The 144179-nt window shown below is 41.4% G+C and overlaps 1 protein-coding gene across 1 annotated transcript; it reads right to left on the bottom strand.

Annotated features, from left to right (window-relative positions):
• Positions 1–49481: 49481 nt before the first annotated feature.
• LOC147692428 (thyroid transcription factor 1-like) lies at positions 49482–109591 on the bottom strand. The gene is made up of 2 exons (XM_086938632.1): positions 108983–109591; positions 49482–50625 (listed from the first exon to the last, which is right to left on the bottom strand). The coding sequence occupies exons 1-2, from the start codon at positions 109233–109235 to the stop codon at positions 50087–50089; spliced, it is 792 nt and encodes a 263-aa protein (XP_086794758.1). The 5' UTR covers positions 109236–109591; the 3' UTR covers positions 49482–50086.
• Between the last annotated feature and the right edge of the window lie 34588 nt (positions 109592–144179).

The following is a 144179-nucleotide window of genomic DNA, read 5'->3' as shown; positions in this document are numbered from 1 at the left end:
CTTCGGGCCCATTGCTTCTCCCAGAGCGCTCTTCCTCTGCCTCGTAGAACCAGCAGCCTCTCCGCTTACCGCTGTCCAGGTGAGCCGGGTGAGCCGCTTCCAGAGGAACGCCCACTGACCCTGTGGAAAGCGCTGAGTCCCAGCCTCAGCAGCAGATAACAACCACAGCCACAGCATTCGCGCTTGAAGATCGCAGCAAAGAAATGTTATCGGATTCCACAGTAAGGCTTTCCTGCACGAAAAGTCGTCTCAAACCATCGTGAAATGTCTCAGCACACTCGCATGTTTTTCTCCTCCAATGAGTAGCTCCAAGCCCCGCAAGGTCCGGCAGGAACCGCTTGCTCACGCGTCCATCATGGACGCCATCTTGCCTCGTGGCTTGGTACTTTTTCTATGATACTTTCCAGAGGGCCACTGGACCTGCCCAATAGTAAAGGGCCAAAGTGGCAAGTCTACCATGTTCATATAGATTTCTCTGCCATAGGGCTCAAGCTACACCTCAGTGATGAAGTCTAACAAAGCTCAAAATATCCGGGGTTGCTTGTGTCCCCAAACAGAGAGGTGTGTTCCCGGCAGTTAAGGCTGTTCTATCCGTTTTGGGATGGATCAAGATGGATTTGCATATGGTTAGTCCCTATCTGTAATCCGACAGTGAGCATACAATTATGGACTGCAATACAGCAGGATATTATTTAAAATTGCTCACGCAATTAGGCCATTTCATGATTTACTTTTTTTTATTTTTCTCATTGAGAAGCCATATTGCAGTTGGTCAACCAGACATGGATCTGTTAACTCGCTGCATCACGGGCTCAACAGCATTTCCCAGATGAAGCTCAATATGGCTAAAACACAACTTTGGTTGCTGAAGTTCTCATAGAAAGTGAAAGTGAACTACTAGTTCTGGCAAAACTGTCCCACCTTTTAAACAAGCATTTGCAATGCATCAGGTCTCGCATTACTGAAAGTTTGAGCTATTGGCGTTGCTAATAATAATGCAACACCAGTAGCTCAAACTTTCAGTAATATAAGACCTATTGCATTGCAAATGCTTTTTTTCCCTATTATTTTACTTTTGAAACAATCACGGCACCCGCACTTTAGCTTAAGTAGGTACTAAGGAGGGACTACTAAGCCTATTGATGAGTCAAAAGCCTCTATTTACAAAGGACCGTAAGAGGGGCGACAGGATGGGTGGAAAATGGGCGGGGCCTAAATCCATACCTGAACACCTAAAAATAACAAGCAATTTCCATTCAATAGGTCTTGCATTTACGTGAGTTTTAGTAATTGGCATTGTAAATGACAATGCCTTTTATTTATGTTTTGGTTTTTAAAGACAAGACAAAGCAGTACTAAGGAAGGACTAACAAGCCTATTTATGAATCAGAAGCCAGCATTTACGAAGGACAATGACACAAGCCAATGACAAATATGGGCGGAGCTTCCATTCAATACTCTGCTACAAGTCTTGCAGAGCACCGCGCAGACATATAATCATTGGATTATACACCCAATGAGTTTCAACAGCATCCGATCTAGTTGTGTGTGCTGTAATAATAATAATTCTTATGAAAAAGCAAACAAAAATGGTGAATTGCACTATTACCCTTAGGGACCATCTGTCCACCTTTCACTCTATTGCCCAATCAGTATTGGCTGGTGTAGAATAGTTATCTAGTTCGAAATTATAAAAACTGGTAGAATACATACTGATGAAGTAATGCATTTTGTTTAAGTGAATATAAAATGAATGAGGGAATACATGCTGATGAAATAATGCATTTTGTGCGAGTAGAGAAAAAGTAATTGAAGAAAGGTAGTCTATAACCCGCTTTGACTTAAGTGCACTACAAAATCTCGGTGTAATTTCACTCAAAAGAGCATATATGCTCAAGAAAAAATCATGCCCTTGTGCCTCAACTAAAAACTAGATGTTCTTTATCATAGAGCAGGCGTTTATGCACACGATAAGGCTGGAAAGGAAATCATGGGTGAGCATGTCGCAAATAAAACATGCTCACTTAGGTGGACCTTATTACACCAAGTAAGTTGGTGTACTTGTGGATTTGTTTGCCCAAATGCGGTTGTTAAAAGTATCAATGAAAGGAGTCCCCGGTGGCAGCAGATTCCATCAATGCACCGAAATTGTTTTGCGTGCTCACTTCACTTACCGTGTGGTGTTATGTAATCATGGGTCAGGTCCTGTGCATACAAATCAGCCTTGAAACATGCTGCTGCAGCTTTTTGAAAAATTGGAGTGCGGAAATAAATGTCCTATTACGTATTTTCGCACATGGTAATGGAAGGACATATTACTAACCATTGCCCTTATAAATCTTCTCGATTGTAGGGGTAATGCACCCCCATAGTACACACCTCAGATTCAATATATAATCAAGTTTTAGAGCTATATCTGGACACATCATTTACCAAACCGAATAGTCATAGCAGAGAACATTTCACGGAATGAAGAGAATTATCTCCGCCCCCTCCCCTTTTTAGGTCTCGCGACCTATCAATATGCGCATGCGCCTTGAGCGAAGCGAGAATTCAAGTGCTCAAAATGCTCGTCAAACCAAGGGCTTTTTGGTGCGGTTTTCTTTGAGTTCACGTGAATCACATGACCAAACAAGCACGCGCATCAGCCTCCCTCCCTCCCTCCTAATTGCATTTTTTCACGGCCGCACAGCACATCAAAGGGCTTCTCCCAGAGTGTGCTGTGCGACTTCTCCTCCCCTAATTATTCATGGCTGGCCGTACTTTCAGTTTCCCCCTTGTTTTCTCACGGGGACCCGCAGTTGTAAATATAATCTCACCGAATAATAAATGTTCTGTAATTATGACCACGTGTAAAAGCACCACAGTGCAAGTCAGAAACAAAATACCTTTCTTTCCACCCGCCACGTGAAAGACGGTGGAATGTCGCATTTATTTTCTCAGTATGCAGCACACATCGTTCTGGCATTCGTTTCTTTCCAGGTTGTCAGCCAGCTTCCCCCAGGCCGTGTTCCCTCCCACCTATCCTCCTCTCTGTCCCTTCTCCTCCCCCTCCCCAGCCAGCTTCCCCCAGGCCGTGTTCCCTTCCACCTTTCCTCCTCTCTGTCCCTTCTTTCGTTCATTTTTAATTCCTTCATGTTAAAGTCATCCGAGAGGCAATAACCTACAGTTACCTCTTAAAAAATGTAGGTCATGACTCACGCAAGTACGGTACCCGCATTCGAAGACATGCAGTTGTAAATATATTCTCACCGAATAATAAATGTTCTGTAATTATGACCACGTGTAAAAGCACCACAGTGCAAGTCAGAAACAAAATACCTTTCTTTCCACCCGCCACCTGAAAGACGGTGGGATGTCGCATCACCGAGGTGAAGTATCAGAAGGTAACTGCGTCATTGGTGTGGGGGGATGGAGCAGGGTGGGGTGGGGGTGTTGCGCTCACGAGCAGGCTCCATGATTCCTCGCAATGTGAAGCGGCTCATTTACCGATGTTTTTTATGTACAATACTTATGAGTTTATTTTAAAGCAGAGCTCGCTCCCATTAACCGCCTTCCTTCTGATACCAAGTACCCCATCCCATTTTTAAAGTATTATTTTCAGATACCTCATGACTGGACTTTCAGGAAAATATATGTATCTGCCTAGCACCGTCTTACCGGTTGATGCATATTGTTTCATCAGTTATGAATGGCCATTCAATGGAAAATGCAGGATCGAGGGGATACTGTGAATGCTCTCTAATATTTTTTGTCGTCGTGGTTCCGCTGCTTCTTTTATTTTCTCAGTATGCAGCACACATCGTTCTGGCATTCGTTTCTTTCCAGGTTGTGCATCTGAACTGGCTGTCCAAGAACATATTAGTCAGGTGACCCCACTTATAGCGCTTAATGGACATTTTGAATAGCCACACGGTGTTCCATCACTTTTACAAGAGCACCGGATTACATTTCACCAGGTCAAATTCACTTTTTCAGATACAGGCAGGTCTTAAGTTACATTTTGCATGGGAATCATTCTTTCTGTTAAAGTGCAAAATGTTCAGAGCAACATACACTCCAAATACCACTCAGTGCCACATAGTTACACGCCACATAATTACACTGCACTCAATGCAACATACACTCCAAATACCACTCAGTGCCACATAATTACACACCACATAATTACACTCTACCGAATGCAACACACACTCCACACGATACCACTCAGTTCCACATAATTATATGCTACATATTTACACTGCGCTCAACGCAACATACACTCAAATACCACCAGTGCCACATAATTACACGCCATATAATTACACTGCACTCAATGCAACATACGCTCCAAATACCACTCAGTGCCACATAGTTACACACCCCATAATTACTCTGCACTCAATGCAACATACACTCCAAACACCACTCAGTGCCACATAATTACACGCCACATAATTACACTGCACTCAATGCAACATACACTCCAAATAAGACTCCGTGCCACATAATTACCCACCACATAATTACACTGCACTCAATGCAACATACATTCCAAATACCACTCAGTGCCACATAAATACACGCCACATAAATACACTGCACTCAATGCAACATACACTCCAAATACCACTCAGTGCCACATAATTACACGCCACATAATTACACTGCGCTCAACGCGACATACACTGCAAATACCAATTAGTGCCACATAATTACACACTACGTAATAAACACTGCACTCAATGCAACACACTCCAAATACCACTCAGTGCCACATAATTATATGCTACATAATTACACTGGACTCAATGCAACATACACTCCAAACAATACCACTCAGTGCCACATAATTACACGCCACACAATTACACTCTTCTGAATACAACATACACTCCACACAATACCACTCAGTGCCAAATAATTATATGCTACAAAAGGACACTGCGCTCAACGCAACATACACTCCAAATACCACTCAGTGCCACATAATTACACGCCACATAAATACACGCCACATAATTACACTGCGCTCAACGCAACATACACTCCAAATACCACTCAGTGCCACATAATTATATGCTACATATTTACACTGTGCTCAACGCAACATACACTCCAAATACCACTCCGGGCCACATAATTACACTGCACTCAATGCAACATACACTACAAATACCACTCAGTGCCACATAATTACACGCCACATAATGACACTGCGCTCAACGCAACATACACTCCAAATACCACTCAGTGCCACATAATTACACGGCACATATTTACACTGCACTCCATGCATTAGACACTCCAAATACCACTCAGTGCCACATACTTACACGTCTCATAATTACACTGCACTCAATGCAACATACACTCCAAATACCACTCAGTGCCAAATAGTTACACTGAATTCAATTCAACATACACTCCAAATACCACTCAGGGCCACATAGTTACACGCCACATAATTAGACTGCACTCAATGCAACATACACTCCAAAAACAACTCAGTGCCTCATAATTACACTGCACTCAATGCAACATACACTCCAAATACCACTCAGTGCCAAATAGTTACACTGCATTCAATTCAACATACACTCCAAATACCACTCAGTGCCACATAGTTACACGCCACATAATTACACTGCACTCAATGCAACATACACTCCAAAAACAACTCAGTGCCACATAATTACACGACACATAATTACACTCTACTGAATGCAACACACACTCCACACAATACCACATAATTATATGCTACATAATTACATACACTCAATGCAACATACACTCCAAACAATCCACTCAGTGCCTCATAATTATATGCTACATAATTACACTGCGCTCAACGAAACATACACTCCAAATACCACTCAGTGCCACATAATTACACTGCACTCAATGCAACATACACTCCAAATACCACTCAGTGCCACATAAGTATATGCTACATATTTACATATGCTACATATTTACACTGCGCTCAACGCAACATACACTCCAAATACCACTCAGTGCCACATAATTACATGCCACATAATTACACTGCACTCAATGCAACATACACTCCAAATACCACTCAGTGCCAATTAGTTACATGCCACATAATTACACTATATCGCATCACCACAGCATCACTCAGCACCACCAAGGGGCACCACCACATCACTCAGCCACCACAGCATCTGTGCAACCATTCAACAACAACTGGTTCAAATATGTTCTCTCAATGTTTCAAGCTTTATTACAAATGTCACATAAAGATGTTAATATTTCACTTCTGCTCTTGGATTTTCATCACAATAAAATACACTGAACATAATCTTCACAAAAGTTATTTACAAAAGTTTAATCTATTGCCATTATAAATTACAATACCTTTTATTAATAAAAAAAATTATGGTTATTCGTAATATCAATACATCCAAGTCACGTAAATACAACACATATTGCATTACAAATGCTATAGGTGTCACATTTGCGAAAGTTAAAAGTATTGTCTTTGTAAATGACAAAGCTATTAATTTCGCTATTTTCAAAAACAACACATAAATAAAAAATGTGTCATTTACAATACCAATAGCTCAAACTTTCCTAATGCGAGACCTATTGGCAACGCCAGTGCTTGTTTCCAATGCCATTAGCCATAATAAACAATTGGGCTTCACAACTTATTTATTTATGGAATAACCTTTTCTTATAACTAACACAAAGAAAATGGGTAGGACAAAAATTAACATACTGTGATTACTGAATATTTTAATCTTTTTTGCTGCTATTATCACATGGGCACACTCTGGGCTCTTATATATAAACACAAGTCTTTGTGTACACACAAGAAAGACATTACGGTTAGTCTGCCATCTATTGTTATTTAGTTCCGCCCTAGTCGATTCGAAAATACACCTGAAAACAATCATGATAAGTACCATTTAAAAACACTGTGCAACTCGTTACAATTAACATGCAGGATGGGAGGGACTGACCTGACATGTCCAAGCTGCACCCAAGTAAGTTAAACAGAGTAAACTCTCAACAATGGAGCTCTTACTACACACAGTGAGAATTGTTCCCGCAAAGATGTTTAAAAACTTTACTGCCTTTGTCTCTGCCGACCTTTTTAAACTAAGTCTCTATTTGTCTCTACTTCGATAAATACATAAAACAGTATTAGACAGGTTGCATTTGACCGAGCAATGAAAATCCAAAAAGTACAGTGCGGTGTCAAAAAAGCGTCCGCTGTGCTGGTACACAGGCAGAGGCAACGCAAAAATTAGTGCTTACAAGACTAAATAACACGCAGGCTGTGAACGAAGTGTTGGAGCAAAGGGAAAGTCACAACTGTTATGTATCAGAGAAACATTTGGCACTGCAAGGCGCAGGGAAAACGTTTTTACGAGCTTCATATTACAACAACTTGCCCACAATTAAAGAACGGCGAGCTGACTCTGAGACTGCTGACGCCGTGCAGTGTCCCTGGGAGCTTCTAAGATGTTCTGGAGCCAACGGGGGGAGGGAGGGAAAGTGAAAGCACGCCATGCGTGTGCTGTGCTTACACGACATGAGCCCTATGTGTGCATGAGCCATACACATGCCCATCGCCTGTCCTCACGGCATGTGCACATCTCCTGTCCCTCCTTTGGCCAAGAAACCGACGACAATAGGTTTCGCCAAGGCGAGTAACGCATGCGCTGCGTCGCTAGGCGAGACCTAAAAAAGTTCAGCTACTGTTCACCTGGGGTTAGAGGCTCATCCCTGGTACATTCAAACACATGTGCACATGCAATTGCACACATGTGCAGACTGAGCAACTAGAACTACCGTCTAACTCAGCTGCGCACAGGCAGCCCATCAACGACGGGTCTGTGAGTAAACTGTCTAGGGCCTGTGCAAGACCTATAATTAATTGGCTACTAAAAAATAAATACACATATTTCTTTTTCGCTATAGTGAGAATCTTTAGTGCTTCAATCTAACTCTACAGTGCTTTACTGTAATCTTACTGGTAGGTTGGCAGTTTTTTTGGTATAAGGTAATAAAACCATTTTATATTTGACAATATCGGTGAAAGCTGTTCCAAAATATTAACTTTACATTGGCTTAACATAGTGAAAAGGGTGAAGATTTTTTCCCTATGTGTAAGAAGGACCCTGAAGATCTGTATGTACTTTTTAAATTGTAAATATTACTGTGTTTTTATTGGCTTTTATGATTTTAACCAAATCGAATAAAGTGTATTTTGAACTTGAACTGTGTAAGAAGGTCCTGACTGCAAATATAATATTATTCTGGCTATATTGGCACTCCTTCATATATTTGAATTTTGCAGTATTGCCCTTAGTCAATTCTTATTGAGATTTGGGATTTGAACTATTCTGCTGGATCAAGTTAAATGCCTAAAATCAAGTCTCCCCAAGACTATAGGCCTATTTAGAGGGGATTGGCCTTCTGTTGTCAGAGGAAGAAGTGGGAGATGAAATCTGATTAGTGTAATTAACTTACACTTACTGACAAGCTTAGCCATGCCCTTCGCACAGTGGCAATGGGGATACAGGCAGACCTCTGGGTCTAGTCATGACCAGGTCCTTTTAAGGTTTTATAGGGAAGAAACCAGTGTGGTCTGTCAGTTAGTGTTGGGTTTAGAGGTTCTGAAAAAGCTGCTACTGACTAAAGATTGATTTTATTTATCAGCAGGCACCTAGTAGGTGTTCATGAAGCCCTCACCCACCAACCTAGTTGGTGGCATGCTTCATCATCGGGCCCACCCAGTGACACCTAGCGTGTCCCGGGTGTGCTACGACGCCTGATTACAGCGGAGCTGGTATGTTACTGAAAGTGCAGTGTGGTGTGTGGTAAGTGAAGAGGTGAAGATTAAAACGGCTTCAGGGTGATCCCAGTACCCGAGGGTAAATAAAATTTTAATAACTGGGTCTCCGTGAGCGGTTAAAAACAATGCAGTGGGACGTTGTGGTGGTGAAATTAAGACCACCTACGTCCAGTGTAGGTCGACATGTTTCAGCCAGAGCCTCAATTATGATGGCTTTCCTCAGGACCATAGGATAGTGAGTGCAATGATAAAAATTCTCTTCTTGTTTGAGTGTTATCGACTATGTGTCGCACTCGCTAAGGTGCTCTTAGTGTATGAGGGGATTCCCTCATCAAGCATACCTTAACATGTAACATGTAGGACAAGACATGTAAAACAAAAACAAAAACAGGACATACAGAAGAGTCAATTAGCATATGTCTTTAGGTCAGTAGACATTATGGCCGGTTTATAAGTGCTTCGTAGGGAGGAAGGACTATAGCACGGCGAAGGTGTAACAGCATGGGTGGTGCTGTTAGTGATTTTATCGGGAGATCATGGAGTGGTGAGGCTAGAAAACGAGCATCACACACATATAGGTGGCATGAGCGTAAGTAAAAGGTGTTCTCACGCTGGCGATTTGCCTGGTATGCCTCCTGGAGTGAATCGGCAAGGGGATTGACCCTGTAAGGGACCACTGAGAATTAGAAACCTGTATGGAGAGAAACACTTACCCGGTGGATGCGTGGTGTTCAGCATACTCACGAGAGTGTCGGTCAATGCCTGCAGGGTACCTGCAGTGCCTTCATCAGCCTCCGGAACCTGAGCGGGGGCCGCCACATTGGTTAAATACTGTTCATAAGTGCCGGCACCTGGAGAAGACTCTTGTGCCGGTGCTCGCTGTAGGGTGCATGTGTGGAGTGGATACACTTTGGCGCGTGTGCAGTGAAGGCTATTCTCTGCGCATGTGTGAAAGGTCTTGAAACAGCGTGGGGCACATGCGCGGTAGTATTGGTATCACGCTAAAGGAGTATCAATAAAGCGGCTTGATGGGGCAATCGGGGCATATCAGAAACAGGGCAATAGTGCCCCAGAGCGGGGTGTACCACAATAATGAGGCGTTAGTGCAGTAAGGTACACAAGATATAAGAGGACCCCGGGTGGAGTTAGGGCACTCAATTGTTGCCCAGGTAGAGGGCTGCACAGAGCTAGATGGGGCCATCGGGCATGTCAGAAGACCGGGCAATGGAGCCCCAGAGCGGGGTTGTCTATGAAATGTACCACATTAGCGCAGTTAGGTACAGAAGATATAATGTATAAGATATAATAGGGCCCCGGGCGGGGTTAGGGCAATCAATTGTTTCCCAGGCAGAAGGCTGCACAGAGGTCTTGGGTAGGTCCATGTATATGGAGTCACAGGTTTAGGGAGTTCCATGGTATGGCATCATTGAGTCATTGTTTATGGAGAGAAAGGTGGTAGATCCATCGTTGTTCTTTGCTAAGAAGGAACTTGTCGTTGTCATTCCTGTCGGGCTGAATTGTTCAATCATGGTCCAAGTCAAGTCGTTGGGAGTGTGGTTGAAGTTAAGGAAATGATCTGTCAATTTACTGATATTCTTTTTGCATCTGATTGTACCTCTGTGTTCCACAACTAGTGTGCGTACTTTACGTGTGGTCATACCAATGTAGCGTGGTGACGTTGGGTCCATGTTCTACCTGGTTCCAGGTCCTGGGTTTTGGTGTGTCGGGTGAGGTGGCATACACTGCAATCGTTGCAGGGATAGTGTCCCGTGACTTTTGGGAGGCCCCAGGTGTTGAGGATGGTGTTGGGTCCCATAGTATTTTGAAGCCTGGGGCGAGTGGACACTAATTGGTCTCTTGGGTTGCTAGATCTTTTATAGGCAAAGCGTGGTGTTTCCCATGTCTTCGGGCCTGAGTTAATTATTTTCCAGTGTTTGCGGATGATCTTGGCAACCTGATTGGAAGCTGTGTTGTAAGTTGTTACACAGGTCATAGGTTGTTCTTGGGGTTCTTTGATGATTGTTTCTAGGAGTGCATCCCTGTTCTGGTTACGGGCTCTCTTGCTGGTCTTGGCAATGACAACCTTAGGGTAGCCACGTTCAGATAGCTTCTGTGCCAGGGAGGTTGAGTGTTTCTTGTAGTCTGCTAGTTGGCTGCAATTTCTCCGGATGCTGAGAAACTGGTCATAAGGAAGGTTCTCCCTAAGGGGTCTGGGATGGAAGCTTTTCAAAGTGCAGTAGCGAGTTGCTGGCCGTTGGTTTGTGGTACGTGGTGGTCGTGAGTAGCCCCTCTTTGACCGTGATGTTGAGGTCCAGGAATGCTATGGTGGTGGCACTTGAGGTGCCGGTAAATCTCAGATAAGGGTCTCTGTTGTTTAGCCAAGTGAGGAAGCTCTCCAGGGTTTAGTTTGAGCCTTGTCAGATGATGAGAATATCATCGGTGTATCTGCACCATTTCTTGATGTTGGCAGTGTAGGGGTTAGTGTTGGTCATGACATGGGTCTGTTCAAAGGGGTGGACGTATAGTCCAGCCACACTGGGGACAAAAACACTGCCAATGGAAGTGCCGTTGGTTTGTAGGTAATGGGTGCCCTCATATTCAAAATGATTATCCTTGAGTGCAAGAGTTGCACAGTCCAGGATGAATTTGCGGGGTGTATGGTTTGTCCAAGGGGTCTGTGTGAGGATGTCCCTGAGTACCTGAAGGGTGGCATCTTGTGGGAGGCTGGTATAGAGGCTTTCAATGTCCAGTCCTACCAGTAGCTGGGTATTTGTATGCACATTGTGAGGTTATTGTGTTTTACTGTGCAGAATGTTAGAGGTGCCCCACCACAAGAAGTCCAGTGTACTTTAGGGTTTACCCAACATGTGGGATGTTGCTTTAGTGTGCCCTCTGTTGGTTGTCAGGCCCCTTAGAGGTTGTGACTCCAGACATTTCCCATGCATCCACAAAAATGTATGCAGCTCCTATACAGGGGAAAGAGAAAACCAGAAAACAGGTTGGAAGAGACAAGTCAACAGATCAGAGGGATCTGATTGATCTGAAGCAAGAGCCCTCACAAAGCCCGATGTGTGTCATGTTTCATCATTGAGCAGCTCCTGGTTGGGCCGGCAGTTTAACCCCTTTGATGCGTGTGACAAGGTCAACTCGTCATGGGCGTTACCTGCGCTGTGCGTGTGATGAGTTGACCTTGTCACGTAACGCGGGATTTTCGAAATTGCAGCGCTCAGCGGGAAAACCGCTAGCCCGCATGCTGTTAATGCCCAATGGGTCCCTCTGTTAAAGATTTTTAAAGCCACAATGAAGTGTGTGTGTAGATGCAGTGTGTGTAGATTGATGATTAAGTGATTTAAAAAAGACAAAGAGAATCCTATAACATTGTTATCAAGAAATTGTTCTTGTCATGAATAACAACAGTCGTTGGCTCTGCTGGAGACAATGATCATTTACAGCTCAAAATGTGGTGAAAACAGGGGTCAAAATGTTTCTTGCCTTTAATTAGTCAGGATTGATCCTGGCAATTCAATAGGAGCATACATTTACCTAATCTACAGCTGATTGGGTTGAGGGTGTAGTGTTATTACAAAACCCAGTTTTAAAATCACCCATATGCCATAGGGTATAGCTTGTGGTGGTAGATGTATGCAATCCAACCTGTAAAGAGAGACTGTAGGTTAAAAGGTATCACTAAAATGGGTGAACGAACAATGACACCCATCAGTGATTTATAAATGCATCTGGCAACAGTATCCATAATCATGCCGTAGGAGAAGTATCACGATCAGTGAGCATGAAAACATGTAAAAACAAATAGGCAAGTAGTACACACGTGACAAAACATATGCGAACCCAACGTTCCACGTGTAAATGTGCTTGGCAAAATTATCAATATCTAGGTGTCAAGTAAAGATAAAAATGCAGTAACATAGGGCTATGGTGAGCGTTCCTCCCTTCTTGGAGTCAGATATCTGTCCCACATGGCAATGATGCCATCAAGTTGTTCTATGGCTTTGTCATGGGTTGTCAAAGACAGGTATTCCACCAAAGGAAAACATGAAAATTTGTCACTGACTACCATGAGATGCTGTCCGTTTGCTAAAGGCCTACAAAAGTCAACTGCAACTCGCTCTCAAGCATCGGCAGGAAGGTCAGATATTGTTACTAGATGCTGCGTCACCTAGGGGGACAAATGCACATGCAGCATACCTTCAGCTCCTCCTCAACACACTCATCTAACCAAGGGAATGATACTTAATTTCTTACAGCTGTTTTGGTGGCTACAATACCACAGTGTCCTTCATGGGCCAGCTCGATGGCCCACTGTCTTAGGCTTCCAGGTATGGTGAGCCTTGCAGTACTACACCTTTGTGGGTAACTGCTAACTCATCCTTTCGATTTTGGTACTTTTTTAATTCAACATCATTGGCAAGGGGCCAGGTACTTCTACTCCAGGAATGCATGGTAATGAGCTCTTTGATTATGGTCATATCTTTATCCGCATTGGTGGCAGCCATGATTTGTTCCACAGACAGATTCACAGGTATGCTGGATCTCACAATAAGGTTGAGATAACCTTCAGCTGTCTTGGATGTTGAATTGTGACCATGTAGCGGCACTCGTGAAAAGTAATCTGCAGGGTTTTGTTCAGTTCAGTTAAGTTCTTCTTTATTTTGGATCTTTAAACCTTAAAAGCCTAAAAAACATTATAGACAATGGATTAATAACATTTGCAGAATCAAATGTTGTTAAATAGTTAGAATCATACAACCATTTTTACAAGTTATGAAAGTCAATAAAAACAATAAAAACGATATGTTACTATTCACTGTCCATTTCTACTAAACACGTAATTTACCATAAAGGCAGAGCTTGGTTTAAAGAAAATGGAATATGGCAGCTGACATTTTCCCAATGAAAGTACAAGAGCTACAGTACCCAAATACATCAACCCAAAAACATCATGGAACATATGAATGAGTACTGATCGATGATTAAAACAAATATTTATCGAGTTAAAACAATGCCCCCTGCTTTTTCCTGTGTAGCCACACTGTGTAAAATAGAAATAAAGAGGAGTTCTCCCAATTAGTTTAAGGTCCAGAGGGGGGAGACAAAAATGAACTAGGCATAAAGGGTACCTCTTAAAAGACCTATATTGCTTTTGTCAAAGGAATATATCCAAAAAACATTTACTTGTAAAGGATGCTATAGACAGAAGCTAAGACATGTAGATATTACAAAAAGCTTCCGACCAAAAGTCTTCTTTTTGAGTCCTTTCAATTTATAGACTGCTTTATCCATTCTATAAACATTTAGCAGCTTTCCCAGCCATAACTCAAAAGTTGGTGGATCAACATCCAGCCATCTGGAGGTAATACAAGCTCGATAGATGGACATTCCCATAAACAAAAAATGTTCTTGATCTGTCTTTAAATTCCGAGAGGGAAAATAAACACCAAAGATAATAATAGTAGGATGAAGCGTAATCCGTACATGTAGCAAATTAGACAGAAACTTTTCAATCTTCTCAATATATACAGCAAGTTTGGAACAACTATAAAACATGTGAATTGAGTCGGCTGCTAAAGTTCCACAGCGACTGCAGTTAATACCTTTTAGAGATTTCCATTTTACCAGTTTTGCAGGTGTATAGTAAAGATCTAAGGTGGACATAAAATGTTGACTCTTAAGAGAGCTATTAATTAGTGTCTTATTGCTCATCTCGAACACTTTTACCAAATCAATCCCTGCAGTGCCAATCTTTCTCTCCCATTTCAGGGTGTGATGATCCAGATCTTTTTTTCTGCAAAAAACTCTATCACTAATACTCCATAGTTACTTTAGAACTTTTGCATATAATGATCTGCCCCTTAGATCGTTTTAATTGTCCTATCTTTCTGTATAGTTCCAGTAGGCCTATCACGACCGCTATTTAACACTACAATATGTTTTATAAGCACTCGTCAACTATATCATTTCAGTGACATCTACCAAGGTAAGTAAAACATCTCAACCACGATGGTGCTTTCGTTTTGCTGCTACAGAAGTCCTACTTCTGTGTTTTCTCACTACAGCTAGAGCCTGTTTGCTCCTCGTGACTGTTCTTAGTCCTACCTCTTTGTTCATCCCCCTTAAACACCACACTCAGCTGCATCATATTACATCTCAGCTGGCGGGAACCGTCCTATTTAACTCGGCGTCTCTAGCCTCATTATTTCGTACGCTGTGCGGACACGCTTGGGACCCCTTGCTGCAGTGATTTCCAAAACACCAAAGGTAAGAAATTTGTCCAGCCATTAGTGCACATGCAGCACTATGCGCAATCCCTTCGGTAATATAATGTATAGCTCTGGCCGTTTAAAATCCCTTTTTGTATAAAACGTCTAGTGTAAATGTCGTCGTGTACCTAGTATTTGTACCAATACCGCTATTAGCGTCTCAGGCGGCCCGGTGGTATCCCTACAGGGCAGCGCGCTCGTAGCCATTTCCAAAACTTAGTATCGACATCTAAACGGTATGCGCTTCAATCCTGTTCCCGACCGCCACCCTCCATCAGCGTTTAGGTTTGGCTGGGTTAGCGGTTTCCCTAATGGGTGGCGCGTACGTAGCCAACACTATATCTTAGGAGCGACATTGGATCTATATGCACCTCATTCCTGTTACCGTCTGCCACCCTGTTTACAACAGCTGTGCTCTAGCCCGTGAAACTGTTGGTAATCATTACGCACTACCGGCAATTATAGTATACCAAATTCACGGACCCTTTTGACATCTCTTAGGTCCGTTATGGTCATCATTCTGTTAAAACCTATCCTTGTTGATATTCAAATATATCACAACGCCCACCAGTCGTAACCCTATAATACACAATTATTGTATTCTTTACATATTTTACAGGTGAAGAGGTCAATCTTCTCTATCAAATTCTGGCATCTGAATGTATAAAGCCAAATGTCCAGGTAAACCCAGTACTCTTATGCATAATGTCCCTAAAGTATAGTTGCTAGTTGTGTTCAAATATAGTCTGCAATAATAGTGATTGCATTTCTTTTATGCAGAACCATATGATGAAATAATACTAAAAATGCACACCGTCTAATTTACAAATATACGGAGTTTCCCAGTCTACAATCAACTCCTGGATCATTTTATAATATCGACCTATCTTGCTTAGCAGGTAATGCCTTCTAGAATAATCCCTATAGGTCCCTTCTGTTTTTCTAAAATACATTACCTTATCAGTCTAATCATCTTTTCCAGACATTATCCCACCTGCAGTAGTAAGAGGGGAAAAGAATCTCTTCCTTTGCACATATCATCTGTACATATGTGACTAAAAATAGGAAACCCCTTTAGGTGTCATTTTTTTTGACGATATCTATCATCTTCGGGAAGAGACTCGTTATGCTTGACTGTCCTCAGCATTATCAATCCTTCTCAAATTTGCTATTAGTATGACCTCACTGGGTGTTTCCATGCTCAACCTCTCTGGTTATCTTTGAACTCTCCTCTCCCATTTCCTATGTCTTCATCAAACTCGTTATAGATCTTATACTATAGCAGTCTGTGCAAATCAGTTATATGATAAAATAGCGATCTACTTGACCATTGTATGTATAGGATGCTAGTTTACAAAATGTTAAATGTTAAATATTTTTCTAAGCAAAATCCAATAGAATGAGTAAATGTTTACAAATGTTTTCTTTTACTTTCAGAAAAGAAAAAATCGCACTGCCCTTTCTTTTTTAACCTTTGTATATTGATCGAGTGTATATGTCAGTTTTTTGCGTTTAATTATCCTGGCCCTGAGGAAGGTGATCCAATAATACACTATCACCGAAACATACGTAGGCCGTACACCCCAATAAGATCTGGACAATGAATCAAAGATTGGTCAACAACACACAGATCAATGATTAATTGGTGGAATTTTCAAATCTATGTATCAACAGTGAAGCACCAAATGTACATTCGGGTTACCGTCTTATTTTGTTAAGTTCTGTTTCTATGTTTCTATGTATTTTTAAATGAATGTAGATGTATGACTGGTATGTGAGAGAGTATGTATGTTAGTAAGACACAACATTGTTAGGGGCACAACTTTTTCTAATCGCAATTTATTCAATTGCACTGTTTGAAATCTATAAAATGTATAATGAATATTTACGAATTTCTGTTAGTGTTGTTATGTGATAAAATAAAATGTACAGATGCACAAATCTCTAAAAAGTAAAAGTTTAAATCAAAACCCAAAAAAAGAAAATAAAACAATGTTTTTGTAATATCTACATGTCTTGGCTTCTGTCTATAGCATCCTTTAAATGTAAATGTTTTTTGGATATATTCCTTTGACAAAAGCAATATAGGTCTTTTAAGAGGTACCCTTTATGCCACACTGTGTAAAGATATCGACTAACACTATATACCACTACCTTGCTAGTGTCCCAACTCAATATGTAGTAAGCCTCTCGGTATGCCCTCACAACCCAGACAGTGCACAGTATTTTGATCTATCTCTGTCTGGGATCTAGCATAGGCAGGACAAAAAAAAGAGGACGCATTTAACATCCTCAATGGCGTGTTTGCTGTGTTTTGATCTTTTCCCGGTTTGTGCACAATCTCATTGTCGTACTCTTGTAGTCTCATCTCGATGTGAGTTAGTATCTTAGCCTTCAAGTTTCCAAAAAGTGTAGGCAATACCTAGTGATCGTGATGACAGTGAATAGTTTTCTGTAGAGGAATACATGAAAATGTTCTCAGGTCAACACCACAACCAGTCACTCCTTCTCCGGCTGAGAGTATGCATGCTCTGTTTCAGACACTCTTTGACTGGCTTAGGCCACAATGTGTCTATGAGCATTTGGATGGCCATTGTGCTGAGCAAGGATTACCCATAGCCCTACCAGGCTCGCATCAATCGTTATTTCGGTATGTAACTTAGGGTCAAGGTAAGGCAATTTACGTTGCATTCTCAATCGCATGTTCAATAACTTAGAAACTATTGTCACATTTTGTAGACCACTGACACGGTATATTTCACTTTGCCAAGTCTCTCAATGGAGCACTCACTGTAACAAAGTTGCCAATGTATCTTGAGATAACTGGCCATGCCCGGTAAAGATCGCAGCATGGTAAAATTTTGTAGGGGGCAAGTGGATGACAGTGCTTGCACCTTCTCTGGGTCTGGAGTCATTCCCCCATCAGATAATATGTACCCAAAAACTTGATTTTGGTTTTGTGAAACTCACACTTTGCGGAATATAGAGTGAGACCTGCATCAGAGAGTAACTGCCACACTTGGGTAAAGACTGTGTCATGTTCTTCTGGTGTGCTCCCAAAAACCAGTATGTCATCACTGTAAATGAAAGCATGAGTAACAGGATGGATTACTCTGTGATACTCCAAAACTCTGTCTCTTATATCTGAAAAAGCCAACATGTGTCAAATAGATAGTAATGTGCCTGCAGATCTCCTCCAGCTTGAGTTGATGGTATCCTTTGTTTTGTTCAAGATGGGAAAACCCTTTGGCTCCGTTCAATTGCATGATCATGTCTGCGGTGTGTGGACCAGGGTGTCTTTCCCTCTCAGTGGTCTTTTTTGCCTGGTGCATGTCAATGCAAATGCGCACTGCTGCGCTACTGTCCTTTTTTGGTACTACTATGGGCGAAACTCATGGCTTAGGGCATGTGGAGCGTTTAATGAACTCATGTTTTAATAGTACTTCCAACTATTTCTTCTAAAGCTTTTTGTTCATAAAAAGTACTCTATGGTGCCCCTGTGAACCAGGGTGAATGTCTTCATTGACATGAATCTGGAACTTCATTTTCTTGAGTTTTCCTAGGCTATGGAACCATGTAGGCTCATGATTTCAGACTGAGCACAGAGGTTGTAATTGAGGGATATCAACCACACTTTAGCAGCGGTGGTAAAACTGAGCAAACAGGCACTCAAAAAAGTCCCTTGTAGAACATGAATGGTGGCTTGCACCAATCTCTTTTTGTGTCGCATTATCACTGTGAAGGACCTTTGGATTTGCAATGGCTCAGAAGCGTCCCAAGTATATACGTGCGTGCCTGACAGAGTGGGGAGGAACAGGGGATAGCCTGTTAAACCATTACACTGACATGATGCTAATCAATGCACCACTGTCTATGATGAAAGTTATTGGGTGTTTGTTCACTTTCAATGTGTTTTTGGGACAGTGTCCAAATGAAGTTTGTTGCTTTTTGCTAGGCTGTCTTTGAACTGTGATTTACTTTACAGGCCGCTAACCCCACATGTGCACATCATTCTTTGGTAGATATCATCAGTGCACACCTATCTTCTTCGCTGATACTCAATAGTGACGTTGAAGAACTTTTGTAAGACAAGCTTTACGAGAATTTATTTTGCCTTGTTTCTACATGTCATTGATGATTTTTGTTTTTTGGATTTAGAGGCGAGGAAAGAATGCTTCTGGAATGTTCTTGCGTCCCTCTTTTCTTGCACTTGATTTTTCTTTAGCTTGGTACACAGTTATGAAATGGTTCTCTTTCCAACAAGTTTTCAAGAATTGCCATATGGCTGCACATTTACCTTCACAGGGGATCAAAAATCCACATCAGAAGCATAGCTTTCTTTTCTTTGAAGACGTTAACTTACGCGTATCTTGTTTATGCTTGTGTTGTCTTTTCACGATCAATGGTGCCAAATCATTGTGTGCTGTTCCTGCTTCTATGTCAGCAGCTTCCATGTCTGCTCGTTCTTCTGCTCTTGTAGCCATCAATATTTTCTCCTGACCTGTGTGTCCTTCTCAGCATATGCCTTCTAGACTAATCTGAAAGGCAGCTATCAATGACTCTGAGGTGCATGGCTTCTTCCTTGTAGTGAATGCAGATATTGCAATGTTTAATGAGCGCATATGGTCTATCAACAAACTCATCCACTATTTCACCAACCTGTTGTTGTGCTTGGTTTAAGATATACCTTTCATAGTTCACTTTCAGCATTGGGTTGAAATTGGCCTCCAACGCTTCTTATATCTTTCGATACGATTTTACATCAGTCCGTGAGATTTTCTATAGCATTTCTTTCACTCCATCCCCTGCAAGGTTTTCAAATATTTGATGCTCTTCTTGTCATCTTCTTCCTCCAGTGCATCTGTGAAGTCATCAAAGGCTTCAATCCACTCACCCACCTGGCACTAATATTTTGTTTCTTAGAAGTGTCAAAAGGTGATGGTGGCTTCAGGAATAGGGCTGAATTGTATTTTGTGCTCCTTTCTGCTGCCATTGAGAGCATGTGCTTTTCAGACAGCTTTCACCATGGACAATGGCACCAACAACTTATGCAAGCACTGGCCTTGTGCTTGAGCCTGGGTTGCAGAATGCTTCATTAACACTTGACAATGAGAAAGTTCTCTGTTTCTTGTACCTTATTGTTGTGATTGTTATTTCTGCTGTTGTCCGATTGGTTGCTCTGTACTAGGAGTGTGGTGCAGTGTCTCTGTTGACCACTGCATTGAAGGGTTTGGCGGGCACTGTGAATATACTTCTCTGTAGGGTCTTCAATTTCTAATGCGGCCCTGTAAGAGCTGGAGAAGGGCTTTGATGCTACATGTGCCGGTCGCAGACCCCTCTGCATCGCTTCTTGGCACACATGGCATGTCCAAGCAGTTTGTCGTATCGTTGCAAACTCTCAGGGAGAGCAGTCTTGTCCTTTCGGGCATGTTTCCCCTACTCATCGCCAGTTGTACCATCTTCCCCAGCCCTGGAGCATGCAGATAAATCATGCCCCAAAGGAGTTAAAGTTATGCATTACTTTATTCTTCAGCATACACTCACACACTGCACATTACATCTTACTTTATGATTCTCCACATACTAACCCCTCCTGGTATACTACATATTTCCTCTTCAGAGTTCGACCAAAACCACGAGGGTTCTAGTGTGCATTGCATCAATATGCTACAGGTGGCATTTATTTTTACATGTTTGCATGCTCACTGATGGTGATACTTCACTGACAGCAACACAAAAAGATGATGGACGGAATGCTGAACATTGTCAAACATTCAGGCTCACTCAGACATACCCCAAAACCAGTGCTAGAATGCTTGTTTCTGGTCCAGGAGGGACCTGGCCTGGTAGTTCAGACTGGACTGTTCCCATGAGAAGCAGGGTCAAGACTGATTTGCATGTGACTGGGTCCAAACTGAGGTCGAGTGGTAAGCAAAATACCAATGGATTTAATCCCAGATCTTTGTACTGGGGGTAAGTGTTTGACATTGCTCAGCATTCCGTCCATCAGTTGTTATTCTTGATACTTCACCTACGGCATGATTATAGATACCGTTGCCAGATGTATTTATAAATTACTGATGGGTGCCATTACTCGTTCACACATTTTAGTGATACCTTTTTACCTACAGTCTCTCTCTTTAGAGGCTGGATTGCATTCATTTACCTCCACAATCTATACCCTAGACCATATAGGTGACTTTGTGATTGGGTATTGTACTATCACTACACCAGCAACCCCAATCAGCTGTAGATTAGGTTAAAGAATGCTCCTGATGAATTGCCAAGATCAATCGTGATTTATTACAGGCAATAAATATGTTCACCACTGTTTTCACCACATTTTGAGCTGTTAACCATCATTGTCTCCAGCACAGCCAACCCCTGTTTTAATTATGACAAGAGTACCTTCTCAATAAGACCTTATAGGTTTTTAAACCTTTTAATCCCCAATCTACACACAGCGCACCATTACACACACTTCCTCACTGCTTTTAAAATCTTTAAAAGATCTCCTGCAAAGAGCATTGCAGCGCCGGCACAACAAGGAGCTACCTGAAGATGAAGCATGACACACATCTGGGTGTGTGAGGGCTCTTGCTTTCATCAATCAGATCACTCTGATCTGTTTGACCGGTCTCTTATGACCTGTGTTTATGCTTTCTCTATACCGTCTATAGGAACTGTATACCTTTTTGTGGACTCATATATATTTAGAAAGAACGTATGCCAGACCATAGATGTGCTCTTAGTCCCTCCATGGTATTTTAGTCCAGGCATTTCTAACTACCATTCTGTATATATTTCTTAATTTGTGCATAGTATTTAGTGTTGTGTGTAATAAAATATGTTTCCTTTTTATAAGAACAAGCACTCACTGGACAACAAATTATTAAGTGTTGTTTGTTGTATTGCTGAGTTCTGAGTCTCTAGTCCACAGCACCTCCCCAGAGTAATTATTCAACTGCTCTGACACTACCCTGAGAGTCAAGTGTTCATTCATTTTTGTTAGGCACAGGGAGATTAAGTGATTTGCCAAGAATTGCAGAATGTTGGCGTCCCTGCTGAGACTCAAACCCGGTTCCCCAACTCTGAGGTTGACTGCCCTAGCCATTTGGCCACATTCTCTTGCATAGCTAAATTCTAATGCTAAAAGAGAGGAAATCTACACTTAGAGATACATCCTTGTTCTTAGTACGACCAGGTGAAATGTCATTTACACAGCATAATTTCATGTAATTTCTGGTATAACGCATTATATTGCTACACACAAATTACAAGATTATGTAATTATGCCAGTCACATAATTAAGGTGCCTTCTGGGTAAAAATCATATTGTGGGAGCACATGAACAATGTTTATGAACAGCTTGCGAGTGGCTGTTGTATGTACCACATGTGATTTTGCACAAGGACGCATTTCATGCTAAAAAAATCGCCATATATTTGTATAATTGATTGTGAATTTGCGAATTTCACAAAGGCCTACTTAGAAAACATGAATACGAATGTCTGTACAACAAAACAGTGACTTATATGCATAACTTTGACATATAAGACTTCCAAGCAACCCTTCCACATGAACTAGTCCTTTTCTGGTAACAAGACAGCTCCTTCCACAAAAATGGTCCAGTACAATATTGAGATATCCAGTCACAGCATACCCCCTTTTATGGCTGAACAACCAGAAGCACCTCTACAACTCATACCTTCCTCAATGTGAGGACCTCAGTGCCCCCTTTTTAGGGAAACCAAGGGGTCAGGATTTGGGCAGTTTTCTCCCGACCTTTAGGTTCAAATCCAGCATATTGCTAGACAACACTCCAAAAGGACTATAGAATACAGACCTTGCACTCAGGCAGATGGGGGGAGATTTGCAAATCATGTATCTTCCATTGTATTGTATTGCAACATTTATATAGTGCTTACTACACCTATGTAGGGTGCGGAAGCACTTGCCCTCATGTGTAGCATTCTACACTATGTAGAGTATGTGGATGAAAGTGTATTGTCTTTGTTTTGAAACTATGTGGGAGTGTTTCCGTTTCATGTGTTATGACCGTCAAGGGGGTGGTTATAAGATGCAGAGCTTACCAGTGTGATGGATGAAGAAGTATGACAGAGACACGTGCAGTTTATGGTTTTTGGTACACTGGCAGCCTTGGCAGCTCAGCAGGTCCTCTCATAGTATTTTTATGTTCATACAACACTTAGCTGGTAATTCCACTGGGTTGTCAATAATGAGATATTTTGTTTAAAGTTTATGGTCCTGAGCAGGGATAGGTTGAAAAGGAAATTATGGAGAGGTCTGCTGGGATAGACTTCTTAATATCATTCCAAATCTGATTGTCATTGCAAGGTGACATGAATGGTCATAATATGTAACTTGTCTACACCTGCATCAGTAGACTATATTACAATCCTCCTTTGGCCAGTATCATGTTCGATATCTGTTCAGGTATTCCATGGTTGTTCAGTTGGTGATGGGTCTTTTTTTCTTTGGCAGTGAATGGGTGCCCTACTGGGTGATAGACATGACCGATAACAGTTTTGTTTTATATGAATGTAAGAGTGACAACAGAGGGCATGCAGAGGCTGGAAAGTAATCAGAAGGTCATAAAAAAAAGGAGAGGCAACAACTGAAAGTTTTAAGTCAAGGCCTATTTTATGGAAGTACAGAGAAGGCTTTTTTTTAATGGCCTGCAATCTGAAGATGCAACACTGTAGAAAAAAAGCAACATTATTTGCATTTGAGACAGTACTATATTATGTACTTTTGATAAACACTAGAATCAAGCAAACTGTCTATCCTCTGAAAAGCTACAACTAGATCAACACATGAGCAAGTACAAGACAAACTGGAAATGTAAAGTTATAGCTGGACTCATATAGATATATGGAAATATGGAGAGCTTCAGACTTCTCTCAGAGGCATCAGTAACCTCATGCTCATAGCAACGTGAAAGAGATTATACAGGACAAATAATATCAGTTCACGTTATTACCCCAATTTACTACTCACTTTTCTGTTCTAATTTTGAAGGAAAATCTATTTGTTCGACTTCTTATTACCCAACCAATTAAAACAGAACAAAGGAAATCTACTCCATTTATCCCATATGCAAATTTATATAAAAAGGCAACTATTTTTCTCGTTACAAGTCCATACTTATCCTCTGGAGGGTCCTAATATTATCTAAAAGATAGTTTGCATGATTATTGGTGAAGAATCAATTGTTGCTAAAATATGCTTGGGAAGGTGAATTCTTCTTAAAGAAGGATATTTGTGCTGCTATAAATTGTGCCTTATTTAAATATGTTTTCAGTTTTTAAGTCCCTGAAATGTAGTTGTATCGTTTAATCAGTAGAAAACAAAAATAGTATTTAACTAGTGTATGGGAGTAAATCTTTCCAGCTGTACATATCTCTTAGATCTGTTTAGAGGTAAAGAAAAGGAATATAGGGTTAGTAACTAAGTAGCCCAAGAATAAAGCAAGAGAGGAGGGAAAGGTCCAGGTGTTTAGCAATTACCTCAGTGGGGCACGGGGTAGGTCAAGTATTTGGGCCTGCAGAATCAGGGGTTGCCAAGGGAGGTGCGGCATCAGTGATCGTAGGGCTGGGGGCTGCACGAGATGAACCACACCTCTTGACTGGACCCCCTGGGGTCCCTCAATAGATCTACGCCGTCCCCTGTCCAGTTTCCTTAACTTTTTATACTCCGTGTGACTTGCGTCACATGACCGGCCCACCAGGCACTTATTGCCTGTCTTCTTCCTTCTTCGTGCTGTTGAACGCTTCACTTGTCTCATGCCAGGCTACAGCGCGGAGGTTTGGTTCCTCTCGTGCAGCCCCCAGCCCTACGATCGCTACTCAGCGACTCCGCCACTGTATTGACTTCACTCTTCGCAATATCCTTCAGGTAAGTCACGGCCTTTACCCGGTCCATTACGCAGAGTTTCCATTTGGTTGTTCCCCACCTAAAACTTGGGGGTTTATTTATGAGCCCTTGTGTCACTTTTGCGCCGCCGGTGCGTCAATTTTTGTGCACACCTGCGGTATGAAAAATTTGTCTTGTTGCACCATATTTACAAAGTGACGCTTCTAGGTAGATGTGTCACTTTGTAAACCCCTGCGCCACATTATACCTGCGCCAGGTATATTGTACGCCAGGGGGGCATTCCAACGCAACGAAGGGTCGTAAAAGTGATGCAGTGGAATCTATAAGATTTCACTGTGCAACTTCTAGGACGCAAATGCGTAAATATATTACGCCTGCCTCATGGCAGGCATAAGACTGATGCAAGCACATTTCACATGGGACTTGCCCATGTATAATAACCCACTGCTGGAGTTGCGTCACTTTTGTGACACACTCAAGCAATGCGTCATTTTTGCGCCTACAGATACATCAGAAATGCTGACATATCTGTAACTCCTCTTGACATGATGCGTCATACTGTAAATATGACGCATCATTGGTGTCGCAAGGAGGGCGCAATGAAAAGTGACGCATCGCTGTTTTCTCTCAGCGATGTGTCACTTTTCAGAAATGAGGCCCACAGTTTTTAACTCCTTCTTGCCATACAAAGTAATCTGCATTGGCAGGGGCACAAACACACCGCAGGTCTCTATGGATCCCTTCCGATTCATCTCGTTTTCTAATTAGGTAAATATTTAAAGTTCTCTTAGACCTCCTGCCTCCAACACACTTTTGAGGTTCTTTACTTACACATGACTTATCCCTTTTCCCCATTCAGTGTAACCGCGGTTGCCTGAAACAACGCCTCCCTTGGCAACCCCTGATTCTCACATTGTTTGTTATTGTCATTGTATATTAAATTGTACTGTAGTGCTGCTATAACGACTTACAAATAATAACCTTTTCACTTTATCATCTTCGTTGAGGTCTCCCTTCGTCCTCTCCCGCTGTGATTTACATCACTGTTGTAATGATTTCCAGTTGAGACATTGGCGTTTGTTGCTTAATCCCAGCTGAAACACTGGATGATTCATCTCATCAATACATTGTAATGTAATTTGTACTTGTAAAGCGCACTAATACCCCAACTGGGGTGTCCTGGCGCTGTAACACATACCGCTGTGGAACCCTTCCTGGCTTTTCCCTGTGAAATATCCACTCCTGGGCACCCCCAAGTTGAACCCTGGTCCTGGCCAGACCTCTGCATCAGGGTCTGCTGCTCTAACCATTGAGCCACACTTCTCCACAATTGTCAGGTATACTCTTAATTTAATTAGATAACATTATCAGCAAGGATGCATGGGTACCTAAGGGGATGATCTCATATATTTGTCCAATTCAGGGAGAAATCACCCTGATTGTTAAATACCCGCACCAGGTCTTAGGGCAAGACATAGGTGACATTGAGTGAGAGAGATTGTGGTCAGATATATCTTAGGGGTCTGTAAGCACAGAGGGAAGCTTACATTCCATGGGTGCTTACATCACATAATCTCAATATCCGGCTGTGTATGGATTGTGTTGGGACTTAGAGAGGAGGGAAATACCTTGATATATATTTGGTGGATCCGACTCAAGCAAACCCACCAGATAGTGTGGACATTAACTTTTATTTTTGATAGAACAGTATCTCACCTGTAAAGGGGGGAACACAGTGACTCAGCAAAAAGGATGCAAGCCCTCACCCACCAACCTACATGGCTTGCTTCATCATCGGCTGCTCTTCATTCAAACCCCATGCATGTTATATTATGCAGATTTGTAGAGTGCCCTATCAGCCAGGAAGGTATTTGGAACAGAGCAGGTTAAGTCTAACTGCACCTAGGGCCATATTTAAAACTCTGTTTGAGGCCATGCAAAGCCACTTTGCATGACTTTGAATGGCTTAAAAATATGGAGTAATGCAACACAGTGCAAATTTCTGCATTGCATTAAATGCGCAAAGAAGGCATTCCATGGACACTGTGTAAGAGAGACGCATACCTAAAGTCATATATTTGAAGACATGCAAAGCCACTTTGCATGACTTTGAAAGGCTTAAAAAATATGGAGTAATGCAGCACAGTGCAAATTGCTGCCTTGCATTAAACTGTGGAAGGGAGGCATTCCATGGACACTGTGTGGGTGTTCCCACAAAACTCCCATGGTTTTTGACGCATCCCCAAATTTTCCAAACCTGGTAAACCTCGGAAATGTGCCAAAAAGGTATGTCCCCCCAGGTGAGGTGTAACGCAGAGAAATATTTTTATTTCTCATTGTTTTTTCCTTGTTCTATGTGTGCCGCACACACAGATTGAGGGAAGCGCCTCTCAGGATTGTTTGGATTGCTTTTGTGCAAGAAAGTTCCCCTTCCTGTACATAAACAACCCTGCCTACAACACAGGCACCCCTGCACCATGGTGCAAGTGTGCCTGCTTTGGAGCTAGGGTGCCAAAATGGCACCAGTGCAAGGGGAAAGGACAGAAATGTGCCATATTGGATAAATGCTGCACATTCCTGCCCTTTCCCTGTGATGCAGGGCAGCGCAGTCATCAAGATAGCTTGCTGCACTGCCCTGCACCACAAGGGTCATAAACATGGGCCATAGTGCCTAATGGGACTATTTGAAAAGCCCGGTCTTTATATCCTTGCGGAATTCAAGAAGTGAGGAGGAGGCTCTCATGTTTAGTGAAAGGCCTTTTCGAACTTTAGGAGCGATGTAGGAGAAAACTTGACCACCAGATCTGGTTTTACATATGCATGGGATTTGTGCAAGTAGGAGTCGAAATTAGCGGAGATGTCTGGAAGAGTAATGAAAGCAGATGCAATTGTTGAGGTATGCTGGGCCAGTGTTGTGTAGTGCCTTTTGAATTGTGCTCATTTGTGAAAGGGGAGCCACTGGTGTGGTGTGATGTCAATGTGGCATGGGAGGTTGAAGGTGATTTTGGCCACCGAGTTCTGAATGATCTGAAGTCTTCTGGTGAGTTTGTTGTTGATCCCGGCATAGATGGTATTTCCATAGTCCAGCTTGGTTGTGACCAGTACACACATGACAGTTTTCCTGGTGAAGATAGGGAGCCATCTTAGAGCAGACTTGGAAGTGCTTCTATATGTATTGCCCTGGCCTAGTCTCCATTTGTGCTCCAGTTGTTTGCAGTGGCATTTTATCAGTTCGTCTGTGTACCAACTGGCGTGGGGTCTGGATCTTGTACTGCTGCATTTGGGGGTGCAGGGAGTCAGCACATGTGGTGATTCAATTGTTCCAGTAACAACAGAAATTCCCCTCTTTGGCAAAAACCTTTATTATTGTTTACTAATCGGTAGAAATTATGCTTTGTACACAGTCCCTAAAAAGCATAAAAGACAGGTTAAACATTAAATATCAAACATTTATGATCAGTGAAGTAGAAACATATAGAAAGTCTACTTTATTTCACTTAGTCTAAGATAGAACAGTCCTTGTGCCCAAAAAACGAATTTCTGTAGATCTGTAAATGTTTTAGAAGTATTTATTATTTATGTTCTTTTTATTCACATTATAAAAATAATTAGATATCTTAAAAAATTCATGAGCATTTGCAGTTACTACACAGATTATGCTTTGTCAATTCGAGTCATGCGTCAAATATCAAAACATTTTAATAACACATAAAAAATTCATGAAGTGCTTATAGTATTTTTCTATTTTTTTTAAAAGGGCTAAAAACCAATAAACAGGTGTTGACGCTATATCTCTATACCTTCTTCAGGACAGTTTTGATAGGTTCAGAATGAATCACTCTAAAACATGCAAAAACAATCTATTAACATTATATTTGCTGTGGCTTATTCATAAAAGGACTTCCTATAATTATTTAAAACCGAGCAAGCAATGCCATGCATGTTCAGCTCATTCTATTATCCATTATTAAACTGTTTAGTCCCCAGATTAACTAACAGGAAAATTAAATATAGTTTTTAACTGTATAGTCTAAAATAAGGAATGTACTTTTTTAATGGAAGAGTCAAATAATTGTGCTTTTTCTGGTGTAAACGAAATTCAATTTTTTCTTATTTCTTAAAACACCTTCACACTGCTGCTGATTCCTTATAGCATAATGTGAAATCTAAAAATAAGGTACTTAATTAACATTAATGTCCTTAGTAGAGATATATTGTCTCCTATATATGAAATTAGAGCGTCGTATTATTTACTATGCATGAACGATTTGCACCTCCTTTATGAGGATCCGTGATCATGCACAGTAGTGATTATTGGGGCATACTAGAATAGACATTGCATATACTCGTGCCTAAAAAATAGAGAAAAATCTCTAAAGCTCTATTTATTGCACTGATATGACCATTAGTCATTAGTTTGTTTATGGACTCACCTTTTTTATATGGTAAAATCAAGTTACGTTTTGACTCTTTTCTTTCCAAACACACTTAAGCAAAAGAAAACCACTCTTTAAATTCAGTTTGTTTAACTTTCTCTTGCGTATTGGTTTTCTGTTGTGTACTGCTTTTCTTTGATCTGTAAAAAAACTAAAAACCACCTTAATATAAACAGAAGATTGTAAGGCTGTTATAGTACCTTTCTAATCTTGAAGCGCTGTTCAATGTGTGCTCTGTCCTACTCAAGAAGGACTTGCGATAGACACTTGATAGCCATTCCCAAATACTGGCTTGAGTCAGGAAAGACATTGATAAATATCAACCTTCCCCCTCAATGAATGACAATGGAGTAGCTCTGCCTATTTTTTGCTCCCTCCCTGTTATTAAAAGACTACGTTTGTTAAGTAGCTGGAGCCCGAGTCTAATGGTCTAATGATATAATGACTTGGACTCCTCCAGTCTCAAATAGCTCCCTTTGGAATCACATACCAGTCTGCCCAAAACAGCAACGGGCCAGTTGGCACCCTTTAAATCAGGCACAATTCAATGACCCGACCTCTCACGTCACTAGAGCTTGTGCCGAAAATTCGGCAACAGTGTACAGAGATGACGGCAGCCATTTTGTAATGGGGACTATATCTCCCAATCCCTCAATTGAAGATAATATTCTTTCAGAGAGAACACGTTTTAAATAATCTGTGGAGATCATGTGTTCCTACATATGTTGTAAAACTATTTCACAGATTGAACACCCTTAGAATAAGTGACTGACAGCCTGATTCATGAACGGGCCGTTTTGCGAGGCTCAAATAGCGAATCATAAGGAATCGCTATTTGAGACTCGCAAAACGGCATTCATGTAGGAATCGCAATATTAATTGCGATTCCCACTGATTCCTTATTTGCGATTAGCTAATTGCTAATCGCAAATAAGGAATAACTCCCCATGCATTCCTATGGGCCAAAAGGCCCATAGGAATGCATGGGGAGTCATTCCTCATTTGCGATTAGCAATTAGCTAATCGCAAATGAGATTGCGAGTACAAGGGTGCCAGGGGTGTCCAAAGGACACCCTGTAGCACCCCTGCAATGGAAATGAACACAGGTGTTGCACATACACATGTCCAAAGGACATGTGTGTGTGTAACATGCAACTCAGAAAAATGCATTTAAATGCATTTTTCTGAGTTTTCGCAATTTACCACGAGGTTTGACCTCGCGGTAAATTGCGGGCCGAAATTGCGATTTCGCAATTGGAAAATGGATGATGAATTACATTTAAGGAATCTCAAATAGAGATTCCTTAAATGTAATTCCTCGCAAATATGCGAATTAGCAAATAGCGATTTTTGCATTTGGGATGTTGAATCCCAAATGCAAAAATCGCACTCGCAAAGGGCCAGATTCTCAGAATCTGGCCCTTTGTGAGCCGATTTAGGCTTCATGAATTAGGCTGTATGTTCTCAGGTTCGACTTTAATCCAAACCTACATCATCGATAAATTTACAATCGTCATCACCTTCCTTTGCTGATAATTCTACTTTTCTTGCTAATGTTGCTAGAGTCAATAGTTATCATCTCGTTGTCTCAATATTAAATAATGTATGCATTTTGATACAGTATTAAGGATAATGTAGTAGTAGATTAATCACCAAAACCTGGGATCAAATGTACTTCAAAAAGGATCCATTATAAAATAGAAACTGAGTCAAAAGGTTTCCTCTTTATATGATTCTTTTCCATTCATCCGTATTTTTTAAACCCCTTTTGTGGGTATGAAATTTAGACATGTAGTATTGTTCTCTGTTTTTCCTCTTTGTAACTACACTCCCTCCTCTCGTACTTATCTGGATTTGTACTAAAATTGCCCATCTTAGATCTTTCACCATGTGGTTCATGGCCAACCAGTGTTCTACCAGAGTTGCATTATTTTTTTTTGCTTGTGTATTGCTGACTTTTGCTCATTCAGTCTAATACATAACTCCCTAGATGTTTCACCTACTTGCCCCTTAGCACATGGACATGTGATGAGATGGATCACATTCTTCGTACGGCAATTACTCATCCTTTTCAGGTGGTGTATAATCCCCTCGCACTTGACAGTTTCTCCTGTTACTAAATTATGGCAGTTGTTACAGGATCCACAAGGATAATTTCCTTTTAAACATGAATTATCTCTTAATGTCAATTATCCCATGCCCTGAACTTCTCTACATGTGTGCACTAAGCAATTTCTAATCCTCCTATTTCTACTAAATACAAAGATGGGCTTATCCAATCTGTTATCCATATAATTGTTAAGTAAGTGCCAGTTACTATAGATCAAAGTTTGTATTTCATCTGTCAATCCAGAAAAATTAGATACACACACAATTTTTTGCTTACATCCTAATTCTTTGTTCTTGGATTCAAATAGACCGTCTCTATTATAGTATTTAGCTCGTTTGTATGCTCTCTTTACAAGCTTTTTCAGAAAGCCTCTATTTAAAAATGTATTCTTCATAATTTTAGCATGTATTTCAAAATCTTTTGCATTTGTACAGTTTCACCTCACTGTAAAAAATTGACCAAAATATATATTCTCACATTGACTACGTGGATGATTCCTTTCATAGTGTAACACTGTATTTTGGTCTGTTAGTTTAGTATATGAATCAACTGCTAGACATCCTTGATCTATTTTTATTTGCATATCAAGAAAATTGCATGTCTGATTACTAACAGTAGAGGTAAACTTTAAGTTGACATCACCAAGGTTTAACCAGTCAAGAAACTGGCCGAGGTACTCTCTCGTTCTATTCCAAACAAAGAATATATCGCCAATGTACCTCGACTAGTTACTTAAAATTTCAAAAAAGAGCCAAATAGTTATAGGTATGTTTGTCCACAAAAGATGCTACAAAGAGGCATGCTAGACTAGGGGCACATGTGGCCCCCATACTGGTCCCTTTAACCTCACAGTAGAGATCATTATTGAATAAGAAGATGTTATTCTTAAGAATGATCTCTACACACTCTACCAAAAATAGCTAGTGTGGTGATAGATCATCATTATTATTTGATAAAAGAACCTTTATCATCTTGATGGTATCATCTTTAGGAATATTTGTATAAAGGGCCTCTTTATCTAAAGTTACAAGCCATTGGTTGGCAGAATTAAATGGAATATTCTCTATTTTTTGCATATCTGTTGTATCCTTTATTTATGATTTTTGTTTCACCACTAACGATTGTAAAAAGTGATCAATATATTTACTCAATGGTTCAGTCAGTAAGTTAAAGAGTGCTGACTGGACTGTTGCAGTTTTGGGCGGACCGGTATGCGACTCCAAAGGAAGCTGTTTGAGACAGCAAGAGTTCTAGTCATTTGATTGTTATACCATTAGATGTGGGCTCCTGCTACTTAGTGAGCAGAGTCTTATACTAAGCATGGGGAGAGACCAAATTAGGGCAGTGCTCCTCCGTTGTTATTCGTTGAGTGGGAAGGTGGATATTTTTTAATGTCTTTCCTGACTCAAGCCAGTATTTGGGAATGGCTATCGAGCACACATAGAATAGCGCTTCAAGATAAGAGAGCATACTATAGAGGCCTTACAGTCTTCTGTTCATATTAAGGTCGTTTTTGGTTGTTTTACAGATCAAAGAAAAGCAATATGCAAAAGAAAAGCAATACTCAAGGGAAAGTTAAACAAACTGAATGAAAAAAAATTGGCTTTCTTTTGCTTAAGCTTGTTTGGAAAGAAAAGAGCCAAAATGTAACTTACTCTTACCATATACAAAAAGAGACCCCATAAACAAACTAATGACCAATGGTCATATCAGTGCAATAAATAGAGCTTTAGAGATTTTTCTCAATTTTTTAGGCATGAGTATATGAGATGCCTATTCCAGGACGCCCCAATAATCACTACTGTGCATGATCACGGATCCTTATAAAGGAGGGGCAAATAGTTCATACATAGAAAGTAATATGGCGCTCTAATTTCATATATAGAAGACAATATATCTCTACCTAGGAAATTAATGTTAATTAATTACCTTATTTTTAAGTTTCACATTATGCTTTTAGAAATCAGTGGCAGTGTGAAAGTGTTTTAAGAAATAAGAAAAAAGTGAATTTTGTTTATACCAGAAAAAGCACAATTATTTGAATTTTTCATTAGAAAGTCAATTTCCTTCTATTGTTCTATCCAGTTAAAAACTATATTAATTTCTTTGTTATTTAATCTGGGGACTAAACAGTTTAATAATAGATAATAGGTAGAGCTGAGCCTATATGGAATTGATTGCTCTGTTTTAAATAATTATAGAAAGTTCTTTTATGAATAAGCCACAGTGAAAATAATGTTAATAGGTCGTTTTTTGTTTGTTTTAGAGTGATTAATTCTCAATCTATCAAAACTGGCCTGAAGAAGGTGATGATATTTTGAACATTTCACCAAAACACTACATTGACACTTGAATGGTTTTCAGCCCTTTTTTTAAAAAAAAGAATACTATAAGGACTTCATGAATTTGTTTATGTTATTAAAATGTTTTCATATTTGATGTATGATTCGAATTGACAAAGCGTAATCTGTGTAGTTATTGCAAATGCTCATTAATTTTTTTAAGATATCTAATTGTTTTTATAATGTGAATAAAAAAGAACATAAATAATAAAAAGTTCTAAAACATTTACGGATCTAAAGACATTCTTTTTTGGCAAAAGGACTGTTCTATCTTAGTCTAAGTGAAATAAAGTAGACTTTGTATATGTTTCTACTTTACTGATCATAAATGTTTGGGATTTAATGTTTAACAAGTCGTTTATGCTTTTTGTGGACTGTGTACAAAGCTTTATTTCTAACAATTAGTAAACAGTAATAAAGGTTTTTACCAAAGAGGGGAATTTCTGTTGTTACCGGTACAAATACATCCCGTCCCCTTTTTCTTTGTATTGGGGTGACTCCTTTATGAGTTTTGGTAATCCAATTTTTGAAATTCTTGAAGATTTTGGAGAGTTTGTTGCAGTTTTATGGTCAGTGGGTGCTGAAAGTGGTGTTTCAGTTCTTGTCAGTGATATTGCTCCATTTTTGGTGGGTTGCTCTGGCAGTGGTGCATGCGCATTGGACCAGGTCGGGATGCTGAACTTGATGAGGGAAGGGTCTATCTAGGGGACTGGTGTGGGCCATGTGACTCTGATGTTGCAGAAGTTGGCGAAAATAAGGTCTAGGAGGTGTTGGCCAATGTGGGCAGGTCACTGGGTGAGGCAAGGGCGTTTAAGGTCTTTAACGACCGCTCTTGAATCCGGAACGACATTGTCTTCCAGGTGGAAGTTCAGGCCTTCAACTAGGATGTAACTGCCAGTATCAAGAGTGAGTAGTTTTAACGGGCTTCTAATATTTTCAAAAGCTCTTTCAGAGATCTTTTTGTTTCACAGGGTATGCTATGTGTTTACAATTGCCTTATAGATATCCAATATAATTTAAATATAATTTAATTGTGGGTCTACTATGGCAAGATAAAACAAATATGCATTGAATGTAAAAACTCTCAATGGTTGCCCATTTTTCTGGTCAACATGTTTCAATTGGACCTTGGTCGACCTGCATAGGGGCCACTAGTTTTGTTCAGGAACTACTGTTGCCCATGTCAGTCACAGTCTGTCCCCCTAGTTTTTTGATGAAGGTGGCACTGTACCTATCTAATTTGTCACACACATACAAATAGTAATTCTGGATGTATGCAGAGGTATTCACACTTTTATTTGAAGCACCGCAATCTGGTGCCTGTAAAGAAGTTTGATGACATAGAAAAAACAAATACAACATGATTATGAGACAGAATAGATTCTTCAAGCAGTAAAATGTTCATCAATGTGAACTCTGTGACAACCCAACTAGATACACATGCTGTGTAAAATCGTTCCACACACACAACTCATGATATCAATAACATTTTGTTTCACACCACATCATTTATTCGAAGCACATTACCCTAAGCTCTAAGAAAAATGTCTTCCTAGGTGTACCGTAAACCTTTATAGTCTAACTTTATACAGAAAAATATTACAAGCAAAATTGGTGAGTTAAAATGTATGAAAGCTGAAATTAAGGTCAACTATGACCTACTTTTAGTGAAGCAGATACTCACCTCAATAAGAGGATCTATGGTGACGTACAACATCTCTGTTTGCCATCCAAATATTTTCAGCTTGAATGACTGTGGGTGAATGACACAGATATTGATTCCAGAATATCATGTGACAGGAATATCGTGTCAAAAATACTGTCACTTCAAAAATATTGTGGAACAGAAAATGAAGGTAAGAATATCAGATTTTTTATATAGTATCATTATTAAGAGAGTTGTATATAATATGATTTTTTTTAATATAATTTTTAATTAATATCACCTTTATGAGTTTGTATCTTAATTTTGGGTGTTCATTTTATTAGTTTAATTGTTATAGTTTTTAAATATCGTTTGTAAATTTAAATGTGTATTTATTTTACTTTACTTTAATAAGTAATTTATAAAGTAGATGCAAGTTGTTGGGTTTATAAGGGAATGGAGTAGGAAGAAAATCTAATTATAATTTAGTGATGTTTAAATTTAATTTACTTCTTATTGTGAATTAAATATTTAGTTGGTTCATAACGGTGTAAATTGTTTAATTGTTATTTTATTTATACAAGTTTAGTTTGCTAACTTTATTGTATGATTTATTTTCTTCCAATGTAGTTAGAAATGTATATTTTAGTAGCGGGTTGTTTCAGCTTGCGGGAGAATAGAATGGGACGTTATTTAAAATGGAATTGTTTGCTTAATTATTTGGATAGAAATGTATTTGACAATTATGTAAAATTTCTAATTGATTATTTATTATGTAATATATTTGTTTTAGATGAAATAAATATTACTTTGTTGCTAGGTACATTTAATAATTTTCGTAAAATGTATGTTGTATTTATCTTTTTATTTTATTTGTTTAATTCAAGTACTATTTTAATTTTAGTGTTTCATGTTTGTTTTTTGTGGTAGTAGGGATGGAGGTGAATCTAATGTAATTTAATTTTAATATTTCATTTAATAAATAATTAATTTAGGTATTTTGTAATTAAAATGTAATGTTAAAAATTTAAATAATTTTTTTTAAAGTTGTTGTAATAATTTTATATTATTAGCTGTTCACACGATTTTAACAAAATGATTATAAGTTGAAAATATAGATGTACCCGTCCAAAGTCCAACACTGTCTGTAATGTTGCTTAGACTAGAAAGGGAATAGTAACTCAAACCCCTCCGAAGTCCAACACTGTCCATAATGTTACATAGGTGGGAGTAGGAATAGTAAGTCTAACCTTTCCCTTCCCTCCAAAGACCAACACTTTCCCTACAGTTTATTAGACTGTAGTAGCCATGGTAAATCAAACCCTTCAGAAGTTCAAACACTTTTTCCTATGGTTACTTAGGCTGTCGTAGGAATGATAAATCTAACTTCCTCCAAGCCCATCACCTCTTACACTGTTGCTTAGATTGGAGTGGGAGTAGTTGATCCAATTCATGTGGAATCCAACACCTTTCCTACTTTTGTTTAGACTGGAATAAGAATAGGAAACCTAACCCCTCCGAAGTTCAACGCCTTCCCTACTGAGGCCTAAAATTGAATAGGAATTGTGAATGTAGGTCCGCTGAAGTTCAACACTTTCCCTACTGTTGTTTAAAATAGAGTGGGAACAGCAAATCTAACCCCTCTATTACATTCTCTACTGTTGCTTAGATTGAAGTTGGAATAGTAAATCTATCCCATGTGAAGTCCACCTTTACTACTACTGCTTAGACTGGAAGAGGAATAGTAAATCTAACCCCTACGAAGTTCAACACTTTACCCACTGTACCTTAGACTGGAGTGGGAGTTGTAAATGTAACTTCTCCGAAGTCTATTTCCCTGGTTTTGTATAATATATTTTTAAGTGTAATTAACTTTTTTAATTAAAATGTAATAATTTAATTATTTCTTACATATTTTAACTAAATATATTCTTAAATGTAATTTTTCTTACTGTTAGTATTCTTCCCCATTTTTTTATTTGTTTAAAGATTGTTTATTTTTTTACATTTGTATACTAAACATCCAATCAGCCATAGAATAAAGAGCCCGGATCGCACTGTGGCCTTGTTCAAAGTAAAAGGCCATTATTACAGAATCTTAAAGTGCCATGCCACATGTCTTACATCAGCATGATAAAAATGAAAAAAAACATATGTTGCCATTTTTACATTAAACAATCCAATTCTATGATCAACATCCAAAAAACGAATTGGAAATTATCATATTCGTTTGATTTATTAATGACACTTGTTAAATCATAGCTATGGTACAAAGCAGTTTTGTACCATCGAAGAATGATTGGCTAAAACCGCCAAAAGGATTTAAAGGCTTGTAATAAATGCCTGCATGCAAAGTTACCCTAGATTGCACTACACTCAATAGTCCTCATTCTAACAGAATACAGAAAAGAAGTCAACATCTACTTTGTAGAACAGAGTTTGCAGTCTACATGTTGATCTGGCCATGTATATATTTGAAGTACAATTCTGAAAGCACATAAACAACTATTACAGCATATATGTGCTATCAGGAATGTAGATAAGAGTTATCCGGTAGCCAGGCATTTTTTTAGATTTCGTCAAGGTGATGTATCCAATCTCTGTTACTCAGTGATTGACAGTGTCCAAAAGTTACCATGAGGGGGTGACAGAGAAAGTATTTTGAGAAATGTAGAATCTAAATACATTATCCACCTTGATACTAAAGAACCAAATGGGTTGAATATTGAAAAAGATTTACATGTGTTTATATAAATAATCAGTTCCAGTATTTTAGCTTATGAGAGATTTTTTAGCAGGTACAAATTAGTTTTTGGTTTTCTTTTAAGTATTCACAATGTGGTTTAATTCATGCACTGTGAATATGTCAATTTGGACAGAAGTTACAGAGATTAAGCCCACTTCAGTATAACAATGTGGGACATTTGAATTTGATATTTAGCATGGACCGTGTGATTAATACCTGAATAAATAGCTCCTATGAATATGATCACCATGGCACAGATTTACAATGCACATGCATTGGTAGAATTACTTTTTGTTATACATGACAGCTTGTGATCGTTTTTTTATATTTATATTTTTGGTAAACCAAATGCTAATCAATATGGTAATTTACAATGAGCTTTATGAACCTTTAACATGGTTTTGGATATTTATGTGCAAGAATGGCAAGAGAAAACGGATGTAAATAGTATTTACTTAATTTTTATCAAACTGTGCAAAAAATGTGACATGGTTTAAAGATGCTGTAATAATGATGGCTTCTGACAGTATAAAAGGCCAATCTTTGTGAGTGTGGCCGGTCCTCTTTCTTTTATGGTTGATTGGATATTATGCGGCCGATTATGATGTTGGGTGGAAAGCTCCCGCCCGACACTGTCTCGGAATCGGGACCGACCGACTCATGGTTGACAGTTCCAGCTCACCCGATTACAATGTGATCAAACACTGTTCAGTCAAATTGCCATTGTTTCCTATAGGAGCCCCTGTTCTGCCCAACAACCGACTGTAACACAGGCTCCTATGGGAAAATGGTGTGTGTGTGTAAAACCCTGCACCCTGTCGTGGGCACCCCATTGAGCCTGCCACACAGTGCAGGGTTTTATAGGGGGTCCCATGGGTAACCCCTTGGTCCCCAACCGGAGGCCACAGGGTGAAGGAGGCCCTGCTAGGAGCCCCAAGCGACATCATAATCCCGAGGACAGAAATGCTGTCCATAGGGGTGTACAATGCGGGTACGACTGACACAGATACTCTGAGTACCAGTGGGAACCGATTTGAAATGACCGCGCTGTATACGTTCCAACCATGAACATTGTAATCGGTCGGTCGGAATGCAAACCGACTGAGTCAGTCGGAAGGGTTCCGATGCGGTCTAGGAAATTCCGACTGTCAGGCGGAGGCTTTCCACCTGACATCATAATCAGCCCCTACATGTGTTCGCACAGGAGATATGGAGCCCATGTTAGTCTGCTCCTGTCTCGTTCAGTCACCCGGGCTGTGATCCGTTGATTGCAGCATATTGTATTTTTATGTATATATCTAAATATATTTTTACTAAGATTATTTTAAACTATTTATTTAAAAATACATGATTTTTACTGATTTAATACATTAAATAAATTAGTTATAATTCGATATTTATTAAACACTAGTCTTACCTTTTTTGTGATATGGTCTTCAACAATGTTTTTTTGACACAGTATTTTTGTAAATTATATTGTAAGTATATAAACACATTTTTTTTGTAAACAATATTTTTGACGTGATATTCATGTCAATCAATGTTGTTCTTGATATTCTGTCATACAACCTGACATTGTATTTATGCTGTGTTTAGCTCAAAGAAGATGTGTTGGAACCCAGTGGGCGTGGCGTGTGATGTCACGATGCATGCATCTAATATCATAGCATCAGGATGGTTATAACAGCAGTGTTGTTAATGTGTCAACCAAAGAGTATCAGGGCCATCATTTGTATCCTGCTAACAACCCCTTTATTTATTAGAAGCCTTTCTAAAAGCATTCAAAAAGAAAAAAACCTTTTCTTTAATCATTGTGCTTGTTTTTACTGGTACTGATATATGTTATGGATATGCCATAAAAACATCTGTGCATCTTATAGACAATCATTATAAAATGTGGCGATTGGCTACATTCTAATGAATAAAGTGGTTGGGCTCCATCCTCTGTCTGCAGCTTGCATCTGCTCAATTTGCCATTAAAATGACCAAATCATCCCGTTCTCTTCAATCCCCAATTCTCATCAGCTGAAGACGGAGACACATTTTTATAAGGGAGACTTGGAGACTGTAGAACTCTTGGAGATATATTTCAAGGGGGAAATGTGAAAACATTTGATCAATGCAAACATTCTTTCCAAGTTCAAGACCAGTAACATATGCTTTACTGCCCGTTGAAATTCTGTACAGTGCATCTGATCAGTAGGTAGGCAGTCTGACACATAACATTTTTAGAAGTTGTTTAGTGGGAGATGCAGGGGTGCCCAAAGGGATGATCTTACAAAGGTATACAAGTCTCTGAGTAAGCAGCCTGTTATTAAATAGCTATACCAGGTCTTGTAGGAACATGGTTTCGCAGGCGACATAGGTGACACTGATTTACAGCAATTGGGGTCAGAAATATACCGGGATCAGTAAGCAGCACACAGAGGGAAGTAAGAAATAATGTTATGTGTACCTAGGATACTTACTTCTCATATTCCTCAAACTGAATGAATTGTGTTGATATTGTAAGAGAGGAGAGATACCATATTTGATTAGAGCTGGACTGGGAACCCAAAGCAGCCCTGGCAAATGTTCGGTACGGTGCATAGCGAGTGCACCGCGTGAGCCAGATTACTACAAAGGTGAGTTTAAGAGGATTTCTCACAATGAGAACATTTGGGGGAAAATGCATTCTACAACACATTTGTCGTTATATAATCAATTGTATTAGCATTTAAAGTATAGTAAATGATAACCTTACTGTGCACCAGGATATGACAATCTTTGTTGGGGCTCTTCCATGCGTCTCTCACTATCACTCTCCAACAGTGCCTCTCATCTCTCCAGAGCCCCTCTCTTATATATTTTATAGCACCTTCCATACACGTGTTGGGTGACGGAACAAATTACAGCATACACACATACAGAGACAATGATTTATATGTGTGTAAACCAGTGTATAGATAATGTTACAAAAGGCAAAAGGGACTACAAGGTGTAGGATTCAGGTGTCAACCATACAGGTAGGCATTTTTTAAGAGTACTTGGTCTGCAGAAACGCAAACTGAGAGTTCAGAACATAACATTGTGGTTAGGGTTGATTTTAATAAGAAGCATTAATTTCTACCCAAACACACCATTTTTAGCAACATCAGTAAAATGAAAAATCAGGAAAATAAATAACTTTCTAACCTGTACCATACAGTTTGCATGCAGTTCTTTAATGACAGTTCATGGCTCATTGTGCTAGATTAAGAATGTAAATTATGAACTGCACAAGAACAACTGAATCCCTGTGACAAAAGCAGTAACCTACTGATCTATACACATAAAAAACTGTTCTTTGATATGCATGGTACACATTCTTTGTAGCAGGCAAAGGCCCTTGCGCTAAAATTGGATGAGTCAAAACTGCCACTGGTCAAAAACTCCCATCTCTCTCCAACAGGTACATTAACTATCAGAGTTATCTTGATACTTTTATTGTTGCCTGAAAACTGCTGGATATAAAAGGAAATTTACAGTGCTTTGGAACTGCTGCCCTGCTACAAAACCAGTCACCCGGAGAAACGCTCGATGCGTGTTACAGCCCGTCTGGCCCTGTATATGATGGATACTTACATGAATCATCCTCTTTGGAAAAACGTTTTCTGACATATAAAGGCAGTTGTAGGCATCCCTGCAATAGAGACCCTTGAGATTGTGATTGCACAGAACAATTCCTTCTTTAAAACCCCAGCCAGACAATTTTTAGGTGTGGCCCAACAACAGCTTAGGCTTGGCTCCGAGCCTCCTGGAAAGGTAGTTGTATAAAATTATGCAGATGTATAGAAGCACTATGGGTTAGCCGTTTTCATCCCTTGATCTGTTCAGCTGAAATTCAAATTTTGCTTCTATCCACCATGCAAACAGCATTGGGAAAAGGTCAGCAATTCAGCCACCGGCTATCTTGCAGGTTGGCAAAAAGATTTCTTGATTACATGTACACATTCACCTACAAAGATTCCACTTCAGTACCTCACCGGCTGAGCCAATAATATGCTCTGCTCATGTTGGAAATGGCTCTTTTTACAGGGTTAGCCCCAAACTTTTTACTTCTTCCTCCTATTTTTTCTTGACCTGTGGTTGTTCGCTTTAGGACTCTGGGCACTTTACCACTGCTGATCAGTGCTAAAGTGCATATGCTCTCTGTGTAAATTCTCATTCTGATTGGTTATCCATGATTGGTATATTTGTTTTACTAGTAGGTCCCCAGTAAAGTGCACTGAGTGTGCCAGGGCTGGTAAATCAAATGCTACTAGTGGGCTTGCAGCACTGATTGTGCCACCCACATGAGTAGCCCCGAAAAGATGCCTCAGGCCTGCCACCGTGGTGCCTGTGCTCAGTTTGTTAACTGCCATGTCATCCTGGCAAGTACACCCACTTGCCAGGCCATACCCTTCATTTTCTGTGCAGATAGAACACCTCAATAGCAGGCCCAAGGTAGCCCCTGGGCAGGGTGCAGTGTATATGAACGGTAGGACATGTACTGATGTGTGTAACATGTCCTGATAGTGAAATACTGCCAATTTCGTTTTTTCACTGTTGAAAGACCATCTTGCCCATAGGACAGAATGGGGGATGCTGTGTAACATTTTATCAGCATATCTTCTCATAGGGATAAGATGGAGGGATGGAGTTTGGTATGCCTGAACTCAGAATTTAATAACACCCCTTTTAGAGGGGGTGGTTTTAAATTATGTGTTTGAAAACAGCACTTTTGGAAAGTAGCTGTTTTCTTGTCCAACCTTCCTGTGTGCCTTTGCATGTTTGTGGATTGACTGTCTGGCTTTGGAAGTGACAGGGGCTGGGGGAGTGCCATGGCTCCTGGAGTCTGGGTGTGTCATCCCTAGGCTGAGTAGGCTGATCTACATTTGGAGTGGTGGGAGAAGTAGCTCCTGTTCCTGAATAGGGTTCTGCCTGCCTTCCACAAAAGACTGGCTCCATCTCCTGCGGTGTGTCTGAAGATTCTGGCCCACACTGACAAAGGAAGAAGTTGTGCACTGGCAGAGTGCACCCAGAACTGGTTTGGACTGGGCTCAGAGCCCCCTACACAAAGAAAACAAAGACATTTTGGGGTATAACCCCCGAACTTTAGATCATTCCTGGAATCCAAGAGGAACCTTTGCCAAGGAGAAGAGCTGGAGAGACTGAGAAGAAGTACTGCCCTTGCTGTGTGTCTGGGGTTGGCCTGCAGTTGCTGTTTCTGCCAAGGAAAGGAGAAGGACTTTGCTATGTGCTGTGTCCCCTAATTGAAGGACATCTCCAAGGCCCTGAAGTGTGCTGGCCTCCTGTTCTGAAGTCTCAAACCTTCCTGTGAATCTGCTGGCGCTGCTGGACTCTGCCATCTGTGAGTCCTACACTTGCCTGAGGGGCCTCCTTCCAGTTACAGGACCTCAGAGGTGTGTTTTGCAGCTAAACTCTAAAAGAACCAGCATGAAGCATTGCGAAGCCATGGAAAGTCTCTCAGAACCGGCGCCAGATGACGCGAAGCCTCGCCGAGTCTCACCAGATGACGCAAAGTCTCACCGCGCAGCCCCTTAGCACTGACGCCGGATGGCGCGAAGCCTCTCAAAGTGACGCATCACATCCGGTATGTCACGCATCGTACCTGTGCACCAAGTTTTCCAACACTCCCTTTCTCTGCGGCTGTTTGGCCTTGTGAATTTTGACACACCTTCAGGTACTTTGTGTAAAAGTCATGCACACATAGTTTTCTATGGTACAAGTTCTTGAAACCTTTTGAAAGTTATATGTTTTACTGTGTATGTTGGATTTTTGTTGTTTTGGTCTTTTTTAGTTTTGATAAAGATATTTAATTTTTCTAAACTTGTGTGATGTCCATTTGTGGTGTTTTCACTGTGTTACTGTGAGTGTTGGTACAAATACTTTACACATTGCCTTGAGGATAAGCCTGTCTGCTTATGCCAAGCTACCAAGGGAGTGAGCAGGGGCTATCTAGAGCGTGTTTCCCCCTTACCCTGACTAGAAGCAATGGTCCCTATTTGGACAAAGGTACCTACCTCTGCCAACTAGAGACCCCCATTTCTAACAGCTCATGATTGTTTTCTTTACATTCTTTAACTTCAAATTTTTGGAGTCATCCTTGAGTGTTAAACTTTGTCTTTGGGTTGAAATAGTTTGGTACATTTTTCTGTGCACCTGTATCAATGATATATTCATGTGATGTGCATAAAAGTTAAAAGAAAATGTTTCTATTGCTTTTCTAATTACACTTTCTAATTGGAAATCACCTGTACTCTACTATTAAAATAATATGCAATGTTCGGTATTTTTTATTTTAAATGTGTATTGTCAGCATATGGCCATCTCACTTAGTCAGCAGAGCCTTGTTCTTGTTTTATTTTTGTGGTATATTCTGCCTTAAAAAAGTTTTAAAAGTAACCATTGCCCCAGCTTGCCAAGACCAGATTCGTTAGCTTTGCCAATACTTGTTCAAGATTGAACTGAAAACCTAATGAGGTTTCATGAAATTCAAGATAGAGCAAAAAAAATGGTGTGTACATTATAATGGTAACTTGTAAATGCACTAACTGGAATGTCAAACATTTCTTGCTTCATTCAGTCAAGCTTTTTTCTTGTTATTCTCATCACATCTATATATATGGAAAATCAAACGGCAAGTACCTTTAAGCAAAGTAAAATCTACTGTTAACACCTAAATTGAATCATATTTTCACTATTTGGATCATTGAATTAAAAATCCATAACACTGTTGTTATTGTGCATTAATTTCCTGTCACGGATAATGATAGAATAAAAAAATATATATTAAGGTTTTCATAGGATACAATGTCTTCATCTATGTGCGATAGATTTCAAGTTATGAGATTTTACAAGAATGTCTTAACCTTTCACTGATGATAAAGTAGGTGATGATATCATTGGCTCGAAATATACATTGTCAAGACGTCATGCACTTAACTTTTGTACCTTATACAACTTCCTCATCGTTAGCAGTAAGTAAACAATCCAAGGTTTAAGGACTATTTGTTGTGGCAGCTACCACAAATATCCTTTTTTTATAATTTGCAATCAAGGTTGTTTAAATGATTAGGAGAAATGTATGAGTACCTCGGTACCTGTTTTGGAACAAGTGTATAGCCAAGGGGCATATTAGCAAGAACCTCGTTAAAATTATCACCGTTTTAGTGGCAGGAAACTGCCGCTAAAATGGCGACAATGGACTTGTAATATGCATTGTAGAATTCCAATAGAAGTCCAAGTTAGATGTCCTGCACATCTAACCTGGGCTTCTATTGGAATTCTATAGCGCATTTTAGAAAGCCCATTATCTCCATTTTAGCGGCAGTTTCCTGCTGCTAAAACGGGGATAATTTTAACAAGGTTCTTGCTAATATGCCCCTTATTTTCTTCTCAGAGTCATCTGAAGTAATGCATCTGAGGTAATGCATTCATTTCTGAACAAAGATAACATTTGAAAAAAACATTTGTCATGCATACCTTCACCTTGAGTAAAACAACTTAAGGTCAACGACTGCATTTACACCATAACCTTGACACAATCTTTAATACCACCAAAAGATATACTACTTTTGAAAATGGCGCACAAAACACTAGTGGGCAAAACAATTTTATTTTTTTTCTTCTCTGTGTTATACAATGTACTAAAAGGTTCACAAACCCACCCCTCCACCTTTTGAAAGATGACAGTAATAAATAAAAAGCAATAAAAATGAACACATTCCAAAATATTGGCTGAAGTTAAGCACACTTCATAACAAGGGAGATTAAATTTCAAAAACATGACTGGGAAATATATGTAACAGCATTATTGTAGAAATATTTTGCAGTATTTACACATTTCGTCATATGCAAACTAAATTTTGTAAAGTAGTTTGAGTTTTATCAGCTTCAGTGTTCCTCCAAATTCAGATTTTTAATGAGAAGATCTTCTCATGAAAGGTAATCCTAAAAATCAAGTGAAATTTAACAAATAACGTTATTGGGTTCCACAGTGGTAAATGCGTTTCCAGATGTAGTTCAGATTCATCCTGGATGTAATTTATCTACTACAAAATATACAATTATTTTACCTATGCTAATTGTAGTGACATAAATGCTCACACTAACTCATCACCTTCCATACATAGTTAGGACAATAAAAATATCAATATCATCAATCAACGGTATCGATGAATGTTCACACACACACATGTGATGATTACGTTTGCAAGTATAAATGTATGTTCAAGATACACTCCAAGTGCTCGTTTATATATAATTCTTACTGAAAAACTGATTTTAACTATTATTTTTTTAAAAACTGGTGATGTAAAATAAATATTTTGTTTTCAGCCCTCCAACAGTATGTTGAGAATTTGAAAAAATGGCTGCTCCTCACAGAGGAAATTGCCATGCTTGATAATACAAACGAGGATGAAAGAAATCTGAGGCACAAGGTAGAACCACATTCTTCTCTAACAGGCACAGAGTAAAATACTGTTTTTTGAAAAAATCAGTATTGTGTGCTTGCTTTGTCATGCATATCTGTTCAGCTTGCCTTCTCCTGGAAGCATTAGATACCAGCTTTTGAATTGGATAGGCACTAGTTTTCAAGGACAGCAAATCCGTTGTAAGGTGAATTTGGTTGACAGAACCATTAATTTAAAACAGAGGATATGTTACGAAAAGAGATGTATTTCATTCGATCAGGAATAAATATATTCTGCTTCAGAAGGATCATATTCAGTATATCGGCTATCAAAATATCTTACAGGTACGAATATTTAGGTAAGTGCAGATTTATTATTCATACTTAACACTTACCTAGAATATATATTGCCATGGTACATAAATGTGTAGTTAAGCATAGTAAATCAATAAATACCAAGATATACTTATCTTCACACAATTGTGGTTGTCAATGATTTAGCTACACTGTGTATCGCTATTTTCAAAACCTAATGGTCAGATAATCAAAAACTGAAACGTGATGAAAAATGGCATCTAAACGTTTTAAAAAGTACTACAGATAAAATAATAAAAACATGACTCGCATGACTTCACCATGACTAAAAACAGGAAGCTGTATGAAAAATTAATAGGAAAGAATCAAATGAGAGTGTTTGGAAGAATAGAGGCTCTGTACCCAGACACAAAATATAACCACAGAAACTATAAGGTATCGGTTCCTGCTGGGAGCACAAACTGGAGTGAGGCACAAGGCAACAAGCTCCCACAGTTACTAACAGGACTCACTAACTTGCCCACTGAATCAATCACTGTCTGAGGAAGTCACCCTCTAAATAGTATATAGTCATTTATCAATCAAGATCATATAGTTCCACTCACTGCATCACTCATTCATGCCCACGCATTCACATATTCAGCCTCACTTACTCACGCTCAGTTGCACTCACCCACCCACAAATAACCCTAACACGTTAGGCAACAGAGACAGTGTCCTCCATGTGTAGACCCAAGGCCGGCAGTGAACTATTTCAGACAGAGGGATACACAGCAAAGGTTTTCGCAGTCCACCTGTACAGTTCTTACACCTTTTTCACGTGGCCGCAGCATTCCCAGGCTGTCTTTACCAAGAACCTATTTTTGTGGCCGGAAAGTCTGGCCCCAGAGTTAGTATTTACTGGCCAGTAGGGTGATTCTGCAGGTCAGAAAAAATGTGGCATTACAAGTTGGACTCTGAGGGTTACTAAGAAATGGAGACTTGCTGAGGGGGTCGGATTTAATCTATCCCCAAGGTAGTTCTTCATTGTTGGCGCCATTTTTACCTGGAGATTTCTGCTACTTAGAAAAGTTGGAGTTCCAATGGAAAACTGTCTATGCCAGCATGTGTACATATTTAATCGCGATGACCAGGCGCCCAGTAACTTTAGTTACCGGGCACTTGTGAGGTTATGAGCAAGTCGCAATGGGGCGTGTGGAGAAGGTGAAAAAGTGAGACAAATATGGAGGAAGCGTGATGTATGTATGTATGTCAGATCTTGCCTCACAGCCTGTATACATTTTCAGCAATTTCCAAGTTCCTAAGGTACTGATCTAATTTCAAGAAGCAGAAAAGTTGATTTGAATGAAATGTTTTAATTATGAGTAAAAAGTGTCCTGCCTAGTATTTCTGATTTGAAATTTTATTTGACTTAGGCAAATATAACATATTAATACATCTAGAATAGACGTTTTCTTAAAACGGCAATGCTGCCACCCAAAGAAAGCCTTAGAATATGACAAATAACTAAATCCAAACTCTATGCAGGGCTTACAACCCTGGCCTCCCCTGAGGAAAACTGAAATATGATCCTTATTTTTTTGCAATTTGCAGTGTGAGGACCAAAATACTAGCCATGAGGTCCCCGAAAAATTAAAATAGGCTAGTTCACTCCCGAAGTCCAGGATATCTGGAATATTGCTGATTCGCAACGTTCCACCTCAAATCACTTTATTTCACTTTCCTTTGGGGATAAAAAGCATTTAAAGAGTCGCCCACCACCCACTTTAACATGTCTTGCAAAACCAGAGGCTGTGGTTTAGTTTACCTGGAAACATGAACATCAAGTATTGACAGCTAGAGGTAGCAGCTGCCAACCCTCGCTTAGCCTCTGGTACCCTCCGAGGTCCTGATGACGGGGGCAGGCATAGAAAGTTAACAGTCCATAAGAGCTATGTTTAGTCTCTGCAGCTTTCATATGTTGTCTGGGGCGGCTCCTCTGCTAAGGTGGAGGAGTGTAGGCCCACTGCTCTAAGAGAAGAGCAAAATAAAAATAAAATGATAATAACAGAACATTATTATCATTTTATTTTTAGTCTGCCTTTAAGCTCCATGTTAGGGCAGTGCAGGGCTGGGCTCGTGTGAGCAGAGGGACGAGTGGTGGCTGCACCATAAGTGTGACTGATGGTTCGGCCGGCCGCCTTGGGCTGACCATCAGTCATGCGCACTGTGAATGTTCTACACCGGCTGTATTGGACTGCCTGGGAGCAGAACATTCCCAGGCTCCCAGTCCCTCTCTGAGCACTGAACCATGGAGCTCAGACCAATCACAACACTGCTGTAAAGCAGAGTCATGATTGGCTATGGGAATCTGGTAGCACGGGTGCTCCCAGGAGGCAGGATACAGCGTAGACAGAGGAGAGGCACGGCTATAGACCCACGTGTATTTTTTTTTCTACTACCCGCTTAGGCATCTCTGCCAACCTCGTCTACCAGCCGCTACTGAATATTGCCCTTCCGCTTGCAACTTATCAGTGAATTGGCGATTGTTGAGTGCCTATAGGTGGGACAAGGGGTCAATACTTTGATGTCACTGAAGATTAAAGGGTGTGAGATATCATTTACGTAACCTCTCTAACTTCAGTGATTCCACTTCCTTGGAAAAAGTGGTGACATTCGAAATGTTGGGATAATGGCGATCACTGTAAGTGCAGCCCCAGGATTGGACATAGTTCTTTTATATACTGAGGTATCTTGTACCATTTTGCCAATGCTTTACCTGAAAATGGAGAACAAATTCTGATTTGCTTGGATTCAAGAAATGACACCCAGGGTAAGAGCAGTAGAGAAATGATCACTTACTGGAAACAGTCCATCACTTTGAAATAAACCATTTCGTTTTTTTCAGTTTTAAAAATATAATTTACAAAACCACGCGGTGTAAAGATGGCTATGTGTAGAAGGTAGGCAAACTGTTTGGAATGACTAAAGATAAGAATTTGGCTCACTGTATATCCAAACTCGAAATATCAGTTTTCTTCTCCCTGGTTCACTGAACGTAAAGATCTGACCTTCTACCTGTTGCATCACCAAGGCTTAAACATTATGTTCCTGTTAATTGTGTAGTCCTGGAGAGAAGTCAAGTTCTGAGCAACAGAGAGTTCCTGTCCATCTCCAGTTCCTTGAGCCTGCCCAGAAAGGAGCTCTGGGATCTCAGGGGAGGGTTTGTTTTCCAGCCGAGTCTCCACTGCGCCATATTCCTCCAGAGAGGTGGTGGGGCTGACACAGTCCTGCTTCTCTGCGCTGTAAGGCCGGAGGCGTTCTTCCGATGCTCGGGCCTGCCTCTGCTTGGCCTGCCTCTTCATCTTGTAGCGGTGATTTTGGAACCAAATTTTTACCTGGTTGGGGGTGAGGTCAACGGCCTTGGCCAGGTGGTCTCGCTCTGGGGCTGTCAGGTACTTCTGGTGTTCGAACCGCTTCTCCAACTCGTAGACTTGGGCCTGGGAGAAGAGGACCCTCCTCTTCCTCCTGGGGGAGTGCTGGATGTAAAGAGGGGGCTTGGCAACGTCTCCGATGTAGCCCAAGCCTGATACGTTGAATCCTGCTGGTCCCATGTACCTTGAAACTTAGAAAGATAAAGCGAATTAGAAATAAGAACAGAGCTGCCATCAAAAAACAACTTCATTTAAACAGACTTTGTATTACTGGTAGTACTATTATTACTAGCAGAACATCATAAAACCCATGAATATCCCTTCACACTGCACCTCGTCAAATGGTGTGTGGTCAGGTACTCCTTTATACTGCAATATACAGTTGAAGATAAACTAAACATTATTCATTATTTCTTTAATTAATATTCACTTTGAATAATGCTTTCTCTCAGTCCTTGGTTGTCCTTTGTACTGGCGAATTTGATTATGAGCCAAACTATTGTATACAAAATTACCAGACTGCATAGATATAGACTGCAAGATATGTCAGTGCTTAATTTGAGCTGGTGGTTTGAAATGATTGGCACTGGGACTTGATTTGCAGCACCTGCACTTATGACAGTCTCCCACACGGTGGCTTTTTGTCTGATTTAGAGTAAGTATAACAACAGTTGTTTACTAATTCAATATACGTTAAAAATGACAATTAGCTGCCGCCCATTTTACCACCAACCATTCGCGTGATCCCCTTTTGTCGCCATAACCCATTTTTATTAACAACTTTAAAGGGTTTTTGTTATTTACCACAAAATGTTTTATCAAATACAATCATTTCATGGGGAGTTTCGCTATTTAACGGTTCTGGATACTTGATAACATATACCTTTCTAAAACAACACGTCCATCACGTTCAAAAACTAATACTACATTTTCATTCCACATTTAGCTCTTATTTATACATATTGTTTTAGAGTTTATGACCCCCTGCTCAAGACAGCAAAAAAAACGCCCTTTTCCAATCATCAGGATTTCTTTAAAATATGCAAAGGGTTAATAATACATATACAATTTGAATTATCTGCACATAATCTATGTATTTAGATGTCTAATATTTACACACACGTTCTTATTGGTCATTGCATTGAGCCACAACACTCTAGACCCGCATCGTACCTCAAATGAACAAAAACAAAATTAAACACTGCATATGCGGTGATAACATGATACAATAAAACAAGAATAAAGCAGTGTTTAATTTGTGCAGGTGTCTACAGGTCATGGGCACCAGCACTTATTTATTGTTGTCAATGCTTAGTTTTCATCATCAGACGTTCAGCCTGAACAAGAGAGGGAAAGGCAGAAAAAGGAGAAAAGAGAGACACATAGGAAAACAGTGGCAAGGGCAGAAATGAGGCGTGAAAAAAACATGCAAGAATGAGCTAAAACAACCGGAAGTGTAAGGAGGCGAAGAAAGTGAGATGAGGCGGAATCAAGACTAGACAGCTTGATATTTAGACAACCCTGGTACTTGGTGGTGCTGTGGCGGGCTTCTAAGAAATACTTTGGCCCTGCATGCTTGTGTTTTTTCGAAATTAGGGATCGGAATGAAGTGTATAGCTCGGTCCACAGCAGCACTGACCCTTAAGAAAAAGACTGAAAGACCAGCAAGAAAGACATGGGGGCATATGTATGAAACTGATTTTTTTGTCGCAAATGCTGCGAATCGCAAAAAAGCAGCGTTTGCGACAAACAATTCGCAAAATGCGATGTATAAGGAAAATCGCATCGCAAAATTAAGGAATCACAATTTTGCGTAAGCATTTAAGGAATCTCAAATTGCGATTCCTTAAATGCTATGTATCAAGCACCCAAGTTGTGCGATTTCTCCTTAAGAAATCACAAATTCCCACCAACTTCAAGTTGGTGGGAATTTGCGATTTCTTTCAATAATGCACTTTTTGGCATTTTTCAAAGTGCTATGTGGTGCACATACATGCCCTTAGGGTATGTATGTGCGCCATATGTGCACACATGCTCATTTCAGGGGTGCCTCAGGATGTCCTTTGACACACTTGCACCCTTGAAATTATTCTAAATTTGCAATTCTCAAATTGCGAATCGCAAATTGAGAATGACTTCCCATTCATTCCTATGGGCCTCCTTGCCGATAAGAATGAATGGGAAGGTATTCCTTAATTGCAATTTCGCAATTTGCTAATCGCCAGTAAGGAATACTAAGAAACCGCTAAATATTTGAGATTTTTTTAATACATCCCGTTTTGCATTTCTCAAAAAGCGATTCTCAAAAAATCGCTATTTGAGAATGGCAAACAAGATTTTGAAACATATGCCCCATGGTCTACTAGAATTATACAGCTAGTCAGAAATCCACGCTGTTTTAACTGCTAATTTAGGTTTAAATAGTTGATTGATGATCACATGGCCTCAAAACATGGGAATACTCACGTTGTTATTTCATTTTCCTGTATTAACTGGCCACTGGCATCGGTTGCTCATCTGGCTCCCAAGTCATAGAATTGCTCTAGACAAGGTGATTTATCATATTATTGTGGACAGAATGCAATTTTATAAGGAAAAACGTAACAACTGCCATAAATCATAAAGATATTGTAAATCAATGAAGAGTTAATGAGACGATTTAAGTGATGGCGGCCATAGGCCAAGTTCCTTTATATGGTCGTGGAACTCAGAGGTAACTTGAAATTTCCTTTTAGCGAACCAGAGAGGATATTTTATTTCTTATAATGCATGATCACACCACCACCCTTCCCACAAACACATGAAATTGTTTGTGAATTCGTCTTTTATATGAAAGAGATAATATGGTTATAGATATGAAGTTTCATAATCACAAAGGGGAAAGGATCACTTGTCCTGCGTAAACCAAGGTCTGCAGGTAGGTAAGTAGGTGTCTCCCAATAAAAGACCCTCATACACGCGTTTTTTTTTGGGTATCTCGTAGCGGTATGTGATGTGTCCCCGCTTATTTAAACATGTGACTGCGTAATCCTTGGGTCGATTTTTTGTGTGCACCCTCCGCCAGGAGGCTTTACCTTTGGTTGAGGCAGTAGTGATCGTGAATTGGTGAGTGAAAAAGTGGTGATATCTTTAAAATTGTCCTAAACAACCAGTGTGTCGATTTTTAATAAATCTGGAGTTGGACAAATATAAAATTAAATTTGTGCGGCTAATGAATCGATTATGAATTCTAGCGCACCCCATTAGTCAAAAATCGAGGTCGACATGTTTCAGCCTTGGTTGCCAAATGGTCAGTAGGCTTTCATCAGGACCAAAAAAGTGGTGCAGTGAATAAAGGTGAAAGAATAGGTAAGTTTATGACCTGATTCTTTGAGTAGTAGAAGGTCGCATTGTACCTGTGGAGAGAAAAGAGACATGCACACATCGACAACATGTAGGGAAAAAGGGGGGATAGGGAGGAGACAACACAGTTGTGTACATTTGTACAGTTTTCACTGAATTGTCCAAGAAACTAAAAAATGGCAATACTTTTTGCAGAATCACAGTCATTTCAGGCGTCAACTTAATCAATCTCATGCCGTAGTGAATAAGAGTGATTTCACTTGACCGTAGTGCGGTGCCCATAGCTGTAATACTATCCATGGTGGATAAGTCTTCTTAATACTGATAACAGAAGTGACGATTTTACGTATCGCTATTAGGTGATGGTATAGTGCTTTATCGATTTTAAATAAAACTCTATTGTGGTTATTACGGTCTCTTTTTGGCAAGACTAGGTGGACAAGGTTGGCCGAACCCTTTCTTTCAAGTACCGATGAACCAACAAATGCAGCCACAAGGAGCACAAAACTTCCAACAAGGAATTCCTTTTTTAGGGAATGGCCGGCCCAATCGGCGCACAAGACAAAAAGGAATAAGCTGGTCCGACCAAACAAGACAGGTCCAAACCAGGAGCGTGACCAAGGCCAAGACCGGACTAGGTCCAACGACCTCGTCGTAAATTTGACAAACAAAAAGCTTACGGAGAACGAGATGAGTGTCCTAAACAAAGGCCTAGGATATGTACCCACCCCAAAGACTGATATTTTCAAAACAAAATGTGAATTAGCCAACTTCTGTCGAACCTTGAAATTAAAGGCTTTTTTCAAAGATGAACTACCATCACTGCGAGAGGGAGATACGAATCTGAGACACAAGTCCAACTTTTGTCCTTTAAATTCACAAGTCCCAATCGAAATATGTACTTTCGAACAGGCCATAATGAAAGATCTAGATGATCTAAACCAACAACTTCAAAAACCTTTTCAAAATATCACGAAGGCAGAACGATTGGCCCTTACCGAACTCAGGAACGACAAAGAGATCGTAATAAAACCTGCGGATAAGGGGGGAGGAATAGTCATATTATCCACAGAAGGATATGACAAACAATGCCTAGATCTACTTTCAGACACCAAATTCTATGAGATCATAACAACGGACCCCTCGGGACGCCTGCAGAGAACAATATCCCTAATGATCGAAGAGGCAGAAGCAAATAACTGGCTATCCAAAAAAGAAACGGATTACCTACAAACTAAATCACCAGTTATACCGTACTTCTACTCTCTTCCGAAAACACACAAAGGAAGGATTCCACCTCCAGGGAGGCCAATCGTCTCTGGGATTAATTCAATCTTAGAACCACTCTCAGAATTTGCCGACCAATACCTGAAACCCATAGTACAAAAAACACCGACGTACTTAAAAGACACAAGAGACCTCCTAAACATGCTGACCAATTTTGAATATTCAGAAGACACAATGCTTCTAGTATGGACTCGATGTAGAGAGTCGCTACACGAGCCTCCCACAACAAAAAACCTTAGATATTTTGGAAACAATACTCTTTGGAATGGAATGGCCTCATAAAAGACCCAGACATTTTGTCCTCTAATGCTGCCGACTGGCCCTAACGGAAAACTTCTTCCAGTATAAAGACACCCTCTTCATCCAACGTCATGGTACTTCCATGGGCAGTACATTTGCCCCTAGTGTGGCGGGTCTTTATGTGAGTACTTTTGAAAACATCTATGTCCACAACAGTAACAACCCCTTTCTTGAACGAATTATTTTTTGGAAGAGGTATATAGATGACATTCTCCTCATTTGGAAAGGTAACCTTGAGACTCTAAAAGACTTCCACTGCTGGCTGAATAATCAGGATGATTGTTTGAAATTTACATACGCTGCCAATGAGAAAACCTTAGACTTCCTGGACATAACTTTGTTTGCAGAAAACAACACGTTACAAACCAGGACTTTCTTTAAATCCACAGCCAAGAACAGCTTATTATCCTTTAAAAGCTTTCATCCTCGTCCATTACGAGAAAATCTTCCGTACAGCCAGTTCCTCCGCCTTAGAAGGAACTGCAGCTCAATACATGATTACAAGAACCAAGCTGAGGATCTCTGTGAAAAACTCACGGCCCGAGAGTATCCAAGAAAGGTGATTTACTCTTGCAAAAAACGAGCACGTAATCAATCAAGAGAAGCACTATTAGAAACACACCCCAAGCAGAAGATGACAGAACAACGTGTGTCACCACCTGCAGTCCTGTTACTAATCAGGTAAAAAAGATAATCAACAAAAACTGGAAGATTATAACATCAAACAATCTAAACTGGGCTAAACCACGTTTTGCAAACAAGAGAAGTCAAAATATCAAAGACCTCTTGGTACATACGAGACCACCACCAAAGAAAAAGAAAGATCAACCAGGATTATGGAATACAACCCCAATAACAGGACATTACCCTTGTGGCACCTGCACAGCCTGTGAGACCACAAAACCTACAAAAGAATTGCAGTTGCTCCCTAACTTTAACTGGAAACTAATTCGCCGCACTAATTGCAATACGAGTCATGTAATTTACATGATTACTTGCCCATGCCAGATGAGATACATCGGCATGACTTGTCGCAAAGCAAAACAACGACTCTGCGAGCATCGCAGCAATGTGAATTGTAAAAGAACCACTACCAAAATGTCCACCTACTACAAAGAATTAGGTCACACTGTCAATGACCTACAGTGGGTTATCCTGGAAACTCTGGACACAATAGACAGGAATGCAACAAAAATCCTGTTAGAAAAAGAACAACGTTGGGTGCATAGACTAAAGACTGATACCAACGGTCTTAACGATTCGATTCCTCGGCTATCTCTCAATAAATGAGTCAGAACCATTACATCTTAAAAAACTCATAGAATTCGCCACTTTAGAATATATAGCCATAACCGCCAAGAATGGACAAATATATACTGAGTGCAATTATCAAATTTGCCCCATATTAAAATTTCTACCCAATTGCTCAAATAACCCCAATTCAAATATTTTCATTCCCAGATCAAATTCACTCATTGGTCCTAACATTGAAATACAACGTAAGGAAAGTGCTCATCACTCTTATTGTAAAAATACGTGACATCTCCACATTTGCAATCGCAAATGACGACAATGAATCTTTCGTCTCTTTCTATTACTGTGGTATTCCACAAATAGAACCGGATTCAACTCACGAGGAGTTCCGGGAGACGAGCGGCAGAGACAGCACAAGCTGCAAGACCAGAGGAGAAGGATTGAGGTAACACGCGGCTTTTCCGCGCAAGGGGGACTAATACCGCTATAAGTCCCGCAGTTTATAATGAAACTAACAAGTACTCTATCCTCACAGTACAACCTCCCTCTGAACGCCCCTCTACCCGAAGAAACAAATCCTACAATACGTAGAGGTAGGCTCCGATAACGACCATTATGCGACGGACAGTTCCACCATTACAACTTAGCGCGCAATTATTTTAACCTGTTGCTCACATTACTAAGCTACATCTCCCTCGTAACCATTTAACCTAGTCTTGCCAAAAAGAGACCGTAATAACCACAATAGAGTTTTATTTAAAATCGATAAAGCACTATACCATCACCTAATAGCGACACGTAAAATCGTCACTTCTGTTATCAGTATTAAGAAGACTTATCCACCACGGATAGTATTACAGCTATTGGCACCGCACTACAGTATAGCGAAATCACTCTTATTCACTACGGCATGAGATTGATTACGTTGATGCCTGAAATGACTGTGATTCTGCAAAAAGTATTGCCATTTTTTAGTTTCTTGGACAATTCAGTGAAAACTGTACAAATGTACACAACTGTGTTGTCTCCTCCCTATCCCCCCTTTTTCCCTACATGTTGTCGTTGTGTGCATGTCTCTTTTCTCTCCACAGGTACAATGCGACCTTCTACTACTCAAAGAATCAGGTCATAAACTTACCTATTCTTTCACCTTTATTCACTGCACCACTTTTTTGGTCCTGATGAAAGCCTACTGACCATTTGGCAACCAAGGCTGAAACATGTCGACCTCGATTTTTCACTAATGGGGTGCGCTAGAATTCATAATCGATTCATTAGCCGCACAAATTTAATTTTATATTTGTCCAACTCCAGATTTATTAAAAATCGACACGCTGGTTGTTTATGACAATTTTAAAGATATCACCACTTTTTCACTCACCAATTCACGATCACTACTGCCTCAACCAAAGGTAAAGCCTCCTGGCGGAGGGTGCACACAAAAAATCGACCCAAGGATTACGCACTCACGTGTTTAAATAAGCGGGGACACATCATATACCGCTACGAGATACCCCAAAAAACACATGTGTATGAGGGTCTTGTATTGGGAGACACCTACTTACCTACCTGCAGACCTTGGTTTACGCAGGACAAGTGATCCTTTCCCCTTTGTGATTATGAATAATTAAATGGAGTCTGAAAGGATCCGACCTCTCTCTCCCCTCTAATTGGTTATACGTATAGATATGAAGAACAGGATCAGAATTTTTACTGTGAGCATAAACACCCAAACAAGCCAGTTAGTAATTTGCTGTAAAAAGAGATTAGAATCAGTTTAATACAAGTCAGATTTACAAAATGCTGTAGCTCAGAATGTGTTGCAATTTTCAGAGTGATTCTATTTTTCCTCTAATGACCTGTGTCATTTCTTGTTCAGGGTGACTAGAGACATCACAGCTCAACTGTAATAAGCAAATTAGAGACAGGCTTTTATACAGGGATTGCAGGCTCACGTATATCATACAAAAATATTGTGGCCTAAAAATCAACTGGAAAAAGATTTTGACTGAAAGTATATAGAGGTCAAGAAAAGTTTCTTATACCTAAATCGGAATATATGTAGCTTGATAACATATATATTTGTAAAGTGTATGGATGTGGACTTAATAATAGTAAATCTATCCCCACCTATATAAACCTACCTTAACAGTATTCTTGTAGTCAATATTTAGGGCACAATATTTTTGTAACAAAGTTATTTTAAATTGAGAACCTGACATACGACCCTAGACAGCCTCCTTGAACATTTGGATAGAGGGATAACTTGTAATCCTCTCATTTACAGTATCTCTTGGCTACCAGGAGCCAGCACACATAGTCAATATTCCTATTTAAAAGCTTTTGTATCCCATACGACCTTTCAATTTTATAACTAGAACCTTTCTCTTTAGGAAACACTTGCCCTGAGTCTTACGGACCCTGGCACAAGCACTACATTCTGAACTCTGCACATCCTATTTGTTCTCCTGCTTTGCAATTTTTCCCAGCCTGACTTGTAACAATGTTTTTGTGACTAAGTAAGGCTTACATTATGTCAACCACAAGGGTTAGCAGAGTCCTCCATGCACCAGTGTTTTCAGCAGAAGTGCGCTGACCTCTGCAATGACCAGTGGGGACATTTTGATTTTTAGACAGGATGGATGATCATAACTTATCTAATTCTGCACCAGGTACTTTGCCATTGTGGAATGCCTACATAATATATCACATCATAGGTGTGGTGTAGGCTCACCACCCACCATTTATTGGTCCTGACAAAGCGCCGTAGACCTCTTAGGGACCATTAGACGTGATAAATGTTGACCTGATTACACTACTTCTTACTCACAGTAACTTGGGCACATTATGCCCCATCAGTAGCCTTAACCTGTCTTTTGTTCCTTTTGATCGTGCCGAGAACCTCCACATTAATAGTCACATGGTATCTCCTAAACAGTTTTATTCTTTATTCCCTTACTTTTTACCACCCCACAGGCTCATTACTACCCCCACACATGCACCTTCAATCATATGGCAAAAACAAAAAAGACCTCCACCAAAGTGATACTTTGTGGGGTCCATAGGGCATTGCAGCGCCGGCCCAATGAGGAGCAATGCCCAGTGATGAAGCATGGAATCTTTATAGGTGTGTGAGGACAACAAGAAACAATCCATAGGATTCCACCATGTGCTCTTGTATTCTTTATATTCGTCTTTCTTCTTTTTCTTTGACCGCCTTTTTATAAGAACAGTACCTTTGTGGTTTACATTATGATTGCCTTCGTAGCCTGGGTCCTGGACATATTGCTTCCTAGCCCCCCTTTTCTCTTTATTGTGTGTAAGTAAGGCTTACTTCAGATTCAGGCATGATGTATTCCTGAAGTTCCACGGATAAGTCACACTTAGTTATAGAAAAATATTTTAGGAATAGAGTCCCCAATGTCAGCTATCTCTGCCAGATTGTACAACCTCTGAATGCTCTTTTACCCTGGGAGCTTTTGCCTCATCCGTCCCCCATTTTCTTTACAATAAAAGTTATCAAAACAGTTCTTGCAATGAGTGCTTATCGACCTCTCTCCTGTTGTTGCACAAAATGCTGACCTCGAAGAAGCTTCAACAATAGCTGTGGTTGGAGAGTTTTTACTCCATTTGCATATGTATGTATGTATATGGCATTTCTATTGAGTGAACCTAGCCAAAAGGCAGCGGAGCACTGTAAAAAGTCAAAGACAATCATAAAGTCAATGAGCGTGAGAAGAGGTAGCTGAGTTGTGAATGGTTAATGCATTGTGATGTAATGGTCTTAAGAGTGGTGAGTCTTCAACTCTTTCCTAACTTGGAGCAGTGTTGAAGCGTTCCTGATAGATGCTGGGATGTTGCTTCATTTCTAACTGCGTAGATGGAAAAAGGTCTACTGCCTTGTTTTTTTGTGTGCACCTTTTAGTCTGCAGTTTGCTGGTCTCCTGGCTGCTGGTGTACCGAGAGTCACCCGAGATTGTAATTTTGTCTGCAAGATAAGCAAGGGCTCTGGTCATGATCGCTTTGTAAATGATGCAACTGGGTTTGAAGATGGTATAGGTCAGCAAGGCGAGCCAATGGGGTTCCATCATGATGATAATCCTATCATATGTCTTCTGGAGTTGGTGAGGCTATGGAGCAGGGTATTACTGTTGTCCAGATGCCAGATGCCAGAGTATGAGGGCTTAACAAGCAGTTGTGAAGTTGCTTTCTGAAAGAATCAGTTTCACTTTCTGTAGGAGAGAGAATTGGTACTGTAATTGTGTTTTTCACAATGTGTTCCTTGAGGATGAGGTTGGTGTCCAGGTCGAATTCAAGTGACTTGACATTCTTTTTTTTTTTTTTTTTTTACGAAAACGCGTTGGCTGAGGCCTTTTAAGAATTTTGAAACAACTAAAAAGGACTTTTTCTGAATATAAACGTTCTCTGGATGGATTCTTAGTGCACCGTCTTATTTCCGAAAAAAAACTATGGTCTGCGTTATAAGTTGATGAGCCCTATTTTCTTTAATGTTCTTACCCTATTTCACCCCGACATCGCAGCACGGCACAGGCTTTGATTACTGTATTTATATGAATTACTATGCGATCCACTTTAACTATAGCGGGCATGCTTATTCAATTATTTTATTTACGACATGTCCACTTTCAGTTTAGCGGCCGAGCTTCTTAATTATTTATTTTACAGACGGCCGCTTTCATTAATTAATAGCGGTAGCTGCTTTCACTTCAGTGACCGCGCTGCAGAACGTTTCTGAATTATTTTGTGTAAAAGTGCACCATCTGCTCTTTCACTTTAATATCCGTGCCCCCAAGTGACTTGACATTCAATGAAAGTTGGGGTTCGAAGCCAACAAGTTTCATGTTTTTGAGCCAGGTATGTACAGTTTGTTGTTTGCTATTCTTAGCAAATGACAAGAATGTTGCCTTGGTTGGCTTAAGCTTCAGGAAAAGGCTGGACATCCAGGTCTGGATGGTGTGCAGGTAGTATTTGAGGCATGGGATGTTGGAAGCAGAAGCGCTAATTATTGAAAGATGACACTGTTGCCAGTCAATAGAACACCAAGCAGCTTCATGTAGAGGTCGAAGATGACAGGAGACAGCTTGGAACCGTGGGGGCCTCTGCGGGTGACAGGGTTCTTTCGGGACCTGGAATTGCCCTTGTGAACAAACTGGTGGTAGTTGGAAAAGTAAAAAAACGAGTTAATGACATTGCTGAAGAATCCCACGTGACATTCCAGTGTGCACATGAGGGTAGGTTGGTCAATAGTGTCAGAGGCAGCTGAGAGGTTGAGCAATATCAGAAACACAGGTCATTTTCATCTGTGGTTAGGAGGTCAATGTGTAAGGTAGCGGTTTCCGTGTTGCTGCATGGTCTATAGCCAGACTGATAATCGCAGAGTAGATGGTTATCATTGATGTGATCTTCCACTTGAATATAGACAGCTTTTTAAATGATCTTGCCGATGAATGATAGAGAGTGATGGGCTGGAAGCTGGCGAGGCCAGCAGTATTCACTGGAGGTTTGTTTAGGAGCAGGAGGATCTGTCCTTTCTTGAGAACTTCTGATACTCTATTTCATTCTTTCTTTTTTGATAACAGCAAAAATGTCTTGTGAGAACTCTCACAATGAAAGGGAAGAGGACATGAGGGGTTAGCTTTTAATGGTCTCCCCATGCTGCAGTTTGAGAGCCAGCTTGGGCAACCTCAACTCAAAGGACCTGGTCTGGACTGGTGTCTCTGAGCCCAGAATTATCTGATCATGAGTTTTTACCCGAGTAATTCAAACCCCAGAGGCACCAGGGAAGTCAGAAAGGTCTGAGAAACACCACTCCATTCACTGGAGATCAGGGCAGATGTGTGAAAAACATAAACTGTACTCACCTATCCTCCAAACTCACCTCTGTCACACTGTACTAACAACATTTCCCAGGAGGTCGGTATAACAGACCTCTAGCTTCTTCAATTTTCTGGTTGTTAGCTCTATATTACATTACTTGTCACTATGCAACGCTATTGGAAATACCAGAAATGTGCCATGTTGGCACACTACAAGCCAATGAGATACAAAAAAAAAATCATGATGGTCAGTCATATTCTTTCATGATTAGATCTGTGTTCTATTAAATAATATTAATGAGGTAGAACACAAATTGCAAGCCACTACAATTAATTGCCAACACAGAGATTCTGGCCTGCTTGGGTCAGCAGACCACCATGTTTGTCATTGCTTTTAAATAAAGCAGTCATTTTTTCAAAAAATGCAGCTAGTTTCCCTAAAGCAAAAGACAGCGTGCTTGAAAAATAAACTTTTCCTAAGGATCACTGCCTACTGCTAGATATGTTTTTTTTAGCAACTATAAAAGAACAAGTGTCATTTTGGGACCCTTTGGGTTACCATCTCCTATGAGGTGTTGGAAGAATATTAATGTTCTGCAACCGGATTTCTGTCGACAAATATTAATACATACTATATGGAATGGTATTTGGAAGGGAAGCCCTAAACATCCCCTTTCTAATACCAATTCTTTATGGTTTCGTAACCACATTTAGCAACTCAGAAAAGCTTTTCCAAATTGTTAAATGGGCTTGGTAGATCCGAAATGGGTTTTTAGTTTAGCCAAATTCTAGGATTTATAGAATCAAGAGGTTGCAAACTGTAAATCCCTTTGTACATTGGGCCACAAACCTTTAAAGATCTTACTTATCAATTACCTTTTCCTGATGACCCAGACATCTATTACAAAAGTCCTTGCAGTGAATCACCAATTATAGCTTAAATTGCTGCTGTTGCTTTATTAGTAGACAGAAGTGCCTTTGAATCTGGCTTCATATGTTGGTTCCCGTCATTTCTCCATATTTGGTATTCATCCCACTATAAACTTTCAGCTTTATTATTGTGCTTGTAGCTCAAAGTTAGACAGTTTTTAGGTGCTCACTATTATGCCAGACAATGGACCTCAGGCACATGTCGATAAAAGGATTTGTCTGGAACCACTCACAGTCACCAAATGAGAACTGCAGGCTTAGAACTTAGAACTTCTAATTCCTTAACCACCATCTTAACCACTGTGTCATAAATTGGAGTTTTACTTGAGGAGGTGAGAACCCACCACAAATAATAATCACAATAACTTGTCAAGGTGCTTCCCAAAAGTCTTTAAATAAACCTGTCATAAACCACCCTCTGGTGGCCATGGCGTCAAGCAGTCAGGCTTAACTTAGAGGCAATGTGAAAAGTATTTATGCAGGACTCATACAGTAATACATTGAAAATAAAACAAGAATAAAACCCAAACCAATTTAGAAAAATGGAGAATGTTTTAATAAATAAACTGTCACCAAAATGACAAATACCCTATTAGTAGAACCAGAGGTATGAATTTTACAATTTTGTATTTAACAGTACCTCCAAAATGCAATAAGTGCCAACTGTGAGCAACTGGTCGCACTGGCCTGGGACAAGAGTAAAATGTAAGGCCGACCACGATAAAGTATGGGTCAGATACAAGGATCAGTATCATCCTAATCACAACATTACCTTCTCACTTAGACATTTTTAGTGAGGTAGACAGTCTTGAATGGGGCTAGGCAGTCGACTTGATCCAAAGAAGGGCCTAATGATGATGGAGAGCTGCTGATCAAGATCTCAGTCGATCAGAGGGTGCTCAGCATTAGGACTGGTGAAGCTGTCGACAAAGGGAGTCAGCGTTGCTTGGATGCTGTTCATCATTGGGTCCAGTGAAGCCATTCGATAGGGTGCTGCTTGGCATCAAGTTCCGGGAAGCCATCGATCAAGTGCTGCTTGGTGTTAAATCCAGTGAGGCCATCGATAAAGGTGGCGGAGGTAAAGCTTGGTGTCGAGTCCTTAGAAGCTTTCTGTTAGACAGGGAGGCATACACTCTGACCACAGCCAAAGGTCCAGGACTTAGAGGACAGTACTTGGTGGTCAGGACTCACTCTCACACAGGTCAGCAGAGTGGATCAGGTCAGGTCAAGTTGGTACAGATGAGCTGCAAAGCAGGATTAGACCTCTAGAAGCTTGTTGTAACCCAGTAGCTCAAACAGGAGGTCAGTCAACTTAGCATTGGAGTCACCTCTGGAGTTCTGGGTTCAATGCAAGCAGGTACAGTCTTTCTTCAGGTTCTTCAGACTACAGGGAAGTACTTCTTCTGATTATTTTCTGGTCCAGTAATGTTCTGAGAAGGGTACTGAGGATGCCAGATGTATTATTATCTTGTATGCCCATTACTTCTAATATTCTCTTCTCGTACTGTTTGTAACATTAATATGCATACTCTGTAAAGCACTCTGATACCCTCGGGTCAAGTTCGTGCTATATAAAACTCCGAAAATAAATAGATTAAATAAATAAATAATGCTGAGTGGCAGCCTGTGGGTGGGGGTAACCACTAGCAACACCCTCGCCAATAAGCCAAGAGTTCCCAGAGGTTAACCTACTCACTTTTACAGCACTTCCTGTGTGTTGTACTGTAAACTATCCCACAGTGCCCATCTCTATCTAAATCCAAGATGGCAGGACCTTTCGTCCCTTATTCGCAGCTCCCTGGGCATACCCAGAAGGGGGTTATCATAATGTGCGCACAGTTCCTTGTGGTCGCGCTAAACCAGTTCTCAGGTAGCTACCCACCACTGGATTTGGCATGATAACTACAGGTACAAAGGAAGGAGGCAGTCATGGTGTCTGGTTCATCTGCTTGTGATAGGGAAGGTCTCTTTGAAATGTAATTAGATCTTGGGCATAGCCCTGAGCCAATCCTGTCAAGGGAGGGCTAACAGCACCCCACAGTCAAGTCCTTTGTCCTCTGTGTGCAGCAATCCACGTCTCACTACAGGGAAGCCATCATCAGCCAGTTGACACTAAAATGCTGGCAATAAGTCATCCAGAGTTTTAAGCAGGGAGAGATAACTTTTTTAATTTTAAAAGTTTTTATTGGTAGTTTCAAAATAAACACAAGGAGAAAAATACTGAATACATACATTGAATACATAAAAGCCATAAGTAAATGGTTGTTGTACATGGGATTAAAATAGTGGCTATCATATTGGCAATAGGATGGGAGAAAATAAACACAAACAATCAATCAGGAACATACCATAAGATAACAAAATGTACTGAAGAAAATCATAAAAATGAATATACATTTCGTGTCAGTGGGATCAGTAATAACAGTGAGTTGGTCCACAGGATATTGAGTCTTCTGTTGAGAAAGTTTAGTTAAGCGGTTAGATAGAACGAGGAGCATGGGCAGAACTAAAGTGAAGTGAAGGCGACCGGGGTCGAGTGTGGATGTAGGTGATTCAAGGTGGTTTGTGGGCGCTAAAATAGTTGTCAAGAGCGTCCCACGGTCATCTCCGAGGTGGTCGCCATGGTGAGTGTTGAAGTGATATATTGTCAGCACCTCTAAGATTGATTACCCAATTTAACCAGCAGGCAAAGGAGGATTTAGGGTATCTTTCCAGATATTGAGAACAACTTTCACTGCAGCCATGATGAGTAAATCTAATAAGGCCCTATCATTGTCGTTAAGTGACGTGGCTTTGAGGAAACCAATGACTAGGTAGGACATTTCTCTGGGAGGGGGAGAAAGAGAAGATCTTTTTGAAAAAATCTCGAAGACTTTATCCCAAAAGGGGACCACGCACTCGCAATGGAATATGAGGTGTTCAAGATCACCGTCAACATTTTTGCAGTTCCAACAGGTTGCATCAGCTCTGATGTTGTGAGCAAAAAGATGTGCTGGTGTCCAGAAGGCTTTATGGAGCAGGCAGAATTTTGTTCCTTTTCCAACATAGTTGAAATTTGATGTCACCAATAAATTTGATTTTGAATAACCATCAAAATGAGTCCTTGAATATATTTTAGCTGCTTCCAACCCACAATTATCCTTACAGGGTGCTGTAAATTAGTCCAGTATTTCCTATGGGGAAGCTAATCTTCTCACATTGAAAAGGGCTTTTGGGGCCTTTTTACTGTCAGAATATGTGTAACATTAATTTCTACATGTCCTACTTTCAAATATCATGCACTCTGCCTTATTAGGCAATATGGGTGACATAATTATTTTAAAAGGAAGGTTTAAAGTAGTTAAAACAAAGGTTGTTTTGGACAGGTTTAATTGGCAGTTTAAAATCTGCACAGCTAGCCTGCAGTGGGAAGCATGGAGAGATGATTTACTTTGCTACTGTAGTGGGTGGCACAGTAAATGTTGCAGCCCTCAGGTTGCATCTAATTTACTGGCCCTGGGTACATGTTGTACCATATACTAGGGACCTTCAAGTAAATTAGATGGGTCAATCAAGTGTATTCCGATGCCAGATTGTTTTAAGGGAGAGCGGAGTGCTTCACTACAAGTTAGCAGGAGTAAGCATGCAGAGAACTAAAGTTACCAAAAATAGTTCAGGCAAACAATTGGGGGAATACCACGCAAAAGAGGGTAATTTCCAACACACAAAACATCTCCTTCGAACAAATATCAAGCTGTTAGTTTCCTCTCGTAACAAATGGCAGCTGTCCACTTTGGTAGTTAGATGCACAAGGAAAAGTGCTCTAAGTTGCTGGCTAGAGCAATATACTGCTAGATGTGCCCTCCAGATAAGTTGACTGTCTTATTGTGGGTTCAGAAACATATGGGGACAGTAATAAAGAGGCTATTTACACAGGGCACAACTCAAAGTGAGTTGTAACTAGGCACTTGAATATGGTTGCCAGGCTGATAGACATCAGAAAGTCCATGTTCTAGTCCAGAGGTGTCATTTAGCAATCCAAAGCGATCTAGGAGTTCTAGCCCTTGTTCACTATAACTGATCAATTTTCAGAGCAAAACACCTAAATGAAACATGATGTCTCTGAGTACATCGAGTTAACAGGTAACCTTAATGATTACCCAACTCAATGGTATTACCTTTATCGAGCATGGCATGGAAATACAACTATGGTGGTATTGAAAATGGCATGAGAAGCAGTAGCAACTCCTCACCCTCATGAAAGGGCTAGTTGACAGCTGTGTTAATCTGCTAAAGTGAGTTTACTCTAAACACAGGACACAGTTGAAAAGGAATGAGGAAAATGAGGTCCTATCACAGATAAGACTGCGTTTCAATGGGGTTTCAATTGGGTAAAATGAAGACGTCTATTGCTTAGCAGCACTGAAAAGATTGAAGAGAATTCTTTATGGCCAAGAAATTAGCTACACCTCATTCTGAAATTATCACCCCCACATAGAACTCAAGTTCTTTCATTTAAATGTTAGGTTCTCACCAAGTCTTGTTTTTAACTAATGTTAGTGTGGGGTTTTCTTAAGCAGAAATGAACAAACTGGAAACATGTAGATTTCAGCGTAGGTTTTATTAAACCTCAGCCACAAATGCTCAGAGTCAACTGACTCAAACATTAATGCTTTTGTTCCTGGTCTTCCTACTTATATGTTTACAGATGCGAGTGAAAAGGGACTTGGTTCGGTTCTTGTTCAAAAGAAGAATGGAAAAGAAGTTTTGATTTGTTGTTCTTCCAGATGTCTCAGAGGGTCAGAGTTAAATTATTCTGTAACTGAAAGAGAGTCTTTGGCGATTTATTGGGCACTAATAAAGTTCAAAAATTTGATTTGGAGTACTACGGTTATGGTATTTTCAGATCATAAGCTTTTGAAAGAGGTGTTCTTAAAAAAAAAGTCTAGATTCTATTTCTTCAAGAATTAGGAGATGGAATATTTCCTTGCAGGAGTTTGACTTTGAAGTACAATATATTCCAGGAGTAGCAAACAAATCTGCTGGCTGTTTGTCAAGATTGGTTGACACGGAGTGTTGTGATGAAGAAGCTTTATATGATACGGAGGAGGTTATTAATGTCTGTGAGGTTACTGAGGGTGTTGTTGAAGAATGTGAATGGAAAAGTGAATTGGAGAAGGATGATGAGATGATTTCTGTTATAAATTATTTGAAGGGAAATGTGGGTTTGACTAAACCTTGGTCTCTTGTGGCTGATGAGCTCTCTATTACAGATGGTATGCTGACTCGAGGTACTAAGTAAGTTCCTCCTTTGGGTATTCGTAAAAAACTGTTGTCACATGTTCACAATGGACATTTGGGTATTGTAAAAACCAAGGAAATGATACATTTGCAGTTTTGGTGGCCTAGTATGGATTTAGAAGTAGAGAGATTAGTCAGGGATTGTGTTGAGTGTTGCGCGAGTGATAACATTCTAAAGACTAGGCATATGCCTATGGTGTGTAGAGAGTTGCCCAGTCATCCTTGGGATGAAGTTGCTATTGACATTTTAGGTCCACTTAGTGGTGTATCAGATACCCCGTACTTGATAGTTCTTATTGATTTGTACTCAAGGTGGATTGAAGTGACTGCGGTTAGAGACATTACCTCGAACTCTGTTATTAAGTTTTTGGAAGGAATTTTTAAAAGGGAGAGTTTTCCCAATAGTTTATTGTCTGACAATGGTCCTTAGTTTTGTTCTAGTATGTTTTCTGATTATTTAAAAAAATGTGGAGTAGTACAGAAGAGATGTTCTTTATATCATCCTGAAACCAATGGAGCTGTGGAGAAGGTGAACAAGACACTTAAGGAATCTATACAATTGGCTAGGTCTCAGCCACAAACCCTCAGAGTCAACTGACTCAAACAATACTAAACATTCCAGAATACAGCATCACAGAATGGAATCATCTAACCAAAGTATTCCACAGATTAAAGAAACATCAGTAGAAATAACAGGTGAAGCACAACATCACAGTTAGCAAAGACATTTTATTTTTTGTAAAAATTATAAGTATAATAAACTTTCATGTACGGGCTTTCAGACAGTCCTTGTAACCAATCTGTTAAATCGTCATTCATAATTTATTCTAGCCCACCACAGCATGCAACATGGACAAGTCAATCCAGTTGAGACATTGGTTCCTTTCTCTGTGAGTGACAGTCTTGTCCCTAAGCACAATTTGTCACCCACAGAGAGAGAAGTTCCTTTCAATGCCAGGGACTTGTGGGAAATTGAGTAATTAAAAAACACAAACCTTTTTAATTTGATTTAATTCTTTTAAATATTTTCAAGTTTGCAAGGGTCAGCGAGTTCCCCAAACACAGCTAATGGGCCCTCAATACCATTTCTAGTATGTCACATCTCCTCTGCACACGACCTGCAGACATCCTGTTTTGAAATGGGCTTTCAATCTATTCCAAAATGGCCGCCCTTGTGTGCACGTGCATTCAAATATGAGAGGCAGTCTTTGAATTGGCTTTGTGGCATTACAGCCAGAGATGCTGACAACGGTACTGGGAAACCAGCTTTGAGTGTAGGCGTTGGCTCAACCTCCTGTGATCCTGGGCAAATCAGTTAATCTCCCAGTGCATACAAAAATATTCCAAACTGCATGCATGCTTGTGCAACTTTGTATGTGTTTTCAACCGACTGGAAAATGGCCACCCATTTGAACACACACAAGCTTGTGTCCACATAAGGGCAGCCATCTTTGAATGTTTTTGTAAAGCTTTATTACAAAAACATTAAAAAGTGGCCACTTCTGCCTTTATCTGTATATGCATCCAAGTGCTGCCATTTATATTACAATTTTGTAATAAAGCATTACAATAGCATTTTTAAAAATGGCACAGCCAATAGGTTGGCCTGCTGGGTTTGCCAATCTGTGTTTTTATTTCTGTTTTGGTAATTGTAGTTTGCTTTTCCACCATAACTCCAGGATTACAAGTACGAGAATGCTCAGAGGAAAAAAAAGGACATCCAACACCTGGCAAGAGAACACATTGAGATCTCTGAGATATCTTAGAATGAATCCCCTTTGCATGACACACCTCAGTGGCAGAGTGCTGAAGTTGCCAGTCGAAAGATATGAGACACACAATCAGTAAAGGCATTGCAGTTAACATTACTTTGTATTCTGTTATATGATGTTTTAGTTTTACCTAAGATAAATGCAGGGCTACATGTAGCCAAATGTGGAATATTTCCCTTTCTTTTAATCCAACCGAATGAGATTCTTTGGGCCATAGTTGTATTGAAATTAATACAAATCATGAATTGCGCAAAGATGGCAAAATCACTTTGCCACTGGCATGCACCCCATTCACTTCTTGTTCCTTGGTGCCAACTATTGGCGTCACACTTAGGCTGCTGACTTACCTTGCCTTTTGGAAGTGCAGTTCCTAAAACATATGGGCCCTTATTTATGAGGCCTTGCGTCAGTTTTGCGCCGCCGGTGCGTCACTTTTTGTGACGCATCAGCGGCGTAAAAAATGCGCCTTGTTGCGCCATATTTAAAAAGTGACGCATCTAGGTAGATGCGTCACTTTTTAAACCCCTGCGCCACATTATACCTGCGTCAGGTATAATGTATGCAGAGGGGGCGTTCCCCCGCAAAAAGCCTCGTAATAGTGACGCAGTGAAATCTATGAGATTTCACTGCGTCACTTTTAGGATGCTGTTGCGTCAAAATCTTGCGCCTGCCTCACAGCAGGCGTAAGACTGACGCAAGCCCTTTCACATGGGGCTTTCCCCATGTGAAAGGACGCATTGCTGGAGTTGCGTCACTTTTGTGACACACTCCAGCAATGCGTCACTTTTGCGCTTACAGATACGTCAGAAATACTGACGTATCTGTAAGTCCTTGCGACATGATGCGTCATACATTAAATATGACGCATCATCGGTGTCGCAAGGAGTGCGCAGTGAAAAGTGACGCATCGCTGTTTTCACGCAGCGATGCGTCACTTTTCATAAATGAGGTCCATGGATTTGATTGAAATCCCCTTCTTTTCAAATCTCTCAAAGAGTTTTTTGAGTGGAACACAAAGGGGCAGATTAAAAAAAATAGTGCAACGGAGGACAGCAACAAAAGTTGCTGTGCTAGGGGGAGAGAGCATTTTGGAGCCATATTTACTAGTTATGTCCCGTCGCTGCTATCTTCCTGTGCACTCCCGCATTTTGATGCTACTAAGTAACATGCACACACTGTAGTGCAAAGGTATGTGTGTGCTGTCTAGAATAGGTTTTGCACTGGTAGGCTAACATTCCAGTACAAAATTCTATGCCTAGACATTTTTTAAACCATTTCAAAACATTGGATGTGTGATATACACTGCATCATACATGCAATATGTGAAATGTAAGGTAAATTAAAAACATTTGTCTGACTTTTGCATCTGTGTCATGGAGGAATTATATTTTGACACAACCCCAAATCTGAAAGTCTTTTATGCTCAGGCTTTGTGTCAAAAGCCATAGATGTGATAGTTGGAATGCCCAAGTACAAGCCAAGGAATGAATGCTTGAATCAAAGCAGCGCATAGCAGCTAAAGAGGGAAGAACCCTTCCCAGCTTTGTGTGAGCAGCCACCAGTTCCCTCTCGGCCACCCAACTGCACCCCCTCCCCTTCTAGTGAATAGACAAGGGGAGCCATTGTTTGTGCTTAACAGCAGCAATTTATTCAACATAACACAAGGACCTGAGGCATCACAACTTAATGGTCTTTAACAATCCATGGATTCAAATACGTCATTGCATCTGTCATATCTTTTGAAGTTTACTACAGCAGTTCTGGTTTTGTTGGTCCATATTTAATTACTGACAGCATTTCCGGCACAGCCCTGCGTGACTGCCCTTTTGCAGGTGACTAGCATTAGTGGCTTCTTAGCTTCCCTTGCTACCGAGACCTATGTGAGCTGCCGTCTGGCTTCTCCCAAGCTGCAAGTGCTGACTTCGGCTGCAGCTGACTCTTGCATGCCCATCACCTGCTTCCAGTGCCTCTGCTGTAAGGCATCCCAAGGACACTGTTTGAGCAGCTCTTCTTCATAGGCTATTGTGATTTCCTTCGCTATTTGTCCGTGCGTGCCACCCCTTAGGCCAATATCAAACTGCATCTGCAACACCCTCAATCAGGTGTGGGTGGGTGGGCAACGGAGAGAGAAGTCAATTCATGGTGAAGGCCTCGTGCCCTGCCTTTTGACCTTCTGATCACCACGCCCAATCCGGATTGGGCCATTTAAAACACACGGCCAATCACATGCATGCGTTTTTGCGGGCTTCGCTGCCTGTTCGTTGCTGGCCCCACCCTCAGGAAGCGTTGCTCGCTTGCCCCTATCAGGTCCGGTTCATCTTCCCTGGCTCGTGCCTATTCGATTTGTATTATTTTGAGGGCACTTTTGCAGCACAAAAAATGTGCTGGAACACAAAAACCATATCGAAACTTTAAGCCACTTTGTATTACTTTGCAGGACTTTGTGTTGGCTCCAAATCTTGTTACATCTGCCCTAAACAATCTCATTTGGTATTTGTTGTTACTAGAGCAACAGCTAAACATGACAGGAAAGCATAAACAGATACCTGCAAAGGGGCATTCTTGAGATTAATTCACTTTTGCAAATGTTTCTCTTCTCTCCTATGCTCTGTTTTCAATAATTATGTGCCACATGTGGAAACATTATTTTGCTCAATTCTACTTTCAGGAACAAGCTTCAACTCCCAATTTTTAGCAATAACTTTTGTTAAATCTGGCTTTTTAAGCAGGGTTTTACCCAGATTTTTTGCGTTTTGGCCTTCTGTTTTGCTTTGAACTGAACTATTTCTACCATTTGAAAGTCATATTTTTATTACTGTATTGTGGATTTTTGTTGTTTGGTCTTGTTTGGTTTAGATAAAGATTACTTGTTTTTCAAAACTGGTATGGTGTCCCTTTATAGTGTTTTCACTGTATTACTGTATGTGTTCACAAATGCTTTACACACTGCCTCTGAGAGAAGCCTGTCTGCTCGTGCCAAGCTACCAAGGGGTGAGCAGGGGTTATTTTGTAAGTTTATCCCCCTTACCCTGCCTAGGAAGAAGGATCCCTACTTGGACAAAGGTACCTACCTCTGCCAACTAGACACCCCATTTCTAACAACTTTCATACCAAACAAGCCCTTTTGTGCTTCTCCATAGGCAACCTCTTGGATCCACCATGCTCTGAAGCATCCATCTCTGGTTTGCTTACTGCAAGCCACGCATAAATCACCTATCACATGAACAGGGATAATAGTATCAATGGGAGTGTGAGAGAAACAAAGATTCTTTATTTCATTACCTAACAATAACAGACTGGAAACCAAAGACTTTTTGGACTTCTGCTGTGTTTGTGAAGAAGGCCATTCTTTATGAAAGAGGAATCCTCATGCACATAATTTATTTATTTATAGTATTTATTGAGTGCAACATTCATCCTGGGGGATATCACGGCGCTAAACTAGCTCAAACCCATTTTAAAGACAGTTGATTGTAAAAGGCAGCAGCAATTAAGTCCTAAACAGCCAAGTTTTCATTTTTTTCCTAAACCCCCTATGGTCGTCTGTGAGACTGAGGTCTAAAGGAAGCTTATTCCAATGTACGGCCGCCTGGTATGAAAAGGAGGGACCTCCCTGCTCTGAATTTCTTTATGCGTCTCGTTTTAGCCAGAGCGAGTTTGCGAGAACTCAACTCTTGCAAAGGCACATAAAATTCAACTTTATCCTGCTGGATTTTAGGGCCAAGCTTGTATAAGAGTTTATGCGCAAGCACAATAATTTGAACGTGGCTCTTTGGTGCATAGGCAACCAAACGTGGCTCCTCCAAACACTCAGAAGCCAAGCTGTACTTATTTTTGTTACAAACCAGCTTGGATTTTGCCTTTTGGGCCAACTGTAATCGAGAGAATAGATAGTTAGCCATACCAACATATTGTGCATTCCCATGGTCCAATCTACTAGTTAGCAAGGCATGAATAATGTTTTTTCTCCAATTGGCTGGGATTCATACAAAAAGTCTTCTTAATAGTTTTATCATGGCAAAGCATATATCGCACAGAACTTTAAGTTGGTCTTGCATGGTTAGTGTATTGTCTACCAAGATTCCCAGATTTTTTACAATCCTGTGGGCTCTGGTATAGTGCCTAGCAACTGGGGGCTCTATGATGCGTCCCAGACAGGGTATGCTCCTTCAAAAAGCAGTATCTCATCTGCATTCAGCTTCAAACAATGATCTGTCATCCAATTTGCAGTTTCTGAAAGACAATTGATCAGAATGTTTCTAGTGTCCTCATATCTTTCTTCTATAGCTATCAGCAGCTGCATATCATCTGTGTAGGAGTAAATGTTGAAACCCCATTTCTTCCTAATCTTGGCCAATGGAGAGACATATGCATTGAAAAGAGTTGGACTGAATGAGGCTTCCTGCGGGACTCCACATTTGATTGTTTTTGGGTTGGAAGAAAAGGAGCCCAGTTGTACTCTCTGAGTTCTATTATTTAGAAAGGTGCTAAACCATTGAAGGGTTTCAGAACGTAGTCCTTTATCATGTAAAGGTCCCATCAGGAGGCTATGTGGTACAGTATCGAAGGCCATAGACAAGTCTAAAAGGATCAGGTTGGCAGCTTTACACTGGTCCACCAGTAATCTAATTTTATCCAGCACCGTTAGTAATGTAGCCACCGTACTATTCATTGCCCTAAAGCCCCTCTGTGAAGAATCTAACAGATCATTTATCTCTAAATAGTCAACTTGTTGTTTGTTAATCAGCTCCTCAAAACACCTTGGACAGGTAAGTAAGTTGGGAAATTGGGCTATAGTTAGAAAGATTAGAGACATCCATGCCTGCTTTTTTAGCCAATGGGAAAACAATAGTTTGTTTCCATTCATCCGCAAACAGCTGCTTCTATTGATTGATTGAAAATTTGTGTTACAAAAGGGCATATAGCTGGTGTTAACCCGAAGTAGATGAAATGTGGGCATGGATCCAGCAACTATTCCGATTTTACCTCTGACACAACTTCTCTGCTTGCTCTTCCATAAAACGGACAAAATTTCCTAAGTGAGAGGGTATTTCACAATAGAGTTCTAAAGCTTCCTAATTAATATCTTCCAGTATTGGTTGAGTTTTAAATGTAGAGTAAATTTGGGAAACTTTATCAAAGAAAACGTTCCTAACTTTCTCACAGTTATCTTCCGAAGGAGTCAATGCTTGGAAAATGCCAACCTGCTTGGAAAGTTCCTTCACTATTTTAAATAACTCTTTAGTTCAGTTATTATTTTCTTCAATTCTATTTACAAAATATAATTTCTTGGTATGTTTGAGGGCTTTCTGATACTTCTTTAGCTCTTCTTTGTATATTAGCCTGTCTCCACTGTCCTTGGTTTTTCTCCATCTGTGTTCTACAGATTTGCATTGCATTTAAAAATCTAAAGGGTATTTACAAGAATTGCTGCTAACTAGCATTAGCGTTAGTTAGCGGCAATTTTCTTCCTGCCCCATATAGCCTGGAGGCCTTTCTGGGCCTGCACCTGAGACCCGGAGTGGGAGGAGGAGGTGCTGTGGAGTTGCTGCGGCCTGACGGTGGAGACAGGCTGCACTGGGACCAAGCCTTTGGCCTGTGGCAATAGCCATTGAAACATCGGCTATTGCCCTTACCTGGTGGTGAAGTCCAGCAGGTCGAATGGAGACACGTTGCTGACCTGTGTGAGAAGACCGCCTAGTTCCTCTTGGAGCTGTGATAGTTAGAGGCACTCCTGCGCACCAATGTATGGATGTCTGCTTCACAGAGCACGCGCCACCACTACACCTGGGTGCACGGAGGAGCACCACAGGCCGGAGGATGTTTTGCTGCCCTAATGCTGTGGAGGGTGAGGCTCCTGATCTGCGCCAAACTTATGTGGTGGGAGCACTGCAACCTTGCACCTAAGGGGGCCCTGTTGTATCACCTGCAACAGGGAGGTTCCCCAGCAGACTTGGTGGCAACTGCTGAATCCAGGCTTGTGAAATTCTACCTCGCTGAGGTTCCTGCTGGCTGAGTCACAGATTCTGAGAGAGCGCAGCGGATTGAGCACCAGTGTCAATGTCCAGGTGAGGAGAAGGTGGGACTGGGAGCAGAGGAGACCAGGGGCTCATGTCGGGCCCAGACCTAGCACCGGTGGGTGGTGCACACTGTGCCCCGAGCAATCCCTGTGCTGCGGAGAATGCACATTGCTGAGGACACCACACAAGACTGGTGGGGGACTACACTAACGGACTCAAGTCGCTGAGATCGCCCATTGGTGGCAGCGGATGCCAGGGGCATGGGTGCCTGTACGGACCCAGGCCCTTGGGTATGCCTCTTGACCCACCGTTATTTGCAAGGGAACTGGGGAACATGGAATCTGGTCACCACTGTTAGCCGGGTGGTGCTGCCTTTCCTTGCTCCTGGTAGCGATCTCTTGGGTGTACAGGGGACTATCCCTTAGTGGACTTGCCCTTCCCACAGCTCACCACTGTCCGGTAGCTGTTGCTGCTGCTGTCCCCATCTGCTGCTGCTGGTTCTTCTGACCCGGAGGTCAGGTGTTCTGGGCCTCCTCCCCCTGCAGGCTCCTGCCTGTGCCTTATCGTTGGTGGTCCAGTGGTAGAGCGTCACTGCTCTGCTGCTTGACTGCCCTCCTGCCCCTCTTGATTGCTGTTCCTGTCTCTCTTTCTGCTCTTCTCTGATGATTAATACCTTTGGCGCTGTATTTTTTTCTATGCTTTGTTTGGCTTTGTCTTTCCTGTGCTTATGTACGGTTTCTTTTTCCCTTTTCCTCTCTCTCGTTGACGCTGCAATACCCCGCAGCCCTGCCCCCTCCAGTTTCCTTCCCCGCATCACTACTTAAAGGTGGCTGCTGTGCAGCCATGCACAGTGGGTGTGCAAATGGTGCGCCAAATATATGCCAAAAGCAAGTCCATCTGCGCTTTCCATGCATAGACTAGGTCCAGTGTAAGGGACCGTGCCTCGCGGACACTCAACTGCTATGATGCAAGCACTTTCTTCGCCCACAAACCTGGACGCCACTCCTCCTAACATCTAGCATCACCAAAGAATACCCTTGCACCCTTCACCTGCCGAAGGTGAAAATGCACCTTCTGCCACAGCAAACCCGACCATCTCAACTGCATCGTTCTTAATGTGTTGTCCCTCCCCAAATACGCCACAGAAATCTGGGAGCTCCTCAACGCCAACTCTTCAGGCATCGCCTTCTTCACACAAGCCTGGACCAACCTCTGCTCCGGACATTGCCTTTGCCATCTCCGACAGCTACAACATCACCCCCAAGGACCACCCGACCGCCCAGGCGGAGGCATTGCTAGTGTCTACAAAAGCACACTCCGACTGACCACGCACTCTAATGGCCCAACGGAGACCATAGAATGCCTCCACCTCCAGATCCTGACTAAGCCAAACACCACCCTCAGCAGGGACCCTCGTCTACCGGATCACCGGCCCATGACCCCCCATTCACTGATGTCATCGTAGACTTCATTACACCCCAGACTCTCCCATTCACCGAGTAGATCCTACTCGGAGACCTAAACTTCCACCTGGACAAGCCCAGTGACCAGAACACCACCACCCTCCTAGACAAACTCACCAACTTCAGACTCAAGCAGCTAGTCACCGCACCAACCCACATAGCCAGACACATGCTCAACCCTTTCTTTTCCATCAGCGGGAGCATTCAACTACAGCCACACCACCAAACTCTCCTGGACCAACCATAATTGTATACCTTCCCATTCACCACGCCCACCGTACACCACCGCCATCATTGCCCCTCCCCTTCACAGCTGAATCAAGGCCACAGAAAAACTTTTTGTCAACTCCCTCAGCACCACCACTTTGCCAACGCTTACAGACAACAGCAACGCAGAGCACAACCTCCACAGAAAGATCTCTAACTGTGTTGACACCCAGGCACCTCTCATTCATAAACTGCCCAAACAGAACTCTGAGAAGGCCAACTGGTTCACTCTTGCCCTCCACTATTCCAGACGCACATGCAGACTTCTCGAGTAGAGGTGGATCCACATCAATCAACTCCGCAACACAGTCATCCTTGCACCATGGCGTAAGGGTGCCTGCTTTGGTGCATGGCAGCCATTGTGTGCCATCTTAGGGGCAAAAGACAGGGGGCTTAATACTGAACCCCTTCCAGCACTTTAATGCTGCTGGTGCATCATTTTCTTGATGTCCTTGCAGCGTGAATCTTGCACCACGTTGCACATGAGTAACCTTGGGAAGCCCTGAGTCACATTATACGTGCATGAGGTATGATGTATGGAGGGTGGGCGTTCCGACCCAACAAAGCCTCAAAGGATTGGCGCAGTGAAGTCTCTCAGATTGTGACAATTCTATGACACCACTGCATTAAAACCTTATGCCTGCCTCATGGCAGGCGTAAAGGAGACTCAGTGCCATAGGGATAGGCTGTCCCCATGCATTGCTTGAGTTGCATCATGCTTGTGACACAACTGTAGCAATGTGTGACTTTAGCGCTGCCAGATACATTAGGATTCCAGACGTATCTGTCATTGATTGCAACATGGAGCACCATACATTGAATACGGCGCATCCATGGTGTCGCAAGGAGGGTGCAGTGAAAATTGTCGCAACACTGTTTTGTCTCAGCGATGCAACACTTTTCATGACTGGGGCCCAGAAATGTGACCTTTCTTGTTGATAGGGCGCATCCCTAACCATTTGTTCTGGTGCAGGGCAGCGCAGCGCTGTCTAGCACCCAAACATCTTATATGAGGACCCAAGTGTTTGCACCAATTTTAAGACCAGATATTTTCTGGTCTTAAAAAAATGCCTCTAACTGGACTTAGTGGCAGTTTTGGGGGGTTATCACCGTAGAGGAATTGCATTGTAAATATCACAAAGTGTGGTTAGTGGCAGTTTTATCACAGGAATGCCTACATTGCACCTCATTTTCGTTAAGTCCCGTAAACAGAAGTGGCGATCCTGAAACTTCATGTTTCCGCTGAAAAAGTGCTGCTAACCGCAGTTAGTGGCAACTTGTAAATATGGCGATAAAAAAAAAGCAGCCACAACTCCACCGTTAAGTTCTTGTAAATATGCCCCTAAGTTATGGTGATTACCATTTTCCTGATGGTGATTTCCTAATTAGTTTGCTTACTATCTGGCAAGCACACTGATCCAATGTGTAACTAATTTCAAAATATTAAATTTTTACCTATTCAGGGAGTGCATTCAACGTAATTTGTTCACTTAAAGAAAAATGAGAAGAAAATAGATCTGGAGTTAAAAGCTTCCACGACATTTATACCCAGAAGAGGGAGAGCTCTGGCTACTTTTCTCTATAGGTAGAGTAAAGGAGAAGGCGATTAAAAATTGATCAGTCCAGGATAATGGCTCAAACCCTGAGATATTGATGGAATCCATATTGGAAAATAAGAGATCAAGTGTATGACCTACAATATGGGTGGGTTCTCAGACCCACTGTTTAAGCTGTAGAATCTGCATATCGCTTTCCAATTGTTTACACATAAAGTATTCTGTATTTTCAAACTGAACATTAAAATTGCCCATTAGTAGAAAATAATCATATTTCAAACAAACAGTAAGCAGTTGAGAGAGTAGTTTGGCACCAAATTCAGGCTTATAGACTGAGGGCTTGTAAATTACTGCCCCCCCCAAACATTTTGCGTTCTCCACTGGATACGTTATATGCTAAAATCTCATGGTCTCCTAGTGGCGTTACAAATTTGGGGAGACAAGTATAGCAATCTTTAAAAAGAATGGCTGTTCCTCCTCCCTTCCGCCCCAATATGTTGCACTTTACCATCTTATGGCGAGCAGGTAGGGCGGTACCGATATCACGGAAGTTACTATCATCTAGCTAAGTCTCTGTTATAAAGGCTAAGTCCAGAGGGTATACTAACCGATAAAAGAGGCAAATTGCTAATATCAGCGTTGACCAATCTTAATGGAGTAATACTGAACGGCACTACTGAAGGGGATATCCCTGCAAATTACACCAGACGGGGTACTGGGACTCCATCCATTATAGACTACATTATTAGCAGTATGGATCTGCTAGATACAGTTACGCATTTGCTTAACCAGTTTTGTCAAGAGAGCGATCACGCACTAATGTATTTAACCACAGATTGGCTATCTAAATCTTCTCTAGCCTGTCATATCATCCATCATAAAAGCACTATAATGATAAATAGCGAACAGAGACACATTTTCTGGAATTCTTCGGCTCTAGATAAAATCAAAACACTGATTGATCACTCTCAATTTTTAGCAAAAACATTTTCCGAAAACCCTATAGAAAACTTTGAATTTATTATTAAGGATATCAAAAACCACATTTTAAATATGGCAACAAGGGGTGCAGTAGGTAACAGTAAGAAGAAAGATAAAAACACGCGTACTTCTAAGAACTCTGAAGTAAAGAAAAAATTAAATAAACTTATACGGGCCCAATACTTGAATTCTTCGCCAACTACGAAGAAGGAAATAAATAAATTGAAAAATCAATTGAGACGTGAGAATCAAAGTAACAAAAAAGCCTTACAAGATCGTAATTGGGTCGACATTCAGATCGCAGCGAACAAATATAACCAGCGCAAATATTGGTTTCTAATCGCAAAAATAACTGGATCAAAAAAGAAATTACAATCAATACCGGTCCCCCCAAAAGATTGGGAAACATATCTGTTAGATCTCTATAAAGCAAATTTAACAATACCATATGAAAGTAGTGAGATTACCATCACAGAGAAAGACAAATGTCCATTTTTTAAAACCACAGCTATATCCGTTGAACTGAATATACGTAAAGCAAGAACTACGGGTGCCTCTGGACCGGACCAGATTCCGATCAAGGTGTTGCAAGCTGCCCCGAAGGAATGGAGTAAATTGTTATACCCCCTTTTTAATTATATTTTTGATACTGGTCAGATACCAAAATCATGGCAGGGGAGCATTATCATCCCCATTTATAAAAAGGGAAGCAGAACTCAAGCAGGGAACTACCGCCAAATAGCACTCATGGACGCCGTGGGAAAAGTATTTGCAGCAGAAGTACTAGACCGCCTGAAAGAATGGGCCTTCACGTCAGGTCTGATACCCATGTTTCAAGTAGGATTCCGACCTAAACACTCGGTAACGGACAACATTGCAGTTATCCAGGTTATTCTAGATAAATACGTAACCCGAAAAATCCAGGTCGTCTATGCAGCATTCATAGACTACTCTACGGCGTTCGATCGGGTAGATCGACCAACATTATGGAGAAAATTAAGGAGGCTTGGAATTCACGAACAACTGTTACAAACTATAGTAAGCTTACATACCAATACTTGGTGTCAAGTCCAAATGGGGGGAGAAAAAGGCCTTACAAAAAGAATTAAAACAGAGAACAGACTAAAACAAGGGTGCCTCCTAGCCCCTATCCTATTCTCCCTCTACTTAAGTGACTTGCCTTACCACCTGCAGCTAGGCTCCAGTTTGCCTCCAAAAATCGCTAAACAAAGCATAAACGCATTGCTCTATGCTGATGACATAGTGTTGTTAGACCTTACTCCCTTCAGACTACAAACATCATTGGATATTCTGCATAATTACTCCAAAGAAAACTATTTAGTACCAAACATAAAGAAAACAAAAGTGATAGCCTTTTCGGGGAGGAAAAAAAGCGCCAAATATATCTGGAGGATAGGAGGAGATAAGATAGAGGAGGTTAATGATTATCCCTACCTCGGCAGGATCCTTTCGAAAAACTTAAAAAGCACAATACAGTTAAAAAATTTACAAAGGAAATCTGATATACATGCCGCGGCCCTCCAGAGACTCTATAGCGCAACAGGGAACAGGCATTTTTCCTCATTGTTGAACATTTACAGAGTAAAAATACCACCTGTATTATCCTATGCGATGGAGTACATCCCCATAAAGCAATGGGCCTTTATGGATCGCAAGGAAGGAAAAATTTTAAGAAGGATTATGAAAGTATCAGACGCTGTACCTGTCCAAGCATTGAGATTAGAACTATCAGTAACCAGCTCCTATGCTATAGCAATTGCCAATGTAATTAGGTGGGCCTACAATTTACTACATGCAAAAGAGAACACTCTAAGGTCATTGCTGAAAAAAGAGACTTTTGGGCCGGACTCTAATAAACAAATCTTTCTAGAGAACATGACTGTAGCATTTCGCATGGCAAATATTAGCACAGAATTACTGCTCACTTGGACACCAGCGCAAGTAAAATTGTTCTTAAAATGTTTCACCCCAAAATTGAGCTATGAACTGGACTCTCTACATTGTAACAAACTAGCTACTTACAAACCCTTCGCAGACTCACTAGAATACAAACAAAGCCAGTCTTATATAGGGTTTACCTTGACACATGGCGCAAGGAGAGTGATAACCATGATCCGATTGGGCATTCTACCCATACTAGCATACACCTCAAGATGGCTCCCAGGAGGAACTCCAACATGTACATTGTGCGCAGGGGGCGATCAGACTCTAGAGCATATACTTTTTGTATGTCCAAATCATAAAGTAATCCTAGCCCGTAAAAGATACCTTGACCCTATCTTTCGCTCCTGTAGAATTACAATGGTGAGAGAACTTATATTTTTGTGCAATCAACCTCCGAACGAATTTGTTTGTTATAACTTGTATAAATTTTTTAAATCCTTTTTATCTTTATATTGACAAAACTGAATTTTTTTTTAAATATGTGAAATGTAAAAATGTTGTGGTCCTCTGTCGAGTACCAATACAAATAAACCTTTTTGACTTTGACTTTGACTTTTGATTTGACTAAAGGCTAAGTCCAGCTTTTTCTCTGCTAAAATGTCCCAAATCTCCAAACAGTGTGTGGGCAAGTATCTCACATTAAAATAAATACATTTCAATGTAAGCCCCATCGAGGTGTCTTCTTCCCTGAATTGCCGTTCTCTCACTGCCCGACATCCTCACTTGCAATTGAGGCATGAGAAAGGGCCCAGACTGCAACCTGGGGACCCCTTAACACAATGAGCCTCATTGTGTGTCGGGCCTAACCTTAATCAGGAAGCACTTCCCTCAAGTATCGGTATTTGCTACTGTTATCTGGTGGAAAATGGGCAGTGTTCCTGGACGCTGGTCCCGTTCGGACGCGGACCTGCGCAGATGGGCTTACCTTAGGCGCACCTTCGGCGTGTCATGCTTTATCATTGGCATCCTCTCCCCACCCTAGTAGGTAAATACCACCAGGGCGGACTCAACCTCCTCGAAGACATAAATGGAAGGAGGAAGTGAATAAGTCTAACTGGACAAAGGCGGGATCCAGATTTTCTTAAAAGTACCTTGGTGTTACCAGGTCATTACCTTTATTTAAAGGGACACAGGGTATCTCTAAAACCAATCTCGAACGGGTATAATGAGGGCAATGGCTCCAACACATTCCTCATATGCCAACATGTTTCTGCCCAATAATAATAGCCAAAATGGTCGAGGGCATTCTTCAGGGCTTATGGATCCCTTTAAAAGTATATGTGGCTTCTAATAGGTGTAAAATCGTCCATCATGCCTACTTGGCACAAAGACCCAAGCAGTGTAAGGATGTGCTTACTTCTGAAAATGTTCACATTTTTGAGTTTATTCGCATTCTCAGGTAGGTCACGATTTCTAACAGCAATTTAATAAATGTAGAATGTGGAGATTAAAAAATGTAGAACGTGGAGATTGAAAACTATTGATTTGATGGTGACATTTAAAAAAAGGTGTATCAAAATCTTACAAATATACATAAGCAAGAATATCTATTTTTATTTCTAGAAGCATTATTTGCGACCAATTATTGACAAACGTACAGCAATCTGAACAGTGGACCCCGGCTATAACCTGATTTATGCCCCTAGCGACATGCAAGGGCACATATACAGGCTTAAGAGGTTATAATTACCATTATTGACTGGAGTCAAGCTCAATAATACTAATGTATCAGGGCCACTTTTCCCTCTTTCTCATTTCTTTCACCCCTTCCTAACTATAGTGGTTTATCTTCTGCTCATTATTAGGGCTTGAATGAACTGTGACTTCTAAGAAAGGTTGCAGAGCAATCCGAAACCTAGACTAACAGGCTGCATTCAAAAGAGTTTGATTCGCTATCAACTCTTAACATTGAAAGTGCTATGCTAATGGAACAATATAAAGCTTGGAGCCAGGCAATAACACTAGTTATGAGACTGGCTTAAGTGCTCAAACACAAAGATGTAGCATATATAAAGGGCAGGAAAAAATAAGAACCATTATCAAGTCTCTAGAAGGTTTTTAAAACTATTAACACATTAAAATGATATTCCTGTAAAAAAAAGAAATCGGCAGTGGTCTGTTAAGAGTGCTGCAAGTGCAACTCAACTGAGAACCAGCACTGGTAATTATGGACTGCACCCCAAGGAACATGATTGACCATCCCACTCAGAACACTTTAATAATTGTGCTAATTAAGCATTATTGCCCTGAGCTCAGGCGATTAAGAGCTGCTATTTTTCCTTCCAGCAAATGTGGGCACGAGCCACAGGTGATAGCTGATAACGAGGGTAAAGGGCAAATATCAGTTGTTAACGCAGTACATTATGTGGCCAATGAGAATATTAACCGACCCGTGGGAATATGGCAAAGGAAGAAAGGGACATTGACAGGAGAGGGCTAAAACTTGCTCGTGTCATTGTTTTTAGGTCTCGCCTGTTGTCGATGCGCATGCGCATCGAGCAAAGCGAGACTATTGCGAGTTATCCACTCTTTATCCACACTGCAAGGAATCGTGGCGATTCCTTGCAGTGCACGATAAATTTAAGGTCAATGCGCATGCGCATTGAGCTTATGCGCATGCGCATTGACCTTAAAAGTCACGGGCGCGTGCACGTCCGTCTTTGTTTACCCCTCCGCCCCCTCCCGCCGTGTCGCATTTCTCCTCCCCCTCCCCTCTCTTCCTTTCGTCTTCCTGCCGTGTCGCACCTCTCCCCTCTCCGCCCCCTCCCCTGCCCGCCCCCTCCCGCCGTGTCGCATTTCTCCTCCCCCTCCCCTCTCTTCCTTGCGTCTTCCGGGCCGTGTCGCACCTCGCCTGCACGTTTTCGGCAAGGAACTTTGTCAGCGCTTGTCTCTTTTTGCCCACTGAAATAACCGTGTTTTATGTTCATCAGGCTACGTATGTGAGCGGAAAGAGCTGCTGGCAAATGGCTGCTGCAACATCAATGTGCCAAGTTCGCAGTTGCACAGCTGCAAGAGCTGCCTGCCAAATGGTTGTTGCAGTGTATATGAGTACTGTGTCTCCTGCTGTCTTCAACCCAATAAGGTTTGTGGGCTCCCGGCTTTTGATTGTTTTTCCCCTTTTCAAGGAGTTAGCTTGAATTAACTTGTGAGCACCTCTGCTCTTTGCCAGCAGGTTAGGTTGGAACAACATCTGAACCGGACATTTGTCATTCAGGTAGGTTAGGACTGGTTATGGCAGACTCTTCAGTAGGTTAAGTTAAAAATGTGTGTTCTTCCGACCAGCCTCAAGAGAAAGTGAGTCTACCATAGTTCTCTTTTGTCATCTAAGGGATTAGTTTAGAAACGTGTCTTGCTTTCTTTGTAACCGGCTAACTAGACCTGTGACTCTTTTATATATAAGATCTCACTGCACATAAGGAGAAAATCTCTTTTCTTTAAAATAAGGTTGGTGCAAACCCTTCTGCTGGCAATTATTAGTGTTCAGTTCTCTTCTCTTAATTGTTTTGTTTAAACAAAGTCTGATACAACACAGAGTAACTATTTCTCAATACCGACTAACGAATACTGAAAATTAATTTACGCCCGGGGAAAGTGGTGGCAGACCTCTCCGACTTACGTTTTCTCGATCTCCAGCTCCACTCAAGCTTCTGCTGCTACCTGTACTTCCCAGTAGGATAAACAGACAAAAGTCCGTGCGGTGCTGTCAATGCCGGTTCCGCTCATTGGCAATGACGGCATCCCAGAGCACTGAGCGTTGCCCTTTTGCAAAGAACCCTTTTTTTATCTACTTTATTTTCCATTAAATTCTGAATGGAAACTAGCCTTTTTGGTTCTTATTACCTCACTGTAATATATGCACTTTTTGTGAAGTGCCCCTCTTGTGTGAACATGTAAAGGATAGATTTTGGACTGAGAAGGACCCACATTTTAAAGGACGTTCAGTACCTGGACTGTGAATTTACCTGTAAAAAGCAAACTATAGGTTTTCTTAGAAACTGTTTTATGGTATTTTGTGGTCTTTCTCCAGGCACCAAGAGGCTTAAATGAATATGGCTGGGAGGACAGGTGCTTGCAGGTCGTGGACTAATAACCTTAGATGAGTTCGAGCTCCTCAGAGGGTTCATATTCATTCCTACAGAACAAAGACTTCACTGGTCACTTTCCTAAGACGTGCTTCCATTTCAAATATTTGTAAACCGCAAAGTATGCCACTTACATTTCTTGAAATGATTACTCTCAGGATACACTATTCAGGGCAGATGCTGCATTCATCCAGGATGTGTTTTGCTCAGTTTATTTGTTTGAAGGCTAGGCAAACATATGCGGTCTTGCTTTTTCCCAGTTTTTAAGTAGGAGTTGTCAGTTGTGAATTTCAACAAGTTAGAAGGAGAATGATCCATTCTTCCAGCCATCTCCGCCTACTGACACTGGAGCGCTTCAAAAAGCAGAGCAAAACCTCCAAATACAAGTTAATTTTTTCTTTCTTTTTGTGTTTTTCCACAAAATGCATGAAGCATTGCCGTCTGTTTAGACTGGGTAATATATCCCCCGCCCCCATCATAATCCTAATCAGCCCTTACTGTAAAATTGTACTGGTAACCAGCCCACGTTCAAATTTAGAATGAATTATTGGCAGTCTGGATTGTCTGCCTCTGAGGTGTTCTTCCTTTCACTCTACCGTTCATGTAAAAGAGGCCTGTCTGGCAACAGTAAACATCCAAATACAGGTGTTAATTGTATAATATTTTGACCTGTGTGTAATTTAAATGTTATATTATTGGCGGTCATATAATCTAATTAAATATCTGAGTACAAAACAGCGGCTATGATTAAGATTCCTAGTTTTCCATATTTTGTCACAAAAAGTGTAAATTCTAAAACTTTTTAAAGCTGAGATGGTAATTCATAGCCTGGCATGCCACGGTTCAATGCTAGAAGTGTTTGCAGTTCTAGCTTTGAATCGGGGTTATTCATCTAGCTTTGAATCGGGTTTAGCACAAGGGTTGTGCTTGCCAATGGCACTCTGTTCTGTGTTGGGATTACAAATGTGCAGCAGTTCACCAGTTGTTTCCCACGTCGAGTCTCTTTTCTGCCAGTGATCCATGCAGACTACACAGCCACACCATCAGTCCGATCCAGAACAGAAGGGTGCTCTGGGCTGACCTTGCCTTTACTCACAAGTCTTTAGTCTTCTGTCTTAGCGTGCAAGAGTAGATGGTGAATGTTTGGCCATGCCCTTGTAATCTTCCACTTAGTGTTCCATTTTTGTAATTCTAGAGGTGGAGGTAATCTGTGTGTGCGACAGTAAATCACTGCTAATAATCTTGGTAATATTCCCATACAGCAGTTGCGTATGTAAATCTGTTGTACACCTTTTAGACTTAGTGCCTCAGTGCCATTGGATGAGTTATCTCCTTTTATTAAAATCGAACACAGCTAGATATCAATGTTGTGCAGAAACTTTGCCTCACTCACCCTCACTCACCCTCACTCACCCTCACTCACCCTCACTCACCCTCACTCACCCTCACCCACCCTCACTCACCCTCACCCACCCTCACTCACCCTCACTCACCCTCACTCACCCTCACTCACCCTCACTCACTCACCCTCACTCACCCTCACTCACCCTCACTCACCTCACCCTCACACAGTGCAATAGGTCTCGCAGGATTTTTAGTTAAAGCTTTTACATTTGCTTATTGCTTTTTTGATTTGTAATTCTTTTGCATTGCCTACAAAAAAATAAAATGCAAAAGATTTACAACAAAAAACCTATAAACAATTCTAAAAGCACTAACTCTAATGCTGCGAGACCTATTGCATTTCTAATGCTTGTTTCTTGAGCTGTAAGGTGCTTGTTTGAAAAACAATGTGATAAGGAACTGTGCAAATGATGTTTGCATGGTCTGAAATGGTGAATTTAAAATACTATTTACATGCTTTTTGTGCTTAAGATTTTTTCTCATTATTATTACCAAGATTGTTTCCTTCTCTCGAACATAGCACATAAGGCTCAATGCACGTGGGACTGGTCACAAAATATTGCTTGCAATTGACGACCTGTATTTCTTTCATCCAGTGTAGTAATTTGCGAACTGGCATGTATTGAAAGGTTGGTTTGCAAAGTACCAATTCCTAGTGGGTTGCACTCTGACCTCCCTCATGAATAATAATGAGGTATGTTGCAAATTGGGACCCAACTAGGAATTGTAGACCCTAAGTGATAGCGACCTGCAAAGATCAGCAGACCATCAGGTCTGTGATTGCTTCTAAATAGAGCATTTTTTTAGACGCACAACCTGTTTTCCTGAAAGGAAAACGGAATGTACTTTAAAAAAAAAAAGAAAAGAGTATGTTTCATTTTTTAAGAGTAGGCCGTGGTCCATAGGGTCACTGCCTACCCTTTATAAATATTTTTGTCAACATCCAAAAATGGGACGAATCATGCAAGCCATGCACTTCTGGACTCCCCTGGTTTTCTAGTTTTAAAAAATCTGCATCTTTGCTAGGTTTCCTCAAGTGCTGGCTGAGCTAAGGCCAAAAACCAGAGCTACACACATTGTAAAAAAAGGTCCGTTTTCACTGCAAAAATGTGATTTGTCTATGTTGCATTTGGGGCCCTTTCCTGTCACTGTCACAAGGCCTACAGACAAAAGTGAGAGAGCATTTTTTCAGGAGACATTTGGGACCCTTTCCTGTCATAGGCACGAGACCTGCACACACAAGTGAAGTAGTGTTGTATTTTGGTAGACTTGGGGGAATGCTGGGTGGTAGAAAATGAGTGTCTCCCCTCAGATTCTAGAAGTTTCCATCACAGAAATTAGAGGTCTAAGTTTGATGTTTGCAAGGAAATCTGGGTAAAACTACCTAGAGACAGCCAAGCAAGTTATGCTCCCCAGGACTCCCCTGCGTGTTTAGTTTTAGAAAATGTGTGGATTTGCTGGAATTCTCTCAGTACTGACTGAGCTATGGCCCAAACTCCACAGCTGCCCACATTCCAAAAAAGGGTGCATTTTCTGTGGAAAAATGTGATCTGCCTATGTTCAATTTGGGGCCCTTTGCTGTCACAGTCACTAGACCTACACAAAAAAGTGAGATAGCATGTTTATCGGGAGACTTGGGGAAATTTGTGACTTGCCACAGATTCCAGATGTTTTCCTGACAGACATGAGGAAAACGTGTTATTAGTTAAATTCTGAGGTTTGCTAAGGCTTCTGGGTAAAATTAGTTAGTGAGAGCTATGTAAGTCACCTCACCTTGGACTCCCCTGGTTGTTTAACTTTCAAATATGTTCAGGTTTTGTAGGTTTCCAAAGCTCTCAGGTGAGTTTGGGGCCAAAATCCACAGCTACTCAGATTGCAAAAAAGGGTGTGTTTTCTATAGAAAAATATGATGTGCCCATGGTGTGTTTGGAGCAGTTTCCAGTTTCAGGAACTGGGCGTACCCACACAAGTGAGATATCATTTTTATCATCAGACTAGATGGAACAGTTGGTGGTTAAAAATGTGTGGCTCCCCATAGATTCCTGAACTTTCATCACAGAAATGTGAGGAAAATGTGTGTTTTTAGTCAAAGTTTGAGGTTTGCAAAGGATTTTGGGAGCAAAAACCTGTAGCTTACCCCACCTTGGATTTCCCTAGGTGTCTAGTTTTCAAAAATGTATAGATTTGCTGGTGTTCCCTAGGCATTACCAATTGAATGTTGGTGCATTTGTGCAATCCAATCGTAAGTCAGTGTGTAAGAAAAAAGAAATTCTGAAAAGTACCCTCTCAACTACATGCTAATACGGGTTCCCACAAATTCAGAGATGTACAAATAAACACTGCACCTAAACTACATATCTTTTGCCCAATTCAGAAATACATAAATTTCCCTGATACCCATTTTTCGCACTACATATTTCACCATATGAATTAGTCAATACTCTGTACAGAATGAAAAACCATTGTACGGTACCTCTCAGTTGTTGGCTCTGGGTACCTCAGATTGTTATAGAACCCACTAACCCTACATATCCCTGCAACCAGAAGGGTCTAGCAATATAAATAATATATTACTATTGTAAATCGGTAATCGTGACAAAAGGTTATAGATAAAAATGTAGTCACAAATGTCTATTTTTTCCCTACTCATTTTAATATTTCCTTATTTCAGCAGTTAGTTTATTTGGAAAAACCTTGAGGGATCTACACATAAGACCCCTTGATAAGTCCCAAATTTGTTCTACTGTTCAGAAATCTATAGCTTTTCTGGATCACCCATGACTTTCGCACTGGTTTCCAGTCCAAATGAAACTGTAAATAGGTTGAAAGCACAAAAAATAGAAAAAAGGGTTACCTTTTTGAAAAATGCCATAACTGTGGTATAAAATTAGTTTTTTTTATTCAGCTCTGCATACTCCTAAAAGCTGGGAAGATGGTGACTTTTGCACAGCAAACTATTGGCCGGTGTCTTTTTTGGGGACAAACAGACACTTTTTTTCCTATATTTCTTCAAAACTCAAATTTACCAATATTTTGCCTATTTTCTCAGTCCCCTCCTGGAGAATCTACAGACCCTGGGTACCTTTAAAATCCCCAGAATAATGGGAAAAGAATGCAATTTTGGAATGCATACCTTAAGCGGACAAATAGTTATGGAGGTTTAAGCGTGAACTACACCAAATAACCAAACAAAACCTAAGAGCTAGCGGAGGAAAGGCCAAGCAGTTAAGAGGTTAACAATGCATATAGTCAGTCGTCTGCAGCAGGCTATAAGGGGATAGCCTGGGATAGTATGGTACTTTTATCTTCTGTTTAATCAGGAACTTCCACGTAGTAATTAAATATTTTTAAAAATGAAGTCCTGATTCATGGCCAAAATATAAAATATCTCACTTGGGATAGAGTGAATACTGCCCAGCTTTCTTCCCACTCTTTGGTTGCTTATTGTTTTCTGGGCACTCTTTAATGTTTTCTATCAGGGAAGTTCTATAGAAACAGTAGTTCAATAGAGCCATTATTCTTGAAGCATTGTTTGTCAATCCACAGAATAATTAACATCCAGTCAGGTTTTTAGAATAACTACTTAACCTATTGAAAAGCACAATATATATGCAAACCTGCACCATGCATATTAAATGTAAATATCCTAAAACTCTGATTATGTTCTGTTATTTTGTGGCTCAAATGAATACATCAGTATTTATTTTATGAATCTACATAGTTGTGAGGGTTACATCAAAATGCTCAATGATAAAGTTATATTGTTAATTTTTAGAGATACTGATATAATCAGACAAGTCTTGCCCATATTGTATTTCCAGAAATCCATTCTCAAAGTCACTGTGAAAAGCATGGGGACACAATTTCCTGCAGATTAGTGGCAGGCCCAGCTCTTGCTGGATTGTTCATGCTGTCATTTACACATATTTTGATGAGTCCAGTGCATTGCTTTTGCAACCTTTTGTGAAATGTGAGCTTGTGCAGGTCTTCCCATGAGCTTGTAGGTCTGCTCTAATTCGAATTCCACTCTTGGGTTTCTAAAAATGTATTAGTTATTTTTGACAAAATTTAAATTTGTGCAGAACTTTGATATTTCTTTTACTGATCAAGTTTCCCAGTGAGCTAATTTCACCGTAAATGTTGGTATAGATATGGTTATTCGCAAACATTTTCCCAGGGACGAAAAAGTTTGGTCTGTGATGTGACTGAGGGTGCAATTGATGCCAACAGATTGATGGTCGGGGTAGGGGCAGTTTGGAGGGGGTCGGGGATGTTGGTTGGCTAGTTGTAGGGGAAGTGTAGCATACACATCTTGTCACTGAATTACACAATGTAAAACCAGAAACCTGGGATTATTCCCAGCTTCCCCACTTAATCAAACTGTGCGATCCAAAGGTAATTGTTTTATTTCACTTTCACTCCTTTATCTTCATTATCACATGTAATAGGGCCTCGAAATCCATGACTTCAGGATGTACACTGTACAAAAACATCCCCTGTGTTTAATTTAAAAAACTATAATGTTGTTCACGTACAATAGGAACAAACGCCACGCGAAGAGTGCACATAGCAAATGACTTGCCACTTAGTTCACTACTGGCATTGTTATCATGCTGGAGTGAGGGAGAATGGATTTTTATAAATTCATGTTTGAAATCTATTTCCTCAAAAAAGTACTTCTCAATGGACTGATATAATCTGATGTACCAAGATGAAAGTTTTTCACACTTTAAAGAAATAATGGGGCATAATTACAAGGAAACTGTTGGAGCGCGGCATTAAGCCAGGATTGCTAACGCCGAGCTCCGACAGTTTCCAAACACAGAGATGCGCCATACTTACAAGAATGCAGTGAACCCCTGAGTTTTCCCTAGCGCTGGCGCAAAATTTAGCTGTCTACCGCCATCGCAGGCACCCTTGCACCATAGTGCAGGGTTGCCTACGTTGCGAGGAATGCTTGTCCAGGTGCAGGAAGGTGGCCCTTCCTGCACTTAAACAATCAGTAATGGTGATTTGTAACTTCTATGTGTTCTGCATTATGCAACTCACATAGAAGTTACAACTCGTCATTTTTTAATGATTGTTTATGTGCAGAAAGGGATACCTTCCTGCATGTGAACAATCACTAGTGGTGATTTGCTGTTTCTGTGTGTGCTGCAGAATGCAGCAGACATAGAAACAGCATAAACGAAGAGAAATAAATAATTTCTCCTCATTTCGCCAGGCTTTCACTGGTCTTATTTTTGGCCCAGTCCCATATTTACTCCACTCCTGTAAATAGGGGGCAGCGTCAAAAAGCAATGGGTGTTGTAGCAGAACGCCTACCGCAACACCCATTGCCCACCCCTTTCACTCTAGGTGCAGTTTGAAAGGGGGCCTTATTCACAAGACACTTTAAGTGGCTTAACGCCGCCTTGTAAATAAGGCAAAGGGCTTATCGCCACCAAAATGTTACAAAAGTGATGGTCTGGTATCGATAAGCTCTTGTAAATATGCCCCGAAGTCTTTGAAAAATTAAAAAAGTTCATAATATTTTTACACTTTTACTGCGCGATGTTTTGAAAAATGGAGATGTTTCTAAAGTTAAGTGCTGCAGGAGACCCTAGTTACTTCCTTTTTTTAATGCAATTAACCTTTAAATAAATGTTTGTCAATTTATTGAACATCTTTTTAATGTTTGTCCTGAGTCGAGTAAACAGCAGTCCAGTGCTGCTGTGGACCAGGGAGCCACACCTAAATATCAGGAGTGCCGCATGCGACCCTGGGCCTTACTTTGAGTATCACTGGAAGAGACATCACAAATGAATCGACTTTGATGATAAGGAAGGAAGTAACATCACATGATATTTTACCTATAGCACAGGTCATTGTACTGTAGTTAAACAGTCTCTTTTGTTTAGAAAGCCAAATCTTAATTAGGCCTTGCTTTTTTATATAGGGTGGGATAGCGGGTAATATTTTACCAGCAGTGGGATAACTAATACTGTGGTAAATGCCTCCTATTTTGAGTTTTGAAAGAGTGAATGCAACATAATACACAGAATTAGTATTTACTGCGTTTACTGCAGTAATTCGGCCTGTTTTCGTTTTTTTTTCATGGCATTTTATCTCTGATAAATTCCACCTCATTTTATTTGCAAAATATGTCAGGAAATATTAAATGGGTGTGTGGTACATAAACACCGCAATGCAGTACACCACGTGGTAACTAAGGCACCACTCACAATTGCACAATCTTTCATTTGTGATGGTATTGCATTTTAACCCACCATCCACAATAAAGCCCTTATGAAGACATCACCTTAAAAAACAAAATCGTCAGCTTGTGACATGTTTTCAAATTCCTGAGCCAGAAAATGCCGCGATAACTTTCTGAGCTGCAGGAACCAGAACACCACATAATTCCCACTCTCATTAATCTAGTTCATGTTACAGATTTCAGTGACTTTCAACTTATTTTTGTGTTCTTGCTGGCGGGGTTGGGAGGGTGGGGAGCATAATGAGACGAGTAGCCTTAGTGAAATGTAAATGCTGAAGACGAGATTTATAAATGCCCAAGTTTCATGTTCTATGAAATTTGCAAAATTTTGCATTGTATGATTTCCTTTCACCCACCTGAGACTGATTCATGCAGAAAATGTTACACCGAGTCATTTTGTGCTTCAACTAGCGTCCTGCCAGTATCTCGCATTAATTTCTCTTTTCACGCAAAGTATGCCCTCAGGTGAAAAGAGTCACTCGAGATACCAGTACGCCATGTTTCGCTTCATACTTTTGCAGAAAAACACTTGGCATTTCTCACACATAAATGAGTATTTCAGAGTTTGATTTCTCCATAATAAGAAGCAGACTTATTCTGTGGCAAGAAAGTTACCAAAAGGCTAATGTAGAAATAACTTGCATATACACATGCAGAAACATAAAAATGCCTGCTTAGATATTTCACAGATACAAACACATCGAGAAAAGATAATTAACCACTCATTAGTGGCTCTCACTAAAAAGCAATTCGTTAGATATTATAGACACACAAACCCACACAACCATCAGTTCCTGCCCATGAGGGGCGTAGCTCGGTGTTGGGGGGAGGGGTTAGGGTGTTACACCCCCCAATAAATGTATTTACTGCTAAATATTTGGGCACAGGTGCTTTCAGTCTGGTATGGTAACATGACTGTCAGATTGTAGCAGGAATTTGTACACACACAAACACGCACCCACACTCTCTTTTTTGAAAGTCCTCAAACAGGTTGGTTATTTTTCAAAATATTGTGTTTCCTCTCATTTTGTACTTCCAGCAATCTGCATTCCTCTCCCTTTTTACTGTTCCTTAGGCCCCTCTCATAAACCCTGCTTGTCATATAATGTATTTTAACATTACATGCCAGTGTGATTGTTGGAAAATCTCAAGCTCAACCCCTCAATCTTCCTGACCAAGCTATGCCCCCCCCGCGCCCCCAACCCCCCCACACACACACACACCGTTCAACCATATTCTTCCTTTGGTGACTTTACTTTGTTCGTAAGTGCCCTTCCATGACAATCCCACTCGCAATCCCGCAATCTTTCGTTTTCGGTGGTATTGCATTTTTACTCGCTAACCATAATAAAGCCCTTATTAAGATATCATTTTAAAAAAAATCTGCTATTTCAGGCAGACACAGCTGTTTATTTACATCAACAAAATGGTTATAGGAAGACAAACTTTGGTTATGGTTATTACCACCAGGGGCGACCTTAGGCATGTGCAAGCTGTTCATCTGCACAGGGCCACCAAACCCCAGGGGCCACCACGCCAATATATATTCTTAATATAATAATCCTTTGAGGATGGATACAGATTTGCGTGGCGGCCCCTGGCAGGGATTTGGCGGCCTCCGGCTCTGTTCCACTTCCAAACTACTGACCCCCCCCCCCCCCCCTCTTCACAGGCCTCAGCGCTCTGCCCCGCCCGGACCCCCTCTTCCGGGGCCCCCTACCTACGCTCCCTGCCCAGGGCCACCATGAGCCTAGAGCCGCCCCTGTTACCACAGGCGCAAAATACCACCCATCACAAAAGGTGAAATATGTAAATGCTAAAATCCACTCTTCTGGGTTACTGTTGTTACTGTTGTTGGTACAATTACCATTGCTGATTAATACATTACTCTACTTATGAATTAAAATATGTTATGAACGGCTGCATTTTTTTTACAGCAGCAGTAGTTTGTTAACTTTGTATTTGTTTAGACGCTCAAAGTGCACAAAAATACGTGTTTTAACTGACATTTTTATCTCCAGAAGTAATTCCATATCTTTAGCGATAGTATATCATTGAGAAATAAAAGCCTCCTAAGCTGTGATTTTAGCAGTGCTGTAATTTACTATTGGTGGTATTTCTTCCATAATGAGGTCCGCTGAGTCATATTTTGGTGTATCCTATTTACAGGTTGCTGAAAAGCCAGTTGTTTCAATTGACCTTGTTTCCTGGCTTCATATGTTCTGAAGAGTAATTTTAGCTAAGAGCAGCACTTTCATTGTAAAACACACAATTTCCCACACTATCTTGCTTACACCTCATCCAAAGCGTGATTTCTCAAAATTGGAGCCAGGAGTAAAAATGTTATTAAAATTTTCAGGGGCCTGTTCAGAAAGTTACATTTGGCAGTAAAAGTAAGTGTACAACCATTTTTTAAACTTTTAGATAGCATAAACTTGGCCCAAGGGCATTAGACCCTTTACATAAAAAAATAGACTTTTGGGGGCATATTTACAATAAAGAGGCAAAGCGTTTCATTAAGCCAAGAAGGCTAACAACACTTTTCATCACTTTAGAAACACAGGGCTGTGCCATGTATACTAGAATATGGTGCAACCCTGTTTTTCCCTGCGCTTGCGCTAACTTTAGCTGTCGAGGGGAACCTTCCTGCACATAAACAATCATAGTCAATGTGCTGTTTCTAGGTGTGCTGCAAAAGGCAGCACACATGGGGCCACATGCATCAACCTATTTAGGAAGTGCAAACGGTGCGAATCGGTAAATTCGTCCGTTTGCGATTCCTAAATAAGTTTTTGGGATGCATCATAAATTTTTGTGAAATTCGCGATTTTTAGCGATTTCCAAATATGCAATTGCTTTTAAGGAATCGCAAATTTGTGATTCCTTAAAAGCAATGCATGATTGTTTTTCAAATTGAGAATTCGCAATTAGGGGGTGCAAATTACCACAAGGGTGAACCTCGTGGTAATTTGCAAAAAAGTATTAAAATGCTCAAAATTGCATTTTAAACACTGTCATGTTACAGACACACATGTCCTTAGGACATGTGTGTGTGAAACATGCACTTTAAAATACATTTCAGGGGTGCGGGCGGGGTCCTTTTGACCCACCCCTGCACCCATTTTGCAAATCGCTAATTGAAATTCACAAAATGTCAATGCCTTCCCATTGATTCCTATGGGCCTTTTGGCCCAGAGGAATCAATGGGAATTGCGAAATCGCAAATTAGAATTCGCATAATATTTGCGATTCGGTAAAAATTGCGATTTTTACCGAATCACAAATATTATGCGATTAAAATCATGCATCCCATTTTGCGATTCCTTATTTGCAATTCCCTAAAAATCGCAAATAAGGAATCGTAAAACCTTACAATGTTGCATGTAGCCGATGGCAGCAAAAGTCAGGCAAAATAAAGCATTTCTCCTTGTTACACATGTTTAAGACCTGGGAGCATATTTACAAGCCCCTATCTTGTGCCTCCTATTTACAGTCCCCTTGTAAATAGGAGGCAGTGTCAAAATCCCCACCGCAATACCCACTGCCCTCCCCTTTCATGCTAAATACAGCGTGAAAGGGTGCCTTATTTACAAGACTGCGGTAAGCCCTGTTAAGTGGCTTAACGCTGCCTTGTAAATACGGTGAGGCCCCTATCGCCATCACAGCATCACTGAAAGTGACATTGTGGTGGCGAAGGGTCTTGTAAATATGCCCCTTGATTTTTAGGCACAGGGAGATCAAGTGATTTACTCAAAATCAAAAGATGTTGAGCCGATGCCATGACTGGCTCCCAAGTTCAAGAGTCAGCAGCTGTAGCCGTTAGACCACATCTTTTCCAAATTTACCCCAGTCACCTCTGCCAGGATTCACAAAGGGAATCCGAATGGGCATAAGGGATTTTATGTGTGTGGCCAGCTTTGCACTTGTGGTGGAGATTTCAGCAACCGTAAATCCTGCTCAAATATTCCTGGCTGTTCCAAGGCTTAATTAGCCTTCGAAGTTTTGGAACTCCCAAAAGCAAGCACATTCGTGAGCATTCACTAACTACTATCATTCCCTTTTCCTGCATGGAAGGAGCTGTTCACTTCAGTCAAATGCTGGTGTAAATGGTCTTTCCAGGGTGGGAAGGCAAAGAGATCACCTCAAGATCTCATCAGGGCCGGCTCTAGGCATGTGCAAGCTGTGCACCTGCACAGGGCCACCAAACCCCAGGGGCCACCACGCCAATATATATCCTTAATATATTAATCCTCTGAGGATGGATAAATATTTGCGTGGGGGCCCCTGGCAGGGATTTGGCGGCCTCTGGCTCTGTTCCACTTCTAAACTCCCTGACCCCCTCCCCTCTTTACTGGCCTGCGGGCTCCGCCCCTCCCGGACCCCCTCATCCGGGCCCCCTACCTACGCTTCCTGCCCAGGGCCACCATGAGCCTAGAGCCGGCCCTGATCTCATTGTGCCAGCAATCTGCATTCCTCTCCCTTTTTACTGTTCCTTAGGCCCCTCTCATAAACCCTGCTTGTCATATAATGTATTTTAACATTACATGCCAGTGTGATTGTTGGAAAATCTCAAGCTCAACCCCTCAATCTTCCTGACCAAGCTATGCCCCCCCCGCGCCCCCAACCCCCCCACACACACACACACACCGTTCAACCATATTCTTCCTTTGGTGACTTTACTTTGTTCGTAAGTGCCCTTCCATGACAATCCCACTCGCAATCCCGCAATCTTTCGTTTTCGGTGGTATTGCATTTTTACTCGCTAACCATAATAAAGCCCTTATTAAGATATCATTTTAAAAAAAATCTGCTATTTCAGGCAGACACAGCTGTTTATTTACATCAACAAAATGGTTATAGGAAGACAAACTTTGGTTATGGTTATTACCACCAGGGGCGACCTTAGGCATGTGCAAGCTGTTCATCTGCACAGGGCCACCAAACCCCAGGGGCCACCACGCCAATATATATTCTTAATATAATAATCCTTTGAGGATGGATACAGATTTGCGTGGCGGCCCCTGGCAGGGATTTGGCGGCCTCCGGCTCTGTTCCACTTCCAAACTACTGACCCCCCCCCCCCTCTTCACAGGCCTCAGCGCTCTGCCCCGCCCGGACCCCCTCTTCCGGGGCCCCCTACCTACGCTCCCTGCCCAGGGCCACCATGAGCCTAGAGCCGCCCCTGTTACCACAGGCGCAAAATACCACCCATCACAAAAGGTGAAATATGTAAATGCTAAAATCCACTCTTCTGGGTTACTGTTGTTACTGTTGTTGGTACAATTACCATTGCTGATTAATACATTACTCTACTTATGAATTAAAATATGTTATGAACGGCTGCATTTTTTTTACAGCAGCAGTAGTTTGTTAACTTTGTATTTGTTTAGACGCTCAAAGTGCACAAAAATACGTGTTTTAACTGACATTTTTATCTCCAGAAGTAATTCCATATCTTTAGCGATAGTATATCATTGAGAAATAAAAGCCTCCTAAGCTGTGATTTTAGCAGTGCTGTAATTTACTATTGGTGGTATTTCTTCCATAATGAGGTCCGCTGAGTCATATTTTGGTGTATCCTATTTACAGGTTGCTGAAAAGCCAGTTGTTTCAATTGACCTTGTTTCCTGGCTTCATATGTTCTGAAGAGTAATTTTAGCTAAGAGCAGCACTTTCATTGTAAAACACACAATTTCCCACACTATCTTGCTTACACCTCATCCAAAGCGTGATTTCTCAAAATTGGAGCCAGGAGTAAAAATGTTATTAAAATTTTCAGGGGCCTGTTCAGAAAGTTACATTTGGCAGTAAAAGTAAGTGTACAACCATTTTTTAAACTTTTAGATAGCATAAACTTGGCCCAAGGGCATTAGACCCTTTACATAAAAAAATAGACTTTTGGGGGCATATTTACAATAAAGAGGCAAAGCGTTTCATTAAGCCAAGAAGGCTAACAACACTTTTCATCACTTTAGAAACACAGGGCTGTGCCATGTATACTAGAATATGGTGCAACCCTGTTTTTCCCTGCGCTTGCGCTAACTTTAGCTGTCGAGGGGAACCTTCCTGCACATAAACAATCATAGTCAATGTGCTGTTTCTAGGTGTGCTGCAAAAGGCAGCACACATGGGGCCACATGCATCAACCTATTTAGGAAGTGCAAACGGTGCGAATCGGTAAATTCGTCCGTTTGCGATTCCTAAATAAGTTTTTGGGATGCATCATAAATTTTTGTGAAATTCGCGATTTTTAGCGATTTCCAAATATGCAATTGCTTTTAAGGAATCGCAAATTTGTGATTCCTTAAAAGCAATGCATGATTGTTTTTCAAATTGAGAATTCGCAATTAGGGGGTGCAAATTACCACAAGGGTGAACCTCGTGGTAATTTGCAAAAAAGTATTAAAATGCTCAAAATTGCATTTTAAACACTGTCATGTTACAGACACACATGTCCTTAGGACATGTGTGTGTGAAACATGCACTTTAAAATACATTTCAGGGGTGCGGGCGGGGTCCTTTTGACCCACCCCTGCACCCATTTTGCAAATCGCTAATTGAAATTCACAAAATGTCAATGCCTTCCCATTGATTCCTATGGGCCTTTTGGCCCAGAGGAATCAATGGGAATTGCGAAATCGCAAATTAGAATTCGCATAATATTTGCGATTCGGTAAAAATTGCGATTTTTACCGAATCACAAATATTATGCGATTAAAATCATGCATCCCATTTTGCGATTCCTTATTTGCAATTCCCTAAAAATCGCAAATAAGGAATCGTAAAACCTTACAATGTTGCATGTAGCCGATGGCAGCAAAAGTCAGGCAAAATAAAGCATTTCTCCTTGTTACACATGTTTAAGACCTGGGAGCATATTTACAAGCCCCTATCTTGTGCCTCCTATTTACAGTCCCCTTGTAAATAGGAGGCAGTGTCAAAATCCCCACCGCAATACCCACTGCCCTCCCCTTTCATGCTAAATACAGCGTGAAAGGGTGCCTTATTTACAAGACAGCGGTAAGCCCTGTTAAGTGGCTTAACGCTGCCTTGTAAATAAGGTGAGGCCCCTATCGCCATCACAGCATCACTGAAAGTGACATTGTGGTGGCGAAGGGTCTTGTAAATATGCCCCTTGATTTTTAGGCACAGGGAGATCAAGTGATTTACTCAAAATCAAAAGATGTTGAGCCGATGCCATGACTGGCTCCCAAGTTCAAGAGTCAGCAGCTGTAGCCGTTAGACCACATCTTTTCCAAATTTACCCCAGTCACCTCTGCCAGGATTCACAAAGGGAATCCGAATGGGCATAAGGGATTTTATGTGTGTGGCCAGCTTTGCACTTGTGGTGGAGATTTCAGCAACCGTAAATCCTGCTCAAATATTCCTGGCTGTTCCAAGGCTTAATTAGCCTTCGAAGTTTTGGAACTCCCAAAAGCAAGCACATTCGTGAGCATTCACTAACTACTATCATTCCCTTTTCCTGCATGGAAGGAGCTGTTCACTTCAGTCAAATGCTGGTGTAAATGGTCTTTCCAGGGTGGGAAGGCAAAGAGATCACCTCAAGATCTCATCAGGGCCGGCTCTAGGCATGTGCAAGCTGTGCACCTGCACAGGGCCACCAAACCCCAGGGGCCACCACGCCAATATATATCCTTAATATATTAATCCTCTGAGGATGGATAAATATTTGCGTGGGGGCCCCTGGCAGGGATTTGGCGGCCTCTGGCTCTGTTCCACTTCTAAACTCCCTGACCCCCTCCCCTCTTTACTGGCCTGCGGGCTCCGCCCCTCCCGGACCCCCTCATCCGGGCCCCCTACCTACGCTTCCTGCCCAGGGCCACCATGAGCCTAGAGCCGGCCCTGATCTCATTGTGGTACAGCAGAGAAAGGGGTTTCCCGATAAGAAAACTGTGTGACTTCCCAAGAAATCCGCATGGAAGCCTGCACCAAGCATAATTTTCCATTCACATTCCTTGAAGAGTTCATAAATTGGAAAAAATAGTAAATATTCACTCAGGGGTACATTTAAGAATACAAGTGTAGTTTTCCTACTTTGGGACTAGGGCCCACACAACTGATTACACTGGTAAATAAAATTGATACTTGGTGGTACAACCAGAAGCAACCAGGAATGTTCAGTGTATGACTAGGCCTAATAAAATGTAGGCTTAAAACACTTTATATGCTTAGATTGAAAGAACAGTGCTGTCCTTTAATAGTCAAAGGCTGAGCTCAAAATCAATGTATGAGAGCTTTATTTTAAGTAGACCACCATTTATCAAATAAATAGGCTTTAACAAAAAATGACAGTACTGTCCGATTGGAGAATAAGAAGGTATAATGCAAGATAGCTCTTGGAATTAGTGGTTGCCGTATTTCTCTTTCCTTACTATGCATTCTTGATCAGCCACGGCCTCTGGAGGTAGTTGCGGTGGGGCAAAATGGCGGGGCAAGGGACGGACAGGGTGGGAGGCGCAAAAAAACGGAAAATGGATAATTGGAGGTAAGTAAACAATTTAATTAATAAAACGAATTTCGTAGCGCGGGCTGCATCACATTTTGCCCCACCGCAACTCCCTCCACTGTTCTTTATTTGCCCTGTGATAACTGATTATATGTTTCAATTGCATATCTTGTTATTCAGTTGCTGTCATTGTCGGTGCACGATGGCAGCACTTTGAAGAGATCTGCTGCCGTATGCAGTAAATATATTATGAGGGGAAAAATTAAAAAATGTAAATTATAACATAAAAGGCTGATGTCGATATTCTATTGCTGATCAGTGTTACAGCTACAAAGTTAGATACAAAAACATCAAAGTAATTGTGGCTGGAGAAAAAAAAATTATGCCTGTCATGATTTTTTTAGACAAATAGAAATGGATTCTGGTTGTTTAAATATACATTTTCAAGGGTTTCACTTGTACTGATTTTCAAGGCTTCTATGTTATGTAACAGAAAGTGTAGGATAGTGGAAGAAAGGCACAGGGTGAAAAGTTTAAACAGCCTTACTATTAAAAATAAAAAATATATTTTATGTGGCACATTTTCTTCCAGTATTATTTTCATCTATTTGACCAGGAAACAACTTTTTATGACATTTATAAATTACGTGCAAAGGTAAAAAAAAACATCATTTTGTGGTAAACGCTGCAGCCACAGAGTTGTATAAATGCACTGGCCAGCACTATTGTGCATTATTTTATTAACATTTTATTCATGAAATGTAAACAAAACCTAAATATTCTAATTTCAATCAATGTCCACTGTTAGCTTTACTATGAAGATAATAACTTTTTTTCAGAAAATTACCCGAAAAAATACACATATTACAAAAAAATTCATTATTGGAAGCATGTAATTTGGAACTGCATATTGCCATCTTGGGGTTTCAGTGACACCACTCGGGTATGTATTCCCTCTTGCTCTTATTTCCGCAGTTATAGTTGGGTTAGACTTTCCATAGGAAAAGCCTTGTTGTTTTTTTGCTAATAACTTTTGCTCCGTTTGATGAATCTTCATGAAGTTTTCCAAAGTACAATAATTTCAGCTCCTTCCTGAAAAGTTTTGTGGTGATCCGTCAATTGGAGAGGGTGGGTTGGACGGGTAGGAAGGCAGCGAGAAAAAAAGAGGGGTCCCAAATTGCAAAATCCCTATTCAATTTCCACAGGGTATAGGGAAGTAGCGCAACTGCCAAAATGGCTGAATGGAATTTCCAAATTTGACACAAAGCTAGATCTTTACCCTCAAAGTAGGATTTTGGAGCAAATTCCAGCCGCGGCTGGTAGTGGGAGTACCGGCAGGGCTGTGACGTGGGGAGGGGGAGGGGCAGGGTGGAGGATGAATGTATTACAGACTTAAACAGGTAAGTAAACATATAATTAAATAAAACGAATTTTGTTGTGTGCACTGCATCGTATTTGGTGATGCAGTGCACGCAACAAAATTCATTTTATTTATTTATATGTTTACGTACCTGTTTAAGTCCGTAATCCATACATTACTACCCCCCTGCCCCTCCCCCTCCCCACGTCACTGCCTGGCCGGTACTCCCACTACCGGCCGCTGCTGACAAATTTGTTAAGTAGTTCTGGAGAGATTAAGGTTCAAAGTGTATTGATTCTTATTGGCCGATGGACCTTTTTTGGAACAAGCACTTTAACTGACTGACGTCATCATGAGAACAAATGTTGTGGTAGCCATTAGATCTATGTCACTTTAACCTTTGTTTTCTTCAGTGAAAAAAATACAAACACACACACAAATATGTATATAGATATATATATATTGCCTCTAAAGTGACCCTCTGCTCTAGGGGTGCTCAACAGCCGGTGCTCTCCATAGGGACCGGATCCAGGTCCAATTACTTAATTATTTTCACAAAGGATGTGGCACTCCAAAATGGTTTTTAGATTATTTTATTGATAAGCTCTCCCCCACCAACACGTTTCAGCCAAGTGTGGCTGAAACGCATTGGTGGGGGAGATCTTATCAATAAAAGAAGCTAAAAAACCATTTTGGAGTGCTGCATCCTTTGTGGAAAAGATATATATATATATATATATATATATATATATATATATATATATATATATATATATATATATATATATATATATATATATATATATATATATATATATACATACATACAATTGCAATTATAGGTATATTTATCTAGTGCGTACTTCCTCAGACAAGGCATTGAAGCTCTTTAAGCAGGGCAGCACACTGCTCTGGGAACCAAAGGTTAGTAGTTAGTCCAGTGTTTATTGGTGGCTTTTTTTTAATAAATCTTGTGATCTTGTGATCTTGTGGAGACCATTCCATGCATATATGTATCATAGATAATACTAGATATAGTAAAGATAGCTATTTAAAGAGTTTACATATGTTTAAGATACATAGATTTAGTAAATATTATTTTGAATATTGATGACACATATGTATTGTAGCTTGTGATCGGTGGATCTGTAGATCGATAGACAGATAGACAGAAAGATAGATAGATAGATAGATAGATAGATAGATAGATAGATAGATAGATAGATAGATAGATAGATACTTAATATAATGTAAAACACAATTAAATACATCTCTTAATATCCAGACGTAACCCCACACATATAAACAAAAATACCTGTACACCCACACACGTTGTCATTTCACAAACGCATATTGTTGACATTTTGTCACTTCTATATGCTAATATCAAACACTTCAGAGAGCCAAATATGTTCTGCCAGATTGTGTTTGCAGTTTTACATGGGAAAGAAGAGATTACTTTTATAGATTTTTTGCAAGTGAGAATATAAGTGCTTTGTGTTCAATTCTTGATGTTGTCCTTATTCAGACATTACCCTAAAAAACATAATTCTCAAAAAGTTGTTGCCTTTCTGATATGTCCCATCCATAGCTTGCTGTCGTTTTATATAATGCTTCTATACTTCCTAATTGCTCCTCATTTTGGAAGACAAGGGTACTGCGTACTGTGACAGAGTTTGATAAAGTTATTTGCCCAGGATCATACTGTTTGGTCAATCAGTTATACAAGATTCAGGTCTCGGGCCTTTCTGTAAGGTCAGTATTGTACAAATGCACCTGATTGTGTCGGGATCAGATATAATCGAATTGCACGCTTCTAGAAAAGTACTAATATTTTATTTTAACTCCAGTCTTAGGATATAAATCCTTGTGCACTTCATTTCACCATAGTATGAAGCCCCTGGTTAAATATTAAAATGTTCTTAGGCTGTGAGCTCATCACTTTCTCCTCTCAGACTTCCCATATTGTTGTGAAAATGTGATATGGGTGGCCAAACGTTGACTTTTCACTTGTGTTAGGGGGAAATGCATAGAGTGTGTGGGACCAACCTGGCCGACTCACAAACCTTCTCACAGCAAGTGGTGAATTAGAATGTGCTCTTATGTAGCGCCTGCTAAGCAGTCCTACGGTTTTGTAGCGCTGCAAATATCTAGTGTGAAAATGACTCACTCGAAGGGATTGTGGGAATTGGAGGTACTTGTTCAAATGCAAGTATAAACGTTTGCGCTCATTTATACCTCAGCGTTACAACTGGGCACACTAAAACAATCTGGCATAAAGAACATTTTTGTCCTTTTTTTGCGATCGTTTTGCGCACATTTATGTTCAATTTCCCCTTATTTTTCACTCTGCCTTAAGAACTAGTGATAGGGGTGAGTGAAGAAGGGGAGTGGTGTGGCTCACTGGTTAGAGGCGGCAGACCCGGAAGCAGAGGACGGCCTGGGACCAGGCCTGGGACCAGGGTTCAATTCCCGACCAGGGTTCAATTCCCGACGACGCAGCAGGGGCGTGTGCCGTGGACCATGGTCAGCAGACTCGATAATTCTCACCTTGGTGCCTACTCTAACCAGGGATCACACTCGGCAACTCTAGGCATTAACTTGCCTTATCTCCACAACGGCCCCCCACAAATGCCAGGGATGCCTGGTTTCACCTTGGAGATACCCAGTAGGGACCATCTCACAGGGAAAGCCAGGACGGGTTCCCCAGCGGTATACAGCGCCAGGACGCCTCCGGGTAGCAGTGCCCTTTACAAGACCCACACATTTACATTGTCAGCGCACTCTGCACTCAGTTCCTGTTGTGCTTTGCTGCCTTAAAAAAAAAAACAGGCACAAATGCCTATTTTTACCTTTTACCACAAGTGCCCCGTTTAAATTAGCCTGCAGAAGTCCAGCAGGAGTAGTTGAAAAACGTGATTATTAGGTTCATGTGTGTTTATACCATTACGATGAGCTTACAGTTTTGAGGGCATCATGGGGTTACCATCAGTGGTCAATTTGACCGCGAGCAAGAGAGAGAAAGACATGAAAGGGAAAAGGAGGGAAGAAAAGAAGGACAGAAAGCTAGCGACAACGAGAGAAAGGAGGGATGAAAGAGAACCTGTAAAGTGAGGTAAAAGGGAAGGAAGTGTGGGGAGGTGGCTAAAAAAGACATCAGGTACGCAGCCTTGGTATTCGGCACCCTGACCTTGGATAGGGAGGCCACGAGCTTCCGAACAGAATTTTGGGCCCGGGACTAATTGTTTTATAGATTAAACACGGGTTACCATGAATCTGAAAAAAGGTTGTGGGCGTAAAAACTCGTCGACGAACGGATGCTGTACTTCACTAGTTACCATTTTTTTTTTATATCACTTGGCCTTAATAGGAGTTCCCTACTCATTCGGCTGTTAAACGTAGCTAACGGTGGAATTGGGATTACGAACTCCTCCGAAACTATGAAGCAAAAAAACGTGCAGAAATTGGTGAAGAGGCAACAATTCCCACATGTTATTCCCCAAAATACCATAATCTGGAGAATCAGCTACCTCCTAAATCCGCCTAAGGGTATTGATGTCCCTAGCATCAGTAAATCCCAGAAGAGAAAACTACCAGGCAAAATCCACCAAATGTTTCCCCCATGTATCCCATAGTCGCTAAATCCAGCGGTGATGCCACACCTCAAGAGTGTGCTATGGTTATTGCCGCACTGAGGTATTGCCTCTGGATTTAACACTCAACTCCAGACTATGGCCTCTGGCAGCCACGACTGTAAAATTATGGGGTACCTCGCGGATATAAAAAAAGTTGTGGCCGAAAAGACTCCCCCACCTATGCGGTTTATGCGGCTACAGTACAATCTTGACGTCGGTAGCCTTTTGACTCTTCTTTCTTGCTGGGATTTTGGGGTCCCAAACGCCGAATTTAAGGGGTGCCATTAAAAGGGCATCTCCTTTGGTGGGTTCCCCTAACTTAATTTGTTTTAAGTGAGTTTTGTTTTAAATCCATTTTGTTTCCGTTAATAACAAAGGATGTCAGTGTTATTATGACAGGTAAACATAAATAGAAACATATCTTTGATATAGTTCATCAGATGAAAATCACGCCCTCTGATCGCCGCAATGACATATTTTAAGGGTTTTTATTCTTGATTAACAGCCCAGGCAGCAGGTGTAAATGTTGCCTCTTATCCATTGAGGGTACCATCTTTTTTCCTGCCTTATATTCGAGCAGAACTGTGTGGGAGCCTCTGACAGTGCTGCGGTATGGGCCGTTGGCTCGATACCGAAACTGAAAAGATATGCCTATGCTGGGAGAAGGACTTTGTTTCATAAATAAATTATATAGGTATCACGCCCTAAATGTACACATATACATTGCCAACTGTATGTACAACAGCGAAATATGCATGAACAAATGTTGATAACGTTGAGCACATACATAGTGCCTTTTATTTACATTGTCCAATCAGACAAATGTATATATGATGGCACTTACATCATAGACTTTCTAACTCTATAATAGACTTAATTTTACCTATTTCAGATGGATAAGAGGGAGAGTCAGAGCAACTTGATTTGAGACCTGTCACGGGGTGGATTGGATAATTAAATATATGTATAAAAGCAAAGCAAAGGCCGGAGTGCAGCCTACAAGCAATAATAAAAATATATCTTTCTGTTAAAGAACAAACGGGTCACATCGTGGAAACAATAACAGTTAATGAGCGTGTGTACTTACTTGATGGGTAGTGGCCTTCCTGCGCGCCCCCATACCAGTCCGGGTTGGCCACTGCAGCCCTTAAGTTGTCCGGGTAAGATGGCAGCTCGCCGTGGCTGCTGGAGTATGTCGTGGTGCAGTAGCCCCTCATAGTGCCCTGGGGCAGGCAGTGGGCCACAGAGAAGCTGGTGGCTCCTAGAGGGGGCTGGAGGCACTGTTGGTGGTGGGGGGCATGCATCATGGGCCCAAAGCCTTCCAGGCAGGAGGTCTCCATGGCCCGAGGCGTGTCCCAGCTTCAGCGGCCCGCGGTCCGGCGTTTCCTGAGCTGCCAGCCAGGCCGAGGTGGGGACTGCGTGCAAGAGGGGTCCCAGACGTGTGCAGGGGCTCCAATGGACCGGAGCTCCTCAGCTTTCATTCTTTACACACTCTTATCAGGGGATTAGGGCCTGCAGACGCCAGGAGTAAGGGGGGAGGAGGAGCCTAAAGGCCAGGCTCCCAATACAATGGAGGGTAAATACACTGACCTCATTAATGACTCGGGCCCTCTTCGATGGGCGGCACGGGGGAGACAGAAAGAGGCAGGCAGAGACAGAGGCATGACAGAAAATGCACTGAGAGTGACTCAATCTGAGGAAAGCAGAGAGGCAGACAGAAAGGCAGACTACCGAAAAATAGAGAGCGCAACAGGCCAAGCCAGGAGTATAAGGAGAGGTGCGTGTGTGGGGGTGGTGGTCGGGGGGACAAGCGAGACATAGCAAACACATGTGAAAGACAGTAGGGTTGAAAGAGATCGAGTAGGGGGCAGAGAAGCAGAAGTTTGAGAAACAGAAGGTACGAGAGACGGAGAGAGAAACATTATAGTTGTGAGAAGCAGTATTAAGGGACATAGGGATAAATGCTGCGAACGTGGAGAGGGCAGTCATGAAACCGAAAACAGAGAAGACAGACAGGTAAGGAGGATGCGATCGATAGAAAACGTGGAAGAGAACGTGAGAGATGGAAAAAATCTAATACAGAAAGAAGCACAGCAAGTGTCACAAAGAGGAAGAGAATAAGAGAGGGGGTTGTCATCGTGAGTAGGGAGAAAGTGAAAAAGAGATTGGAGACGGAGAAAACGAGGAGAGGAGGCACCAAGAGAGAGAGGGGGAGAGAGAGAGAGGCAAAGTCTCTGAGAAAGAAAGAAATAAGAACAAGGGAGAGAGACCGTGACAGACGAGGAGAAAGTAAACTGTGAGAGAAGAGTGGGAGACATAAAGAGGGAGAAAGATGCCTGAGATTAACATCCTTTGGAGGACATTTTTGACATTCAAGAATTCTAGGGTTCATCATGGGAGTGTGCGACAGTTGCAGATCCAGAAAACTAATCTGGGTCTTTTTAGTCAGTGCCATATTTCTCACATGCATAAACTTTTAGGTATTCATAAATGAGGTACATGTACTATTGGGCATGACCATTTGTGCCACACAAGTGCACTTGTACTTTTAAATGAAGCAAATAATTTCCCCATGGAAAAGCTCGTTCCTCTACCTGATACATCCCCACTGTCTACTGCTCTCTGACCATATTCAGAGTAGGAATGTGTCTGAAGTGCCTCAGGAGAAGGCCAAGAATACCCACAAACTTGCCGGCCTGCTGGTATTCATTTGCTTAAGCACATAACCCATCCACCACCATCCACAAACTACCTATGTGAGTGATTCTGGTGTAATTTTAAATGTGCTGTGGTCAACTATGGTCCCATCATATGTGAGGTCATGAGCAGCTGATTGTAGGAGTTGTGGCGGTGCAGCTCATCTTACTGGCACATTTCAGGGTTTTTTTTAGGTTTTCGTTCAGAAATGGAATTTGTGAAGTGTTTTTGTTGAATTTTTATGGTGTTCTATTAACACACACTTTTTTTGTGGTGTGCATAAACCACCATAACTTCAAGTTCATAAAGTTATTTCAGTGAATTTTTTTGGTTTACCTTTGTCCACAGGGTTTGGCATGTGGCCTTAAGCCAACCCCTAAGCTCAGCCCGCCTGATACCAGACCTGCTTAGTATCTGCTACAGGCTCAGGATGGCGGCTGTGGTCTTTGGTTACTTTCCACAGCATGGCCCTGACTTATAAAAAAAGTCACTCAAAGCAGCAAAACAACTTGCTGCGCGGTGCTGTATAAGAGATCAGGGCCCTTATTTATGAGGCCTTGCGTCAGTTTTGCGCCGCCGGTGCGTCACTTTTTGTGACGCACCAGCGGCGTACAAAATGCGCCTTGTTGTGCCATATTTAAAAAGTGACGCATCTAGGTAGATGCGTCACTTTTTAAACCCCTGCGCCACATTATACCTGCGTCAGGTATAATGTATGCAGAGGGGGCGTTCCCCCGCAAAAAGCCTCGTAATAGTGACGCAGTGAAATCTATGAGATTTCACTGCGTCACTTTTAGGATGCAGTTGCATCAAAATCTTGCGCCTGCATCACAGCAGGCGTAAGACTGACGCAAGCCCTTTCACATGGGGCTTTCCCCATGTGAAAGGACGCATTGCTGGAGTTGCGTCACTTTTGTGACACACTCCAGCAATGCGTCACTTTTGCGCTTACAGATGCGTCAGAAATACTGGCGTATCTGTAAGTCCTTGCGACATGATGCGTCATACATTAAATATGACGCATCATTGGTGTCGCAAGGAGTGCGCAGTGAAAAGTGACGCATCGCTGTTTTCACGCAGCGATGCGTCACTTTTCATAAATGAGGCCCAGGGTGCTTTCCTGCTCTCCTGGGGCCTCATTTATGAAAAGTGACGCATCGCTGCGTGAAAACAGCGATGCGTCACTTTTCACTGCACACTCCTTGAGACACCAATGATGCGTCATTTAATGTATGACGCATCATGTCGCAAGGACTTACAGATACGCCAGTATTTCTGACGCATCTGTAAGAGCAAAAGTGACGCATTGCTGGAGTGTGTCACAAAAGTGACGCAACTCCAGCAATGCGTCCTTTCACATTGGGAAAGCCCCATGTGAAAGGGCTTGCGTCAGTCTTACGCCTGCTGTGATGCAGGCGCAAGATTTTGATGCAACTGCATCCTAAAAGTGACGCAGTGAAATCTCATAGATTTCACTGCGTCACTATCACGAGGCTTTTTGAGGGGGAACGCCCCCTCTGCATACATTATACCTGACGCAGGTATAATGTGGCGCAGGGGTTTAAAAAGTGACGCATCTACCTAGATGCGTCACTTTTTAAATATGGCGCAACAAGGCGCATTTTGTACGCCGCTGGTGCGTCACAAAAAGTGACGCACCGGCGGCGCAAAACTGACGCAAGGCCTCATAAATAAGGGCCCCTGTCTACTGAAATATGACGCATTCCCGCTCTCTCTCCCAGCGCTGGTGCACGGAGTGCTGCCTAGCGCCAACACAGGTACCCTTGCACCACAGTGCAAGGGTGCTAACGTTACAAGAAGGATTGCTTTTGTGCAGGAAGGGATACCTTCCTGCACACAAAAAATCCTCAGATGCATTTTCCTCTTTCTATGTGTGCTGCAGAATGCAGCACGTAGGAAGTAACGTGGAGAAATAAACACATTTCTCAGCGTAACGCCTCTATTGAGAAGGCTTACCATTTTGACGGATTCCCAGGTTTTCTATTCTTTATAAATCTGGGAATGTGCCAATATCAATGGGTGAATGCATGGGAGTGCACACACTCCACCCATGGACCGCCTTCCCAAAGCAGAGTGATGCAGGGCAGCGCATCACGTTTCTCTATATTTACTAAGCCATGCATAGCCATGCAAAGTGACTTTGCGTGGCATAGTAAATCGTACTTAAGCGCTTGTGTTGGCTGGTGTCACCTTACAAGGCAATGCAAGCCCTTAGTAAATCTGAACTCAGGTCCCTATGTACCAGGTGTTTCTGCACATGGCCCTTCCACACAGTTTGTAGGTGATCTTGTTGGGGAGCTTAAGGGCCATATGTATCAACATTCCGTTTTGCGATTCCTAAATAGCGATTTTTAAGGAATCGCTATTTAGAAATCGCAAAATGGTATGTATGTAGAAATTAGCTTCTTTTTAGTGATTACTTAAAATTCCTTAATTGCGATTAGCAAATTGCAAATCATAATTAAGGAATAATTTCCCATTCATTTCTATGGGCCAGGAGGCCCATAGGAATGAAGGGGAAATTTGTGATTCGCAATTTGCTAATCGCAAATTGTGAATATTTTCAAGGGTGCAGGGGTATCCAAAGGACACCCTGTTGCACCCCTGAAATCGGCATGGGTGGACATGTGGCGCACATACATGCCCTAAGGGCATGTATGTGCGTCACATGGCACTTAGAAAATAGAAAAAATATGCATTTTGAAAGGAATTCGCAACTTACCACCAACTAGAAGTTGGTGGTAAATTGCGATTCCTTAAGGCCAATTTGCTATTTTCTTTGGCTTCTCACATTGCATTAAGGAATCGCAAAATTTGCGATTCCTTAAATGCAATCGCAAGATAAGGAATCGCATATTTTGTGATTCCTTATTTTGAAAGAAGATTTCCTTGATGCATACCAATCGTCCAAATTGCATTCGCAAACGCCGAAATTCTGCGAACTTCGGCGTTTGCGAATTCAATTTGGCTTGATACATATGGCCCTAGTGCCTTGGGCCATGCCAGTGGATTCACAGGAGTATGGTGGGCTCACGCTCAAATATTATGCTCCCCAATCACAAGGCTTGAATGTGTGCTAGGATTGGCCTGGGGTGTCTCTGTCAAGGTGATTTTTCTCCCTGACACTGGATAAGGCAAAGAATGTTTTGAACCACCTCCCTTCTTTCCCGACGTCCAATCTTTGCTAAACCAGTGTGCAGAAAGAGGAACGCCATTTTGTAAAAATTCTCCCAGGTTCCTTATCATGACCAGAATGAGTGTGACCAGAGAGGGGCTCAGAATTTAGGGGATTATAAGTAAATGTCTCCCGCACCTTTTGATGGCCCCTTTGAGTTGATGTGCCCCATGACATTTCTTTACACCTTCACTTGTGGGTTGGCTTGCCCATCCCCATGAGCAATTGCCAGTCTCCCTCACTCGAAGATAAAATGGCAGAGGGAAATTTGCAAACGTATTTATTTTTGTTTTGAGTGCCCTGATTTGTGAATCACTTGTTTCCTAATTTGAGAATCATGACAAATCTTTTTTTTTAACCATGCTTTGGTGTACTCATCATGCTGCTACAAGATCCGTGAATAAATTAGACAACATGTTCTCATGTCTCATAAATGCTAATGGAAGAAAAATATAGTTCCTATTACCAGTTGCATTGCAGAGGTCTGAGAATCCGCTTTTGCGATTCCCTGACCTGGCAATAGCCTAACAAAGTTTCTCAGACTTCTCCAAAACTTTAGAATTTCTCATTTAAATTTGATTCTCAAACTGATTGGTGAACTAAATTGTCAATATAGTGACATTTCTTTTTAATTTGATATTATAAAAATGCAATAAAGAAGTACAAAAAATCACAATAGGAAACTGAGCTGGACCAAGCCCTGTCTTGCTGTCAAGCATGGTGTTATTCTGTTTAGTAATGTTTGGCCTGAACTTGAGCAAAAACTGCAATGGAATTTTCAGGATGACCATAATATGTGGTCTCCTGTCCATAAAAACGTTGGCCCTGTTAATTATTTGGGGCATAATCATAGTGGCCCAAAGGCACAATTTAATACATTTTGAGCATATTGGTCAAACAGTGTCAAAATTATTAGACATCACAAATTGCTTTTCTTATATAAGTGCGTCAAAGCCATAATTGCAATGCAGATATTCATTGAAAAAAGAAAAGGTTAAAGAGACCTTATAGTTAGGTATAGAAACAAGACTGTAACTTACTTAAAAAAAAAACAAGGAATCAAAAGAAAAATGCAAAGGTTAAAGGGACGTTACAGTTAAGTGACAATATTGGTCATAATGTAACGTTTTAAATCCCAAAAATCATTTGCATTTGCCAGCTATTGTACAGCAAGCTAACTATAACTTGCGCCCCACTAAGCACTGCTTATTACTTCATTAATGACATCTTCAATGACAGGAATGATGACATCATCAATAACATCATCCTATAAATGTGACAGTTTGCGATTAGCTTTCCATACTGGAATGTATTCAGTTAGGTACATCTAGACCCAATTTCTTATAGCCTTTGTATTGCTAATGGGTGCATGGTTTCACAACATACTTAGGGGTCGATTACAATGTCGTTTTGAAAACATTCCGACCAAATCAGTTTTTGAATGCTTTCCGACCTACTCAGGTTCTACAAGTCCAACTGACCAATTACGATGCTTCCAAAAATCGTTCGGTCAGACTTGCATTGATTTTAATGAGAGCCTGTTTTCCGATCTACTACACAGTCTCCCATTGAAAAAAGGGGTGGGTGTGGAAAATCGTGCACCCTGTGACTGGCACCCCATGGTGCCTGCCACATTGTGCATGGTTGGAAAGAGGGGTACCGTGAGTACCCCCACGGGCCCAATTCAAAGGGGCCCCGGGTGCAGGGGGGCCTGCTACGGGCCCCCAAATTCAGATTCAGACAGCCGATCTGTGTTGGAACAACTGATTTGGAAAGGCTGTCCAAATCCTACATCCTAATCGTTCATTCGGAAATGCGGTCCACAGACCGCTACGATTCGGCTCCGAACGATTTGGTTACTCCAAATGCCGTTCGGAACCGAGTTGGACAGTCCGAACAGTTTCCGAACTTCAGAATCGGTTGTTCGGAAATGTTTCAGAGTCAGTCGGAAACAGGGCTCCCGAATCGGATTCAAACACATTGAATACTGTTCTCAGCCTTTCTGGATGACATCGTAATCGACCCCTTAGAATTCTAATGGGTCTTGGGTGTCTGAAGGAAGAGAGCTATCTGTAAATGGTTGTGCACAGTGTGATGACCGTGCATAGCATGGACTCGATGACCCATGTCTTGTTGATTGTCCACAAGAGCTCGGCTATCTTCAAAAGGTTTGCTATAGGGCAAAGATTGGACATAGTTGGTTCTTGGCCTCCTAAGAGGGCCTGAGTGTCTGAAAGACTGGAGTCTGCATGAGACATTGCATATAGGAGTGAAGACTGCGTGCCCTAGGTAGTTGCTAATGTGTCCTTTCCTCACACCCTGCACGAAGATCATAGGAGTCCACCTCCATGCACCACCAACTCAGGCTGCTATTTTAGCACAGATGTTTGGAGTGATCATGTGAGGGAAAGGGTTGTTGGGGAACAAACAGCTGAGAGGATGATCTAAAAAAAGAAAACATGGTGTTTAAATCAGCAGTTAGTATGATAGTCCCTCTCTCTCTCCCAGTTTTATAAAATACTAGATGTTAACCTGAATTGAAGTAGTTTTTGATTCTCATTCCTTAATTCTTTGGAAAGACATCTCAAAGAATCCTCTGAATTTGTGCTGTCAACAACAGGTCAGTAGTGGCTGCTACGGGGCAGCAGGGGTGGGGAGGGGGGTAAACAAAAAAAGAAAATTAAACATACCTTACCAGCGGCCATCTCTTCTCCGCCCTTGTTGTCACGAAGCAGGAAACAGGAAGCACACAGTCTCCCAGACTCCCTTAGCCAATCACAACGTTGCTGAGCAGCATCATGATTGGTCTGAACACCTTGGTTCGACGCTCAGACAGGGCTGGGGGGCCTGTGCAAGTTTTCCACCCAGGGGGTGCATTACAGCTGGTAGAGAAAATGCAACGTGCGCATGATCGTTTGGCCGGCCCAAGACAGCTGGCCAAACCTTTATGCGCACTTGGAGAGTGCCACTCTTCCCCTGCTATTTGGGCAACCCTGCCCCACCCCACACCTACAGAGCCGCTAAGGAAAAATAAAATAATAATAACATGTTATTATCTTTTTATTTTACTTCATCTTAGCAGAGGAGCCGCCACTGCAACAGGTGGATCTTTTGATTATTTAAATTCTCTATCAAAATGTTTACATTCATTGCACAAATCATAAATAAGTAAACATACCACAGTTATTAGTTCAACGATTATCTTACCTCACTCCTGATTGATCTTAGTAGCACCAAAGTCCATCACCCTGGTTATGAGAGACAGTAAGATGTGAAGCATGATTTATTTAAACAAGTCTTTGATCTCTTCTGGGAGAATTCTCTTTCTCGTCAAGCATCTTTGTTTTCTTTGTCTTTCCTAAATCCTCAATAGTTATTAGTTAACAGTACCTCAACTTCACTGAGCCGGGATAAGTTCTTAGGGGTGTCTTTTGACAAACAAACTTTCTAAATATCCAAAAACAAGTGGCAAATAAGGCCCTTATTGGGAGAGCCCTGACCACTCTCCTGATTCACTACAGTTCATACTTTGATTTCCTCTTTTCTGAGACAAGCTGGGTAGAATCTCAAGCAAGCCAAGACCCAAAAACCAGAACAAAGATGAAAACAGCTGCCAAGTCCGAAACAACCACTGAGTTTTCTGATTCATGGAGGACAGTAGCGGGAGAGCTGGACAGAGAAGCTTCCACTAAGGTTTCGCCGGGAATAGTGAGCATGTGAGCTCTGGCCGGGCTTGTTTAATACATGTGTCCAGCACAAGGTGGTTGCCAAAATAGGCAATCTTAGAATTGTAGTTTTGAGTTTTTAAAGAGGTTATGCATCCCAATTTAGTATACCAGAATACGTTCTACACATGAACTGATGTGAGGAATCGCAATAGCATCTTAAGGTGCATTTTGCCGTAATTTAAACATTAATTAGAGTACATTTGGCCACAACAAAACCACCATCTACTTGTCTGTGTGAGCAAGTGCACCTTACTGGATGTGTTACAGAGCAACAAAAGCCTTTACAATGAAGGCTTTTACACAGCAGTGAAAAAAACACCAGTAACATTACAACGCCAGTTTATATAACAAAAGTCATTATCACACCGCCTCATAGGGTATCATTAAAAGTACCATAATTATGAATGCAAATATTACCCATAGCTTTCCTATGAACAGCATTAAAACGCCAAATCCAAATAAACATTATAAGTAATCTTAGTAATGTGAAATATTAAAGATATATGCCCACATGCATCAAAGAGAATTGCATTCGCAAACGGTGCAAATCGCAAAATTAGGCCGTATGCGAATGCAATTTCTTGTTTTTGTATGCATCAACTTATAAGTGCATTTTCGCAATTTTAGGAATCGCAAAAGCCTTTGCGATTTCTAAAATATTTCACAAAATTTGCGATTCGCATATTTTTGTGAAAAAATGTTATGAATGAAAATTCGCAATTTGTGATTTTATAAGAAATCGCAAATTGGAATTCTTAAAATTAGAAGAAGTCAAACCTGGTGGTTCCTAACTTTTTTCACAACAGGTGACATTCATCAGGACTGCATATAAGGGGCCTCAGAAAGCATCCAACTGTTTTTCAGAATGGCAGTACTTTTCTTTTTGGCACGCAGGCAGAGGTTGAGAGCAGCAGCAGGATGGAGGAGGAGGTTGATACAGGAGAGAATCTTCGAGAGTGCGCATTACCTTACTATGGCAGACTGAAGAAGAAATCTATGATAGGTATAGGCTCAATGCTCACTTAATTTGAGATTTAATTGATGAATTGGACCCAATATTGCAGAGGCAAACACGCAGGACACAAGCTACACCAACCCATGTTCAGGTATTGTGTTCACTGCACCTCCTTGCTTCTGTGTCATTTCAGGGTGTAATAGCTATTGCTGGTGGTGTCTCCCAGAGTTCACTTTCCAGATTTTGTAATGCCTTTCTAAATGCCATGTTACAAAGGATAAGGCATCACACTAAGTTTCCTAGTACACAGCAGGATTTGTTGAAAACCAAGTTAGATTTCTATAACATGGCTCAATTCCCACATGTCATTGGCTGTGTAGATGGCACACATGTTCCCATTTGCCCACCCTCTGAAAATTAATACATTTTTCGCAACAGGAAATGCTTCCATTCCCTTAACATTCAGGCAATTTGTAATGCTAAAACTATCATCACAGACTTAGTGGCAAGGTACCCTGGAAGTGCCCATGACTCCTACATTTTTGACACAGTGCCATCCATGCACGACTGCTTGCTGGCGAATTTGGCGATGGATATTTGCTTGGTAAACTTACATTTTTAATTCAAAAGACATCCTTCTTTAATCTAGACACATGTCATTTATGCATTTTATCTGTCATTATCATTTCTTCTAAGTGATAGTGCTTATGCAGTGAGGTCGTATATATTAACACCATATCTCAATCCAGCAACCAGGAAAGAGCAGCAGTATAACCATGCTCACATAACAACCCGCAATGTGATTGAGAGAACCTTTGGTGTGATGAAATCCCGTTTTCGCATACTTCATAAGACTGGTGGAGCATTGCAATATCGTCCTGAAATTTGTTGCAAAATAGTAGCTGCATGTGCAATGTTGCACAACTTAGCAACTGAAAGAGGCATAGAACTGGATGTAGAAGATGTACTACCTCCAAATGAAAATCAGCCTCAACAACCCCAACCAAGATTGCATGGGCCAGAAGCAGCAGAGGGAAGAAGGAGAAGGGCAGAGATAACACAACATTATTTCTGAATAAGGTAAGAATCACACAAGACAATCTGGTGCATAACTTGAAATTATTTATTTCATAAAGAAAAAATAAATGCATTTAATTCATGAAATTTAAATGTTTTTTTATATACTTGTAAATGTTTTTGCATTCATGTTAGCAATGAATTTAATGATAATGAAATGATTTGGGCAAAATTGTTACAAACATGTAACATCACAGAAAACATTATTTCTTACGTCCACGCACACCTAATGCCTTCCCCGTATTAATCAAATTGCCTGTGGCCATGTTGCTGGAATTATTTTGTTTCCTGTTGCTACGGCGTGCCCCAGGTAAGCCATGGTCAAGTATGCCACTGACACTACTGCCAAATTCACTACCCTCCATTTCTGTCTGGATATCAGGTGCAGCATCACTATGTATTTTTTCAACAGCATCATGTAATGTCCCCATTCCCCTGGCAATCTCTATACAAATTTGCTTCATATCCAATTGCATGGAAACTGTCTGCTTGCAGAGTTGAGCAGTACAGTTTGAAAGGCGATACATTCCCCTGGTGTGACCCTGCATGCAGGTCATTGCTCTAAGGTGCCTTTTTCCACTTCTCACTTGCTGGGTCTGTACCACTGTGCACAATGTCTCCAAAGAAGTTGCAATGCGGTCTAGCTTTTCTGAGGTTGTTTTATGCCCTTTCTCAATGACATTTACAATTCTTTTCATACGGTTGTCCATGGCACCAATCTATTACTGATATGTCCAAGTTTGCCCTTCATAATTCTAACGTCTTTGCCTTGTAGGCGCTGAACTTTAAGTATTTTATCTTCAACAACACTGCCAGTGCTGCTACCCTCTACAGCTCTGCCAACATCTGATGGTTGTTTGTAATCAAAAAGGTCCGCCTCAAAAAAGGGGGGCTTAGTGCGTATCCTGTTGTTCTTGGAATACACACATATGGTTAAAATACCCCTCACACACCAAAAGGGCCCTTGGTGTCATGCTTCATCATCGGGGTCTTCCCGCCCGGCTGCCGGACGGGGCAGTGCTGCGACATGCGACTACGCTGGAGCACCTTTATAGATTGTGGGTGCTATGTGAGTGAATGGAGTGAGTGTCAGTGGGGTCAGGGGTGATAGACTAGTGATGTTAAAAAATACCTGGCCTAGTGATACAAAAACTATTTAATAAACACTGGCTGGTATTGTTAAAAAAAAGGTGGTGTCGGAAAGGGTAAGCGGGTTTATGAGCTTACTTTCCTGTGTGGGTCGACATGTTTCGGGGCGACATGCCCCTTCGTCAGGACCGGGGTAAGAGATCCCCCTGTCATTCACTAGTGTGTCGCACAGTGGGTCTAATTACAAAAAGGTGAAAAAAGGGATCAATGTGTATGTATATATTTTATATTTCAATACACATCCCTAACTATGTAATGAGATACTCATGTAGTATGCTCATTATGATGAGGAACAGTGCCTCATGGGCCAACACTAGATTGAAGGGTATTATAGGAGTCCAAACAACCCCCATTCTCGTTGTGCTGCCTCCTCCGTCCGTGGCCTCCGTGGTAACCGGCGCCTATAAAAGTGCTGAAGTCTCCTTTGCCTACTCTGCTTGTGTTAGTGGTTGCTGCAGTTTGAACAGTCTGCATTTGAGAGACATTTTCATTTTGATCTTCTTCTGTATCAGAGTGCTGCAGTTGGCGCACTCTGTGTCTTTCCCTTCTTGGAAAAATAGATGTTGATGTTGTTTCAACATTTGCCTCTTCTGTGTGTTGTCCTTCTTGATTGTTGAAATCTCTCAAATCATGTTCTATAATTTCTTGAAGTCTTTCTATGATTAAGAAAGTGCAAACAGTATGTTATTTTAAAATTTGCACTGTTGTGAAATGTTTCAACACATGGTTTTGTTTAAATAAAATCACATGTTGCCTGTCTACTTTGGTCTCAGTAATGGCTATCATTCATTTAAAGTCACTTGCTTTGGTATTTACTATTTTTCTTAAGACTAAACTACATCTCCCATGATGCACTGCTTTCTGAATTACAACAGTTAATATCCAGATTTTAAAAACGAAAATGAACTAGTATAATACTGAAATGATATTTCAGCAGGTTCAACAACATTGACAGCCCTCATGCACTCTCATTGCACATTTAAGATGAAAAAGACAAGTAAACTTACCTTCAGAAGGGGTAGGAAGCTCTGACGTATCAATGTAATTCACTCCAACAACAGCCTCAGTTAAAAGTGTGCCTTCCACCATGTCTTGCAGGGGGGTATTGAGCCTATCCCTGGGGGTGCCACCACCAGTTCTTTTTGCTGTTTTAATCCTGGTTGCAATCTTCTCTTTAGCACGACTGCGCAGGTCATACCAGCGTTTTTGTAAGTTGTTTATGTCACGTTGTGCAACACCCACAGCATTCACCTTTGCTTGGATAGCAAGCCAGAGATTCCTTTTCACTGCTTCAGGAACCTTCAAAGATTGTTTGCCAAAAAGTTGTTCCTGCCTTTCAGTGACCTCCTCAATAAGTATTTCCAGCTCCTGGTCACTGAATTTAATTTTTCTTTTCCTGGCTTGCCCCTCTTCAACTGCATTTTCCTGAGCCATTTCTCCAAAGGATTCAGACACCCAGACTGCAGCCGCTCCTCCAGGCAAAGCTCCAAACACCAACTGCCAAACCTCCAACTGAAACCAGGGAGCAGCTGTGTGTAATTACTCTACTGGATTCCTGGCTGTTAACCTAATCATATTCATCATGTGTGCTTTCTCGCAATTTGCGAAATCGCAAATTGCGAATTCGCAAATAAGATTTCGCAAAAATCTTGCAATTCGGTAAAAATTGCGATTTTTACCGAATCACAAAAAAATTGCGAAAAAAATGATGCATTGGAAATTGCGATTCTTTATTTGCGATTCCTTAAAATTCGCAAATAAGGAATCGCAATTTCTAACTTTGATGCATGTAGGGTCAGAGAGAAGAGTTGACCAGTGTACTGTTTCATCAACTCCCTCTCGTCTTGTTCCAGCCTTTACTGTTTGTCTCAAGTCTCTCTGCTGAGTCTCTCACGAGGTCACTCTTTAGGACTGATTTCCCTGCAGCCCACAGGAACTGCACAAATAAAACCGATATCTCATTCTTCGCTCTTTGCTAGATATGGCTTTGTAGCAGGGTTTCCGTTCTCTCACAGAACTGTGCATAGAGATCTAGAACCTCAGTGAGTTAGGATGATCCAAAACTCACCTCAGTGTCAGAAATCCCCTTACCGAGCTAGCTACAGTGTCTCATTGATCACTATGAAATGACCAATGACTTAGACAAACCAGAACATGATCTTAGAATACCTCAGGAATCGTGGAACACATGAACACTCTTTCGTTATATAATCATTTCAAACCAAAACTGAGAGTCAAAGAACACACGTGCAAGTTTGAAATATTTATTATTCAATGCAAGGTTCTCAAACGCAGTATCTTGTATAATACCAAAATGCATATTATAAAAATCAGAGTTATCAGCATAGTCACTAATCCATAGTAAGCAAAAGGTGATAGCATGTTACAATGCAAAATCTATAGAAATCTGTATCACCTATATTTTGCGCACCCTATTTAGCATATTATATTATATCTAAGAAGGTCTCATTTGGGTTCTAGCAGGGCGGGCCCATACCTCTAAATATCAGTAGGAGTAGATCACATCAACAGCTACCAGCTCTCTTCATGCGCAGCATCAAGTGTCTGTCTGCATTTCCTGTAACTCTATCTTAAACCCGCGTAGAGCCCAATATTGGCAGCAACTGTATTTATGTTATGTCTAAAGTGGTGCGAAGATCAGACCTCCCAGCAACCTTGTATCAAGTTATTCTTAGAGATTTTAGCACTCACTGTTCAGACAGTGTATCAAGCAAAACTGATATCATAGTAATAACATATTATTCTCAAATAAATCACATCGCCGCTTCTAGGTTGAAAGCTACAACAACAAGTATGTGTCGTGTGCAAAACTGAAGACGAAGGAAAAATGGCTGTTAGACATGTAATATACTCATGCTAACTTAACGCAATATATGTAATGAAGTATCTATATGACACCCCCCCAATGATCCGAGCACCGTCAAATACAAGGGAAAGGCAATACTAAATCAAAGGCATAACATGAAAGCAAAGTTCAATAATTTTGAGCTAAGCTAAGCTAAAAAATATGTATGAATGCATATGTATGAATGCCTATAGTGGCCCAAAAAAATTTCGAGATCAAAAAGTCTTTTGCAAGGCCTCAAAAGTACAAGGATATAGGACCAGGCCGCATGAATTCAAATGTCTGTAAGAATAAGAGGCACTTATCCAATACCCAAAGTCATGTGCCATATCAATGTTAATCTCCAAGGCATCTCATGATTGATATCATCATCATCCGAACACAGTTCATCCCTCCAATTCAGCAAAGGGAAAGTCACGTGCCATAGCAAAGAAAGCCTCCAAGTCTTCTCATGATTGGACAGTATATGCAAAATAAGCAGCAACAGCCTCCAGTATGAAATCACTGCTATCAAAGTCAAAGTCAAAGTCAAAATATTTTTATTTGTTTTGGTACTCGTTTGAGGACCACAAATTTTAAAAAATTTCACACAGTTTTTATACAATTCAATACATTTTCGATGAAACTTTTAAAAATTTATAAATTTTGTAGCAGACAAATTCGTTAGGCGGCCTTTTGCATATTAATAGCAGTTCTTTGGCAGTGACAATCCTACATGTCCGATAGATGGGATCAAGACATGTTAGCCGTGCATTTACAATTTTGACGTTTGGGCAAATAAATTAGAGATGCTCTAGATCCTGATTACCCCCCTGGCAAAGAGAACATAACGGAGAACTGTCTGGTCTCCAAGTGGAGGTAAAGGATAACAAAGGTAGTATACCCAGACGCAACATCGTAATTGACCTCCTTGCACCATGTGTCAGAGAATAGTCTAAGTAAGGCTGTTCGTGCTTATATTCCAGAGATTTAGCATAAGATTTATACACAGATAAATTAGTGCAGTGTAAGTGGTCAAGCTCATAGCTTAATTTGGGAGTAAAGTTTTTTAGAAAAAGTTTGAGTTGTGCTGGTGTCCAGGATAACGAAATTTCAGAGCTGATTTTTGCCAGTTGAAGTGCCGCTGTCATATTTCTGTTAAAGATAAAATGTGAGGTATCTTTATCAAATGACTCAATCTTTAACAGGCATCGCAAAGTACCTTCTTTAGAGTGAAGAAGGTTATATGTCCACCTGATGATATTTGCTACAGCAGTAGCGTATGCACTGGTGATTGAAAATTCAAGTCTTAGTGCCTGCACTGGTGTAGAAGTGGAGACTTCAGTATTTCCTTTAGTATTTTACCCTCTTTTAAATCCATATATGTCCATTGATTTAAGGGAATATACTCAGAGGCGTACGACAGAACCGGTGTGATCTTTGCTCTGTAAACTTTTAATAGTGCAGAAAAATGTCTGTTTCCAGTAGCCGAGTACAGTCGCGACATAGCCCCGGTGTGTAAGTCACATTTCCTTTTTAGATGGTTAATTTGTTTGATGTTGCTCATGTTGTGAGAAAAAATCCTGCCTAGGTAGGTATATTCCTCAACCTGCTCTAACCTCTCTCCACCCAGTTGCCAACAGTACTTGACGCCTTTTTTCTTTCTTGAAAATGCGACCACTTTAGTTTTGTTTGTATTGGGGATTAGATCATTTTCTCTAGAGTAGTTATGTAGAATATCTAAAAGGCGTTGAAGTCCGAAAGGCGTTAAATCAAACATGACGATGTCGTCCGCATATAACAGTACGTGTATGCGTTGATTGGCGATCTTCGGAGGCGTACATAACCCTTGTTGCATTGAGATGGGAGGTGGCTTAAATACAAAGAAAATAAAATTGGAGCTAAAAGACACCCTTGTTTAAGGCCGTTAGACGTGCGTATTATCTTAGACAAGCCCTTGTCGCTCCCCATTTGCACTCGGCACCATGTGTTACTGTGGAGATTCACAATTACTTGTAATAGTGGTTCAGGGATTCCCATCCCCCTTAGTTTGTTCCACAGGGTCGGCCTATCCACTCGATCAAAGGCGGTGGAATAATCGATGAATGCTGCGTATATGGGTTGTGATTTTCCTACTACATATTTATCAATAATTGACTGAAAAATTGCTATATTGTCAGTGACTGAGTGATTGGGTCGAAATCCAGCCTGAAACATGGGTATTAGACCCAACGAAAATGCCCACGTTTTTAATCTGTCCAGTACTTCAGCTGCAAAGATTTTCCCGGCAGCGTCCATCAGCGCTATTTGTCTATAATTTCCTGCTATGTTTCTGTTTCCTTTTTTGTATATGGGAATAATTATACTTCCCTGCCAGGAATTCGGTATTTTGCCAGAGTCAAAGATGAAGTTAAACAGAGGCGAGAGCATTAGGCTCCATTCCTTGGGATCAGCTTGGTAGACCTTAATGGGGATCTGGTCTGGGCCTGACGCACCCGTACTTCTAGCCTTTCTGATATTCATGGCAATGGATACTGCCGAAGTCTTGATGATTTTAGTATCTTCACTCTCCATCTCGTATTCTACAGCCTCCCTTACTGTGATAGTTGAATTAGATTTGTATAAGTCGCTCAAGTAAATATCCCAGTCCTCCTCTGATACTGGGATTGCTTCCAGCTTCTTTTTAGATCCAGTCATTTTAGCAATCAAAGACCAGTATTTGCGTTGATTACATTGTTTGACTGCTAATTGGATATCAACCCAGTTGGAGTCCTGGACCTGTTTTTTCTGTTTAGTTTTCTCTCTTCGTATTTGATTCTTTAGTTTGTTGATTTCCACTTTATTTGCCAAAGAATAGTTCAAGTACTGGGCTCGGATTAACCTGTTGAGTTTTTTTACAGTTGGTTGATTCCAATTTTTGTTCTTGTCAGTGTTTTTACTTTTCACGTGTCTATCCTGTTGTGATTTGTTTTGAAGCACATTCTTGAGTTTGTAGACTATATATTCAAAGTTCTTTATAAGGTCATCTGAGTGGCTGATAGTCAATAATTGAGTATGGGCGGTTAAAGTTTTTAAATAGTCCAAGTTTTCTGAGGACCAATAAATCCAACGCTGGACTATATTTACTTCAGTTTTGGTTTTGTAAAATATTGGCTGGTTGGTAAAGGTAGTGGGTGCCGTCCACATAGTTGTTAAATGTAAGAGAGCATGGTCGCTTTCTTCCGTGAAATGGGTTGAGAGTTGAGTGATTTGTTCCTTTTCATCCTTCCCACAGATGAAGTAATCAAGAGTCGAAGAAGTTCCATTTCCCTGTCTAGTATGTGATGCTGGTATGTCTCCTTTAGTATTACCATTTAGGATTATTCCATTTATGCTAGGGAGGAATGATAATAGTGATCTTCCTCTCTTATCTGATTTTGTTCCTTTAGGGAATTGTGGGAGGGACGTTTCGAGGGATTCCTCTTTAAAGAGTTTTGCCCATTTCTCAATTTCACTATTTGAGATTTTGCCATTCAAATCACCCATTATAATGTATGGCATAAAGAAGCGATCATCAAGTATGTGAATGATAATTTCCATTAGGTGATCAAATAATATATCGTATTTGCTACTAGGAGGAGCATAGACGTTAAAAAGCAATATTTTATTCTGTATGGCTGATGATTGGGTTTTGAATGACACCTTGATACGTTGCAAGTTATCTGAGTTTGTATCTATGATTTCTTGCGACCAAGAGTATTCCTCGCGTAGTAAGATTTCCAGACCTCCTTTTGCGTGGCCCCTTTTAGATTTTTTTGCGGGAAGTTCATAGACATAGTATCCTTTTTGAGAGAAGGGTTCGGTTAACCATGTTTCCTGTAGAGCAAGAACATCCGGATAATATTTTGTAGCTTCTTTCATTTTTTTAGCAGTTTTCCCGGCCAAATTCCATGTATTATCGTCAAACCTTTGCTAAACCAAATGTTGTTGAAATTTATCCGTTTTTTTACAGTTTAGAGTCTCCGATAACCATGCCCAAGATTCTATTGATTTCCCAGCATCGCTTCGTTCTGACTCGCGAGACCATACTGTCCTTTCACCATGAGATACTTGAATTTTTAGTGTGTCTTTTCCCATAGCATTTGGTGCAATATCTCCCCAATTGGTATTGAAATTTTCATTTCTTTGGTCGAATAATCTGGTTATTCCGTTATTTTGGATTCTTCTTCTAGGTTCAGATATTAATATTACATCATAGCCATTCTTATGTAGGATTTCCTTCTCACTTATTATTATTCCTGGGAGTACTGAAGACGGAAAAGTAATTTGTGCTAGTTTGTCATTGTCTTTGTTTGGAAAGAACACCAGGTCTATTTCTTTACTTGTAAGTGATTGTAGAGATGGTATTTGATGTAAGAGATTAATTATTCTGCCTCGATTGAGTGGCATATTGTCTGTAGGAAAAAGTTCTTCTATTATTACGTGCTTTGATGGTGTTCCTCCACACAGCTGGGATTTGATATCATGTAATTCTTTTGTGACATTAAACTTCGGCCCTGATGTTTTTGATATTAGGGCCGGACAATATTCTTCTGCTTTTGGATTCAGAGTTTTCACCATCGGTGTTGTTTGTAAGACTGAAGATTCCACGGGGTTGTTTGAGAAGGCAGGTTTTTGGAATTTGAGCTTACGCCTGTTTTTCTTTTGAATTCTTCTTAATGGCTTTCTTCTCTTTTTCTTACCCCTGGCTTCTTCATAATCTTTAGTTCTTAGAGTCTTCCCTGTTAGGTTTGGTTCCTGTTCAGTTGGAACTCTAGTTATCTCCACTTTATTATCACAAACTAGTGAGTCTAAGTCTGTATGATTCACATTTTTTGAAAAAATGGGATACTGTTTAATTGTATTTTTAGAAGTATTTTTGAGTTCTTCTCTGAATAGTCTCTTAAGGGAGTAGGTGATAGGGGATTTTCTATTTTTTCTTGCTTCATTGGTTTTTGACTCTATTATTGTTACTTCAGAAGTTTGCGAGCTTGTTTCTCGTTTTTTTGGAGAAGAAATTCAGTTTTTTGGGTCGTCTTCCAAATGTGGCATATTATCTGTTTCATGTTTTTTTGACAGTACATTAGTTAGATCTTTTTTCCTTTTTTCTTCCACTAGGAATTTAAGAATACCTATTTGTACGTCAAGAGTGTCATCTGAATTTGCTAGAATTTGACCAAGATGGGTAAGGACTGATTCCAGAATTTCTTGCAGGGAGAAGAGAGCTTTTGACAGGGGAGAAACAGAGTTTGCAGAGGTTGAGTTTGGGAAGAAAGGATCAGTAAAGGTCGCTTGATTAGAGTAATGATGGGGTGATTTTTCAGGAGAACTGGTAAGTGGCTGTTTCTGGCTTAGTGGTATTTCCGATTTTTCGTTTTCTATTATCATGGTGTTACTTGCAGGGTCCTCTAGACTGAATTGGTTCTCCAGAAGTTTTATAGGGGTTAAGGATTTGATTTGAGACATTTCATGCACCGATTTTTGATGATCCTCAACTAGAGGGATCGTTATTTGGTTACTCTAGGGGGTTGTGAAACTTTGATTGTGATTGATTTGGTGGGAAGAAAATAGCGACTGATGTTCGGACTTGGTTTCCATGAGATCGAACATATTTTCTACTTCAGTGGTATTGTTAGACGAGTGTTTTTTCGCAGGTAGAGTAGAGAAATATTTATTTATAGCTGGTGTACAGGATAATTGTCCTGGTTTCTGTGCCTTATCAGATGATTTTCTAACAGCTTCCTCAGTGCCCATGCGCCTCATGTATATTGTGCGTGATCGTAACTTTTTTAATGCCATGAGGGAGACCTACGGGTCTGCATAAGGTTTATACGGTTGCTAATTTTTCAACAAAGGCTTATAAGTTTGATTTAGGTATCAGGTTTGAGGCCTATTGAAAAAGAGAATGTTGTATACGTAACTGAGAGTGGATAATGTAATGATCCCGGTTCCTTAACCTTGATCAACTCCTAGATGAATTAGATGTTAATATGCGCGTCTCACCTTGGATGTTTGCGGATGATTCCTGTTACTTATGATATGTAGAGTAGACAGGGAAGATGAAAATGGGGTGGCCCGTCCCGTCCTCGGTCGACCCCGGACGACCACAGACGGCCCGCCCTTTGCCCGGGCTTCGCCCCGTGCTCCGACCCGCGCGCGTCCCGCGGTGCGCATCACAGGGTTTGTTGAAATAGTGATTGGGGGTGTAGAGGCGTGGCACTGGGAGGGGGCGCGGCTCACTCGGGAAGAGGAACCAGCTACAGGTGTTGGCTGCTGGTCCTCGCAGTCCCGGGGCCGGCGCCTCTCCCTCCTCGGCGGCCACTCGTCACACGCAGCACTTCCTTAAGACCAGCAATGTCAATGGCAAGGATTTAGCTACCCCAGTAGTGAGACAGGAAACAGACAGCACAGATAGCTTTTCAGTAGCGAGCGGCTCCCGCGAAGCGGGGGCCGCGAGAAGTTATACGATCTTGGCTGGGGGCATGGCACTGGGAGGGGGCGCGGCTCACTCGGGAAGAGGAACCAGCTACAGGTGTTGGCTGCTGGTCCTCGCAGTCCCGGGGCCGGCGCCTCTCCCTCCTCGGCGGCCACTCGTCACACGCAGCACTTCCTTAAGACCAGCAATGTCAATGGCAAGGATTTATCTACCCCAGTAGCGAGACAGGAAACAGACAGCACAGATAGCTTCTCAGTAGCGAGCGGCCCCCGCGAAGCGGGGGCCGCGAGAAGTTATACGATCTTGGCTGGGGGCGTGGCACTGGGAGGGGGCGCGGCTCACTCGGGAAGAGGAACCAGCTACAGGTGTTGGCTGCTGGTCCTCGCAGTCCCGGGGCCGGCGCCTCTCCCTCCTCGGCGGCCACTCGTCACACGCAGCACTTCCTTAAGACCAGCAATGTCAATGATTTAGCTACCCCAGTAGCGAGACAGGAAACAGACAGCACAGATAGCTTCTCAGTAGCGAGCGGCTCCCGCGAAGCGGGGGCCGCGAGAAGTTATACGATCTTGGCTGGGGGCGTGGCACTGGGAGGGGGCGCGGCTCACTCGGGAAGAGGAACCAGCTACAGGTGTTGGCTGCTGGTCCTCGCAGTCCCGGGGCCGGCGCCTCTCCCTCCTCGGCGGCCACTCGTCACACGCAGCACTTCCTTAAGACCAGCAATGTCAATGGCAAGGATTTAGCTACCCCAGTAGCGAGACAGGAAACAGACAGCACAGATAGCTTCTCAGTAGCGAGCGGCACTGATCATCCGAAAACAGTTCAGCAATCCAATTCAGCAATGGGAAAGAACATACGTGCTCCTCCAGCATCGGATCCTCTTGGAACATCAGAGGACAACTCGGTGGATTCACCAGAACGCTGTGTGTCAGAAAGTCATGCGCCGCTGCAGAGATCTCCCATTGACCCAGTAGTCCATGTATCGCTGCCATGGCCATAACCCTTTCGCCAGAACAAATCAACTCGTGAGCCACTACGGGGCCCATTAGGTGATCAAAATCGACGTCAGGAGAGGTCTTCAAGCACAAACACAAATCAATGGCCCAGTCGAACTCGCAGCTCAGGCAATGAAACACAGGTTGGACACAGGTGAAGTCGGTGAATCGAAATGATAATCTATAAGCCGTGCTTAACGCTGCAAGCGGCAATGTTCCATAGTAATTAAGCATCCGATTACGAAACAGTGTCAGGAGGCGTTGACCGGCTTCTTGCGCAGGATGGGCATCCATGTTTAATAAAGAAAAACAATAACAAAACGCCTGCAGCCAAAGCCAATAAAACAGGTAATCCGCCAAACAAACTTGAGAATATAGAATGGCAAAAAGTGGGAATGACACCAAAAATCTTCTCAAATGTAGTCACGAGGCCACTGCTAACTAATTTAAAAAAATGTGCGAGCCCAGTCGTGTAGGAGGCATTAAAGATTTGGTGTACCAGCTCACAGAAATGAAACGGCAAGTCAGTATTTAAAAGTGCCTGCACCTCTGTGCGTGTGCTAGCTATGTGAAGGACATAATTTTCACGGGCCGAGCTCAGGGTCACCTGTTTTTGAGACAAAAGGGCCCTTATTCTGCTTAAACCATTGAACTTCGCTTTCAAGGTTGGTATTCGTGGCCAGATGGAGACATCTGAATTCCCATGCGTGGGCGGGTATAAAATGTTTTTGCAACACACCACATGCTCTGATACAGTTACCACATAAGCGATACCGATTAATAACCCACAACATTCCTCGTTATTTAAAAGCAAATAACTACCATTTGTCAATAATGTAAATGTGGGAACTACTGCTGGAACTGGCGTGCCTTTTAAAACACACGCTAAATTTGGTCGATCCTGATTACAAGAACCGTGTAACTGGATGTGTCTGCATATTAATGAGCGGTCAGGTGACTGCGTGCATTCTTCACCATTAAGATTCACTTCCCTTCCATCCTTCAGACATCTGTATGTGTATGGTAATGACCACGCCTCATGGAGGAACGCATTGCCTAGCGGTTCATATCGTCCTATAGCAATATACCGCATACAATTAGTGAATTTGTATAAAGGAAATGGTAATGCAATTAATCCATGAATAAGCCATGTAGCAGCAGTGGCTTCAGCAACAGAGAAAGGTAAAGATTCTAACCTCTCAATATGTAACATAGAAAAAGATGCATCACGCATTGAAAGCATGCGTTGCTTTTCAGTCAAATTAAAAGGGGCAAAAAGGGACGAAACGTTCAATGAGCTCCAGGGAACTCGACCAGACTTAAGTGTCTGTAGGGTCCATGCAAACTGCATTACAGAGCGTAATTGATTCTGACCATGGTATAACACAGACACTTCATCATGCACAATGTCAACAACAGAAGAAATAATATTATCCAACATGTAAATCCTGGAAGAAAGCATGTTAATACTGTTATCGACCACTCCAAGCACTTTTTCCAAATTTGCTTGGTCAATAGCTCTCAGGCGTTTAGCTGCCTCAATCTGTGAAAATTTCCAAATTTCATTGTACACAGCATAAATCCAGCGTTTAGACCTACCCTTAGCCGGGCCTTTTATAAAATCATTTAGATCCACATTATCATTCAACTGGGACAGATGTAGTTTAACTGCAGTCAATGTGGAATGTTGTAACCAGTTCTGACACAATTTGCCCACTGAATAAGTAGTAACAGTGTGATCTGTCTCAAAACGGGGATCTGGCCTGACTTGTGTAAAACCTTCAGACAAACCCAGAAAACGATGCTGGCAAGAATCAGAGATTATTTGCCTCAAAAGCCACCCCTTCAGATCTAAACTGGTAATATTAAAGGAGGAATTGTGCAACAGTATTTGGATCTCCTGAATGGATAATTTAGTGAAGTTATTCCAACCTGAATATTCTTCCAATTCGGGGGTTGTTGGTGTATTCAATTTTTTAGAAGTAGCCAATCCAAAGCATGTTGTCTGGGAAATGGTAGAATTTAAAAACAACATGTGATTCGGGATGAGACATGCACGATGCAAAGCCTCAGTGCCTTGTACCTGCCAATCTTTGGTACCCCAAACCGATTTAAGGTCAATAACCTCCTTCCATAGCTCGTAGCCATCTATCGCTAACTTGTCTAGAAAGGACTTCGAATACAGCAATTTTGTATCGGTAAGTCTAACTTTGGACATGAACTTCTGTGTCACTTTAAAATAAAACGACTCAGGATTTGATTGATTAAAGTCTGTAAAATAAGTGTATTTTCCCAGAAACGTACTAGAGCTCCCTTGTAATGGAGCAGGGCAATGTTCCCACTGTGTGTAATTCACAGGAACCCTCCTGGAATTTGTTTTGTGTAAGAAATGATTTCCATAATGTTGAAAGCAAAACAAATCACCATAATTAACAGAATCTAAGTACAAATCCTCAGCATCGAAGGCCGCATAATATTTCAAATCAGAGAATAATGCTTCCACGGCCTGAAGATCCCAATCATCAGAACGAATATTTTGTTTTTATCTCATCCCCCATGTTTACTCTAAGCACATTAGGAACATTAATAACTTCTGTGGGGCCATGAATTTGAAACCTAACCGCATCCCACACAATCCCATCAAGGACAGGCCAAGCAGTAATATTTACTGTATTTAAGTCTCGTTTTAGTCTGTGTGCTGAATGTGAGGAGGAAAGAGGGGCCAATGTTCCATTAAGGTACCGAATTCCTGTTCTTTCTTTGACATAATGCCCATCAATCAGGCGGAAAAAATAAAACACAAAACCAATTGACATAAAAAGATAAAACAAAAATAATATCAGCCAAACATATGTCCATGGGGGAACTAAAAAATGTTTTTTAAATAAGGTGGCATATTTCGCAATAGTCGATGGTTTCTTAGAAAGTTACGAAACAGAGTCAAAAGAGAATCTGGACTGGTTAGCCAAATCAGGCATTGATAACTCAGCAGGATAGGCGTAGGTCAGCTCATCAATGTTAGTAACAGGAATAGTATTTAATAAAGGACTGGATATAGCAGGCATCTCGAGGGACACCTCCTGTTCCGCACCAGATGTAATAGCCAGCACAGAATGCCTCACCATGGAAGGACAGGATACAGCCGGTGTCATGCTATGAAGAATCGGCCACCCTGTGTGTCTTGACATTGTCAATTGAGATAAATCTGTTCTCCTTACGACCTGGAAGTGGTGGTAAAATGACTGTTCTTGTGCCCTTCACTCCAAGAACTCGAACCGGTGCACGATATGAGGGACCAAACTCTTTCTTGTTATCGATCTTCTCTCGAACCAGTTCTCCAACTTGGGGTAGCCAGCCAACTACCGGGATCTGCAACGCATCATCCGACGTGGAGGGCAAATGTTCCTTAGCTAGACTGTCTCTGGTCTTTTGTAGATCCTGTAAAACATTGCAATGTTCATCTACGTCAAAGGCCGCGGCCTGGGCCTTGCAGTCTAGACCGTCGAGGTCAGGAACATACATCTTGATACCAAAGAGCATTTCGTATGGGGTCCGCCCACCCAGAGACCTTCTAGGGAGATTATTAAGCGCACGCTGCACGCCATTGAGGTGGGCTAACCAGTTTCTGCCAGTGCCTATAACTCGAGCTGTCAAAGATTGCTTTAAGTCGCGGTTCATTCGTTCAACTACACTATTGCCCTCGGGCCTGTAGGGACTCGAAAACTTGACTCGGACCCCCAACGAAACCATAGTATCCTTATACGCCTTAGAGGCGAAAGCAGGACCCTGGTCCGAATGGAAGGTACCACAGGCAAAAATTCCCACAAAGACACGCAAATCCTTAATGACAGTTCGTGAATCAGCGCTCCGATGTGGCCATACCCACACAAAGCGTGTGCATGAATCAACTGCAACTAAGATGTACTTATACGCAGTATCAGAAGAAAAAGGACCGCAGTGATCCAAATAAACGCATCCAAGCGGTTTATTAGAGATGTACAACTGTGTCTGAGGCGGACGCGCAGCAGTCGAAGGCTTAATCTGCTGGCAAATGTCACATTGAAGGACATAATCGCGCGTCTGTTTGTACAGTCACCGCCACCAGAACCTCTGTTGTAGCTGAGTTACGGTGGCCGAGACGCCCGCATGCGCAGACACCACACCTTCATGAGCCGCTGTAATCAGAGAAGCCCTGCGATCCGAGTTGGGAACTAGACGTTCGCCAACATCAGGAATTTTCACATAAGGAACCTTATCGGGACTTAAGTGGTATGTGTACTTTGAAGGGAATCCCGTAGGATATTTACCTCCCTTCTCGGTGGCAGCAACGGCCGCCAAGATGTCATCATCTATTTTGCTTTTGGACCTCGTGACTGCTGCAACTAAATATTTCAATACCGCTGTCTTCGCTGCTTCATCAGCAAGCGAGTTACCAACAGCGTGGACCCCCACGCGCTGATGGCCCAGAGTATGAATCACAAACACGAGCGGCAGCTTTTCTTTAAGTTCCGCCACTCGGACCCAGATCATTTTATGTTTTACTGTGCTACCTTTGGAATCACGAAAATCATTCTGAATCCAAAAGAACAAGTTCTCATTGTAAGACTGGACACAGTAGTAAGAGTCACTTACGATTAAAGTCGTCACACTAGGATCAGCGTACTCCAATGCAAGCATCAGAGCACGAAGTTCTGCTAATTGTGCGGTGCAGTCCCCAAGTGTCTGCGCATGCACGACACTGGACTTGAACTCGTCGTTCACCATGGCACCGACCACAATGGCGCATGCGGAAACGTAGGCATGTTTAGAGCCATGCGCAACCTGCGCCGAACCGTCAGTGTAAATGATACAATGGAAATCCTCCAACGGCCGCATTGCTAAAGGAGCAGGATGAACAAATTCATACTGTAAGTACTCCTGCGACCGTAAAGCGGCGTCAAAAATAAACGTGACATCCTGGGACGTCAAGGATGTAGCCCACTGAATCCACCGTGGGTGCAAAGCTTTCGAATTTGGTACACTGGCTTTCGTGACTGCCTCCAAGGCAGGACACGGGGTAACAACCAACATGCGTTTTCCTTGTGACAGGGCACGTTCCTTAAGAATTGCCATCTTGTCAGCCGTTAAAACTTTCTCCACAGTGGAAAAACGCAGTTCAGCCGAAGTGTACAAGTGTGACTTGTAAGCAATAGGTACTGTATCCCCTTCATTAAAAGTCAGGTACGTGAAACCCACCGCCCCAGGGATAATTCTTATCACCAGGTTGGTCTGGTTATCACGAGTCTGTAAGTAGTCAGAAGCGAGTAAATCAGCCTGCAAAGCCTGCAGTATCGCCGAATGCTCAGGCAGCCAGCATGACTTGGAAAAAGATGGTTGTATCAACGCATACAAAGGCTTGATACGCTGGGCATATTCCGGAATGTAAGTCCTCCCGAAATTCAAAAAGCCCAGCAAAGATTGTAACTTTTTCAGTGTTGTCGGAGAGCGCAATTGCGCGCACTTCTCCAGGAAATGAGGAGCCAACCCCTTTCCTTCGTGGTTAAGTTCGTAACCCAGAAACAACACTGTGTACTCTGCAATGTGCGATTTTGCAAAGTTAAACTTGTAACCCATATCTGCAAAGTTACAAATTATGCTGTTTACTCGACACAGATGCTCCCAAAGTTCGTCATCAGTGAGATAAATGTCAAGCAACTGGATCGATTCTCTCTAAAAGAGAGACTATGCGGGCGGAAAATACTCCAGGACTATTCTTATAGCCCATTGGGAGACGCCGAAACATTTTTTGCACACCGCCGCAAGTAAAACTGGTCCATTGGGAACTAAGACCATCTAATCAGTGGGCATAAAAACCATTGGAAATGTCAAGCGTGGTTTTGAACCGTTTACGCTCAAGACTATTCACTAGGGCAGAGCCGTGAGTATTCTGTACTGCACAGTTACGGCAATGCGAGTTCAAATGCCTATAATCCAAAACCAGACGATATGAGCTGTCCGGCTTGTTCACAGTAAAAAGGGGGTTATTCATTGGTGACACACACATTTCAACTACACCTTGATATTCCAATTGTTCAAGCTTTAGCTTCACGCCTTATGGGATACTGAGGTTGAGGCTGCGGCTGAGACCGTAAAGGAATCTCATGGCTAGGGGACAATTTATCCCAGCCACACTGATTTCGGTACACAGCCGGCGCAAGCGCCAGAGCCCACTCTTCTGCAAAATGCAGCGCTTCCACTCTCGATACAGTAGGCGCGAAACTGGGGAGGATCACCTCCTCCCCTCGCGGAGCTGCGAGAACAAAAGGTGGGGGCCAGTCAGCCTCCGAAAGCAAAATGTCATACTTAGACGAAAGATTTTCCCAAAATACCCCTTTTACAGTTCGCTGCATGTCACCTTCAATTAACAGGACAATTTCAAAAAGACGTTCAGGGGGAGCAACATGTGTATCAGCCGTTTCAATCACAACATAAGTGTCAGTCGCTGTCACCTTCAACAGTGGACGGCGGGCCTCTCTCACTATGGTAATCTCCGCCGCGCTGTCCAGCAAGGTCAGAGCCCACGTCAGATTCCGAAGCGGCGTTCTCACTATCCGGGGCATATCGATGCGCCGTTAAGGCTGCGATTTTCTTCTTGGCAAACTGCGGTCTCTTGGGTGTAGAGCCGTCCTGCTGATCTCCTTCACTTCGCGGGCGGGGCTGACCACCTCCTTGCTGGCCACCCCGGCCCCTGCCGCCCCCTCCACCACCGGTTGACGGAGCCGATGAGTCCTGAAAGGAACGAGGAGAGCGTTGGTCAGAAGCCTGAAACCTCTCAGGCGATTTAATCATCGCGCGATCGCGCAAATCATAAACTCTATCCGACTGCACAGGCAACGAAGGCGCAGGACTAGAAACCTGTGTTTGTTGTTGTTGTTTTTGTTGCTGCTTACCCTGATTCTGCTTTTTCGGCCAATTTTGTTTCTTGGACTTGGGTTGACCACCCGTTTCCGAAGACTGTCCCTGGGGCTGTTTTTTATCCTTCTCAGAAAAAGCCTTTACACCCTTAGAAGTGCGGCCAAACATTTTATAAGCCGCCACAATAATCCTTGCCAACTCACGGGGTTTCTCGGCCACTGGTATTAACGCCAAAGCGTTGGCCACCTGAAAGTTCACTGCATCCCCCTTGACATTCGCAAGGATCAGATCGCAAACTACATCAAAGGAGCCACACAGGCGCATACCCAATTCTACCGCCAACTCTGGTCCATGATCATCTTGAACACGTTTAAGGACCGCAGACAGGTTGGACACAGACGGGGTGCCAAAGCACCTCGAATAAACCGCTGCAAAAGTCTTACCCCAGGTCTCACAGTCAACAAGCTCAGGGGCTAAATCTTTCGGTAAACTAAGCGTAAAAATCCGGTGTTTTTCACCAGGAGTCGTATTAGGAAACACAGCCTCCAGCTGGTCGAATTTCTCGGCAAGCCAGAAAGGAAAATCATCCTTATCCTGGGGATTCTTGCCCATCACGGAATTCACCATGACAGGACTGATTTTCAAACCAGCCTGTTCTGCTCGAAGCTGCGCACCCGCAGGGGCTGGCCATGAACATTACGACCAATGTAATGAACAAGCGCCCGAATCACCGCAACTGCGACCTCATGAAGACGCCGCAGGTCAGCCACATTACAAGTGGCGCGATTAGGGTGAGGAGTAAATCCACCCAAAGCGGGCCAATTTGCGCCCGGAATGGATAAAGGACCTAACCTCGGAGCGTTTAAAGAATGGGGTAGGGCGCCACCAAACCAAACTCCGTGCTGCCAAACATCTATAGGTACTTCCAGTGCCCTGTACGGAGCATAAGCCGCCGGTACAGCCGAGGCAGTGTATGAATGGAACACACCAGAATTAGCGTCCGCTGCCGGAAATGTCACCCATGAATAAAACAATTCGTAAGGGTACGCATGTTCCGCACTCACGACTAGAACCACAGCTAAGCCATCCACAGGGACATTATACGCCCGCAAGTGGTCACGCACCGCAATGCGACTATGCTGCGGGATGTCCACGGCCATGTTAGCACAGGAAAAGAAAAAAGACAAATAACACTTTGTAGCACAACTGGGTAGTAATTCAAAGAAACCGTTTTAGAAGAATTCAAGCTTGAAAAGACCTATCTCAAAAATAGGTAGGTTTTCCGACACCACCGTTTTCCGGAATCGGGAATGAAGGGGTTAAGGTTTGAATGATATACTACTCGAGTGTCATGATATAAGGCCAACAACGTATGGGCGCCATGTAGCAGGGTTTCCGTTCTCTCACAGAACTGTGCATAGAGATCTAGAACCTCAGTGAGTTAGGATGATCCAAAACTCACCTCAGTGTCAGAAATCCCCTTACCGAGCTAGCTACAGTGTCTCGTTGATCACTATGAAATGACCAATGACTTAGACAAACCAGAACATGATCTTAGAATACCTCAGGAATCGTGGAACACATGAACACTCTTTTGTTATATAATCATTTCAAACCAAAACTGAGAGTCAAAGAACACACGTGCAAGTTTGAAATATTTATTATTCAATGCAAGGTTCTCAAACGCAGTATCTTGTATAATACCAAAATGCATATTATAAAAATCAGAGTTATCAGCATAGTCACTAATCCATAGTAAGCAAAAGGTGATAGCATGTTACAATGCAAAATCTATAGAAATCTGTATCACCTATATTTTGCGCACCCTATTTAGCATATTATATTATATCTAAGAAGGTCTCATTTGGGTTCTAGCAGGGCGGGCCCATACCTCTAAATATCAGTAGGAGTAGATCCCATCAACAGCTACCAGCTCTCTTCATGCGCAGCATCAAGTGTCTGTCTGCATTTCCTGTAACTCTATCTTAAACCCGCGTAGAGCCCAATATTGGCAGCAACTGTATTTATGTTATGTCTAAAGTGGTGCGAAGATCAGACCTCCCAGCAACCTTGTATCGAGTTATTCTTAGAGATTTTAGCACTCACTGTTCAGACAGTGTATCAAGCAAAACTGATATCATAGTAATAACATATTATTCTCAAATAAATCACATCGCCGCTTCTAGGTTGAAAGCTACAACAAGTATGTGTCGTGTGCAAAACTGAAGCCGAAGGAAAAATGGCTGTTAGACATGTAATACACTCATGCTAACTTAACGCAATATATGTAATTAAGTATCTATATGACAGCTTTAGGTGGGCAGTCAATTGACGTTTGACAGTTGACGTCTTATAATTAGATATATTTGGTCATCTGAGAAATTTGTCCCAGTTCCATGTAATTTTGCAGTGGGGCGTAGTCAGACAGTACCCCATCTAGTGTTTTACAGTCTTTCAAGCGGTCAGTGTGGAATAGTTTAATAGGAATTATCAATCCTGGAGCACATATCATACACATGTGATAAATAGGTGTATTCCCTGTCTCTGGGTTGAGTAAGGCACCTCGAATCAAGCATGCCAAAGTCTGACAAAAGATTTGTCAGAATTCCACAGTCACTTTTGTTTGGTTTGTCATAGCCCCTTGTAAGGGTCTATGGGCCAGATTCCAATCTCCTCCTGCTACCAGTCTCATACAGCTAAACTCCACAGCTGGTCATGAAAGAGAAGACGGCAGCCCTGTCCATGTTGGGTGCATAGATGTAACCTAGTACTAATTTTTCTCCCATTACAGTGATCTTAGCAAAGACATAAGAACCACCGTCATCCACCCAAGTCTTATGAATAGTACATTGTAGGGACTTACTGATGACAATACTCTTTCAGGTATTTCACCGTGTCTCTTGACTTAACAGAGCAAAAGTCAGTGGGAGATTCCTCTCAGAACCAAGTCCTTGGAAAGGTCATTGTAGCCATTACCGCTGTGGCCTGTGGTGGATTTTGAGGCCTTCTCCTCAATAGGCCCAGAACCAGTCAGGTGGCATGCTCAGCCAAGGTGGGGTAGAGACTCTATGCAGGTGGGGAGCAAAAGTGCACTGTAGGGCTCAGCTTAAAGAGGCCGCTGGAATACTTCTCTCACATTGTAGTGCTATTTCTGCAGTACTGGGCTGGTGTGCTCCAGCATTTGGGCGGATGCAGCCCCTCACAGCCCGTGTCACAATGAGGCCCAACCAGAGCTCTCCCAGCAGCATCTTGGAAGTGCCATAGCAGATCACCGGGGCACAGATGGTCTCTGTGAGAGGTCTCCTCTCCAACTGAGTAACACAGCACTGGTTTTCCAAGTACTATGTTGACCGAAGATGAGGAAACAGTAAGTTAGGCGCCCAGGATTTGTGAGTGCCTCACCAGGAGACAGCCATCTTAGTTGTGGCTGGACTACACCCCACCCTCACAAGGATTGTGATTATTATTTGAGTTGGGCCTTCACCCCTCTAAACTAATAACCCACCTTCTTTGAGGAGGTGAAAGTCGTTTTTCTATAACTAACTATAATGTTTATTTGGACTTCCGTGTTTTTTTTAAACATAAATTAAGATTTTATTACCATACCTAACAATAACATCACTTTAACCATTGTTTTTCGAGGGTTTTATAACATAAGGTAAGATCTTATCACCAAGCCAAACTATATTGCCACTTTAACCTTTGTGTGTTTCTTTTCAGTGCATCACTGTTTTGATCTTATTCACCCAACTCCGCAGCTGAGGACACCTTTTGGTGATGCACAGTGGTGGCTGTGCCACAGGGCATGACCTCTGGCCAGGCCCTGTGCCCAACCCCTCGTGGGTGGCCAACCCCGTAATAAATGTTAGAAGTAGCATCACTCAGTAGTTGTGCACCTCGTATACTAATTTAATTTTTATAGTGGATTGCTATATATGTTTAACATCCATAAACTCTTAAAAACCCTTACACTCTCTTGATGTCATCAGTAATGCAGTTTGAGATGTCCTCAATGATGTCATTGACCATGTCATGAGTGATGTAATATGTGAGATAAAGTAGTGCATTGCGGGGGAGTAAGTTATAGTTAGCTCACGTAACTATAATTGCTTAATTTCTATGGTTTTCTAGTTTCTAGGAGTGAAATCTGAGCCTAACTATAACGTCCCTGTAACCTTTGGATTTTTCAGCGACTATATACATATATATATATATATATATATATATATATATATATATATATATATATATATATATATATATATATATATATATATATATATATATATATATATATCCGAATTGGTCCCACTCCGCGAAGAACAGGAGAAAGGCCACTCAGGGGGTAACTTTGGAAGAAATTTATTCAGTTACAGCTGCGCATAATGCATTTCGGCTCCATTGCCTTCGTCAGATACTGCTGCCTGCGCAAAGAGTGACTCCACCCTCACCTTTCAATAGTTCATGAACACTGCCATAGGCGGAAATCCGCTGACCCAAGGTCACATGGTGTAACTCGGCTGCTGTTCTCTCACAACTACAGCTCCCAGAGTACTGTTCAACTGGGTAAGTGTTGTAGGCAGTTCATTAATCAAACAATCCTCATATTGATTTGGAGGCTTTGAATTCCGGAAAGGTGCAGAGTGTAATGAGGAGTTTTTGCGTCAGATGAATGGTCATCTTCCTCCGGTCCCCTTCGACGTTGCAACCTCGGGTGTGTGTGCGCCTGCTGAAACTCGAGGCAGTGACATAGTGAGTCCGTCTCCTTGCTGGTTGCAAGCTGCTTCACGCAGTCATTTCAGATATCTGGCGTGCACCTCGGGGTGAGATGGAAATAATTCAATCCCTTGAACACGTGTGGCGCTGCAAGCAGCGAAAGTCAGTAAAATTTCCAGCCTCTTGTAGCAACGGGACCTCTCACGAGCCTCTGACTGGCCCGTACAATATCCGAATTGGTCCCACTCCGCGAAGAACAGGAGAAAGGCCACTCAGGGGGTAACTTTGGAAGAAATTTATTCAGTTACAGCTGCGCATAATGCATTTTGGAAGTGCCATAGCAGATCACCGGGGCACAGATGGTCTCTGTGAGAGGTCTCCTCTCCAACTGAGTAACACAGCACTGGTTTTCCAAGTACTATGTTGACCGAAGATGAGGAAACAGTAAGTTAGGCGCCCAGGATTTGTGAGTGCCTCACCAGGAGACAGCCATCTTAGTTGTGGCTGGACTACACCCCACCCTCACAAGGATTGTGATTATTATTTGAGTTGGGCCTTCACCCCTCTAAACTAATAACCCACCTTCTTTGAGGAGGTGAAAGTCGTTTTTCTATAACTAACTATAATGTTTATTTGGACTTCCGTGTTTTTTTTAAACATAAATTAAGATTTTATTACCATACCTAACAATAACATCACTTTAACCATTGTTTTTCGAGGGTTTTATAACATAAGGTAAGATCTTATCACCAAGCCAAACTATATTGCCACTTTAACCTTTGTGTGTTTCTTTTCAGTGCATTACTGTTTTGATCTTATTCACCCAACTCCGCAGCTGAGGACACCTTTTGGTGATGCACAGTGGTGGCTGTGCCACAGGGCATGACCTCTGGCCAGGCCCTGTGCCCAACCCCTCGTGGGTGGCCAACCCCGTAATAAATGTTAGAAGTGGCATCACTCAGTAGTTGTGCACCTCGTATACTAATTTAATTTTTATAGTGGATTGCTATATATGTTTAACATCCATAAACTCTTAAAAACCCTTACACTCTCTTGATGTCATCAGTAATGCAGTTTGAGATGTCCTCAATGATGTCATTGACCATGTCATGAGTGATGTAATATGTGAGATAGAGTAGTGCATTGCGGGGGAGTAAGTTATAGTTAGCTCACGTAACTATAATTGCTTAATTTCTATGGTTTTCTAGTTTCTAGGAGTGAAATCTGAGCCTAACTATAACGTCCCTGTAACCTTTGGATTTTTCAGAGACTATATATATATATATATATATATATATATATATATATATATATATATATATATATATATATATATATAACATATTAATGTGTGTGTGTGTTTATGTGTTTATATGTATATATACATATATATATATATTTTATACTCCTTTATGATTGCAAACACTTATATGTAAATTATCTTCACAATGACCTAATTTATAATACTTAACGTCAATTTTTAGCTAAATAGATAGTAACATACATTATTAAATAAAAAAACTATCACACTTTTATAATTCAACATTATGATTAAATCTTAAAGATACATTTATTGTAATA

The sequence above is a fragment of the Lissotriton vulgaris genome, chromosome 9, assembly GCF_964263255.1.
Source record: "Lissotriton vulgaris chromosome 9, aLisVul1.2, whole genome shotgun sequence".
NCBI classification, from domain to species: Eukaryota; Metazoa; Chordata; class Amphibia; order Caudata; family Salamandridae; genus Lissotriton; species Lissotriton vulgaris.
Note: the sequence above shows the minus strand (reverse complement) of the source record. Positions and strands in the feature narration are given on the sequence as shown.

Bases quoted from the DNA above. Each gene is read 5' to 3' on its own strand.
- LOC147692428 (XM_086938632.1), bottom strand. From the start codon at position 109,235: ATGGAGACCTCCTGCCTGGAAGGCTTTGGGCCCATGATGCATGCCCCC. The intron at 50,626-108,982 runs GTAAGTACACAC...TATCTTTCTAAG, and splicing joins GGAAGGCCACTACCCATCAA to TTTCAAGGTACATGGGACCA.